The sequence below is a fragment of the Akebia trifoliata genome, chromosome 12 (genome assembly GCF_017979445.1).
Source record: "Akebia trifoliata isolate Shusen 1 chromosome 12, ASM1797944v1, whole genome shotgun sequence".
In the NCBI taxonomy this organism is placed as follows: Eukaryota; Viridiplantae; Streptophyta; class Magnoliopsida; order Ranunculales; family Lardizabalaceae; genus Akebia; species Akebia trifoliata.
In genome coordinates, this window is record NC_141386.1 from 10108962 (window position 1) to 10236983 (window position 128022).

A 128022-nucleotide genomic window follows, 5' to 3' on the forward strand; every position below is an offset into this window, starting at 1 on the left:
TAATCAATCTCAAGGTAAAATCACTAATCTTGACCAATTCAACCAACTAAACCAATCAATGAACCTTCGATCAATTTTAAAATTAACCAATTAAAATGATAAATCTTTCATTCAAGCAAAAAATCAACAAACTAATTTAAATTTTAAATAGATCAATAATGATAAAAATTGAATTAATCACCCACAAATGTGTCATGGGTGGGATCATTCTCTACACATCCATGTCCATTTTTTCCCTCCTTAATAGTTTGACTAAGAGAAAATAAAAAAAGAAAGAAAAACAAAAAAAAATTGAAAAATATATAAGAAGGATAGGAATCCAAGAAAAAAACCTATTTCTGATAGAAGCAAAGACGACAGTATAGAGGTGGAATTTTTGGTTAACTTACTCTCTCGTTTTGCATGGCAACAGTAAGATGAGAAACAAAAAAAAATATAGATTTATAGAAAGAAAAAGAAGAACAAAGGAGAAAGAAAAGAGGAAGTTAGACTCACCTTCTTCCTCATTTATCTTCTTCAGCCCCACCTCTTCAACATCATCACAACACCAACACACGGTTGTCGTTTCTATAGCAGCCACACAACTCAATAGCCCTCATTCTCCATTGTCCCCAGGAAACCCAACAATAGGTTATCCTCTCCCCTATTTCTTCTCTACTTACAGACCTCTTCTCTCTTCTTATCTTCGTTTTCAGTCCCATTGAATCCCCACTTCCATATCGTCTTTATTTTTCAGCCTAATTGAACATCCTCCACTTCATCTTCTTTATCCTCTCCACACCATTAACAACTTCCAGTGTCACACCCCACCTTCTTCTCTTTTCCATCAGACTTACCATCTTCATATCCTCTAATAGCCCTCTCAAGCCATCCATACTCATAGCATCTTCACCGAACTAGCCTCATTCTTCTCTTCATCCTCTCTTTTATTTTTTCTTTTATTTACAATAACTACCTGTCGACCATCCCTTTTCCCACACATCTTCCTTAGCCTCTTTTCTTATAGTCATGCCTCAACCCTTCCTCTTTTAGTCGTCCTCTTTTTTAATAACACCTCCGAATAACAACCCTTTCTTACTTTTTTTTCTATTAATTTCCCTTACGACTTCTCGAGCTCTTATTCAACACCTACATGTGTTGATTATATGAGTCGCAATCCTTCGATTAATCATTCTTACCATCTCTCCTGCAGACTGTCTTATCAGTCCCTAATCTATTCCAACTCTGAAGGAACCTGACAACAAATTCCTTGAGACACTAAGGCTTATACATTTTTGGATTCAAAGGAACCACAAGTACTCAAGTTTAGGTATGATTTCAAAAATATCGTGAGTTGCTACTAAGTGGATTGTACTTTCTTCTAGTTTTATGAAACAAAGGATAAAGGCGTGATCGTAATGAAGTGAGAGATATCATTTAATGATGTTGTGCAATTAATTGGTTCTAAATGATTTCTTGTTTAGCCCATTATTTGAATAAGCTCATAAGGTAAGAAAAGGTTTTGATCACCTTATCATGAATAATTTAAGCACTCTAACCATGAAAACCAATTTAGCCTAATTCAATGATCATTTTGCTTAGGGGTTTTAATATTTTTGGTAGCTACGCATGCGTGATGAAACTTGACTTGTTTCGATAATTATCTTACCTATAGTAATATTTGTTTTAGAATTTTTTACATGTGCGATAACATTTACCAATTTGGAATTTTTGTATACATGTGATGCTACTCACCAGTTCAAAAATTAATTGTGTATCTGATGATATTTACCCAATTGAAAAATTATTTATGTGGAATTTTCATCACTTTGGGAAATTATTCATGCATGTGGGATTTTATCAATATAAAAATTATGAACCCACTTTTTGACATTAAATCCATTTGGAATTTTAATCTCTTTGATAACTATTTGAGCATTTTAACCTTTTTGGTAAATGTTTATACATATTGTAATATTTGACTCATTTTTGTAATTATTCATGCTTATGACGATCATCCAATTTGATAATTATTTTTACTCGTAAGGGTATATATCTAATTTGATGATTATTCATGTTGTGGTATCTTTTTCACTAATTTGGAAATTATTCATTTCATGTATGAAATTTTTACCTATTTGGAAATTATGTGGGCATATGGTAATATCTACCGATCTGGAAATCATTTGCGTGTGTTATGAAGTTGCCATGTGAGCCTTAAGGTATCAGATGTGATTTTAGACATCTTTTTAATTGTTCAATCTCTCTTTGTGTGTGGAATTCGATGAATTATATAGTGTTTGAGAGGGCTATAACCATAGGATTTATTTTGACAACCCAAAATAAATTAGTGATAATGATTGGACAATAGTCTTGACCATAGTCTTCCTCATTTGACCTAAGAATATCATTGGATCGTAGTAGAGACTGATTACCTCGATTGGGTGGGTTCAATGCCTAACACCTTCCGAAACCCATCCCTTGCCCATTTCTCTTATTTGTAGACCGATCTAAATTCATTTTGGAATTATTTTGGTTCCTAGACCTCAATCAGGTTGGCTACTCTCCATTTTCAAAAATTCCTCAATTATCCATCAGATACTTTTATTATTTAGTAAAAAGTGTCGAGGCATTTTCACCAATGTGTACATGAGATTCTCCACAGGAAATGAATCTTTAAACCCCTTTCTTAATGACTTATTCTCTAAGAAAACCCTTACCAATTCTTTTTCTACCCATGTTTTAAATTTTCAAATCTCCCCCACCAAAGACCTTTTGGTAGTCCTCTTATTCTCCTAAACTTGACAAAAATCTTCTTAGATCCCCACTCAAGAATAATTATCTCCTCTAACCTTAGTTTGTTAAGACATATTAGAGTCAAAACCCTCTTCTACCCTTCTAACCATTTTCACAGATCAAAAAGATTCCATGACATTCAAAGTAAATTGACTACTTTACAAATCTTATGACCATTTTATCCAACATCAAGAAGTCTCTAAAATTTATGCCTAATAAATTTTATATCCCTAATTTGTTAGAAAGCTAGCTTAAGAAAGTTATCAAAGAGGATAAAAAGCCTTCACCTAATTACATGTCATTGGGTTAAATCTTTCACAATTGACTCAAATCATAAGGTCTAGGACTATTCTACCCTCCACAAAGAATTTTCTAGAGCTTTGGGTGCAAAAACTATCCAAATCCTTGATGATCAAGATTAGTGTGACTCTAAAAGAGGTTAAAAACTATTAAAGCCAAGGTTGGAAGATGTAATTGATGTTTTTTATGAAGGTTTTTCCTAGAACTATGGGGTATCGCTGCCTTCCTATTCTCCCACTCTATTTTTCTGAAGGACTGGGATGTTGTGGATCTAGCCAATGTTGATCTGGGCTTTTGTCAATTTGTTCATGGCCTGTACCAGGTAATTTTTTACCCTTCCCTCTTTGCTCCTTACGCTTTGTGCTTCATTCATTTAACTACTCTATTTTCTTACAGGCCAACTCTTATGGTACCCTAACCTTTCTGAAGTGACATGAAGTTGAGGACTAGGCAGCCACCCTAACTAGGGAGTATGAGGAAAAAATCACTCTATTCCAGGTTAAGCTAGCCTCCTCTAGCAAATTTTCTCAAGAGGACAAAAAGGAGATGGAGGTGAACTTGGCCTAGTTTTCCAAAACAATCTTAGTTTTGAAGGCCAACAATAAGAAGCTAAGAGAAAGTGCAGTAGTAAGAACTTGAGCTAGGCTCCCTTAGGATTGATCTTGAGTCAACTAGGGCCAAAGCCAATGTAGCGTAGGCTAAGGAGGATGAGGCAAAAACCAAGAAACTACTGGATTAACTGCAAGCCCAATATTTTCGACTGGCTAAGGAAGTTTCTACTAAGGCCTATCACGAAGGCTTTGAGGCTGTTCAACTTTAGTATGAGGAGGATGAGAATAAAAAAGACAATAAGGACTATGATAGTCCTGTTGGTCCTCTCCCTAGGGAGATTCTCAGTTGGTCTGGCGACTACAGGCAAGTCCCTCCCATTCTAGCTAGATGAGGAAGGGAACCCAATTGCTATCCTGAATCACATCCCTGGTGAACTTTTGGAGGCTAGGTAGAACATAGATTTGAATCAATCTATATAGATCGACTCGTCTACCCCTACCAGTAATCTACCTCGTATCCCTATCATTGACGTCGATCAGAATGAAACCATCAATCCTCCCAACCCTCTTGATGCCTTACATCCTATGAATGAGGATATGTCTCTTGGTTTTTTGTTGTACTTTATTTTTACTATTTTTTACGTGTACTCTCCCATTTTTGAGATTTTTCTTATACGCTTGTCAGTATTACTGAAAAAACTCTACTTTTATGCTAACTACTACTCTACTTTTAACTTAGTTGAATATCAAAGACTTTACTATTTCGTATTATTTGCACTGTACACTTTGCTTTACTTAAGCACTTCAAAAAAAAATTTTGATATACTTTTTGTACTACTTGTGCTATACACTTTGCTTTACTTAAGCATTTCAACAAAAATTCGATTTACTTTTTGCACTGCTTGTGCTGTACATTGTGCTTTACTTAAGCACTACAGCAAAAATCTAATCCACTTTTTGCACTACTTACACTGTATTACTGTTTCTTCCCCCTAGATTCTACCTTATGTTTTTCTTACTTAGATAGAACTTTTTCGAAAACAAGTACGTAGTGGAGTATCACTTAAGATTTTAAGCAATATAATATTATACTTTGGAGAGATATTCCTAAATTATTGCCCTCTAATAAGGTTGTAACTCAGTGTTACGGCCTTTAAGATAGTGCAAGATATCTCTCAATATTATCAAGGCATAGTGGTATTATGCACATCCTTGTCCCCAAAAGGGATCTATTTTAGTGTTTTGTTATTTTAGTGCAAACTACAATCATACAAACCTTTACCCTATTGATTAAGACAGAGATAAGATTTGATGCCCTTATTTCTGAGGGGACCCAATTCTTAGTCTTATATTTTATGACAAAGCATGGTCGTCCAACTATTTTCTTTACCACTATAGGTAAATGAGAGCTGCAAGGACTTATCTCTCAAATGAGCCCCTCTCTGTGCTCTGTCACTCAGGATAGGGTGTAGCCGTCCAACTCTTCACTCTACTAATTAAGGCAGAGGAGAGTTGCGAAGACCTGACTCTAGAAATAACCAAACTCTATGCTCTGTCACTCAGGAAAAAGCGTGGTCATGCAACTCTTTACTCTATTAATTAAGGCAAAGGAGAGCTGCAAGGACCTGACTCTCAAAAGAGCCCAACTTAGTGTTGTGTTACTCATGTTAGAGTAGGGCCCTGACCAGCTCTATACCCTGTCAACTTAAGGCAAAACAGAACCACGTAAATCCAAACCCAAATAAAACCCATCTTAGTGTTTTACTACTCATGACAGAATATGGCCCTAACTAGCTCTATATCCTGCCAATTAAGGTAAAACAGAACCACGTAGACCCAGACCCAAGTAGGGCCCATCTTCTTACTTTAGTACTCTTAACATAGTAGGGCCCCGACCAACTTAGTACCCTTTCAATTAAAGCAAAGTAAAACTAAGTAAACCCATACCTAAGTGGGTCTATCTTAGTATTTTAGTACTCGTGACAGAGTAGGACTCCGACCAGTTCAGTACCCTGCCAATTAAAACAAAACAGAACCACATAGACTCAAACCCAAGTAGGGCCCATCTTAGTACTTTATTACTCATGTCAAAGTAGGTCACCAACCAATTCAATACCCTACCAATTAAGGTAGAGCAGAACCACGTAGACCCGGAACCAAATAGGTCCTAGTTCGACTATTTTCACGTGCAGGCTATCAACAATCAAATGAACTTTCTTTAATTGATAGTATCTTTTGAGATTACAAGTACTCTGCGATCTAGGCAACTCTTGACCAGACATTGTTATTAAGTAGTATCCTCCTTTCTGGATTACTTTTGCCACTCTGTATGACCTTTCCCAATTTGGACTTAATTTTTTATTGTTCTGCTCTTCTATATTCTGGAATACTCTACGTAACACTAAGTGTCCTTTTTTGAATTGCCTGTGGCTTTTATTGAATTAATTCAACAGCTTTTGATGATAACTCTCTACCCTTATCGACATTACTTCTCATTTTTCTTCCAATAAATCCAATTATATTATTATCTACTGGTTATTTTGGTCAGTCTGCACCACCTTTAACCTTATTGTGGGGAAGTTGTTCTTCGTTGGTATTACTGCCTCCATTCCATAAGTCATAGCAAATAGAGACATCTTGGTAAAAGTCCTAGCAATTGTCCTATAGGCCCATAGTATTTCGTGCAGGATTGTTGTCCACCTACCCGTTACTTCTCCCAGCTTCTTCTTTAGCATATCTATCAATACTTTGTTCGTGGCTTCAGCTTGCCCATTGCCCTGCGGATACTATGGCGTGGAGAATAACTACGTTATCCCATGTTTTAGCAAGCAGGTTAGGTTTCCTAGTGCTCTGGGCAACAGACCTACCAGATCAATCCCTCATTGCGTAAATAGCCATGGGTTGATTAGGGAATTGCGTTGTACAACAGGTTGTTAGATAATCCTTCCATGCCTTTGACCATTATAATAATACTTAATGTGCAGTGCTGCGTCTTTTTGTAATAAGGCCAGAAATACCTTTGTGAGAATACATTATGAGCCAAAGACTTTGCCCCTTAGTGATTTCCACAATAGCACTTCTTCTGTTTCTTCTAACGTCAGGTAGTGTAGGAGTGACCAACCTATAGTCTTCCTATATAGCTTCCCATCCAAGATTGTGTACCTCTCTACTCTGGTCTTTACCCTTCTTGCCTCCTTAGGATCATCAAGTAGCAGTCTTGACTATAGGAAGACGAAGATTGGGCTCATCCATAATTGGTTCCCAATCACAGTTATTATACTGACTAGCTTCGGTTCGTCTATTGAAGGTTTTTCCTAGTAGCCTAGTGGTAGTTTTCTCTTATCTTGTCCTACCAACATTGAGGTTATGAAGGCTAACATGTTTGTATGCATGTTATTCGCCCTACGTATGTGCTCTACTTTTACCTTTCTTGCTTGAAGTATGGTAGATCTGATCTTTTCCAAGTAGAACTGCATTCTAGGATCTCGTACCTCAAATGTTTCATTGACATGGTTAACTACTACTTGCAAGTCACTGTAGAGTGTAACTTTTGTTACCCCTAACCCAGCTAGCATGTTGAGGCTGAACAACATTGATATATATTCTACTTTATTGTTTGACGCTCTGAACCCAAGCATGATTGTTTTCTCTATCTTGGATACATCAAGAGTGATTAATACTACCACGTAGATCTTTCACCTGGGATAGTTGCTCATCTCTTGCCCATCTTCCATATTTTTCAACTCTTCTACTAGTAGATCTTCCTTTTCTCTACTAGAAAGTTTACTAACAAGTCAGCACTGCTTGTCCTTTTAGCGAAACCCTAGGCTTGTAGTCCAGCTCAAATTCTGCTAACTATATAGCCCATTTTTCTATTCTGCATGTTCCTTCTGTTTTTCCTAAAATTAACTTCGAAGGGTACTCTATGATGACCTGCATTCAGTGCATTTGGAAGTACGGTCTCAACCGCAGGGCTATGTAGACTAAAGCTAGTCACATCTCCTCAGTCCTTGAATACTTTATTTCTTCGTTAGTGAAGGTCTTGCTGAAGAAATAGATGGGTTGTTCAGTTGTTGTCCTTGCTCTAACCAAGACTGAGCTGACGTGCATTCAGAAACTGCTAGGTACAATCCAAGCTCCTTCCCAACTTCTGGTTTGGAGAGTATAGGTGGTTGACCCAAGTATTTTTTCAATTCTATGAAAACGTGCTCACACTCTTTTGTCCATTCAAATATGGTCTTCTTCCGTAGCAATTGATACAAACGTTTGCATTATCAGAAGACTTGGATATGAACATGTTTAATGTTGCGACCCTCCCCATAAACTTTTGAACATGCTTCTATGTTGTTGGCGAGGGCATCTCTAACAGTACTCTACTTTGGTCTGGGTTTGCTTCTATCCCTCTCTTCTTGATCAGGTACCTAAGAAATTTTCTTGAAGTTAATGAAAATGTGTATTTTTCAGGGTTAAGCTTCATTCCAACCTTCTTTATTTGAGAGAAGACCTACTCTAAGTCAACAACATGATCTTACTTCTTCTTGTTTTTCACCAATAAGTCGTCAACATAGACTTCCACGGTCTTCCCTAACAAGTTTCTAAAGAGCTCTGTTACTATCCTTTGATAAGTTGTTCCCGTATTCTTCAACCCGAAAGACATGACTTTTTAGCAATATAGCCCTTGCTCTGTGATGAATGTTGTCTTCTCTTGATCCGTCGAGTTGAGTTGAATGTGGTTGTAGCCAGAATAGTCATTCATAAATGACAGCCTTTCGTGATTTGAAGTGGCGTCTACTGTAACACCCCAAGTTTTTAATTAGTATCTCGAGGAAAAAATAAATAGTGGAATTTTAAGAAAATCTTGAAAGTGGGACTTAGGGTAAAACTGTAGGACCATGTTCTGATCATTTTTAATGGAATCTGACCTCACCATTGGATTCAAAATGATCGAAAAACATACTTTAGCCTGTAAGCACGTTCAAATGCGAGTCCGAATATAAAAGTTGCAAAATCCTCGATACCGAGTCGGACTAAGCTAAAATAGTGACTTTTTGTTAGAGTAAGAATTAGTAAAATTTGATTATACCATTGAGTTCGTTACGAAAAATTATTGAACAATGACTATTTATTTGTCATTTTTGAAGATCAGGAAGTCGAATTATGGTCAAAAACGAAAACGACATCAAGTTTATGGGTCACATCAGGCTAAAAATGTAAATTTTTTATGAAGACATAATTTTTAGAAATTGACTGCACCATTAGATTCGGAACAAAAAATTAGGCGAAATAAAGTATTCATTTGTCAGTTTTGGAGTCCGGATGATCAAGTTATCATCGATCAAAACAATTGACAAAATACCGAATTCGTCCCAAATTTTATATAAATAAAAAAATTTAATTTTTTTAAAAAAACTTCGTCTCCTCCAACCCACCCAAACAGCGCGACATATATAAACAAAAATTTCATTTTTCTTCCGATCTTCCACCTCAGATCTCTCGCAAACGGTCCACTTTCGACGATCGCCGTAGAAGAGAAAAAGATCCGCAGCTGCGTTCTCTACAAAACCCACCCAACCTCTTTCCATTTCACTTTCTTTTTCATCCAATATCGTCAAAACTCAGCCGTATTTGTATACGAAAATTTCGAAACTTTGACCTTGGATTTTGTCCGTTTCGGGGTCAAACCGTCTTCCGACGCAGATGGGAGAAACGTCTGCAGTCTCATTCTCTACATAACCCACCCAAATTCCTTCCGTTTTCTCGTCTTTTTCACCCCGTATAGTCAAAAATCAGTCGTATTTTTTTATGGAGATTTCGTAACTTCGACCTCGGTTTTCATCGGTTTTGGGGTCAAACCGTCTTTCGTCGTAGAAGGGAGGAGAGACGAGCACATCGAGATCTTCGAAACCACCAGACTGGTTTTGAAAATTAGTCGCTTCGAAGTTCGGTCCGTCTCGATTTCTATGCCGATCACCTCGATTTCCGCACACACGCTTTGATCATTTCGCCTAGACATGGTAAGGAACTCTCAATTTCTATTAGTAATCATAGATTGTGAAAATTGCATTTAGGATTTTATCTGAAAATTTTTGATGTATTTCCAAAATATAGAATTCTTTCGTTATTTCAAAATTCACGCCAGAAAATACAGGTTTGATATGTTTAATTGTATTTTTTAACAAATCATACGTGGGTAGGATATTTTAACGGGTTATTTCCATCAATTGGGTCTTGCGCACTGCTCGGACCCCGTTTTGATATAAAATTTGTTTTCTTTTTCAATATTATTGATAAAAATAAATTCGTTAGTTGGAAAATGTGATTTAATATTCAATGAACTCATATTGAGTTGATGAATATCAGAAAATGGATGTTTTATTGAAGAGATTGAAAATTGTAAAAATCGAAAAAAGGGAAAAAGGGTATGAAACGGTAAAATGTCAGAGTCACACCCGAGGGGTGATGTCTGCATTTTACGTTGTTGTGTTGTGTGTAGGTTGGTGAACAGATATCCAGGGATAATATTATTGGTTGCATGTTTATTTCCTTTCTGTTAGCGCGAGGCGCTGTTTACGTTTCCGTTTTGTTATTTATTTTAGGCCGGGTGGCCACACTTGCATGGTAGGAAACTGGATATCTATTCTCAACCTTGTATTGTTAATTTCTCTTTTATTTTCAAATGAAAATAATATACATATGTAGCTATTTTGTGAGCTGTTAAAGAGTTTGTAAATGCCTGAAGGGATAGTGCTTCATATCATCCGGAGTGGTGTACTATCCTGGGATGTACGGTAGGGACCACCAAGCTCGTACGTGGTATGGGACGCGTATGAGAGTGGAGTCACAACTGGAATCCGGGTTTATTCCTCTCTATCTTTACCAGTGAACTTGTAATATAAAGGTGGTCGTATACGAATGGTTTGTATATTTGGGAATCACATGTACGCCTGATAGGCATAGACGAAGATAATTAGTCAGTGATCACTAACAATCTATAGTAGTCGAACGTTCTGACAGATCGAAAAGAGACCCATTGTTTACGGTCACGTCAAACGGCCAGCCTGAGCCGGATAAATGGTCAACCAAACGTGGTAAGTGCAGCGACCGACCATAAAATCAGGAACTAAAAGCCAGAGAAGAATTGTAACATCATGTCCCTACTGGGAGCGATCCAATTGTGAATCCCAACTCTCTAATTCTAATATTCCACCATTTTGTATTATGTACCTGTTGTCTTATTTTGATATATAAAATGAATGCATGTTTAATGTTTCCATTTGATCAATTAGATTTGTATAAAAAGATAATGTTATAGTGAGTATTGTTAATCGATGTAATGTGAGTTTTAAAACGTTTAGTTGCTCATCCCTGGCTATATGTACTAGTTAATCGTAGTTTCTTCTGTAAAATTTTGTATATTTTAAAATGATTTAGTATGCTTATTCGTTCATGTTAGGAGAGATTATTGGCAGAAATTGTGTTATTCCTTACTAGGTAACCATTGTTACTCACCCTTTCCTTCTCCATTTTTTTAGTTTCAGATTTGAAGCTTGGCGAGATAGGTATAGAGCACAAGTGAGAATCATCTGGTGGGTCAGATAGACAGTCAGAGTTCGTCACTTAGTGAGTATTGAGGTTATTACCCCTAGTGGTGTCGTTGTCCAAAAAGTATTATAGATTTTGTTCTGAGCGATAGGACTTATGTTAGAGTGAGAAATTTTCGTATAATCCTGTATTATAAACTTCTTATTCCGCACTCTAATTTTTGTACGTTATTAGATGTAGATTGGCTTCCACTAGTACTATATATTATTTGTTTATATGCAGGATTGTATGTCGTTTATCAGGTGCAGGTTAAACGCCTTGGAATGCTAACATAAACAGAGGAGACCATGCCGAAACTTCAAGGTACCACCTAATACCTCGAGATCTGACATTGGGATTTGTGTTAGCGTTCGGCGGGGCACCACATCTACCAACTAGTCAATCCTTGGCATAGGAAAGTTATCCTTAGGATATGCCTTATTTAGGTTTGTAAAGTCGATAGAAACTCTAATTTTACCATTTTCTTCAACACTGCCACTATATTAGCTATCTAATCAGGGAACTACACTTCCTAGATAAATCCTACTCTAATTAGCTTGTTCATCTTTTCATTTACCGTTTTCCTGACATGAAGTACTAATCTTCTTGGCTTCTACTTTACTAGCTTTACTGCTGACTCAACATTTAAGTGATGATAAATCACTTCGGGGCTGATCCCCAGCATCTCTTATATGGACCACGTGAAAACATCCTTGCTCTTCCTTAAACATTCTACTAATCATTTTAGCTCCTCTAGGCCTAATTCTACTTTCGTTCCCCCATATCCACCATCCAGATGTTCTTCAAGCATAGGGGTTCGCCAAGTTCAGCTTTTCTCCAATGTAACTACTATTGCTAAGTTTTTTCATCAAAGAGTTCTTCTTTGCCCAACTTGTACACTTGGGCTGCTACTTGATCCCCTTAGATGCCCCACATCCCTTACAGTGTTGGGAATCTCAGGACCTGGTAGTATGTTGAGGTACTACTCTCATCTCATGGGTCCATCATCTATCCAGTATAGCATTGTAAAGAGAGCTTGCTTCAACGACCATAAACCTTGTCATCAAAGTTATTGGCCTTGCTTACACAATCAATACTATCTCCCCCTACGGTTGGCTTGTCTTCCTATTGAACCCAATTAGAGGGGCTCTTACTTAAGTCAACACACTCCTGTTGAAACCCATCTGCAAAAAAGTGAAGGCGTGCAAAAGGTCTACTGAGCTGTCACTATCGATCCATACCATTTTCAAATTGAAAGTGCCCACTTGGAGAGTTACCACCAGTACGTCATAGTTCAATCTCACCACAACTTCCAGATCTTTATCTGTAAAGGTCATGGTCTGATCTTCATAGGGCTCTATCTACTCTATGGGCCCACTCATCTTCTATAGACATAAGTGAGGTGCTCTGATCATCGCCTTTTGACTCTCTCGTATCCAAGCCTGACCTTCTAGGTTCTTACTTTAGGACAACATATATAATCGCTAACCTTCCATCTTACCCCTCAACATGTTTCTGATTAGGCTTCTGATCATTGTTTCGGGGATGATTTTCTCTCTGTTTTCTTAGCAGGTCCCTCAGTCGACCTTGCTCTGTCAACCTCTATAGAAATATTCTCAAGGTTTAGCACCTATTAGCAATGTGGGCCCGTACCCTATGATACTTATAGTACCGCTCATCTTGCTTTATTTGATCTCTAGGGAGAGGTGCTAGCCACTTGAAATACGGTTCATTCGCAATGAGGGGGATTTTAGTAGGGGGCATAAAGAAGTATGTCCCCTTCCTCTTCTGCTCCCTACCTTGCTCGAAAGGTCTCTTCCTACTCTATTGTTGTGGTTGTGGCTGCTTGTTGGGTTTCATCATAATGTGTATGACTTTGCTTTTTTCGACTGAATTTCGAGGGTCATCTTCCAACCTGATGTATTTATATACTCTTTCGAACAATTCATTTAGTATTTTCTGTTTATTCTTCACAAGAGAACTGTACAACCCTGAGTCAGATAACAAAGAGTTCATGAATGCCACTAATGTCGTTCTCTCATCACAACTTTCCAGAGCCATTGTTTCTTCCCGAAATCTCCTTGTAAAATCTTTAAGGCTCTCCTCAGATTGCATTTTCATAATGAGCAGAGCGTCTACATCTCCACCAATCTTTCTATTGCCAATGTATCGAGTTACAAAGGTTGTACAAAGCTCCTCAAAGGAAGCTACTGATCCACATAGTAATTTTTGAAACCAGGTCAAAGCATTTCCCGGTAAGCTAAAGGGAAAAAAATCTACAAATCAAAGCCTCGTTCCCTTCCCACAGTGTGAGCATCTGTCGGAAGTGAAAAAACTGTTTTACTGGTCTTTCATTCTAGAGTAAGGGGTGAAACATAGTGGCATGAACTTCTTCAGAATCTCTTCAACCAAGATCTCCGCTGTGAAAAGGGACCTTTGAATACCCCTGACGGTTTGTGCCACCATAGTGCCTATATCAGCACCCCTCATCGTCTCTTTCTCCTTCCAAATCATCTCTCTAATCTTCTCTCGAGTTAGACCCACCGTGGGTTCAACTAGAGTTATGATAGTGGTAGCTCATGTTCCTCTTTCTTTAGTCAAGTCTTGTGGTTGAGAGTTGCCTTTTGTGTTCGAAGCGTGATCATCTTCAACAGGAGGTTGAGGATCTCGCGGTGGAAGATTTTTTCTTGCTTTCTGTTGGTTCTCTAGACACTAACTCATATTTCTATTATATTCAACCAAGTCGTCCATCTTCTTCTACATATCTTCTTGTAGCTTTCTCATGGTTTCAAACATTGCCAAAAGTTGAGCATATGGGACTGGTGCCATGGGGGTGCATTGACTTCGATTGTTCTAGTGGATCTCACCATTGTTTTGACTGAAATCAACATGCTATTGGTGTTCCCACAAACGGCGCCAGATTTGTAGAGGTCAGATTTTATTGAACGGTGTTGGTGGATTCTGCCTCACAGATCTGAAGTCACTCCTTCCACCTTCCTATTAACACTAGCGTGATATCTACCAAAAACTCTCCAATGCTCAAGCTAGAGTAAGAGATGAATAATGGATATTACTGGTTAGACTCCCAATCAGCCAAAAAATCTATAAGCTTATGTTCATTGTGCTATTTATAGATCTTTCATCTAAATAAGGATTTTCCTTTCTCATGAGAGGTGATCCTAGAGGATCCCCTAATTCCCAAGATCCTAAACGGAATGGGGATCTTTGGGATTAGATATGCTATATTGGAATGATCTCTTCTAAGATTTCTAGGCTTGACGTGCGCAAATCAAAATTAAGGATATTCTTTGACCAGGTCTGCCCTACTTGGCAGGCCAGGTCTTGTTCAGTGTTGTGCTACTCTTCTAGCTAGGCTAGGTGCTTTCTACCTTGACCTGCCCTTCTGTTAAGCAGCGCTCCTTATGCTGATCTACGCGTGGTACCACTTAATTGGCTTCGACACATGTATGGTCTGGATGATTGCGTGAATATTATCCTCTACAATGTTTTTCTCTAATTCTCTATACAGCTTCCTCTATCTTTAAAAATCCAAATAATAAATTTTAAAAACTTCACTTATGGTCATATTGGTAACTATCTTAGGATGGGAGGGACTAGATGCCTAACACATTCTTTATCCCTCAACCAATTGTATGGTGCCCATTCACACCTGAGTAGATGAGATCAACCTTCCCAAAGGTTTCGAAGCCCACGTATATACAAATTGTATACCTTTTTTGTGTCCCCTTCCCCTTGTATTTATAAAGGTCTCAACCCTAGGATCTTCCTTGATTTCCTTCTTAAATTTCATCCCTTTCCATTTTAGTAGTTCCTCTTTACTAGGAATGTGTTTATTCATTATTCTATGGATATTTACCCTTGAGTTTAGGAATCTCCCCTAATCTTCGTGAATATGATTGGATCCCAACTTCTTAGGGATTCGATTGACCGAATCTTCCCTTCGTGCTCTGACTTATTGCTCCAAGTTCCAAAGTCAATCTCTTTATGTATTTGACATTCCATCCTTCAAACTTATCAAGAAATGAGTCTTGATAGGTTGGATTCTCCTCATTTCTCGGGGATCGGAGCTCGGTGAAAATGTTCCTTACGTGCCACATGTCACTCTTAGATGTCGTACATAAAATACCCTCCACAATATCCAAACAAAAAAGGCTGATTCTAGAATCTTGATATCAAGTTCCATTATTTGATTATGACAATCTAAAATTGAAATCTAAGGAATGTTCCCAGATTCTTTTCTCACATTAGCTTAAAGTACTTCCAACTAATTTTAAGTCCTTTGGTCACGAATTTTGCTTCCAACATTAACTAGAAAAGTAATGATTTTTTTATACTCTCCCTCTGACACACACCCCATGACGTGACATGTGCCGGAACCATAGATTCTTTTCCTCGGGATACAAAACTACACTTTATTATGAGGATGTGCAATTGTGTATCCTGAGAGAAAAAAAAAATCTATGGTACTAACCCATGCCACGTCAGGGGCTGTATGGCGACGTGTGTCAGAGGGGGCGTAAGAAAACCACGACTCACTTTGAGAGTCGATATTGGCACTGCAACTTTTACTTACTACACCCCAATTAAAAATTAAAGAAAATAAGTAAATGGATGATAACAAGTAAAAGTTCGGGTGCCAATAGAAGCTCTATTCTTTTTTTTTTTTTTTTTTTTTTTTTTTTCTGTTTTTTGGCTAGATTTATATTTTTTGGCATTCATATGAACCTAATCATACTTGTAAACAACTGTTGGAATTGTTTGAATGAGTGTTATAATGGTTTTGTAACTTTGGGAGTCGAACCTTTTTAATGTTTGAATCGTGTGTTTTAATCTTTAATTAGGGTGTGACGTGTGATAAATAATTTAAGAAATTAGGTTGTTATAAGTAAAATTTGGGGTGCCAATAGCAGCTTCTAAATTCTAACTTTACATTTTGACCTCATGCTCATCTTTTAATTTTTCACAATACCCTTATTTCTATGGAAATCCCCATATTCCCCTAAATGCTTTTTTAACATTAGTTTTTTTTCCTTACGTTTTTAACGTTGTAGAATGTTTTTTAGTTTCTTTTAGTTCCTAACTTTTATTTTTCAGTGATTATTGATAATTAATTATTGATTTATTTTACCAAATTATTATATTTTTTTATTAGTACCAAATAATTATTTTCATAAAATAAATAAATAAATATATATATATATATATATATAATATATATATATATATATATATATATTATAAAAGAAATATATAATCATTGATAATTAGGGCCTAACAATCTGAACCAAACCCCCTTAAATGTCTCTAGGTTTTTGGAAACAGCTAGGTATTTGATAAACAATCAAATTAATCATATTGTGGAGACTTAATAAATTTGAGGAATATTAGGTTTAGTTAATTGTACAAAAATTTTGACCGATTAAACAGTTTTGTTAATGAATCAAATCAGATCCGAAATCAAATTTGATTTCAGATGAAAATTTTGTTTATCGATACAGGATTTGTAATATGATTAGAATTCTGAAATACACCATCTTTTGATAAAATGAGACCTGATTTGATATATATTATTTATCAAAGAAGGATTGATTTGATCCAACTTCTATCAAATTGGTTGAAAATTGACACAAATCCAATTCCCATCCATTGACAACCCAACAATTATGCAGTTTTCTAAAACCAAATTTGGGGATTGGTAGTTCTAAGCCACAAATATTAAATGAGAAAAATATTATAGCTAACTATATTTATGGGGGGCAAAACTTGTTGGGGCCATTGCAAATGGATTAATGAAAAAGGTACAATTTCATTCAAATTGTTTTTTCGAGAGCGACCAAAGTAGGTATGGTAGTTCTTCATGCATTTTAATACAAAAGAGGAAAACTACGATTAACGTAAATTGTCTTTTTCGAACCAAAGTCTGATATCATCACGGAAAGACTTTACCAACTAAGCTACCTGGAACCTACTATATATTGACGTGATGAATTGTTACTCGACCTGGACAAGATTTTATTCTAGTGTAATAATAATTAACTTGCCATCAATATCTGTTGTTGTGCTTTAACCCTGAATAACATAACAACATGACTGCATTTTGGCCCAGCAAGGGCAAGCGAAGTCCCAGTAGTGTTTTAATTTTGAAAATATTTTGACCTATAGTATTAGTTTGTAGTTATTATTTAGAGGAATTTTGACAAATTTAAAAATTAAAGGGTACATCCCTAATAAGTCCCAAAAATAAAGGAGCATATCCAAATTACCTGCTATTTAACTTGGTACAAATTACAGATAACATTTATATGTCCATGTGTCAGAGGGTACCGAGTTGATTCAGTTTTTGGGTTGATGGAGTTGATTTATAACTTAGGTCAGCTCTGATGCACATGTGTACGATACTAAGAATTTCCATTCCATTGGGTGATTTAGATATGCAGCCTCTCATTTTGGTGAATATTAGAGATACCCCCTATTATTTAAAACTGATGTCATGCCTTTGTTGTTGACCTCAATCTTCATAATAAATCCAGGAAAAAAGAGTCTTCAACCTCTTGCAAAAGGAAATATTGAATTTTCTTCTAAAACCTGTCATCTTCAAGCTTTATGGCATATTAATTTTTTAATCTACTTAATTTTATCGTCAATTCATCATTTTCAGCTTATGATCAACTCTTTGTAGAAATTCTAGATTTATCGACACAAAATTTTAGTACTTACTACTTTCCCAAAAATCCTATTTAATTTTTTCTTTCAAAATTAATCATCCTCAATTCTATGCTAAGATAACTTCAATCTATTCAATTTTTTTTTTTTTATTCCATCATTTTCTACCTTCTCTGAACTCATAGTAGAAAATCCTAAATTTTATAATTGAAGATTCCATCATTTTATACTTCCGCAAAAGTCTTATGTTGCTTTGACGTTTGAAGGTTAAAGTAGATAGAATCTTAAGGTTGGAGATGAGGTTTAAATTTTTTAAGCTAAATAGATTGAAGAAGACTGATTTTGAGAAGAAACATCAAGGATTTTAGGTTAAATCGTTTATTTCTATTTTCTAGGGCTTGAAATGGGTTAGATCTGGGCTGGAAATGAGTATATCCATATATTTTGCTAATTTTACTATTTGTAGGCATACAATTTTTTTAAGAGATTTTGCAACTCTCTAAATTATCCAGAAAACCCCTAAAATTATATTTGACCTTATATATTTTAATTAAGGACCCATTATTGACCTTCTAAAGATTGGAGTTTTTAGTTTTCATAGATAAAGCTCATGGTCCAAAATAAATCAAAGTGATCCACATATTAAATATTAGGCCCTACATTTAAATAAATGAGTTTGGCCCACCAATTGTCCATAGAATCTTTTAAATTAGATTTGAATGAATTTAGACTATAGATGAACCAATCCAAATTCTTTAAATCAGTGTATAATTGAGAAGTTAAATCATCTTTAAATCTATAAATACCAAAATCTCCCTCAGTTGGGTGCATGATCTACATTACTTTCTTTCAACAGACAAATATTCTCTTTTTAAAGAAGAAGACGCTCTCAAGCTCTCCTCTAGAGATGAAGCAAAGTTTTTCAAGAGATTCGGACTTTAATTAAAGAGAAGATTAAGCCTAAAATCCTTCTCTAGAAGTCAAGAAATCATTTTCAACCGATAAAGCGCGAAGTCTGGAAAGAAGAAAATTTATAGAAATTGCTACAGACAAAGGCATTGTCAAAAGTTGTCTTTTCAGCAGATCAAGCATTAAGTCCGAAGAAAAGAAAGCTATACACGTCATCTTTATTTTTGTACTTAACTGTTAATCAGAGAAAAACACTGAGATCAGTATCTCCATTTCATCAAAATCAATCAAATCATTTTCGATCTTATTTTACAGATCTCGAGCTAGATTGTAAAATTTGTTGTCAACACCATTATAATATTTTTATTTTATAAGAATTCTTGTTATATTAAATTTATGAAAAGAATCTTTTGGAGTACTAAAATTTAATATTCACTTCGGGTCTAAGTGGATATAAACTAGCCCATTTTATGCCGTTATATTTGCCTTTGTTACCCTGAAACTATAGATATCAAGTGATATGGTAAGGTTGGGGTCAACTCGTTACAACAAGAGTTCAACCTTGGTGTCCTGATACCATAACATGTACACATACCTAAGGTTTAAAGTGGATACACTCAAGCTAATAACTGTAAAATAACGGTGCCATTACTTAACAGATATGGAATCACAAATAACAGTAATTAGAATCTGTTAATGCATTTTAAAATTGAATTTGGAACTTTTGAAAGTCAAAATCTGATTTGGAGTTTAAATTTGAAATTAAATAATGAAAATGACATACACCAACTTTAATATATATATCACACCTATTGAAATATATATATTTATTAAAAGTAAAAGGGCCTATGCTACCACATCAACTTTTATATATATATATAACATATCAATTGAAAAGAATTTAAAGGGGGAAACCTCAAAAAAGAAAAGAAAGGAAGTATTTTGCAACTAAGGCCGTCAATGGATCTGGTTCAGACTAAATAGGTATCAAACTAGTACTGATCCGATATGGAATTTAGTAGACCTGGATTTGATGATGTGTATCCGACAAAATAATTCATATTTTAAAGTTGAACTCAATTCTAATATGATATATGCATTATTCCATCTCTAATCTGAATTTTCCAAAAATAAATATTGTTTATCAGACCGAATCCAACCTGGTTTATTCAATAAAAGTATATATAAAATTTAATACATATCGTGTATCTAAATAAATTATAAAATATAGGGTAAATTACTATTTCGTGAGTTGATCATACGATAAAATTCTGATTCTTGCTAATTATTCATTTTAATTCGCAAAACATGAATGTAAGATATCCAAGTTTTTCAAGCGATGATCTTCTTGTTGTTTTTTTTAAAGTGACAATCTCGTTAAAAGTAAGGAACTTGTGAAATCGTCACTTTTATAACGAGCGAGATTGTTACTATGAAAAAAAAATATCAACGAGATTGTCACTTTAAATCTACAAGATAGTCACTTGAAAACCCGCAATCTCACATGTTCACGTTTTGGGAATTAAAATGAATAATAACCTGAAATCGAAATTTAATCAAAAGTTGATCATGTTTTGAGATAATCCGTTAAAATATAAATATACATCTTTATATATTTCAAATACATTATGATTCAACTAGCTATAGGATTAGGTGATGGCTAATACAAAACTAGTAGGACTTAAAATGGGTTGGATTTTATTTAAAATCCGATTGATTCGAACCTAAATGTAGTAGATTTGGTTCCTTCAAGTATATCTGGATTAAAAAATGATTTAGATATGGGTTGATGTTCATTGACCTAAGTTGGATCTGGGTCAGATACAGATCCATCCTTATATCTGCTTAGATCCAAATGAGATATTATATTAAACTTATATATTTTTTTAAATACATTAATTTAACTAACAAGTGTTGAGTGTAATGAGCAAGGCCTACCTCCCTTAAAAAAAGGAGAGGTCTTGAGATCAAGTCATCTTAACTTTAGAGATTTTTATTACTTATTAAAATAGTCTTAACGGGTGACTGACCCCAATAAATGAATTTGGTAGGGTTGGATCTGGATATGAATTTGGTGAAAGTAAAATGAGTCTAGTTGGTCGGATTCGAATCAGTTCAAGATAGAAAATTCGGATATGAATATACTCATATCTAACTTGAACCCGACCCATTTTAAGCCCTTAAAACTAATCCGATAATTTCTCGATTCAAATCCTTATTATAACCCAAATCCTGATCCGATTCATTTACAACTCATAGATGCATTAGTATTCTAATGGCTTGGTAAATCTCTCTCTCTCTCTCTCTCTCACTCTCATCATCATCGATTTCTTTAAAGAAACAAAGCAGTTCTCTCACTTTAGTCAACTAAATTTCTTAGTTGAAGAAACGGGTAGAGCTGCCATTATTAAAAAAAAAAAAAAATTAGTATCCACGTTGCATATATACACCACATTCAATCTTTATGAAGGGTTTTTTCTAAGTAAAAGTTGGTGTGGTAATATAAGCTATCTATCTACTTTAAACCATGTTTATCGCTAAAGATTCCATGTCTCTATCATATGGAGCTGGAGCGCCCTAGAGATATGGGTCAACACTTGAATTATTTGTTGCTGAAAGACGGGAAATTTTTATCATTGAATAATGTAATCGCGCATTGAATGATTAAAACAGGCATGCAAAAACTTTCTAATTGTAAGATAAGAACATTGACCTTAATGAAAATGATATAAACCAACTAAGTGGGCCACAAATTGGATGGTCTAGAGGGTAGATGGATCCTCTGCACTCCAAGGCACCCACCCAATTCTAAGTATAAATATTGTAGTAACTAACACTCATTCATTGGATTATGAGCTGGTGCATGTTTGAGTGTCAACCAACCTACAAATCCCTAATTTTATGGATTGAGCTACTTGTAGGGATTGTTTTGGAGATATTTGATCAAAGTCATGAGTAGCCTTATCATAATTGTATGTGTGTGTGTTGTGTGTGTCTTTTCTTACGGGTCACGTCACGTAAACAACATGCCCATCATCATCATCATTATCATTAGAGTCTTGTTACATAACTAAAATCACTCTAAATATAAAACAAAATTAATTCCTAATAAAAGACAAACTCCAAATAAAAAAGAGAAATAAATCCTGATAGGACTCTCGATTTATGAATTTCCAACAACCTCCCTTAAATTGAGATCTTTAAATTCCACTATTCTTATCTTTTTCTTCTACTTTTCAAATGCATTGGTAGACAAAAGATTTATAAAAATATCAACAATTTGCTCTTTAGAGTGATACAATCAATCACAATCTCATTGTCTCACTATGTGAAAATTAAAAAATTCGACGGATCAAAGCTCATGAATTTTATAATCGAATTTCAACTGCTTAGAGCATTGAAATTTTTTATGTTCCATAGATTTGACGGTTTAGAGTTGTTAAATTTCTCCCATCCTCAATTAATTTGACAGTTTCAGCAAGTCGAAAAATAACATTCGACGCATTGGTCCATTGAATATGGGTTTTTCTTTTCATGTTGTGTCCTTCACAAAATTGTGAATGTAGTGAAATTTAATGTCCATATATGCTTGTTCCTTGTATAAAAGACTGGATTTTTCATCAATACAATTATTGATTTATTGTCTCACATGATCTTCCTTGAAATTTCTTACTTGTGATTTAAATCATGGAACATGCGACATAGCTATACCGCTTGAATAGCACAGTAAGCAGCTGAAATGTACTTGGCCTCTTTTGTAGAGAGTGAAACAACTTGTTGCTCTTTAGATGATAAAGAAAAAATTCTTGATTGAAGGTAAAATGCATAATAAGAAGTGTTCTTTATATGCCCAATCACTATCTGTATATCCAACAAGCTGACACTTGTTAGAAGACGAATAAAAGATACCGTTATCCAATGAAACTTTTATATATTGTAAAATTCATTTTTCAACTTCCATGTAAGACAGGTGTGGAGATTCCATGAATCTGTTGAGTATTCCAACTCCATAAATAATATCAGTATAAATAGAAGTCAAATATTTAAGACTACCTACCAACCTTTTGACATATGTGGGATCCACATGTTTACCACCACCATCTTTAACTAACTATAGCCTTCCAATAATTTGAGTCTGAATCGGCTTACATGATTCCATCTTGAACATGTCCAAAGTATCTATAGCATGTTTCTGTCGTGAGATAAAAATACCATTCTCTATCTGGACCACCTCACTACCTTGAAAATAAGACATTAGACTTAAGTTTGTCATCTCAAATTGGCTAATTATAGCTTCCCTGAATTCTGAAATCATCTTTAAATTATTATTAGAAAAAATCAAAGTCATCCACATACAAACACATAATACATGTGAATTTGACTTACAAAGTGTGTTCATATGGGCATTTTTGAAATCCTTGATCATGGAAATATGTATCATTCTGTGCATGCCATGCCTGTCATGCCCCTTATAGGGACATGGCATGACATGTTATTCTCTGATAAAATATAATATATTAAGGGTAAATAAAATCTTAACAAAACAGACAACTGTTTCAAAATTGGTATATCAAAATGATCAGAGTGCAGTTTTAAAGGACTAATATATACACGTGATTTTATTCCAAGAGTATATATATATATATTAAGTAACCAAAATGATACATCTGAGATTTACAGAAACTCCAAAAGTAAACCCTTCACAGAGTAACCCTAAAATGTGGCCCAACCTCAAACGTCCTGAAGGGATCCAAGAAACTAAACTCTTGTGAAAGGTAAATTTTTTTTTTTTTTTCTCTTCTTTAATTGTTGTTATTTTATGTGCGAATTTTGTTCGTGAATGTGTAAAAATTCACTCGAGTCAACCCATGGGCTTTGGGAACAAGATGCATTGAGAAATTTAAAACAAAATTGAGTGACTCATTAATTTTTTATTTTTTTTTATACCTTTGGATCGATTCGATTAGAGAATGTCTTCTTAGAACTTGGCTGGGCCAACTTACTAATCCTTGAGGGCCTTTTGGATAAATGTAATTTGAAAATTTCTTAATTTTCGGTACATTAGGATAAAGATTGATTTTTTTTTTTTTAATAAAATTTTTCCATCTAGTTTACTTATTAGGTTTTTGGGATATTTCATTTACGAAAGGAAAATCTTAAAGCATTGAGTCGACTAACTATTTTTGAGGTTATTCGATGCATCGAAAATTAATCTTTTTATGGATGAATTGATTCAATAATTTTCCTTGCATACTTAGAACATTTCTCTTATGTTACATGAGTTGATTCACTAATCTTGTGCACATGGAAAGTTTAAAATTTTCTATTTCATGGGCATTGAATTGATTCATCAATTTCACGTGCATTGAAATTAATTGACCAATAATGTTATCAATGTGTGCAATGTGGATTTTGCAAAATCAATTATAAATTACGATTTTTCAACAAGATTTGAAAATATATATTTTTTATTTTTATTTGGAAAGTGGTAGCCGTATGATTTTTTGGTATATTTAACATAACATAATGATGACTGTTGGCCAACCAAATATAAATTGATGATGATATTTGAGTCCAAACCCTTGGACATTGACTTTGACTTAGATTTACCCCTAATTTTGACCCTATATTAGGAAATTTTGACTTTAGCTTGACTTTAATCTTACCCTTTGACCATAGGATAGTCTTAGATTACAGTAGAGACCGATTATCTCGATCGGGTGGGTTCGATGCTTAACACCTTCCAAAATCCGTAATTCGACTCCTTACCATTTTCTCTTAATCATGGATAGATCCAGATTCATTTAGAGTTATTTTATGGTTCATAGGCTTAAAATAGGTGGCGACTCCCAATTCCCCTAACTCAATTACATATATCTATATTTTTTATAATGGATGAGTTTTTTTAAGCGCTTTTAGTGGAGACTCCACTGGGAATTTTAGGGTCAAACTTGACCTAATTAAAGACTTTCCTAAGGTAGACATTTGACCTAAGTAGACTTTTAGACTAGAATATTGAATGCTTGATGCTTATGTGGATATGATTGGATTATGAAAATGTGGTTGATCATTTTTTTAAAATGCCCCAGGCACACCTCGTCCCTTTGTACATACTCACAAGCATGCATATCAAATTTTACATCATTCTCTATCCCTTGATAATCTCGTAGTCAGAATATAGTCCACTTGGTCCTTCGGGATACAAGTGACGCATGCGATCGCTACAACTTCAGTCTAGTACCTTTGGGTATATTAAGCTAGAATACCAAGTACTATCTAACTAGGTAAAACTAGGAGGTATATTAGTATGACCTAAGCTTTGTCCTAGCTAATCTCAATCATGTAGTGAACCTAGAGATCTAAACTTAGGTGTGGTCCAATTAAGCCACGAATCGAACCGATGATGAGTGTTCCCAAGTGCATTCTTTTAATCCAACTAAAAGGTAAATGGATGGACCGGTCCACATCACTCAAGTTGGACTCACAATACTGGTCTAACCCAATAGATTTAACTGATGAGATGCACTAGACAATACTACTTAAACCAGTTGGTCAAATTGGTAAACGGATCTTAAGGATCACACATAAACTGGTTAGGCCAATCGACTTAAGATATAGTAAATGAAATAAGCCAATGAAATCATTCAGGTCCATTGGGTCAAATTGGACCAAATTCAATTTAATTGGGTATAAAGCCCCAACATTTCATGTCGGCCAGTTCAATCCAATAAATCCAATATTACGAGATTGTCATATCAAAATTAATTTTTCAAATCAAATGTCGAAGGGTGAATCAATTAAAAAGCCTTGGTTTTCTTTTATCATAATGTAATAGATGTAGAAACCCTATTTTTGCACCCACCTGATTAATCAACTCGTCAACCCGATCGCAATGATTCCTAATGATGGATGTTATTTCCATTACTTTATTTTGTTACCAGATATGTTTTAGAAATCCGGATGAGGTATCTCGAACTGACAAAACGGTAGAAACCACGCTACGCTAGGAAAATATAACCCCAAAAGCTTATAAATCATCATCTTGCAGACAAAAATAAGTTTCAGGATAAAAATCACTAAAAAATGATCAAATTACCAAAATACCCCTAACATCAAAACAACCCTAGAGCCTACGTTAAGATTAGGAAACTCATTCAAACACATAAAACAACTAATCGAAATCAAATAAATCATTTCGTCAATTTTAACAGAATTTCACAAAATTATGAAAATGCCCCTCATAAAGTTCACGATCATTTCACATAAAAAACTTCATAAATGACACAAACCAATATTTCCATTGAATTCCCTACGAAAAATCGATTCTAAAACATCTTGGAACATAAAAAACCGACTTAAAACGTGAAAAGTCCTCTCTGGGGGCAAAATGGTAATTTCACAATTTTTATAATTAAAAATTTCGAAATTAATAAATAAAATATTAAATAATTAAAGTGAAACATTAATGAAATTAATTTAAAATTTTGAACCAAAGAAATCGATCAATCAGGCTCTCAGGCAAAATTGTTGAGGGTTCGCAAGATATTTCTTTAAGGACCCCTCCATTTGGGGGTCCAAAGAATTAAAGATATAATAGAGGGGAGATTCTTCAAAAAATCAAAGTCAACCAAGAAAGACTAAAGTCAAGATATTAAAGTCAATTAAATAAGACTAACGTCAAAATTAAAGTCAATTAAGTAAGACTAAAGTCAAGATATTAAAGTCAATCAATTAAGACTAAAATCAATCAAATAAGACCAAAAGTCAAAATCCTAATAGAGTTCCAATTAAATAATAACTTTATTTAATAGAGTTCTAACTAAAATACAACTCTACCTAAAATAATTCTAATTAAAATACAACTCTACCTAAAATAATTCTAACTAAAATACAACTCTAACTAAAAGAATTATAATCAAACACTAATTCTATCTAAATCAACCCTTAAAAAAATCTATAAATAGAGGTCCTCACACCTCATTTTCGTATCATATCAAAAACCCTAAGAGAAGAAGGTCAAAAAGTCCCCCTATCCTCCCATAAACCCTAATTTTGGAGTCCCAACTCCTTACCTAACACCCATACTTCAATTTTAGCTCAAAAAACACCTAGAAGTCCTTCAAAAATACCCCCAAAATTCATAAACAAATCTGAAGAATCCATATCTAAGGAAGGGATACCTTGCCTCAGAGATCAGAAATCAGATCCAGACACAGACTGAAGCAAGGAATACTGTACAAGGAGTTACTCTGTCAAATCTGAGGGAACGATAAAGTTGTCTTCGGAAATGTATAATTTCTTAATGGTTTTACCTAGGTTTTTTTTAGCAATGTAATTTATTTGAAAAATTAGTAGAGACTGACTTTGGCCGGGCGGGGTTGGTGCCTAACACCTTCCAACCCCGTAACGTGATCCTCGGACCCTTTTTTCTTTCGAAGATTAGTAATGTTTACCTTTCTTAGAGTCAGTTTGGTTCCTAGACCTTAATAACTAGGTGGCGACTCCCAAACTTCAAGAGTCAAAAGCGGATCCGCGCACCCCGCGGATCGAAGGCGCTTTCAGTGACGACTCCGCTGGGGACATTGAGGATCAGACTTGAAAAACCCCAAGTATGGGAACATTGCCAATAACCTAGTTTTTATTTTATTTCATTCTATTTAATTTTTAGTTAGTTTTTTTTATTGTTCGTTTATTGTTGTTTTGATATATTTGTGAGTCCAGTCATTAATTTCGATTCAATTTTGAGTACGTTAATCTGGCATATTATTATTTTTATATAATTCAATCGAGAGTCACTTAGAGTGACTTTAAATAATAATACCAAATTTCAACGGATACTTTTGTTGAGGGTGGAATAATGATCATTGAGGATGGAATAATGAAACGAAAGGGATTTTGTTTTTGGTTATTCTTCCTTTTGGGGTATGACGATCCATTTTTGGCTAACGAAAGAATTTTTTTTCTTAAAGAACATGGTGGATACGTTGTTTGATAACGTTTTTTTAAAAAAGAGAGAAATTTTTTCGTCTTTATTAGTTGTTTTTTTTTTTTTTTTTGGCTTACTACTTAGGTGTTCTTTTTTTTTTAGTAGGCAAGACATGCTGCCCATTGACAGCATATATAAAAAAAAAAAAAAAAATTTGAGTTTCTGCCGGCAGCAGCTTTTGATGGTGTGGCTCTAGTACAAATCAATTTGAACTATTAAACCCAATGATGTTCAATGGGGTGCGGTTAGTAGAAAATCCCTTCTACTTGTTTATTTATTTATTTTTTTTAACCATTTTAAACAGTTTTTTTAAATAATAAAAAAAAAACGAAAGAACCCATCATCTTCTTCCCCAATTGGTTCTGTCGGCCTCAACAGAGAGATCGACTCCTCAAGGGTTTCAAACCCGTATTTTTTGGTTTGCGAAACTCGAACGATCTAAAGCTTGGACGTTTGAGCTTGCTTTCGACCTCGCGCCCTCTTCTTAATCGGTTTTCAGTCGTGTTCTTCGCGTTTTCAATAGAAACCGATCGGTCTGGTCTCTCAATCCAGTCGAACCTTCCATTCTAATTAGTTTTCAGCCGTGTTCTTCGCGTTTTCAACAGAAACCAATCGGCCTGTTCTCTCAATCCAGTCGAACCTTCTATTCTAAACGGTTTTCAGTTACGTTCATTGTGTCTTCAATAGAACCCAATCGGCCTGTTCTTTCGATCCAGTCGAACCTTCCATTCTAATCGGTTTTAAGACCATTAATGTTTGGAGATAATTTCTAATCTCATCTAATTTGGAGATGCGAGATTTGGAATCGTCGAACCTAACCAATCTTGAAGTTTTCCTCGTGAAGTCGATGTATCTTTTGGCTGTTACAAAAATACAAAGTGTTGCTGATTCGATCGGTAGGGAGTCTTAGGGAATGGCCAGATCTTGCAGGTTCAAGACATGAAAGGAATCTGCCACTACTCTAAATTGGCTCCTCATGCTCGTTCAATTTATCTGTAAATTCCCTCTGTGAAATTGGAATTTGATGTACCTGTAGATCAAAAGGATAGAGAAAGAATGGAAAAGGGTAGATTTTGAAGATTTTTACAGATGCAACATTCCCCAAACCTTTAAGAGAGAAAATTAAAGTTTCTACTCCTTTGTTTTAATTCCGATCTTGTAATCCCCTCTTAGTAAAATGAGTCAGAAATTGGTAGAATGATTCAAGATTTTGAATTGGAAACTAAGAAGCAGATTGAATTCGATGACTTTTCAACGATTTAACTTGGGTTCATTCAGTCTTGACAGAGTAGAACCAATTGTCCCTCGAGTTGTTTAAAGTTCACTGGTTTCAGAAATTTAAAAAAAAAATGTATATATATAATATATGAAGGGAAGAACTACTAACAACAGTTTATATATGGCTACTAAGAGATCTTTTTTTGTCACGCCAATACACCATCAAGATTTATTTGGCATGGCAAATATTGGTGGTTTTGTTTTAATTTTTTTAGTTTTGTTAAAAAAAAATGTGTTCTTTTAAGTTTTTTTTAAAAATGAAAAAAAAAAATGATTTTTATTGCTTGATAAAAGTCAATTTGTTTTCTAAAATGTTTTTTTATTTTCTTTTCTTTTTCAATTCGTTTAAAGATCATCGTAACATCTCATCCCAACGATTGTCACTTCAATCTTAATTCAATATCCTCAGAAATATCAATTTGGTTAAGGTCACCCCAAGATAGCTTCGATTGGACCATATTATTAGTTTTTATGTTAATTGCCTATCTAACATGCCATAATCTTGCTTGAGATACATGTTTGATCATAATGTTGATGTGATGGAATGTGATCGGATTGGTATTCAATATTCATGTGATATCAATGTTGTAGTGATATGATCTGGCCCATGGGCCCATTTATTTAAAAAAGGCCCCGGGCACACCCCACCCTACTTTGCACACACCACATGCACGTTTACTATTTTGGACACTTACACGTCCTATATATCCAACGTGGCACTAGTGCTTGGCTCAGTCTCTTCGGACATGCGACGTCATTCATGAAAATCACAACTCCAGTCACATACCTTAGGATATATCAAACTGGGGCATTGATACCGTCTGATCAGGTGATTTTGAGAAGTATATTGATGCACCCAGGCTGGAGCGACCTGATCCTTTGACCTATTGTGAGCCACACAGTCACATGTCCCGATTGCCAACGTAGTACTAGTACGTGGTCGGTCCCCTCGTGGTATGCCAAACCATTTATGAAAGCTACAACTCTTGACTCGTACCCATAGGTATGTAAAAGATAAATCTAAGTATATCAATTGCACTTCTTGGTCAAAACCAGTGCCTAAGCGAGATCTTGCCCCACTGTACCCTACTGTACGAGGGGGATAGACTATGTCTATTATAGACAAGAGGTATTTATGTGGGCCCTTGCTCAGTATTGTACGCCACCTCTCAACTGGAGATCAAACTGGCTGTTTTTGGCTTCAGAGAAGTGAGTTGAGATTTTAGATTATCACCTATACGACATATCAAACCTAGTCACCACGTACCGAAAGGTATATAGGTGTGCTTGGGCAATGGTGTTCAGATAAAAATGCATTGCACGTAGTAAGCTTAGAGTCTAAAAACCTTCCCCGTAGGTCACGACTCGAACTTATCGTGGGTGTTCCCGGGTTGTTTATTGAATGGAACCTTTGGATTGATGAATGTATGTGAATGATGTGAATGATGAGATCAGAGTGTATATTGTCCCCAAGGATCAAAAATGTTATTTTTGAAAATTAAAATGGATGCACCGACCCAATAAAGAATCCATTCTTTTAAAATAATGACCCAGTCCATCTCGATCCAACAATCATGATGGACCGAGCCATTTAAATCAAAATGGAAATCGAATTTTCAAAGAAGAAAATGAAAATATCTTTCAGAAAAGAATGTTTTCCAAAAGAAGTGTTTTCCAGAAAAAGTATTATTCTCTAGAAAAAACGTTTTCCAGAAAAAGATTTTCTATAAGAACAAGATTTTCCAAAAGAAAAAAATTGATCTTTTACATGGACCTTGGAAGAGTACTAAAATACCCTTTTGTGTCGAACCAGGATGCTAGTCACAGGCGATAACCCAATCGATCAGTTAGTCAAAACAACAGTCATAGGAATGCACCCTGTAGAGAAGATCAATTTTGGGAGATTCATGTTCAGGAGTGCTCTCTACTTCAATGAATTTGAGACAAACTGGAACCTCTTACATGCTATGGCTAAGCGATGGAACTCCTATCTTCACATATTCCATATGGGGTATATGCATTTGTGCCCTATTCACGAGAATTATTGTAGCATCATGAGGATATCCACTTCGGGACCTCTAGTCAGGCCCTCATTGAAGACCGGATATTCTGGTGACCTCGCCATAGGACTGAACATTTCCAAGGAAGAAGCCAAGGCCTTGGTTCATGACGGGAGATTGGATTTAGTACCTTTATTGGGCCCGTATCACTCCCGCAGTCATCCTATCAATGTAAAACCTGAAGCCTGGCGAGTCACTAGAGACTATCGATTATGCCTAGGAATCTTAGCCCAATACATACTGATCTCCAATAGTGATGGCCAAACTATCCCTGAGTCCTTCATAGATATAGCCTCTCAACTCTCAAGGAAAGCTAACCCGGTACCTCTCATCCTAGCTGAAACTTTCTCAGGTTTAGATGCCATAAAAAATGGTAAGCGGGAAACCTTCAAAGGAAGCCCCTACTTACTCTGTATGTGACTTTGTGATCGTCTCAAAATCGTAGATGTTTCCTCAAATCTCGAATATGGGCCAAAACACTTTTCCAAGAGAAACATGTTAGTACGTCACAACTCAGTCAAAGCTTGGAGCAAATGGTTAGACTCTCGCCTTGCCTGTCATATCAGTTTTAGGTGTCCTTGGTGGATGACTGATCCCCTGTCCTAGGAACCAAAGGATCTTACTATGTTCGTCTGATTGGTTTAGAAGAAACGTCTTTTTACTATCCTAATCTGATCCCAGAACAGTACGACGTACCTATAGAGTTATCTTTACCTCAGCACAAAGCTTTCTTTCCCCCCGAGCCTTTGACTGAAAAGTTAGTACACCTTATTGAGAAAGCTTGGAACAAGCGCACCTTAAGGTATCTAGATGGACCAGCAGAATTCAAAGAGCCAGTTGTTAGAGCCAAGAGGGTCAAGCCTGACAGCAATCCTGATGACCGTCAAGACAAAACTAAGTGTCCATGTAAAAATAGTTCAAGTCAAATTTGTTGAAAGATATTTTAATAAGAACATATTGTTTGTCAATCATTTTCAATAAAACTATCTTTCTTTTTTAATAAATATTTATTTCCTTTTCGAATACTCATTGTGTGAATGGATTAATTAATGGATTGGTGCACAAATCTCAATAAAATGATTCTTTAAAATGTTATCAAGGGGGTAATACTGAAATTGACTAAATCTACCTTTTATGGGGTCATATAGGATTATCATTGCGCCCAAACTCAAGCGTCCACCTCCTAGTTGGAGTCGTAAGTCCAGTCAGTTAGAACGAGCCACAGTACCAAGTTAACAAGTAGAAATGGCATCAGAATTTGAGCTCACAGAGATCCATAAGATCTTGGCAGCCTTTGCCAATGATATCAATAGTATAAAAGGCAAAATGGAAGTGTTAGAACAAACCTCGGAATTGACGGGAAATCCTCTAGATGACCCAAAGGGAAAAAAGATTGAAGAGAAATGTCCACGTGAAGTCTTCAAACTAGACGGAGACGAAGAATATGTTGATGAAAATTCAACATTATCTAACAGAATGTCTCAATTGGAGTCAGGTATGAAAAGTATAAAGGGTATTGATGAAATTGCAGCATGCATTGAAGGTCTGAACCGCATCCCTAGAATCCATTTGCCAGAGAAGTTTGTGATGCCTGAAATGGACAAGTTCAGTGGGACCGGGTATGCGAAAACACATCTTAAGGTGTATGTTACCAACATACGCACTATGGGGCTCAGCGACGAACAGATGACATTATTGTTCTAAAGAACTTTATTAGGATCAACATTACGTTGGCTAATGTCTCAAGATCCAGTTACTATGGGTACATGGGAGAACATGTCAAAGGCCTTCTAGCATCAGTATAAGTACAGTACCGAGACTGAGACTTCAAGAAGGGATTTTGAAGCAACTAAACAGAAAAATGGGGAGACATTCAGTGATTTCATTGGTCGTTGGAGGGCCAAGGCTACTCAAATGTGGGATAGACCTTCGAAGAAGGAACAAGTAGCGATTATCCTAAAGAACCTTTCACAAGGATATGCTCAGCACCTAGTGGCCCAATATCTCCCTACTTTTGAGTCCCTACTACAAGCTGGAAGTCAACTCGAGGATGCATTTGCCTCTGGGGTTCTTTCTAACCCCTCAGATAACAAATCTAAGAAACCATATGTTCCCAAACATAGTACCAACCACGTCTACATAGCTAACACGTCAGCTACCCCAGCTCAACCCCCAGCCCGGGCTAATAACCAGGTTCACCAAAGTCAACCTCGAACTCCGCGTCAGTTTACCAATCTAGGGATGAGTCTCACATAACGCTTCACAAATTGATGAAAAAAGGGCTTATTAGTCCTATCCAGCCCCGACCTTTACCTAATCCCTTGCTAGCTAGACACAATGTTAACTTGTTTTGCGAGTTCCATCAAAACCCTGGCCATCACACGGATCGATGTATCACCTTGCGCCATGCCATTCAAAACCTAATTGACAACAAAAAGGTCACAATCCCTAACCCACCAAATGTTACCACTAATCCACTACCTACTTATCAACCTCCACCAACCCTGAACATGGTTTTTCATACCCCATTACTATTCGACCCTGTTTCTCTCATCCATCCAATCCAAGTTAAACCGCCTAGTTACCCCCTTGCCGGGATAGCCTTCACTGATGAGGTTTTCACCACAAACTATGAACCATTTGATTTAACCTCGGATGATACGTACTGTTTATCCCCGCTTCACTACAATAGTCCCGTATTCACTAGTTACCTGTTGGCTCAGATGAACCTGAAAAGTCTTGTACCTTTGATAGATGAAGATCCATACTTGTTGACTGAAGAAGATGAGCCCTTCCTCTCTCCTGTGATGAAGTTAGACATATGACTCGAGGGGGAAGAGTGTTTAAGCCACAAAAACTCTGTGTTGATAATCCTGCAGTCCTAGCAAGAAAAGAAGGAGAAGATCCCACTAAGGAAAGCATCAAAGAAGATAACTCCGTGATCAAGCAGTTGAAAAAATCAGGGGCCAATATCTCAGTATAGGGTTTACTCATGGCTTCCACTGCTCATAGGGAGGTTGTTCTCAAAGCACTAAACACCGCCCAAGTCTCCCTTGATACTTCTCCAGATCAACTGGCTAGTATAGTAGGGGCAACTTACATGAAAAATATCCTATCCTTCTCGGACTCAGATCTCCCAAAAGAAGGGGCAAGCTACACTAAGCCGTTGCACATTACAGTTGACTGTAACGAGATGAGGGTACCTCTGGTTTTGATCGATAACTAGAGTGCACTGAACGTTTGCCCGCTGAAAACTACTATTTATCTCAGGCTTAAGGCTGAAGATCTCAAGCCCACTAATCAAGGTGTTAGGACCTATGATAACACCAAGAGGGATGTACTGGGAATTTTGCACCTTCGATTGTCCACAGGCATAGCTGAATTTTCTGTGGAATTTCAGGTCATTGATATCCAGTCCTCTTTCAATTTACTGTTAGGGAAGCCATGGTTACACCAGATCAAAGCTATCCCTTCCACGCTGCACCAGAAGGTCAAATTTATCAAGGATGGGCTAGTGATTACTCTCCATGGAGATCCTGAAATTGTAGGGATTATAAACAGTACTGAAGCTAAGGATAAGCCGTTGCTTGAGATTCAACCAAAATAACAGGGAGTAAAGCTCAGTGGATTCGAGTTTGAAAAGATATGCTCAGTCCAATGGGATCAAGCCATGAAAGAATATTTTCCAATGGAAAATACCTCTAATTGCTACATGGCCAATATATTCAAGAAAATGAGATTTTTTCCTAGTATGGGCTTAGGTCGCAAGCAGCAAGGTATTAAAGAGGCACCAGTGATTAAAGAGGTCATCGGCACATTCTAACTAGGATATAAGCCTACTAAGGAAGATTGGGCCCAATACTGGAAGACAAAACGGGACAAGGCCATTGCAAAAAGGCAAAGGCGCACCACGGATCTCATTAAAATGAAACCCTATCGAAAGACCCTCAATGGTTGTTTTGTGAAAGAGGGAGAAGATTTCCGTTACTGTGGGTTCCCAGAGCCGTTCATTGATCACATTACAGGTACTCGTCTGCCGGGGTTTGAAATCTTCTTTGGCATGGAATGGCCTGAAAAGGAAGCAAGCACAGAAGTTAAAGAGAAGAAAGTTGAAGACTGGCAGTTCGATCTGGACTCCCACAACATTGATCAGCTATTCATTGAAGATCATAGTGTCTTAGTATTGTCAGTTGAGAAAGGGATCCAAAATCCTCAGTCAGTAATCAAACTCGCTGTTGGGTGTCTCTCAAATTATCATGTAATTAGTCCTGTGTTGCATGTTAAGGCTGTGTCCGTCAGTCCCATTAGTCCTGTTCAGTCTGACATGCCAGTTGAGTCCTTTACTTCTGTTGAGTCGAGTAAGTTAGTTGTTTCTGCTGAGTTTGTTATTTCTAGTGAGTTTGTTTTTCCTGTTGAGTCAAGTGAGTCTGTCAAGTCTGTAATGAGTCCTGTTACCCCATCTCTTTTTAATGAAATGAAAGAAATTTTTGATTACCCTGAGTGCAATAATAATTTGACTAATAATCTGGCTTCGGAGGGAGAATCTTCTGACGAAGAACCTCCCCCTGAAATAATCAAATTACTTGAACAAGAAGAGGAACGTCGGGCTCAACCTCTAATAGAGGAAGTAGAGGTTATCAACCTCGGAACAAAAGAAAGTCCTCAAGAAATTCGGATATGGGTCACTTTATCTCCCGATGAACGCAAAGGAATAATAGATTTGCTCAGAAAGTTCAAAGAGGTGTTCGCGTGGTCTTACGAGGATATGCCGGGGGTAAGCACAGATATTGTTCAACATCGGATTCCGTTATATCCTGATGCTCGACCAATCAAACAGAAACTTCGACGTATGAAGCCAGAATGGACTCTGAAAATTAAAGAAGAAGTTACGAAGCAGATTAACGCTGGATTTTTGGAAGTAGTAAGATACCCTTAGTGGATTGCTAATGTCGTCCCAGTGCCGAAAAATGATGGAAAAGTTAGAATGTGTATGGATTTCAGAGACCTAAACAAAGCAAGCCCAAATGATAGTTTCCATTTACCACACATAGATGTTCTAGTGGACAGTACAGCAGGACACGCTTTGTTGTCCTTCATGGATGGTTTTTCGGGGTACAATCAGATAAAAATGGATCCTCGAGATATGCAAAAAACGTCGTTCATAACACAGTGGGGAACCTTCTGTTACAAGGTCATGCCTTTTGGTTTGAAGAACGCTGGAGCCACCTATCAAAGAGCAGCCACGACTTTACTACATGACATGATACACAAGGAAGTCGAAGTCTATGTAGATGATATGATAGTCAAATCTAAGGAACGACTGGGGCATGTTACTGCGTTAGAAAAGTTTCTCACAAGGATTCAAAAGTACCAACTCCACCTCAACCCATAGAAATGTGTATTTGGAATAACTTCTGGAAAACTATTGGGATTTGTGGTCAGTCAGAAAGGGATCGAAGTAGACCCTATGAAGATTAAAGCTATCCAAGAGATGCCGCCACCTGAGACTAAAAAGCAGATTCGAGGTTTTTTAGGCAGAATCCAGTATGTTAGCAGATTCATTGCTCAACTCACCAACGTCTGTGAATATATTTTCAAGCTTCTCAAGAAGAATGAACCAACAATTTGGAATGAGCAATGTCAAAAGGCTTTTGACCAAGTCAAGGAGTATCTCTTAAACCCACCTATTTTGGTCCTACCTACACCGGGTGAACCACTGCTTCTTTATCTGTCAGTCACAGAAGAAGCTATGGGATGCATGCTTGCACAATATGACAAAGATACTCGCAAAGAGAGGGTTATATACTACATCAGTAAAAAGATGTTAGAATATGAACGAAAATATTCGGCTCTCAAAAAAACTTGCTTAGCACTGGTATGGGCTACTCAGAGACTCCGGCACTATATGCTGTCTCATTCAATTATCCTGTTATCTCGGATGGATCCTCTTAAGTATCTTTTCAAGAAGCCGGCGTTGATAAGGAGAACCGTGCGATGATTATTGTTGCTATCAGAGTTTGACATCACGCATGTTACACAGAAGTCTATCAAAGGGAAAGCTGTAGCAGAATACTTGGCAGATCACCCTGTAGTAGAAGGAATAAGGCCTGTTGATCAATTCCTAGATGAGAACATCTTGCACATTAAAGAAGAACTGCAGAACCAAACATGGCAGTTGTACTTTGATGGAGCCGCCAATCAAAATGGGTATGGAATAGGGGCAGTTCTGTTTTCTCCGGAAGGATGCCACATTCCTATCGCTATTAAATTAGCCTTTTCGAATACTAATAACACGGCTGAATATGAGGCGTGCATCGTGGGGTTCGAAGCTGCTTTGAACCTGGGCATTACAGAAATTGAAGTTTTTGGGGATTCAGCCTTGGTCATACATCAGTCATTGGAAGAATAGAAGACTAGGGATGAAAAATTGAAATATTATCATGAGTATTTGTTAAACTTAGTCAGTAAGTTTAAAGCTATCCTGTTCCAACACTTGTCAAGGGAGGATAACAGATTTGCTGACTCCTTAGCAACTTTATCTTCAATGATCCATTTACCCCCTGGCATGGAATTGAGGTCGATCACTATTGAAGTCAAAGACAAACCCGCATACTACCATCAGATCAACATTCCTACTCGACTACCCGATGGAAAGCCATGGTACACAGATATAAAGAAAGTGTTGGAAAAACAAGAATTCCCGGAAGGAGCATCGAAGAAGGAACGACAAACCCTACTAAGATTAGTATCTCAATTCATCCTGTGCGCAGGAAGTTTATACAAAAGGTCTTATGATGGGATTCATTTGTCGTGTGTTGATGAAGATCAAGCTGAACAGATAATGGTTGAACTACATTCAGGAGAATGTGGCCCTCACATGAGTGGGAAAATGTTAGTTAAGAAAATTATGAGATAAGGATACTATTGGCCCACGATGGAAACAGATTGTCATCACATGGTCAAAACCTGTCATAAGTACCAAATACATGCGAACCTTATACATGTGCCACCATCTCAATTAGTGGGTATGACTTCACCATTGTCATTCTCAGTTTGAGAAATTGACATTATTGGTAAAATATCGCCTAAGGCATCAAACGGGCATGAATACATTCTAGTTGCCATCGATTATTTTACCAAATGGGTTGAAGCTGCCTCTTATGCTGTCCTCACTATGTCTCGAGTTGCAAAGTTTATTCAAACGAACATCATCAGTCGATACGGGTACCTTCGGAGTTGATATCTGATAACGGGTCACACTTCAAAGCTGAGGTTATCAAATTGTGTTCAAAGTTCAAAATCTCCCACCACAAATCATCTCCTTACCGCCCTCAGACTAATGGAGCAGTTGAAGCAGCTAATAAGAATCTCAAAACTATCATCAGGAAAATGTGTCAATCACATCGAGATTAATCAGAAAAACTGTCATTTGCATTATGGGCATATCGAACTTCAATTCGATCCTCCACTAGAGCTACTCACTACTCCTTAGTGTATGGCTTGGAAGCAGTCTTGCTAGTTGAAATGGAAATTCCATCTCTCAGGGTCTTATTAGAAAATCAGTTGTCAGAAGCGGATTGGGTTAGCCAACGGTATGAAGAATTGAATTTGATTGAAGAAAAATGACTAAGAGCTTTGTATCACGTGCAACTTTATCAAAGAAGAGTCGCCCGTGCGTTTTACAAAAAGATCAAGGCCCGTCACTTACAAGTCGGGGATTTAGTACTCAAAGAGAATCGGGCACCTATTTTTGACCCTAGAGGGAAGTTCAAACCAAATTGAGGAGGTCCGTTCATCGTCAAGAAATAGTACTAGGAAAAGCTGTCAGGTTTCAAGATCATGATGGAATCGAAGTACCAGAACCAACCAACCTTGACCAAATCAAACGGTACTACATTTAAGGAAGCCATCTTTGACCGAATCAATCCTTATATTACCCAGTTACCTAGTTCAACATATCCTTTCTCAACCTCTTTGCAGTCTTTTCAAAAAGAAAAATTATGCCTTTTTCTTTCTCAGCCCGATCACCTAACCTAGGGGAGGGAGGATTTGAACTACGTTTTGGTCTGATCCCAAAAATCTGGGGTGCGTAGGCAACCTGAGAAGTTACTTCAGGCCCGACCACATCAAAATAAAAGAATAGATTTCCCGACAAAGAAAAAAATCTATAAAAAAAAATTCAAAAGAAAAAGAAATATCATCCAAAATGGGGAAGAAAATTCAAGAAAAATAATTTAAAAGGAAATGCTACACAAGGGGCATTTGGATTTTTGAGCCTCAAAATTCCTTTCTTTTTTATATCCAGTCCTAAGCTTACCTATAAAAGTCCTCCTAAGTACCGTGCAAAAAGTCAAAGAAGATAGCAAAGCATGATCAGACAGTAACTCTAGAAGTTCAGAGGAGAAGAAAAAGATAAAAAAATGATGAAGCTTGCTAAGTTGAAAACCCGAAAAGGGCAATTTAGGCAAAAATTAAGGCAAACTCGCAAGGTTGAAAATCTTAAAGGACAACTTTGGCAACAATCAGAGCCAAGAAAAAAAAAAGAAAAGCTCACTAGATCGAAAACCTGAAAAGGCTATCTAAGCAAAAGCTAGAGCAAGCTCGATAGATTGAAAACCTGAAAAGGCGATCTAGGCAAAAGTTAGAGCAACAAAGAAAAACAGAAGAAAATCCCAAGCTGAGAGACGTCCGAGCTGAAACATCAGAAGTCTAAATAATCAAGTTCAATACTTAGTTTAAACCAAGCATAGACTCAGAAGCCACAAGTATCTTGTCTACGATCGATCTGAAAATTCTTACTTTCCCAAATGAACCAAGGGAGATAAGGGTGAATTCTATGATGAGTCTCGAAATGAAATAATTTTGTTCCCTTGAGCCTGACTCAAAACTTTCAATAAAATTAATCAAAATTAAAAGTTGAGTCTTTATTGCGCTTGTGGTAATCAAATATTTCAAACTTTCATACAAGGGGCATTTTCTTTCTTCTTTAATATAACTTTTCCCCCTTATACTAGGGGCATTTTTTTAATTTTTGCATGATGTGTTCAATTATCTTCAATGCCATGTTCATTGTCAAACCAGGGGCAATTTGTTTTTGAGCAATGTTAATCCTAAAAGATAATGAGAACCCCAAACATAAGGTTACCCTCTTGATAACAGTTTTTCGAAAAACTTTTGAGGTTTAAAAGAAATAAAAACTCGGGTTTTAAATTCATAAAACTTTTGGATAAAACCTCGAGGTTCAAACAAAAGCATTTTGGATCTCACATAGGAGATAAGGCATTCATTCTGTCTCAGACCTATTCCTTTCCAGATCCAACCCCTCTTTTCAGGATTCATTTTCAATCGTTCTTTCCCAGATTTATTCCTTTAGTTTCAGTTTTACTCAGCCAGTTACCGCCGAGGGTTTTCTCGGAACTATGCTCAGTTACCGCCGAGGGTTTTTTTCGAAACTATGCTCAGATGCTGCCTAGGGTTGTCTCGGAATTATGCTCAGATGCCGCCGAGGGTTTTCTCGAAACTATGCTCAGATACCGCCAAGGGTTTTCTTGGAATTATGCTCAGGTGCCGCCGAGGGTTTTCTCGAAACTATGCTCAGTTACCGCCGAAGGTTCTCTTGGAATTATGCTCAGATGCCGCCAAGGGTTTTCTCGGAAGTATGCTCAGATGCCGTTGAGGATTTTCTCGGAACTATGCTCAGATACCGCCAAGGGTTTTCTTGGAATTATGCTCAGATGTAATCGAGGATTTTCTCGGAATTATGCTCAATTACCGTCGAGAGTTTTTTCGGAATTATACTCAGATGCTACCGAGGGTTTTCTTGGAATTTTGTTCAGATTCTACTAAGGGTTTTCTCGGAACTATGCTCAGATGCCGCCGAGGGTTTTCTAAGAACTATGCTCAGATGCCGCCAAGGGTTTTCTTAGAATTATGTTCAGATGCCGCCAAGGGTTTTCTCGGAACTATGCTCAGATACCGCCAAGGGTTTTCTTGGAATTATGCTCAGGTGCCACCGAGGGTTTTCTCGAAACTATGCTCAGTTACCGCTGAGGGTTCTCTTGGAATTATGCTCAGATGCCGCCAAGGATTTTCTCGGAAGTATACTCAGATGCCGCCGAGGATTTTCTCGGAACTATGCTCAGATACCGCCAAGGGTTTTCTTGGAATTATGCTCAGATGTAGTCGAGGATTTTCTCAGAATTATGCTCAGTTACCGCCGAGAGTTTTTTCGGAACTATACTCAGATGCCACCGAGGGTTTTCTCGGAATTATGCTCAGATGCCGCCGAGGATTTTCTCGGAATTATGCTCAATTTATATTCAAATTATGCTCAGATTTTACTCAGTTCCAACTTAAACTCTTAGATTTTAAATCAGACACTTGCACAGTTGCTACATCAGTCAAGGAGAATTTTCTAAAATTCAAGAATCTGACTCCGTCAGTGAGAGTTTGTGCTCAAAGACCTGACAATTTTTTAGTTTGGGGAGAGTTTTACCCTTAAGGATCCGAACACCTCGACGAATTGCTAAATCAGGCTGCAAAATAAACTGTCACTAGCTTTGGCATTCAGATATCGCACTATCTACCAAAATAGATTTGCTATCTAGTTTGCTTCAACCCTCTGCCAAAGAGGGGCATCTGTAGACACCTCATTTTTGCATCCGCCTGATTAATCAACTCGTCAACCCGATCGTAATGATTCCCAATGATGGATGTTATTTTCATTACTTTATTTTGTTACCAGATATGTTTCAGAAATCTGGATAAGGTATCTCGAACTGACAAAATGGTAGAATTCACGCTACGCTAGGAAACTATAACCCAAAAAGCTTAGAAATCATCATCTTGCAGATAAAAAGAAGTTTCACGATAAAAATTACTAAAAAATGATCAAATTACCAAAATAATCATAACATCAAAACAACCCTAGACCCTACGTTACGATTAGGACAACTCATTTCAAACACATAAAACAACTAATCGAAACTAAATAAATCATTTCGCCAATTTTAACAGAATTTAAAAACTTCATAAATGACACAAACCAATATTTCTATTGAATTTCTTACGAAAAATTGATTCTAAAACATCCTGGAACATAAAAAATCGACTTAAAACGCGAAAAGTCCTCTCCGGGGGCAAAACGGTAATTTCACAATTTTTATAATTAAAAATTTCGAAATTAATAAATAAAATATTAAATAATTAAAGTGAAACATTAATGAAATTAATTTAAAATTTTGAACCAAAGAAATCGATAAATCAGGCTCTCAAAAAAAATTATTAAGGGTTCGCAAGATACTTCTTTAAGGACCCCTCCATTTGGGGGTCTAAAGAATTAAAGATATAATAGATGGGGGGTCCTCCAAAAAATCAAAGTCAACCAAACAAGACTAAAGTCAAGATATTAAAGTCAATTAAATAAGACTAAGGTCAAAATTAAAGTCAATTAAGTAAGACTAAAGTCAAGATATTAAAGTCAATCAATTAAGACTAAAGTCAAAATCTTAAAGTCAATCAAATAAGACCAAAAGTCAAAATCCTAATAGAGTTCTAATTAAATAATAACTCTATTTAATAGAGTTCTAACTAAAATACAACTCTACCTAAAATAATTCTAATTAAAATACAACTCTACATAAAACAATTCTAACTAAAATACAACTCTAACTAAAAAATTTATAATCAAACACTAATTCTATCTAAATCAACCCTTAAAAAAATCTATAAATAGAGGTCCTCACACCCTATTTTCGTATAAAATAAAAAATCCTAAGAGAAGTAGGTTAAAAAGTCCCCCTATCCTCCCATAAACCCTAGTTTTTGAGTCCCAACTTCTTACCTAACACCCATACCTCAATTTTAGCTCAAAAAGCACCTAGAAATCCTTCAAAAACACCCCCAAAATCCATAAACAAATCCGAAGAATCCAGATCTAAGGAAGGGGTACCTCGCCTTAGAGATCAGAAATCAGATCCGGAGACAGACTGAAGCAAGGAATACTGAACAAGGAGCTGTCAGATCTGAGGGAACGATAAAGTTGTCTTCGGAAAGGTATAATTTATTAATGTTTTTACCAAGGTTTTTTTTAGCAATGTAATTTATTTGGAAAATTAGTAGAGACCGGCTTTGGTCGGGTGGGGTTGGTGCCTAACATCTTCCAACCCCGTAACGTGATCCCCGGACCCTTTTTTCTTTCATAGATTAGTAATGTTTGCCTTTCATAGAGTCAGTTTGGTTCCTAAATCTTAATAACTAGGTGACGACTCCCAAACCTCAAGGGTCAAAAGTGGATCCGCACACCCCGCGGATTGATGGCACTTTTAATAGAGAGTAGTTTTTTTAAGATGGCTCAAATTTTAATGAGATTCCGCATCTATCATGTAAAATCCCAAGTTTTTGATTCGTATCTTGAGGAAATAAATAGTGAAATTTTGAGAAAATTCTGAAAGTGGGACCTAGGATAAAATTGTAAGATTTTTTTGATCATTTTTCATAAAATCTGACCTCACCATTGGATTCAAAATTTTTGAAAAACATATTTTAGCATGTAAGTACACTCAAATGTGAGTCCGAATAGAAAAGTTATAAAATTTTTTATTTTCGAGTCGAACTAGGCAAAAATTATGACTTTTAGAGTAAGATTTTTTAAAATTTGATTACGCCATTGGGTCCGTAACGAAAAATTATAAAAAATAGACTATTTACCTGTCATTTTTGGAGCATAGAAAGTCGAATTATTGTAAAAAAAAATGGAAATGACATCAATTTTAAGGTCCCATCGGGTCGAAAAAGTGAACTTTTGTTAGAGAAATTTTTTTTAGAATCTAACTACACCATTAGATCTATAATGAAAAATTATATAAAATAGAGTATTCATTCGTCACTTTTGGTGTCCGGACGGTCAAGTTATTATCAAATAAAACAAAATATAAAATATCGATTTTATCCCAAAACTTATATAAATAATTTTTTAAAAAGAAATCACTATTCATCATCATTTAAAATCGTCCAAAACCATCCGTAAGGTTTTAATGAAAAAAATTTAGATTTGTCTCGACTTTCAACCTTAGATTCACTACAAACGGGTTATCGTCGACTTTCGACGTAGAAGGGAAAAACATTCGCGACATCAACCTCTATAAAATCCACTCAATTTATTTTTGTTTCCTCTTATCTTTCATCCCATTTCATCGAAAATTAGTTGTATGTGATACGGGGGTTTCGATTTTTAAACCTCAAATTTCATCTATTTTGAAGTTAAACTGTCTTCCGTCGTAGAAAGGGGAAAGGACGATGGTATTAAGATCTTCAAAATCATCGGGTCAGATTTAAAAATCAACTGCCTTGATATCCAATTCACCTCGATTTTTACATCGATCATCTCGATTTTCGTGTATGCGCTTCAATCCTATCGCACAGAAATTAGTAAATACTTAATTTCTATTGGTAACCGTAGATTATGAAAATTACATTTAGGATTTTTATCAAAAATTTGTAATAGGCTTAAAAAATGTTGAATTCTTTTTTTTATTTCAAATTCACACCCCGAACATTCATTTTTTATGTGTTTAATTGTATTTGATAACAAATTATACGAATATTTCATCGGGTTATTTCCACCAGTTGGATTTTGTATAATGCTCAGACCCCATTTTGATATAAGTTTTGTAAAGTTTCAATTTAAATGATAAAAATGAATTTTAAAGTATGAAAAAAATTGATATCGACTAATGAATATTTAAGTAAATGAATTCGAAAAATGAATGAGATGTTTGAAAATGTAAAAAGTACAAGAATCGAAAAAAGGGCAAAGGGGATGAAACGATAAAATGTAAGAATTACACTCGAGAGGTAATGTCTGTATTTTACATTATAATGTTGTGTGTAGGTTGGTGAACGGATATCTAAGGATAATGATATTGGTTGCATATTTATTTACTTTCTTAAGTGCGAGGTACAGTTTATGTTTCTGTTCTGTTATTTATTTTAGGTCACGTGGCTACAGTTGTATGGTAGGAAACTGTATATCTATTCTCAACTCTTAAATGTTAATTTCTTATTTATTTTCAAAAAAAGAAATGATATATATATATATATAATTATTTTGTGAACTGTTAAAGAGCTTACGAATACTTGAAGAGATAGTTTGTCATATCATTTGGAGTGATATACTATCTTGGGATATACAGTAAGGACAAACAAACTCATACGTGGTATGGGACGCGTATGAGAGTGGAATCACAATTAAAATTTGGGTTTATTCCTCTCTATATTTACCAGTGAACTTGTAATGTAAAGATTGTTATATACGAATGGGATTGTATATTTGGGAATCACTTACACGCCTGATAAGCATAGACGAAAATGATTAGTTAGTAATCATTAACAATTTATAGTAGTCGAACGTTTTAACACATAAAAAAAAGATCAATTACTTTCGGTCACGTCAAACGGTCAGCCTAAGCTAGATAAATGGTCCCACAAGTATGGTAAAGAACGACCAGCCACAAATCAGGAACTAATACTTTATTACGAAACATCATGTCCCAACTGGGAGCGATCCAGTCGTGAATCTCAACTCTCTAATTCTACTACTCCACCATTGTGTATTATGTATATGTTGCCTTATTTTGATATATAAAATGAAATCCATGTTTAATGTTTCCATTTGATCAATTAGATTTGTATAAAAAGAAAATATTTAGTTGCTAATCCCTAACTTATATACCAGTTAATCGTAATTTCTTCTGTAAAACTTTGCATATGTTAAAATGATTCAGTATGTTTATTCATTCATGTTAAGAGAAGTTATTGGTAAAAATTATTTGTTTTCCTATTGGGTAAGAATTATTACTCACCATTTCGTTATCCATTTTTTAGTTTCAAATCCAGAGCTTGACGAGACAAGTGTAGAACACAAGTAGGGACTATCTGGTAAGTTAGATAGATGACCAGAGTGTTACCTGGTGAGTATTGGGGCTATACCCCCTAATGGTGTTAGTTCTTTCAGGTAGTATTATGGGTATTGTATTAAGTGTTAAGACTTTTGCTAGAGTGAGAAATATTTGTATAATCATGCATTTTGTTTATCCTTTTGCATTCTGATCTATCGTACGTTATTAGATGTATATATGCTTCCGCTATTATTATATTATATATATATATATATATATATATATGCAGGATATTATGAATTTTATTTATTAGGTGGAACGTGTTGAATGCTTTGGAATACTAACATAAACAGAGGAAACCATGTCGAAATTTTAAAGTGCCACCTAGTGCCTTGAGATCTGACATGGGGCTTTGTGTTAGTTTGTCGGGGGGCATCACATATCGGGCCTTCGACTTTTTCACTGTCGTAGAAAAATACAACTTTGGTGTATATGGACTTCAAAGAGCATTATCTCTTAGAACATTGAATGGTGATAGGAACCTTTTACGAGTTGCGACGACTTTTTGGGATCCTACGTATCACGTGTTTCACTTTGGGTCAGTCACACTATGCCCAACACATAAAGATTTTTGTAGCCTCATTAGGATATTCACATCAGGACTGATAATCATACCGTCACTGTGAAACTGGTTTACAAAAGATCTTGCAAAAGGATTGGGGATAAAGGAAAAGAAAATAAAAAGCTTTATTGAAAACAAGTACTTGAATATGGCTATTCTTCTTGAAGATCATTGCACACCCATACGTGAGAATCCTTGGGACAGAATCACAAAGGAAAACCTAAAACTTCACCTTATGTTTGGTAGTGTTGATAAAGTTTTACCTGGTATCGTTCAGGATAAAGGAATTGTTACTATGTTTCTTTTTAGATGTGGCCAGACAACTTTGAGATATGGAAAATATTGTCCCTACAATACTCATTGAAATCTTTAATGGACTGTCAAACGTGCATACACAAGATGGGGTGAGATTTAGAAGAAGTTCAGAATACCTTAGGCAACGGGCCCACTAAATCGATCTCCCACTACGCAAAGAGCCATGGGCTGACAAGGGAGTTGAGCTATACTGTTGGCTGTCAAATATTCTTCCCATGTCTTTGGCAGCTGTCATAGTGCTTGACATGGAGTGTTGCATCATTCTGCAAATAGGGCCAGAAATAGCCTTGAGAAAGTACTTTATGTGCCAAAACCGTCCCTCTGAATGGTTTCCGCGGTCTCCCCTGTAGATTTCACTTAACACCTCTTTTGCTTCTTTCAGGGGTAAGTAATACAAGAGTGGCCCTCCCACAGACTTCATGTACAGAACCCCATGAAGGATAGCATACCTCTCTACTCGGCTCCTGACCCGTTTGGCCTCTTTTGGATCACTAGGTAACTCCCCCCTATTGTAGGAAGGCTAGGATTGGGTTCATCGACCCTTGTTCCCTTATGACTGCTACCATACTGGCCAACTCGGGCTTGTCTATATCTGGACACTCCTGATAGCCTAACGGTAATTCCCTCATATCTTGTCCAGCTAGCATCGAAGAGATGTAGGCTAGAGCATCTGCCTGCCTATTATTTGTTCAGGGTATATGCTCTACTTTTACTTCTTCCGCTCGATGCATAATGGATCTAATCTTCTCTAGGTAGAGCTGCATCCTAGGATCTCGAGCTTTAAACATCTCATTAATGTGATTTACTACTAACTACAAGTCACTATAGATTGTAGCCTCAGATACCCCCAGACCTGTTAAAGATTCGAGGCCGAGTAGCATTACCTTGTATTTCGCCTCGTTGTTCAACACCTTGAACCCTAATCTAACCACATTTTCTATCTTAACCCATCTAGGGTAATCAGTATTACTTCGACTCTTACCCCTTCAAAGTTGGATGACCTATCCACATAGGCCTTCTATCCTGAACCACCCTGCAACTCATGTTCACCGTCCACTTGTTCTAACTACTCTACTAGTAGATCTGCCTTCTCTTCCACTGGAAAATCTGCTAAGAAATCAGTTACTACTTTGCCTTTCAACGAGACTCTGGGTTTGAATTCAAGCCCAAACTCTGCCAACTATACAACCCATTTAGCCATTCCTCTTGATCCTTCCACTTTTCCCAATACAAACTTTAGAGAAAACTTCGTGATGACCTGCACCCGATGTGCCTGAAAGTACGGTCGTAGACATAATGTCGTATAAAGTAGGGCCAATCCCATTTTCTTGAGCCTTGAGTAACGAATTTCTGCATCTGTAAAAGTTTTGCTTAGAAAATATATGGGCTATTCTACGGCTACCCCGGTCCTAACTAAGACTAAGCTAAGTGCATGCTCCGACGTAGCTAAGTACAATCCCAACTCTTCTCTTACTTCTGGCTTTGAGAGTATGGGGGGTTTATCGAGGTATCTCTTGAATTTCGATAAGGCTCAATCACACTCTTCTGTCCATTCAAACTTGGAATTTTTCCACAATATCTAGTTCAAGGGTCTGCATTTATTAGAAGATCTGGCAATAAAACGGTTTAGGACAGTTACTCTCCTTATCAGCTTTTGAATTTGCTTTTGGGTCCTTGGGGAAGGCATTTCCAATAATGCTCTGATCTGATCTGAGTTGGTTTCAATCCCTCTCTTCGTAATTAGGTAACCCAGGAATTTCCTTGAAGTTAATGTGGAATTGCACTTCTCTGGGTTGAGTTTCATCCCCAGTTTCCTTATCTGAGAAAAAACTTCTTCCAAATCATAGACATGGTCTTCCTTCCTCTTGCTCTTGATTAGCAGGACGTCTATATACTTCCGCTATTCTGCCCAACAAGTCTCTAAAAAACTCTGTCACCAACCTTTGATAGGTAGCACCCGCATTCTTTAGGCCAAAGGGTATCACTCTATAGTAATAGAGCCCCTGCTCCGTAATGAATGTTGTCTTCTTCTAATCTACTGGACTGAGTTGTATCTGATTGTACATAAAGTAGTCGTCCATGAAGGACAACCTCTCGTGACCGGAAGTTACATCCACCAACTAGTTTATCCTTGGCATTGGAAAACTATCATTGGGACAGGCCTTATTTAAGTTTGTGAAATTAATGCAGACTCTAACCTTCCCATTCTTTTTTAGGCACTACAACAATGTTCGTTATCCATTCTGGGAATTGCACCTCCCTTATGAGCCTAGCCCTGATCAACCTGTTCACTTCTTCATTCACTGTCTCCTTGAACCGTGGTGCTAATCTCCTTGGTTTTTACTTGATAGGTTTGAAGGCTGACTCTACATTTAAGTGGTGGCAAATCACCTCCAAGATGATTCCTAGCATCTCTTCGATGGACCAAGCGAAAACATCTCAGTTCCTCCTCAAGCAGTCCATTAGCTCCTCTAACTCCAACCCAGTCCCTACTCCAATATATTTCCCTTCTTCCACATCTACCATCTGAATGCCTTCTAAGCATGGGGGCCCACCGACTTTGACCTCCCCCATTGTAATTGCTATTGCTGTCATTCGGTCTCGGACAATCCTTCCTTGTCTAAGGTACACACCTAGGCTGCCACTTGATCGTCCCCCACATCCCACATCCCATGTGGCGTGGGGAATCGAAGGACCTGGTAATATGTAAAAAGAACCACTTGCATCTCATATGTCCACCATCTCTCCATAATAGCTTTGTATGGTAAACTCGCCTCAACAACCACGAACCTAGTCATCAAGGTAGCTGATCTCACTTGTACCGACAATATTATTTCCCCCCAAGACTGATTGAATTTCCCATCAAACCCAATCAATGGTGCCCCTGCTGGGGTAAGAACATTCCTGCTAAGGTCCATCTTCAAGAAGGTAGATTAATAAACGGCTACGATGGATCCAACCACACTAATCTGAAATCGTTCCTAGCACTTCTTTCCTCGCGGCGATGTGGTACCTGCCAAAATCACTCTGACACTCAAGTTAAAGAAGCAAAGAAATAGCCCATAGTACTGATTAGATTCTAATCTTCCCCAAAAGATCCCTTTCAATAGTGTTTACTCTGCTATTTATCCCCCTAGCCCCCTATAGGGTTTCCCCCCTCTGTAGGGTTTAATAATGGGATCTCCACTAACTCTATAGAGTTGTTTACCTAATCAAGATCTTCTGGATCAATCATACTTATCTGCAGAGATCCTTTCTAGGATCTTTGGGATTGGCGTGCACACATCAATTTTACGATTTTCTTATGACCTGGCCTACCCTAATTGGCAAGCCTGGTCTGCCTTACTACTATGCTACTTTGCTAGTCAAACTAGGGAGGTCCCATCTCTGACCTACCCTGCTTGTAGGGCTGCATCCCATATACTGTTCCATGTCTGGTACCACTTAGCTGATTTGGACACGTGTACAGCTTGGATTAACACGCAATTATTTCCCTTTACAATAATCATTTCAATTATTAAAAAATCTTTATAATGCTTGGATTATTGATTTAAACATTATTTCGTGCAATATATGACCATTTCGAGCTATAATTCATTTATTTTTTGGCTTATTTGATGTCTTTGGGATGTTCGGATTGTTGATTTAAGTCTTTCTCACATAACATTTTATTATTTTGGTCATATATTTGTTCATTTTTAAAATCTTAATGTCTAGAATGCATTCCTTTTTATCAAAATATAAATAAAAAATCTTTTAAATTTTCAGAATAGATTATAAGAATTTTAAAGCTAAAAAAACTATAAGCCAATCCAACGATGCAAATGCAATAATCGAACATATGATTGTTTGATGGAATTGATTAGTGAAATAGCCGACAAAGATGCCAACTGATCACCCCAACAAGCATGGGATATGGATGTTCTGAAAAACATGTTCTGTGAGTGGATAAGAGAAGAGATGGATAAAGAAAAAAGAAGTTGTACAAGAAAAGGATAACGCTTCCACTTCTAAGACACCAAAAATTGATAAAAGTAAGATAATGATATCCAGGAAGAAAATAGAGCTTTAAACTCACACGACTTGAAAGAAATAAATCTTGGGATAATTGAAGAGTTGTCACCCATGTTCGTCAGTACTCCTTTAAACCAGCATAAAGAATTCGAGTACCTCAAGTTGCTACAAAAATATAAAGATGTTTTTACTTGGACTTACAAAGAAATGTCAGGACTTGACCCGAAGATCGTTGTTCATCAGTTCGCAGTTAAACACGGAGTTCACCCAATAAAATAGGCACAACGTCATTTTTGGCCAGAGTTGCTACCACAGATTGAGACATGAGTCAACAAGTTGATAGAAGCTAACTTCATCCGAGAAGTAAAGTATCCAACCTGGATTTCCAACATAGTTCTAGTAAGAAAGAACAATGGACAGATTCGAGTGTGTATAGATTTTCGTGACTTAAATAATACGTGTCTAAAAAATGATTTTTCGCTTCCAATCATAGAACTTATGGTTGATACGAATACAAAACATGAAGCTTTGTCTTTCATGGATGGATCTTCCAACTATAATCAAATTCGAATGTCATCAAAAGATGAGGAGCTCACCGCCTTCCTACCCCAAAGAGTATATATTATTACAAAGTTATGCCTTTTGGACTTAAGAATACTGGTGCCACTTACCAACGAGCTATGCAAAAGATCCTTGATGACATGCTACATGACAAGGTCAAATGTTATGTTGACGACCTAATAGTAAAGTCTAAGAAAATAGAAGATCACTTACAACATCTACGTGATATCTTCGACAAATTGTGATGGTATCAACTCAAGAAGAATCCATTAAAATGTGTTTTTAGAGTTACTTCAGGTAAATTTTTAAGATTTGTGGTTCGTTATCACGATATTAAAATCGATCGAAACAAGATTAAAGCCATCCAAAAGATGCCAGCACCAAAGAACATTCATGAACTCAAAAGTCTACAAGGCCAACTTACTTACATTCACAGATTCATTTCAAATTTAGTAAGACATTGTCATCCCTTCAGTCAATTGATAAAAAAAGATACATCATTTGAATGGGATGAAGCTTTTGAGAATGCTCTGAAAAGTATCAAGGAGTATCTTCTCAAGCCTCCTATTCTTTCTGTACCAATTCACGAGAAACCATTGATTTTCTATATTAGCACGCAAGAAATGTTACTAAGAGCATTGCTAGCTCAAGAAAATGATGAAGGAAAAGAAGTTGCACTTTACTACTTAAGTTAAACTCATGTTGGAGCTGAAGTAAATTATTCACCAATAGAAAAGACATGTTTAGCATTAATTTTTGCTACAAAGAAACTACGGCATTACATGTTATCAAACATTTGATTATGGCAACCCAAGCTTCGTCGCTCATCCAACAAACGATTGTCCCTAACCCTAAAGGTCAACCTTTGATTCCAAACGGATCGAAAGGTCAATACGAAGTAAGAAGCCATTATGGAGCTCCACAAGACTCAGTTCAGGCTATCCACACCTTTCATTCGGGAAAGAAGGTGGACAACAAGGTCCAACCTATTGACAAGGAAGAAAAAGTCCTAGAGGAGGACAAAGTTCAAAAAGAAGTCATAGAGTCTCCAAAAAAGAAGGAGAAAGATTTGAAAAATCCTCCCATCATTTTGCCAATTTCAAAAGCTCCATTTTCCCATCGTCTTAGAGATTCTAAAAAGGGTAAGCAGTTTGAGGGTGTCTTAGAAGTCTTCCAAAATGTGCATATCAATATCCCATTCATAGATGCCATTAAGTAGATACCTTCTTATGTAAAATTCCTAAAGGATTTGACCACAGCTAAAAGAAAAACATTGTTTCCTCGAGAAGCCATCATGGCAGCCCAAGTTTCGTTGCTCATCCAACAAATGGTTGCACCAAAATTTAAGGATCCTGAATGTCCAACAATTTCAATTCATATTACAAATCAAGTGGTCGAAAAATATCTCTTAGACTTAGGGGCCAGTGTGAACCTTTTACCATATTCAGTTTATAAATAATTAGGTTTAGGGGTTTTGAAACCCAACTATATCACGTTGAGTCTAGCCGATAGGTCCATAAAAATTTCAAAGGGTATAAGTGAAGACATGATAGTTAAAGTCAAAGATTTCTATTTTTTTGTTGACTTTGTTATCTTAAACACAGAGCCAGTCATCAATTAGAACAGTCATATTCCTATCATCTTAGGACGTCCATTCTTAACTACGTCTGACGCGGTCATTCATTGTAGAAATGGGATTATGACTTTAGCATTTGGACATATGAAAGTAAAACTGAACGTCTTCCACAATTTCTAATGAATTAATGTAGATGATGGTATGAAGGAAGTGAACATGATAGATACACTAGTCAATCAAACGTATCAAGAGTTAAGGTACTCTGATCCCCTAACGAAATGTTTGACTCACTTTGACCTTGACTTGGACATAGAAGAGTCTATATGCGAAATCAATGCTTTGCTTAAATCCGTTCCACTCTTAGATTCCGTACGGTGGCACGCAAAAGCTGAAAGTCTTCCTGTGTGCACATCCAATCTTGTTCCTTCCCATGTTGAGCCTCCAAAATTAGAACTCAAGTCGCTTCTAGAGACCTTGAGATATGCATTTCTTGGCAAGAATCAAACTTTCCCGTGATCATTTCTTCTCACCTCAATGAAGTTCAAGAGGGAAAGTAGTTAGGAGTATTAAGAAACATCAAGAAGTTATTGGTTGGAGCATAGCTAACATTAAGGGAATTAGTCCATCTGTGGTGATGCACCATATTCGTTTAGAGGATTTCGCTAAGCCTTCCTTAGAACCTCAGAGATAGCTAAATACTGTCATGAAAGACGTGGTTCAAATAGAAGTGATGAAATTGCTAGATGCGGGTATTATCTGTCCTATCTCTGACAGTCGTTAGATGAGTCTTATACAAGTAGTTCCTAGAAATCTGGTATCACTGTGGTAGTGAACCAAGACAATGAATTAATCCCCACTCGAGTTCAAAATGGATGGAGAGTGTGTATCGATTATATGAAACTCAACTCAATGACTCCCAAGAATCATTTCCCCTTACCTTTCATTAATCAAATGTTAAAGCGTCTAGTAGGACATTCTTACTATTGCTTCTTAGATGGTTATACCGGGTACAACCAGATACATGTTACTCCAATCGATCAAGAGAAAACAACTTTCACATGCCCCTTTGGAACTTTTGCATATCATCGCATGTCTTTTGGATTGTGCAATGCACCCGCAACTTTTCAACGGTGCATTATAAGTATATTTTTTAACATGCTAGAAAGATATCTCGAAGTGTTCATGGATGATTTTTCAATTTTTGGACCAAATTTTGAGGAATGTCTCCATCACTTGACTTTGGTCATTGTACGTTGCAAAGAGGTCAATCTAGTCCTCAATTGGGAAAAATACCATTTCATGGTAACATCGGGGATTGTGCTTTGACACATTATTTCTGCTAAGGGGATTGAGGTAGATAAGGCGAAGGTATGTCTAATCGAAAAATTACCACCACCTAGAACGGTCAAAGAAATTAGGTCATTCCTAGGCCTTGTGGGTTTCTATCATAGATTCATTAAAGATTTCAAGAAAATCTCGAAACCTTTATGTGAACTATTGGGAAAGAATGTTCCTTTCAACTTTTCAGAGTCATGTCTTTCTACGTTCAACAAGCTCAAGTCTAAGTTAACCTCGGCACCCATTATTCAACCTCTAAACTGGAGCATTCCATTCGAAGTTATGTGCGACGCTTCGGATTATGCAATAAACATTGTTTTGGGTCAACGAATCGAAAAACAACCTCATGTTATCCAATATGCTAGTAAAACCCTTAATAATGCTCAGCTTAACTACTCTAAAACAGAGAAGGAAATACTAGCAGTAGTCTATGCCATTGAAAAATTTCGTCCCTACCTCATAGGATCTAAAGTCATGATCTACATAGACCACGCAACATTGAAGTACCTTCTATCAAATAAAGATTCTAAAGCAAGGTTAATCCGTTGGATTCTACTTCTATAAGAGTTTGATCTCGAGATCTGAAACAAAAAAGGGGCAGAAAATGTCGTAGCTGATCACTTGTCTAGGATAGTTAACAAGCCATCCGAGGAGTCCTTACCCATCTCTGAATCCTTTCCCGATGAGTAACTTATGCAAATCTCTCAAACCAACGCTCCATGGTATGCGGACATTGTCAACTACCTAGTTACAGGTCAATTCCCAATCGAAATGACTAGCCAAGTGAAACTCCATCTTCTATCAAAAAGAAAATGGTATTTCTGGGATGAGCCATACTTATTTAAGTATTGTCCCGATCAAATCATTAGACGTTGTATTCCAACCTGTGAGCAAGTCAATATCCTAGAGTTTTACCATAATCATGCCTAGAGAAGGCATTTCAGTGATAAGAAGACCGCTATAAAAATCTTACAATGAGATTTTTTCTGGCTTAGTATTTTTCGTGATGCCCACGAGTTTAGCAAATTCTTTGATAGATGTCAGATATTAGAAAAAACTTCCAAAAGAAATGAAATGCCTCAAAATCCTATCCTAATCATCGAAATGTTTGACGTATGTGGTATAGACTTCATGGGACCATTTCCTATCTCCCAGGGCTACCAATACATCCTAGTTGTCATTGACTATGTGTCAAAATGGGTCGAAAATGTGGCATATAGAATTAACTATTACAAGGTTGTGATAAAATTCATCAAGGAGATAATTTTTCCAAGATTCGGTACTCCGCAAGCTATCATAAGTGATGGTGACTCGCATTTTTGCAACAAGATTTTTGCTGCGTTGATGAATAAATACCTCATAACGCATAAAGTTGCCACACCTTACAAGCCATAAACAAGTGGGTACGTGGAGATTTCTAATAGGGAAATAAAGACTATCTAAGAAAAAATAGTCAATCTTGCAAGGAAAGATTGGTCTTTGAGATTGAATGATTCACTCTGGGCCTATAGGACTACATTCAAGACACCCATAGGGATGTCTCCCTACCGGTTAGTTTTTGCCTGTCATTTCCCTGTAGAACTCGAGCATCGTGCATATTGGGCGATCAAGCGCTTCAACTTTGATTTTGATAAAGCCGGTGAGAAGCGAAAGTTACAACTAGACGAGTTATAAAAGGTTAGAAATAACTTGTATGATTATGCCAAAAGATACAAAGAACGTACCAAATTCTTTTACGATAAGCACATTCTTAGAAGAAATTTCATTCCCAATCAAAGAGTTTTGTTGTAGATAATAGACTCCATCTTCTTCCTGGAAAACTCAAGTCTCGATGGACTGGCTCATATATTATCCAAACAGTCTAACTCCTTGGTGTTGTTGAAGTTCTTCATCCTAAGGACGGATCCACTTTCAAAGTGAATGGCCAACGTCTCAAACATTTTCTCAAATATGTTCCACAGGAGGAAGTTCTTTTCCTCGATGACCCCGTCTATCAAAATTAACTATATTTTCGTCTAACTAAAGACGTTAAATTTAGCGCTTCTAGGAGGCAACCCATGCATTTCAAGGGACATTGTGTTAAATATCAACAGGACTGTAGGGTCTTTCTCAAGTGCGATCTAACCCACTTTATTTCATTTTGTCAATTTTACCTTTACATGTATATGTTGAAATATTGAAGACAATATAATATTTAAATTTGGGGGTGTATGGGTCGGATTTTCACTTATTATTTTCTTTTTTTATTTAAAAATAAATAAAAAAATAAAAAAATAAATTTCGGCGACTTTATTGTATTTTGCTCAAAATCTTAGCTTGTATCTTTAATACTTAGTTAAAAATATTTAATCAGTCTTTCATTGGAAGCTACGATCTGGAGTCCCTATTTGTGTTTCTCTTAGGCAAAAGTTAGAGTAAAGTTATCTTTTGATTTATAGTCACTTCTAATAAGCTTATCAAGAGTCTAGATTGTATTAATAGAGCCTATTACTTTCTTTCTACCTAGAGTTTAAAGAAAAACTAGGTTTGATGAACTTTGACTTCCTTGTTCAACTGGTTGGCTGATTAAAGGAAAAATAGAACTGGATTGTATACACCTTGTATAACAACCATTAAATTTGATTAAATGCCTTAAAAAGGACTGCCTACTTTTCTTAGAAAAAGAATGAAAAAGTAGTATAAAAAAAAGGAGACCTTTCAAAAAAAAATTAAAGATCCAAAAGTTTATGTAAAGTTTCAGCATGGTGAAAGCCATCAAGTGTAAAAATATGAGTATACTAGAATATCACAGATAAAACCTCTTAGAGGTATTAAAGTGAATGTCCACACTTCTCACTACCCTAGATAGGATGTTAAGTTTAGAATTAAACCCTAAGTTACTCCAGTTATTCTTGAGTAAGTAGAAGGTTGAAACTCATTCTAGGAAATCGAATCTCTTAAATTTCTGAGTTAGAACTATTATCGCTCAAAGGTCAATTTCAGTCTAAATTTTGTCATAGAGAAATAAAGCTTGAGACTCTATACCAAGCATTACTTCCAATTAATTGACAAAATCAAAAATAGACTTGTGCTTTTCAATATAAGTTTTGATTTTGACTATTTTTACTTCTTAGTTATTTTTAATTTTATGGGTATATTTTCTGCAAATCATCACGAGTCAAACTCGTCCACTAGGGGTAACCTAGAGGTTCAAGGGCTTCCAACATTCGCTAAATGCAGTCAAGGTGCCTGCGAAAGTGACAATTTTATTTTCTAGGGACTATGAAAAGGTAAGTTTGGGGGTGTGATGAGTGTCTCCAAACACTGAATTATACGCACATTTTTCAAACATTTATCTTGATTTTTATCCCTATTTATTCGTATTAAGGTAATAATCATGATAAGCCTCGAAACACCATGTTGCATGTTAATTAGGCTTAATTATACATAAATAAATTTATTTACTAGATAAATCTAATTATGTGTGTTTTTTGTGTAGAAAATCAACATTTTGGAATCAAAATCTCAAGGCAAAAGCATTTTGACCTACTTTCTAATACCCTAATCCTTAACTCATGTTCTCCTCTTTTGTCTTTTTGTGCAAAAAAACATGGAGGCTACTTTTAGACTCTTTTATACACATTTTTCTCTATAAATAGAGCATCAATCTATAGAGAAAGGGTCCTATCTTAGTTCTCTTATCCAAGACTCCTTTAATCTAAGGCTCTTAGCCTATTCTTTTATTTTTTATATTTTTATCTTCTAGTTATTTTCTTTTGGCTAAAAGTTTTGCAAGAAGTAGAAGAAGAAGAAGTTGTAAGTTTCTCCATGAAATGAAGAAAAGTTATTTCATCTATTATCTTTCCTTTCTTGCAATGACATTAGGCTAAGCTCCCCTCTATTGGAGAGTGGAAAAGCCTAGAGCAAGTTTTTGTGTTGTTTCTAATTCATATCTTTTATTTAAAATGTTTATGAGTTCTCTTTAAGCTTTCTTGCACCTTTTATTCTTAATATAAATACTTTATGCTTAGATTAGATCAAGATAAAGTATGCTTAAACTAGATAATTGGTAGTAGGAAGTTTTCAAAGAATTCTACTTTGTTTTTGTTCCTTCATTTGATTTCATTTACGAAACTTTCCGATCTAAGGAGCTAACACCAAGCCCTTACGATTGAGTTATAAAAAGGCTAGAGATTAGGAATTGCTTATCAACATGTTCTAGGTAGATCCACCTCCAATAGTGCTTTAATTTCATAAGTTTATTTCCTTTTAATTTTAATTTACTTTAATTCATTTTCTAGCAATTTTACATATTCTTATAAGTTCAAAAATACAAAGAAAAACAGTTTCCTTTTAGCTTAACTCTACTCCTCTTTTCTCTTGGATTCGATCCCTTACTTGCCCTACAAGTAAGGTAAAAGTAATATTAATCTTAACTCCAGTGAGACTAACAATGATAGTCTGATCAGAATTTTGGCGCTGCTGCCGAGGAAAGGTAAAGGTAGTTGTGATAAGTTTTGATTTAAAATTCATTTCTTTCTTTTTTATTTTATTTTATTTTTTCTTTTGGTTTCTTTCTGTAAGTTCAAGTGTTCCTTAGGTTTTAAGAGAGAAAAAAGAAGAAAAAACATTGAAAAAAGAAAAACAAAAAGTCATTCCCGTTTGTTTTTTCACCCTAAACAACAAAACTTAAACTGACTGTAATTTTCTGCTCCAATCTCCGATTAACTATTATAGTATATCGATTTGGGGTAGAACAAATTTTTTTACAAAATAAGACATTGTTAGCAAGATTTTGGCAAGTCAGATTCTGTTTTTGAGTTCGTTTACTATCATTTCTGCTAACATTTTTATTTTGCTCCTTGTAGGTGAACATTTTTTTTCTTTTCTTTCAATTTCTTTTAATCTTTAGTTATGTTTATTTTTTTTTATTTTAGAAACTCTTGTATAAGATTCCTTGTAATTTTTTTAATTATCCAAGAAGGCTTGGATTGTAATAGACTAAGGAAGGATGACCGGTGGACAATACCACGACTCCTTAGGTTCGGACTCCAAAATTGGAGTTGGTGGCCTAAGTCGACTCAAATTGTCTTCACCCTGTCTAGCACGGGAGGTAATCTCGCACCCACGTCTCTCTTTGCTAGTGGGTTACTCTTTGCCTTTGTGTGTTATTTTTCCAATTTGCTCTCACGTGGAATAGTTAATTAAGTAGTAAAGAGCACCCCTCTCCTAGGGATGGCATGATAAGATAAGGATTGGAAATCATTACCAATTCCTTACTCTAATTAGGATAATCAACTCACTAGTCATCCAATCAAATTAATTAAAATCAATTAGACTTGACTATAGGGCCCACGAGCTCAACAGAAGAAATTCCGCTTCAAGTTGTGCCAATTGTGCTTCTTGGTCACCTTTTATATCTAGTAAGATCTTGCCCTTTGAGGGGATAGACTCCGTCTATTCAAGAAAGAAAGGTGATTTAAGAGTGTCCTTGCTTATGCATTGTGCGTCATCTCCGATCTGAAAATCTGAATGATTCCAAATTGACTTCGTAGAATCGAGTTGGAAGGCTAGTTGCGTTATTTCTACCCAGTTAGGAGCTGTCTAACTTTAAGCAATCTATCTAGGTCCAGTCTTTTCTTTTCATGATTGTTTGATCGATTGTGTGATTTGCATGCTTGGTAGACGTTCACAGAACAACGTGTTAGAACCATTTGATCCTGAGATCGAACGTACCCTTAGTAGAATACGAAAGACACCATCAGTAGTTATGATAGATGATCGAGAGCAAAGTCTCAATGAGCTCTTCGGTCTAGCTTCCGCATCTCCTCCTATATGCATTGTGTTACCATTGAACAATGCACTTCAGTTTGAAATTAGGACTGCCACCATTAATATGCTCCCTAAGTTTCACGGTTTAGAGCGTGAACAACCTTACACCTACCTTAATCGATTCTTGACTATATGTCAAACTTTTAGAAATCAGAATCTAGATGAGAAGAGTATCAAGCTTATTCTGTTCCCGTTATCCCTGAAAGACCACGCAGTTGCGTGGTTGAACTCCCTAACACCCAATTCCATAGCCACTTGGAATATTCTATCCAAGAAATTTATGGCCAAATTATACCCCGTGGCCAACACTAAGAAAATGAAGAACTCCATTAGAAATTTTAGAGCCCGTCTTGATGATAAATTTTCCCAAACTTGGGAAAAATTCAATGATTCATTAGTCAATAGCCCACACCATGGCATTGACAAAGCACAGTTGGTACAAAATTTTTATAGAGGATTAACAATGAATCTATGTACCTTAGTTGAGTCAATGCATAAGGGTCAGTTCATGAACTAGACTCCCAACCAAGCATACGATTTCCTCGAAGAGTTAGTCAAGAGTGCTCAAAATTAGAGGACTTACCAAGAAGAGTTTGATAAAGATGATCCGATTAGGAAGACAGGTATGTATGAGATGAAAACAGATCCTGATATCAAAAATGTTATGTCTAGTTTAGTGAGTGGGATGAATAATCTCACGAAGAAGTTAGATGCCTTTACCATCTCAGCATCCAAACCTCACCTAGACCCTCGTACAATTTCGCAAGTGAGTGTCAAATCAAGTTCTTTGTGCGTCATATATGACGGCAACGACTATTTGGTCGAGTGTTATCCTACATTGCCTCAAATCAAAGTTGAACAAGCAAATACGATTAACGGCTATAGTGATTTAACTCTGAACTCTTTTAGCCAAACATATCACCCGGATAATAGGTTCTATCCTAATTTCTCGTATAGACATAACGAACATATTCAATCTAGTGCTCCGTCAGGTTACAATAGGAGTTTTCCTAGGCAATCTGGTTCTTCCACAAACCAAGCCATTGTTCCTCAAGTCTCTTATCAACTCCAACAATTTACAGATTGTAGAGCCATCATACCAGATCCCATTACTAGTTACCAACAGCCTGCCCAACAACAGTCGTCCTTAGAATCTATGATTACCGAGTTGATGAGGCAGCGATAACAGTTCATCCAAACTCAACCGCAAATCCATCAAAATCAAACTCAGATTAAACAGATCACTACGCAATCCATAGCTAAAATGGAAGTTCAGTTGGGGCAGTTAGCTATTTCCTTAAGTAGGAGAGAGAAAGGTCAATTTCCTAGTCAGACTATCCCTAACCCTAGAAGTCAACCTTTAATTCCAAATGGATCGAAAAGTCAATACGAAGTAGGAAGCCATTCTGGAGTTCCACAAGACTCAATCCAGGCTATCCACACCTTGCTTTCAGGAAAGAAGGTAGATAACAAGGTCCAACCTATTGACAAAGGAGAAAAAGTCATAAAGGAAGACAAAGTTCAAAAAGAAATCATAGAGTCTCCAAACGAGAAGGAGAAAGATTTGAAAAATATTCCTATCATTTTGCCAATTACGAAAGGTCAATTTTCCCATCGTCTTAGAGATTCTAAAAAGGGTAAGCAGTTTGAGAGTGTCTTAGATGTCTTCCAAAATGTGCATATCAATATCTCATTCCTAGATGCCATTAAGAAGATACCTTCTTATGCGAAATTCCTAAAGGATTTAATCGCAGTTAAAAGAAAAATATTGTTTCCTCGGGAAGCCATCATGGTAGTCCAAGCTTCCTCTTTCATCCAACAAATAATTGCACCAAAATTTAAGAATCCTAGATGTCCAACAATTTTCATTCATATTGAAAATCAAGTGGTCGAAAAATGTCTCTTAGATTTATGGACCAGTGTGAAACTTTTACCATATTCGATTTACAAACAGTTAGGTTTGAGGGTTTTAAAATCCATCGATATCACGTTGAGTCTAGTCGATAGGTCCATAAAAATTCCAAAGGGTATAGGTGAAGACGTGATAGTTAAAGTCAAAGATTTCTATTTCCCTACCGACTTTGTTGTCTTAGACACAGAGCCAGTCATCAATTCAAACAGTCATATTCCTATCATCTTAGGACGTCCATTCTTAGTCATGTCTGACGTAGTCATTCGTTGTAGAAACGGGATTATGACTTTAACATTTGGGGATATGAAAGTAAAACTGAATGTCTTCCACAATTTTCAAGGAATTGATGTAGATGATGGTATTGAGAAAGTGAACATGTTAGATATGCTAGTCAATCAAACGTATCAAGAGTTAAGGTACTCTGATCCCCTAACGAAATGTTTAGCTCAATTTGGCCTTAACTTGGACGTAAAAAAGTCTATAAGCGAAGTCAATGCTTTGCTTGAATCCGTTCCACTCTTAGATTTCGTACGGTGGCATGCAAAAGCTGCAAGTCTTCCTGTGCGCACATCCAATCTTGTTCCTTCCCATGTCGAGCCTCCAAAATTAGAACTCAAGACGCTACCAGAGACCTTGAGATATGCATTTCTTGGCAAGAATCAAACCTTGCCCATGATCATTTCTTTTCACCTCAATGAAGTTCAAACGGAAAAGTTATTAGAAGTACAAAGAGAACATCAAGAAGCTATTGGTTGCAGCATAGCTAACATCAAGGGAATTAGTTCATCTGTGGTGATGCACCATATTCGTTTAGAGGATTTTGCTAAGCATTCCTTAGAACCTCAAAGACGGCTAAATCCTGTCATGAAAGATGTGGTTCAGATGGAAGTGATGAAATTGCTAGATGCGGGTATTATCTATCCTATCTCTGACAGTCGTTAGGTGAGTCCTATACAAGTAGTTCCTAAGAAATCTAGTATCACTGTGGTAGTGAACCAAGACAACGAATTAATCCCCACTCAAGTCCAAAATGGATGGAAAGTGTGTATCGATTATAGAAAACTCAACTCGATGATTCCTAAGGATCATTTTCTCTTACCTTTCATTAATCAAATGTTAGAGCGTCTACCAAGACATTCTTACTATTGTTTCTTAGATAGTTATTCTGGGTACAATCAGATACTTGTTGTTCCAATCGATCAAGAGAAAACAATTTTCACCTGCCCCTTTAGAGCTTTTGCGTATCGTCTCATGCCTTTTGGATTTTGCAATGCACTCGCTAATTTTCAACAGTGCATGATAAGTATATTTTCGACATAATAGAAAGATATCTCGAAGTGTTCATAGATGATTTTTCAGTTTTTGGACCAAATTTTAAGGAATCTCCATCACTTGACTTTGGTCCTTCTACGTTGCAAAGAGGTCAATCTAGTCCTCAATTGGGAAAAATGTAATTTCATGGTAACATCGGGGATTGTGCTAGGGCACATTGCTTCTGCTAAGGGGATTGAGGTAGATAAGGCAAAGGTAGGAATAATCGAAAAATTACCACCTCCTAGAACGGTTAAAGAAATTGGGTCATTCCTAAGCCATGCGGATTTCTATTGTAAATTCATTAAAGATTTCGAGAAAATCTCGAAGCCTTTATGTGAGCTATTGGGAAATGATGTTCCTTTCGACTTTTTAGAGTCATGTCTCTCTGCGTTCAACAAGTTCAACTCCGAGTTAACCTCGACACCCATTATTCAACCTCCAAACTGGAGCATTCATTCAAAGTTATGTGCGACGCTTCAAATTATGCAATAGGCGTTATTTTGCGTCAACGAATCAAAAAACAACCTCATGTTATCCAATATGCTAGTAAAATTCTTAATGATACTCAGCTTAACTACTCTACAAAAGAGAAGGAAATGCTAGCAATGGTCTATGTTGTTGAAAAATTCCACCCCTACCTCATAGGATCTAAAGTCGTTATTTACACAGACCACATAGCATTGAAGTATCTTCTATCAAAGAAAAATGCTAAAGCAAGGTTAATCCGTTGGATTCTACTTCTACAAGAGTTTAATATCGAGATCCGAGACAAAAAAATGACAGAAAATGTCGTGGCTGATCACTTGTCTAGAATAGTTAACAAGCCATCCGGGGTGTCCTTACCCATCTCTAAATCCTTTCCCGATGAGCAACTTATGCAAATCTCTCAAGCCAACGCTCCATGGTATGCGGGCATTGTCAACTACCTAGTTCCAGGTCAATTCCCAATCGAAATGACTAGCTAAGAGAAACTCCGTCTTCTGTCAAAAATAAAATGGTATTTCTTAGATGAACCATACTTATTTAAGTATTGTCCCGATCAAATCATTAGACGTTGTGTTCCCACCTGTGAGTAAGTCAATATCTAAGAGTTTTGCCATAATCATGTCTACGGAGGGCACTTCAGTGGCAAGTAAACCGTTATGAAAACTTACAATGCGATTTTTTCTGGCCTAGTATTTTTCGTGATGCCCACGAGTTTAGCAAATCTTGCGATAGATGTCAGAGATTAGAAAAAATCTCCAAAAGAAATGAAATACCTCAAAATCCTATCATAATCATCGAAATTTTTGACATGTGAGGTATAGACTTCATGGGACCCTTTCCTATCTCCCAGGGTTACCAATACATCCTATTTACCGTTGACTATGTGTTAAAATGGATCGAAACTATGGTATATAGAACTAACGATCACAAGGTTGTGATAAAATTCATCAAGGGGACAACTTTTTCAAGATTCGGTACTCCGCAAGCTATCATAAGTAATGGTGGCTCGCATTTTTGTAATAAGATTTTTGCTTCGTTGATGAATAAATACCTCACAACGCATAGGGTTGTCACACCTTACCAGTCATAAAAAAGTGGGCAAGTGGAGATTTCTAATAGGGAAATAAAGACTATCTAAGAAAAAATAGTCAATCTTGCAAGGAAAGATTGGTCTTTGAGATTGAATGATTCACTCTGGGCCTATAGGACTACATTCAAGACACCCATAGGGATGTCTCCCTACCGATTAGTTTTTGCCTGTCATCTCCCTGTAGAACTCGAGCATCGTGCATATTGGGCGATCAAGCGCTTCAACTTTGATTTTGATAAAGCCGGTGAGAAGCGAAAGTTACAACTAGACGAGTTATAAAAGGTTAGAAATAACTTGTATGATTGTGCCAAAAGATACAAAGAACATACCAAATTCTTTTACGATAAGCACATTCTTAGAAGAAATTTCATTCCCAATCAAAAAGTTTTGTTGTATGATAATAGACTCCATTTTTTTCTAGGAAAACTCAAGTCTCGATGGACTGACCCATATATTATCGAAACAATCTACCCCCATGGTGTTGTTGAAGTCCTTAATCCTAAGGACGGATCCACTTTCAAAGTGAATGGCCAACGTCTCAAACATTTTCTCGAGTATGTTCTGCAAGAGGAAGTTCTTTTCCTCAATGACCTCGTCTATCAAAATTAACTATGTTTTCGTCGGCTAAAGACGTTAAACTTAGCACTTTTGGGAGGCAACCCATGCACTTTAAGGGACATTGTGTTAAATATCAACAGGACTGTAGGATCTTTCTTAGGTGCTATCTAACCAACTTTATTTTATTTTGTCAATTTTACCTTTGCATGTATATGTTGAAATATTGAGGACAATATAATGTTTAAGTTTGGAGGTGTATGGGTCGGATTTTCACTTATTATTTTCTTCTTTTATTTCAAAAAAAAATAAAAAATAAAAAAATAAATTTTGGCTACTTTGTTGTATTTTGCTCAAAATCTTAACTTGTGTCTTTAAGCACTTAGTTAAAAATATTTAATCAGTCTTTCATTGGAAGCTATGATCTGGAGTCCTTATTTATGTTTCTCTTAGGCAAAAGTTAGAGCAAAGTTATCTTTTGGTTTGTAGTAACTTTTAATAAGGTTACTAAGAGTCTAGACTGTATTAAGAGAGCTTGTTACCTTCTTTCTACCTAGAGTTTAAAGAAAAACTAGGTTTGATGAACTTTGACTTCCTTGTTCAATTGGTTGGTTGATTAGAAGAAAAATATAACTGGATTGTATACACCTTGTACAGCAACCATTAAATTAGACTGAGTACCTTGAAAAGGATTACCAACTTTTCTTAGAAAAAGAGTGAAGAAGTAATAAAAAAATGAGACCTTTCAAAAAAAAATTAAAGATGCAAAAGTTTATGTAAAGTTTCAATAGGGTAAAAGCCATCAAGTGTAAAAATATGAGTGTACTGGAATATCACAGATCAAGCCTTTTAGAGGTATTAAAGTGAATATCCACACTTCTCACTACCCTAGACAGGATGTTAAGTTTAGAATTAAACCCTAAGTTACTCTAGCTACTCTTGAATAGTTAGAAGGTTGAAACTCATTTTAGAAAATCAAATCTCTTAAATTTCTGAGTTAGAACTTCTATTGCTCAAATGTCAATTTAAGTCTAAATTTTTTCGTAGAGAAATAAGGGTTGAGACTCTATACCAAGCTTTACTTCCAATTGATTGACAAAACCAAAAATAGACTTGTGTTTTTCAATATAAGTTTTGATTTTAACTATTTTTACTTTTTAGTTGTTTTCAATTTTGTGAGTATATTTTTTGCAAATCTTCACGAGTCAACTCATCCACAAGGGGTAACCTACCTGTTCAAGGGCTTGCTGTATTCGCTAAATGCAGTCGAGGTGCTTGTGAAAGTAGTAGTTTTATTTTCTAGGGAATAGAAAAAGGTAAGTTTAGGGGTGTGATGAGTGTCTCCAAACACTCAATTATACGCACATTTTCCAAATATTTATCTTGATTTTTATTCCTATTTCTTCGTATTAAGGTAATAATAATGATAAGCCTCGAAACACCATGTTGCATGTTAATTAGGCCTAATTATACATAAATAAATTTATTTACTAGATAAATCTAGTTACGTGTGTTTCTTGTGCAGAAAATCAATATTTTGGAATCAAAAGCTCAAGGCAAAAGCATTTGGGCCCATTTTGGAATGCCCTAATTCTTAACTCACGTTTTCCACTTTTGTCTTTTTGTGCAAAAAAAAGTGGAGGCTACTTTTAGACTCTTCTACACACATTTTTCTTTATAAATAGAGCCTCAATCTTTATAGAAAGGGTCCTCTCTTGGTTCTCTTATCAAAGACTCCTTTAATTTAAGGCTCTTAGCCTATTCTTTTATTTTTTGTATTTTTATCTTCTAGTTATTTTCTTTTGGCTAAGAGTTTTGTAAGAAGTAGAAGAAGAAGAAGTTGTAAGTTTCTCCATAAAATGAAGAAAAGTTTTTTCATCTCTTATTTTTCCTTTCTTGCAATTACATTAGGCTAAGCTCCCTTCCATTGGAGAGTGGAAAAGCCTAGAACAAGTTCTTGTGTTGTTTCCAATTTCATGTCTTTCTTTTATTTAAAATGTTATGAGTTCTTTTTAAATTTTCTTACACCTTTTATTCTTAATATAGATATTTTATGCTTAGATTAGATTAAGATAAAGTATGCTTAAACTAGATAGTTGGTAGTAGGAAGTTTTCAAAGAATTCTACTTTGTTTATGTTCACTCATTTGATTTCATTTGCAAAACTTTCCGATCTAAGGAACTAACACCAAGTCCTTACGATTGAGTTATAAAAAGGCTAGAGACAAGGAATTGTTCATCAACATGTTCTAGATAGATCCACCTCCAATGGTGCTTTAATTTCATAAGTTTACTTCCTTTTAATTTCATTTACTTTAGTTCATTTTCTAGCAATTTTACATATTATTTTAAGTTCAAAAATACAAAGAAAAACAGTTTTAATTCCTTTTAGTTAATTTGAATTTTATCCTCTTAGCTTAACTCTACTCCTCCTTTCTCTTGGGTTCAACCCCTACTTGCCCCACAAGTAAGGTAAAAGTAATATTAATCTTAACTCCAGTGAGAAAAACAACGATAGTCTCATCAAATACCAATCTTATCAGGAAGACTAGCTAAATGAGTCCTTCTCTTATCAGAATTCGTGATTATTTACATCCCTTAAAAGGCTGTAAAAGGACAACCATTACCCGACTTTCTTGCAATCATCTTATTCCAGCTGAATGGGAATTGTCTTACGACTTGCCTGACGAAGAAGTATTCTTTATTAATGTGCTTTCAACTTGGAAAATGTTTTTTGATGGCGCAGCTATAAAAGATGGAGTGGGGGCAGGTGTAATTTTTATCACTCCACAAAATGAGGTATTGTCGTTCTCATTTGCATTGATAAAACTATGCTCAAACAATGTTGCAGAATGCCAAACTCTAATCATTTTTAGAACTCGGGTTAGAGATGAAGTTACACCAACTCTATGTGTATGGGGACTCACAACTTGTCATTAACCAACTTTCAACAGAGTACAACGTTCGAAAGGATAAGTTAGTGCCTTATCACCACTATGTTGTACAAGTTATAAGTCAATTTGAAGACGTCATCATCAGGCATATACCGAGAGCTGAAAACAAGTAGGCTGACGTTGTAGCTAGTCTATCTGTTAGTTTGACTATGCCAAAGAGAGAGACAATGAATATCCCTATCTGTCATAGGTGGGTACTACCTTCTTTGATAGATGAAAATTGCAAGTCGTACGAAGCAAATATCGTCGGAATAACCGAAATCAAAGATCGGAGACAACCACTTATTGACTATCTACAGCATGGGAAGTTGCCAGATGACCTAAAGCACAAAATTAAAATACGTTGTAGGGCACCTCGATTTTTATATTTCAACGATAAGTTATATCGTCGCTCTTTTGATGACATCTTAATGAGATGTCTCCGAGATAATGAAATCTGAGATGCTTTAGAAAAAGCACACTCTAGAGCGTGCGGTTCACATCAGTCAGGGCCGAAACTCCATCATAGTCTGAAGAAAATGGGATTCTACTGACCTATTATGGTGAAAGATTCTTTAAATCATACAAAAAAGTGTAAAGCTTGTCAATTTCATGGGGATTACATTCGTCAACCACCAGAACCATTGCATCCTACAATCGCATCTAAGTCCTTTTACGGGTGAGGACTTGAGGTCGTTTGACCACTTCCAAAATTTTCAAGAAAACATCTTTATATCCTTGTCGCAACATATTACTTTTCTAAGTGGCCTGAAACAGTTTCCCTTCGAGAAGTCAAGAAAGAAACAATAGTCGACTTTATCAAAAATAATATCATCTTCCGTTACAACATTCTACGATATATTATGACAGATAATGGAAAGTCTTTTAGTAATACATTAATGGATTAGTTCTGCATGAAGTTCAACATTAAGCAGAGATGCTCTACAATGTACAATGCTACAACAAATGGATTTGCTAAAGCCTTCAACAAAATTCTCTGTAAACTTCTTGAGAAGGTTGTTTCAAAATCGAAAAATGATTAGCATGAACAAATTGAGGAAGCACTATGGGCATACAGAACCTCATACCATACCCCTTCGCAAGCAACACCTTACTCATTGGTTTATGGAGTTGAAACTGTCCTCCTTTGGAGCGTCAGATACCTTCCCTAAGGATTGTGATCCAAAGAGGTTTAACTTGTGATGAGAATGTCAAGTTACGTCTATCTGAACTTGAAGCATTGGACGAAAAGATATTAGAACACAATAACAACTAGAGTATTACCAAGCCCGTCTGTCACATGCATTCAATAAGAAAGTTCGACCACGTTTTTTTCAAGTTGGCGATTTAGTTATCACCGTACAACAACTAATCATCCTCTCACACCATTCTGGAAAGAAGTTTGATCCGAAATGAGATGGACCTCACATAGTGAAAGATGTATACACTAATGGTGCGTACCTTCTTGTAACACCAGAAGGATTACGTCTTGGACCAATTAATGGCAAATTCCTCAAACGATACTATGCTTAAAAGAATGGTGCTCCCCAGCATGAGCCTAAACTATTTGACAATGCTCCTTGGCACGAGCATAAACTATTTGATAATACTCATTATCGTATGAGCTTAAACTACATGATACTCCTGACCCGCATGAGTTAAAACTGTGAACGTTCCAAATATATATATATATATATTTGAGCTCGCTAGATTGAACATCCCAGAGGGCGATCTAGGCAAAATTTAGAGCATTATTCATCTAAACTACGTTATTAGTTTGATCCCATTTTGGGTACATAGGCAGCCTGTAAAGTTACTTTAGCTTCAACCACATCAACAAAAAAAATAACATACTTGTATAAGGAAATAAGGAAATTTTATTAATTTCAAATGAAATAAACAATGTTATAATTTCCTAAGTCCTATACAGTGAAAAAATAAATAAATAAATAAAAATAAGCTTAATATAAAGAAGTGAGGTTCTAAAACTTCTTCTTCAAAGACTCTCTTTCTACTTCGCAGGCATCTACTTCATCATCATCAATGATTGGAGCATTAGATAAGCGAGTGTACTTTGCTTCAACAGTAAGTAGAGCATCCCCCTTTTCTCCAAATTGAGTACTAAGAGACTCTTCAGAAACAGCAACTTGTGGTAACAGTTCTCTGATCTGAGTCAACTCGATTTCTAACTCAGTCTCTTGTTTAGTCAATTCAACTTTTTTCTCCTTAGCTTCAATCAATTGTGTACGTAAACTATCCACTGATTGAAGTTTTAGATGAGCTTCTTAATTTAATACGGATTGTTGAAGATCCCTATCATCTGTTGACAAAGATGATAAAGCATTCTCTCGTCTTGAAAGATACGTCTCCACTCCAGTTATAAGTGACTCGAAGAAATTTACAAAAGGCATAGGATCAGTTCTCAAAGCATCTTTGAAAGAAGAGACGATGGCAGGCATATGAAGAGATTGCCATTCTCTTAGGTTCGAAAAACCAATATTGAGCATCAACTCAACTCTAGATCGAAGGAATTCATCACGAGGTCTATGTAATGCTTGTTGAACGCATAAGTCGATATCACTATCATGCAAGGAAGCTTGTCGAGTTTGGATAGAAATAGTAAGCATTCCACGCAGCTTCGGAGAAATCGCAGATGAATCAACCAACTTATTAAAAGTAGGTAACGCCAAGGCGATAGGATCTGTATGTGTAGTTGAAGTTGATGGAGTGCCTCGAAAATTTTGACGAGGACATGAAGAAACCTCGTCCCCATCACTCTTTGAAGGATCTTCAGTATCAACCAATTTCGAAACCCCCCTACTCAGATGACTGACATTCCAAACATCTTCCATACCCGAGAAAGTAGGGAGGAGTACAAAATCATCTGGGGCGAACAAATCGGCAACGGAGTGTATATCAATTGTGATTCTGCGAGAACAATTAAATCACAAAAAATTATGTATATATATACATAAGAAATGTGAAATTTCTAACAAAGAAAAAGTGTGTAAAATTACCTCTCCTAGGAGACACATCATTCTCAGTTTCAGTTTCTTGTCTATCCAGAGTCACACTCATATCTTTAGGCTCAGTCTGAACAACTAGCTTCAAAGAATCCACGGGACTTGATCTATGAACAGCTTGTTTTATATCTACCCCAAGAATGTTGGCCTACCCCATTTGATTAGTCGCTGGAGTCGATAGTATTTTTTTGAAACGCAATTTCAATCTAAGCTCCGTAATGACATTCTGCGTTTCATCAATTCGCATGTGTTCTATTCTTCTTTTTCGAGAAGATTTTTGTGTGGCAAGCAAAATACGACTCATCTCACGATCTTCGACTCCTTTCCTTTCATCGAAATTAAAATTAAAAACGGAAACGCTATCCTCAAGAAAGCGGAAATCAAGGGCATCCAAGTGAGGCACTACATCTTGAATCTACCAATCCCAATAACTCTTATCAAATTGTCGACTCATGTCTTGTATTTTTGGAGGAATAAAAAAGTTGACTCGGCTTTTGGTCTGAGTCAAAGACAACCATAACTATATAACTATATAACTATATCCCATCCACATATCTTGTGAAAGGAATCGGAGTTCCAGAGATACGTTGACGAAAGCCTTGTTGACGAACAAACCTATGAGGACTATATATTTTCACCTCGCAAATATTACCATATCGAAACATGACAAATCCAAGACGACAGCTTATCATGAAAGCTTGAACCTTAGAAGGATCATCACCATTATCAATTTGTATCCTTCTATGATCTTTTGGAGGACAAACCTCCTCAGAATGCCATTTAAAATCACTAGAATTCATGGTGATGATCAGATCCCCAGCACTATCTTTCCAACAAAAGTATGAGTTGAAAACACCAGCTGTGCGAACCAAATACGGAAGTCCAAAGTCAGTATCAATGTCACCAAATACTCCCCGAAGAAAATGAAGTCCAATCCACCCAAACAAATAATTAAGGGGGCAATAACTCGTGGAGCACCTATAACCTTCTGTGTTTTCATACCCCAATAGGTATGAGTTAGACCTTTGTACAAACAACACAAAAGTGGAGGTACCAAGCTGAACGTAATACCTTGGGTCATCAATACTGCTATCTTGAAAGTGCCTAGACGAATAACATCACCATCATCACAAAGGAAAAAAAAACGATACAATTACAAGGAGAGGTATGCAGTTGTTATAGCTTCATCTTCAACATTCTGATTCACAAGAAAACCGAGCCTGATAAATGGATTTTCTCCCTCTTTACGACCCCCTTTAACCAAAGTAACTCGAGAAGAAAAATGTCTTCGTAATTTTGTTCTAGGTTGCTAACGGCCATTACGATCAAAGTAAAATGATTTTGGCCTTTCTTTGTACTCTACCGTCAAACAAGAATTAGAAATTCGTTCAGCTTTGATGTACCAAAAATCAAGCCATTCACTATGGCTAAAACAATTACTCCCATTTTCAAAAATCAGTAAAGCATATGCCTTGAACAGATACTGGCAAGAAAGAGGAAGCCTTGGAACACCGTTGCGACCCATGAGTTCATCGAAACTGGGCACCACTTCTTCATAATACTCACTCATGATAGAAAGCCCAAAACTCACATAAAGCCTGATACATGTCGTTGGGACGATTGTACTCCTTACTAGCTACAAATATAGCTTCACCAAGAGAAATTGTCGACTTTCTACTCTGTAGTTTATGGCTCACATCCAAACTCCAGTCCCAAAAACCACTGAAATATCGAATGTCACCTCGAGGTTCTATATCTGAATCCCATAGAGTAAAACGTTGCATAATTTTCTGCGCCAAAACAGCGTAAGGACAATTGCGAGTTTGATCATGATGTAGAGGATGACATAAAGATGGTTGGTGCTCTGTATCAATCTCATTTTCAGGAAATAAGTCAGTTGTTGAAGGATATTCACTTAAAGTTGTCATATCAAGTGATGCGTCCCTTTCTGTATCCTGTGCCTTCAAAAGATCGGCCATCAGTGTGTGCACAACAAGTTTCAGCTCCACAAATGAAATGTTTCATCCTCTTGAATGACTAACTATCATAATATGGGGAAAACAAAGTCATTTTTCTTTCTGAGAAGAATCTACAAGATCATCTACCCAACCTTCACGTGGTAAGTTCTGTTTAGAACGATTCTTATTCCTTGAACCTTTGAAAATGATGTCCCTAGCCATCTCTACGGAAAAAAAAAAAACTAAATACACTTATTCAAAAACTAACATGTCTCATTAAGTATTAGGGTCACATTGATTAGGGATATATAAGAGTATGAATTAAACAAAAATCATCATGCTCAATAATGCTCTAGCACTAGAGTTTGGCCAACCGACTGTACAAATAATTCGTCGCATGGTTCTTTTAGCCAGTTGACGTTTGTCTACTAGTTGACGTTGTGCACGCTTAAGCACTACTGATGAACAATTACTTTAGAGATTGGCCAATTAACTGGAAAAATAATTCGTCGCATGATTTTTTTTTCTAACCAGTAGACGTTTGTCAGCCAGTTGACATTCTGATGTTGCTAGTCAATTGACGTTTATCAGCCAATTGACATTGTCCACTCTTAAGCACTACTGAAAAACAGTTACTTTAGAGGTTGGTCAACTAGTTGAACAACGCATAGTTCTTCTACGTATACAAATTTTGAGTCTCGTGATTACTACAAGCCAGTTGATGTTTGTCAGCCAGTTGACGTTGTCCATTCCTAAGCGCTATTGATGAACAATTACTTTAGAGATTGGCCAACTAACTTGACAAATAGGTCATCGCATGATTCTTCTGCATATACAAATCTTGAGTCTCGTAATTCTGCAAGCTAGTTGATGTTTGTCAGTCAGTTGACGTTGTCCACTCCTAAGCGCTACTGATGAACAACTATTTTAGAGATTGGCCAACTAACTGGACAAATAGGTCGTCGCATGGTCCTTCTGTATATACAAATCTTGAGTTTCGTGATTCTGCAAGCCAGTTGACGTTTGTCAACCAGTTAACATTGTCCATTCTTAAACACCATTGATGAACAACTTTCTTAGAGACTGGCCAACTAGTTAGATAAATAGATCGTCGCATGACTCTTCTGCGTATACAAAGCTTGCGTCCCGTGATTCTTCAAGCCAGTTGATGTTGTCTACTCCTAAGCACTACTGATGAACAGTTGCTTTAGAAGATTGGCCAACTGGCTAGACAAATTTGTTCGTCGCATGGTTCTTCTACGGGTAAATTTCACATCGTTTAACACCTTTAGACTGTTGATATTGTACCCTCCATTGCAAGACAAATAAACAGTTACTCTAGAAATTGGCAAATTAGCATGTACAAATCCTACATTACGTGATTCTTCTAGCTAGTTAGTATTATCCGCCCCCGAGCACTACTGATAAATAGATGTTTTGAAAACTAGCCAAATCAAATAAAGTAGAAATCTATTGTTCAACTGCTTGACCCGTCATAAGTTTGGAGCATTCACATAGAAGATAGCGCACCACAAATTCTTGTGATATCACGACAATTTAGCATGCAATAAAAAAAAACATGTTAAAGCAAATCCATGCGTCAAGAATACCAAAATACATATAAAACAAATTCTCGATGATTGTCCAAAGAAATATGAACTCAAAATCTGAAGATGTCTTTTCAAGAAGTTTGTGCTTGTACAATTGCTCGCAAAGTATCAAAGAAATTTGCGCCGCCCTATGAATTAGAAACAGGGAGTTAGAAACAATAACAATAATAATAATATGTTATTTGCCTCATCAAGGGTTTCAAAATGGATGACTATCATAATCCCAAGTAAAAAAATTAGATTCCTACAATCCTGTTTTCTACTTCTATATGACTTCGGATTATGCTTTGGAGGACCACAATTTATGATCAATGACCCTTTGGAAGATTTGAAATCTTACTAATGATAATAAATGTTTTGTTGAAAAGAAAGAGAACCAAAGACTAAGAAGTTTTGATTCGTTCAAGAAAAAATTTGGCCATCGATTCAGACCTCTTATAATTCTAAAGGTATTGATACTAGCCAATTTACATCGTGTTTGGGGCGGTGCTTTAAAAGATACCGGGAAAAATATGTAATAAAAGGTCTCACTAAAAGGAGGGGTTACAGGTGAGTTATGAAAGGTGCATGGATGACACAAGCAGATCAGGGGGCATGGCCCTGTTTGTTCTTTTTTTTAAAATAAATTTTAAAGAGAACAGAATAAAAATATAAAATAAAAAAATTGCCCTTTACATATGGTGCTGCAACAAAGGAAGAATTCAAAAAAAAAAATTCTGAAATTTGAAGAAAAGATTTAGGAAGAGTGTTCATGTGTTCATCTAAGCAAATTGGATCAGTGAGTGTGCATGCGTACACATATCACGTGTGTGCCTGTGTGTATAGGTGTGGAGTGGCCCCTGTTTATGCAAAAGAAAACAAAATTTAAAAGAAAAAGAAGAAGAAGGAGGAGGTTACCTGTACACATGTATCACTTTAAGAACCAATGTGTCACTGCCAATTTCGTTAGGATTGCATCAAGGTTGAACCTCTAAAGCTAGAGGAAGAAGGAAGATATATGTATATATTTGTAGATGCCAAGTGCGATATCTCGAGCCTTTGTTACAACAAAAAAAAAAAAAAAAAAACTGAATGTTGAAGATTTGAAGGCGTCTCGTTTCAAGATCGCATCAGTCTTAATTGGACTCTATGATTAACCTATAGAATTCCTACTTCCACATGTTCCGTTTGAGCGCAAGGTATGATCTCCTCTATGGGCCATTCCATTCAACAAAAAAACAAAGGAGATCATCGCCCCTGTTTTCAAATTTGTTTTTTTTTTTTTTTTAAGAACCTAGTTTCGATCTTTTCTTCATCACAGATTGAAACTTCGTCCTCAACTTCTGATCGACGAACATTTCTTAATCTCTCCCTTCTTAGATCAGATTCAAACGAACCCACAACAATGGTTCTTTTGAAATCAAATCGCAGCCCAAATGAGTATTAAGATATCGAAGAAGAAATCATAGAGTTTTCAAATCGTGAAGAACGATTAGATTCCTGATTTCTTCAAAGTGAAGAAGGCGAGTTTGTTTTTTTTTTTTAAAGATATTCTCAACGCAGAGAAGTTCTTGCAATTTTGTGAATAATGGATTACGTGATTGCCTTTTGTGAGTATTGATCCAACTGAGAGAGGGGTGGTGATTAAATAGATAGAGAAGAAGAAAAAGGTACCTGTGGGCATATAGTGTCCCAAGAATCAATGTATTGCTGCAAATCCCTTCAAGAATTAGGTATTAACAGCAAGCTCGTAGCATTCCAAGAACCGATTTGTCGTTGTAAATCTCTTCTTGAAATCAACCATTGGTGTTGAGAAGGATTGAAAGAACCTCACCAAATTAGTTTGATCGATGGTGGGAGAAGGAGTCCTTCTTGGATACGATGGTGAGGGCAGAGACGAAAAAAACAAAAGGAAAGAAAAGAAAGCAAGAGAGATGAGAGTCGTCGAGATTCAATAACAGTTCAGATTCTTCAAAGGAAATCTACAAAACTCCCCTTCCATGGCCGAAATCTGAGAACGAAGAGAACAGGGAAAGAGAGATTTGGGGTTTTAGTTTTGATATAACATATATCGGCACTCCAACCTTTTACTTCTTAAACTCCCACTTTATATCGGCACCCCAACCTTTCATTTCCTAAACTCCAATGTTTTGCACACCAAATTGTTACCTACTATTCCCACCAAAAAATAAATAAATAAAATATTTTGAAAATATTTTTCATAATAAGAAAAGTTTGAAAATATTTATTTAAAAAAAAAAAAAAGATGATGAGAATATCTTTATTTTTGTTGTAAAGATGTTTTCGTAAGCAAATTTGAAAAAAAAATTTCCATAAAGAAAATAATTTCTTGAAGTACCTTGAAATTTTTTTATAAAAAAAAAAGGTATTTTATGAATAACATATTTTGGATATTTTTTTTTTCATTAAAAAAGAAATTGTTTTCTTAATATATATATATATATATAGGGTAGTGTTCAAGGGCAAACTTTTTGGCAAAACATTTTTCAAAACATGGGTTAGAGGTTTTGGAATGGGCTGATTTTTTGGTGAGGAGATCATCCTCACCAAAAATCGGATCTCCTCACCAAAAATCAGCCCATTCCAAAACTTCTAACCCATGTTTACCAGTTGAAAAATCGTGGACCATCCATTTTTTGTAAACTATTTTTGATGGGGTTAGAAATTTTGAAATGGGCTGATTTTTGGTGAGGATGATCTCCTCACCGTAGAGATCATCCTCACCAAAAATCAGCCCATTCCAAAACTTCTAACTTATGTTTTGAAAAATGTTTTGCCAAAAAATTTGCTATTGAACGTCCCCCATATATATATATATATATATATATATATATATATATATATTATGAACAAATGATTAAAACATTTTTTTTTCGTTTTTGTTGTAGGATTACAAGGCAAATTCGAACATGGATAGTCTCTTCCAAATTGGGAGAATTTCATGAGTCTTAAATTCAAATTTTGCAACGGACAAAAAAATATATAATACTCTCTGGATTGAAAAAAGAAGGATGATCGTTCATAAAGGAGCTCAAATATGTCAAAGTCACTTGAACTTGACTTAAAAAAAAAAAAAACATCAAGGACGCATTATTGTCAGTTACACATCCAAGAACGCATCCTTGAGAGGGCCTTTGTAGGCACCAAAATTTTGAGATAAAACTCATGATCCAACAAATTCAAGTGATCCACATTAAGTATTAGGCCCATACACCCAACAAACGGGTTAACCCATGGTTAAATTCAAAGTCCATTAAAATGGGTTGGATCAATAACCAAATACCATTTAAACCAATTATGTAAAATTCAGTTAGATAAGAGGGCATATTTAGAAATACCATTCTACCCTAAGTTTATAAGTACCAAAGCCTTTCTCATTGAAATGGATCTGGATCACTTTCTCTCATAAGACAGAAGCTTTCCCTCTAGAGAAGAAAAAGCTTTCAAGCTCTCTTCCAGAGACAAATCAAAAGTTCTTCAGAAATCTGGACTCCAATTAAATAAAAGATTAAGCATAAAGCCATTTTTCGGAAGTCAAGTAAATTTTCTCAGTCGATAAAGCGTGAAGTCCAGAGTGAAAAAAATCTACATAAGCCTCTACAGAAGATCAAGTACATAAAAAGCCATTACCTAAGCAATTTTCTCAGTCGATAAAGCGCGAAGTCCGGAGAAAAGAAAAGCTACATACATCATCTTCATCTATTTTGTATTTGACTGTTAATCAGAAAAAACACTGAGATTTGTATCTACTTTTCATCAAAAATCAATAAAATTATTTACGATCTTATTTCACGAATCTTGAGGTAGATTTGTAGAATTTATTGTCGACAGTTTTCTTTGAGGATTTTGTTATAAGATGGGATAGGGTTTGTTCGTTATCGTGAAAGTTTTGTTGCTTGTATTTTGTTGTTTTGCTTTCTTCTCCTTGTTTCTTTTCTTTGTTTTGGATTGGTCTTCTTGAACCCTCTTATTTTTCTTTCTCTCAATAAAATTATCTTTATCTATCAAAAAAAAATATTGGATACAATTTTTGCCGAAGACTGGAGACCCCTTCCTACAGATATCCACTTATACCTCTATTTAGCCATATCACTATGCACCCATATTGTTATTTGCTCATTTCGTTATTTTTTTACAACACTCTTATAACGATTTGTGCCTACTTTTCAGCATCACAATTTTGTCAAGGTTTGGGGTATTCCTCATCGTTTTTCCTTTGATTCTTTTCAAAACCTTCGTTATACTTTCTTTCTTTTACTTTGTTTTTCTATTTCTTATACCACTTTCGTTAATATCGTTTTCATATGTTCTGTCATTTCGCTATTATCCAAACCTCTTTCTTCAATAACGTTTTCTCAACTCATAACCGCTATATATTGCATAGAAATTTCTGCATGGCGATATCCCATTGTTCATGAAATATTTTTTTGTATATCACATAGTGATATTATTCAAACCTTTCTTAGCGAATTTCTTATCTCATGTACATTTTTTTTTTCCTTTTTACTATCCTATCTCTCGTGGTTTTATTTCTCCTTTTTCTCGATTTCAATCTCTTTTCCCAAACCTTTTATTTAATTATTCCCCATTTTTCTTCTTTGTTGTCCATTTTACTGAATGTGCTTCTTTGATACCTTACATGTAGATGAACAAAACAAAACAAAACAAAAAAAAAAAACCAATAGAATGACATGGTTTCTACTCTACAGAGATGTTTAAATAGTGATGATTGATCCCCACATACCTTTGATGTTGCCCCTTTTGCAAATTCTTAGATGCTTCGTGGATGATCTTCAGTCACCATAGATCTTCATCTTCCCATTTTCGCTCACTGCTCCCTTTTCCAAAATGACGTCCTGTTTTGTTTCTTTTCTTTTCTTTTCTTTTTTTTCGTTCTTCTATTAAAAGTTCACATGTTCTCGAGATACTCGTCGAGTTTATTACAGTGCTATCGCTATTTTTAGATTCTTGACATCTATTAGGTTTCACGTTTTCTTGGATGATCATATTTCTCAAAATCTGGGTGTGATACTTGTCTTTGACATTGTCTGGCAAGCAAGCAAGCATTAAGGGGACTTTAATACTATAGGACAAAATAAACCCACATCATGGATCATGATCAAGTTTTTGGTATGGAAATCAGACACCATCATGAATGATCAAAGTGTTATGAGCACTATGTGTGAAGAATCAAGAGTTGAAGAGTTTGACATTCGAAAAATTGACCAAAGAAAAAAAGAGAATCAAAAAATGATTGGTGAAGAAGCGTTCCTATTATGAAAATCTCTATATATACAAGGCACTTCAACCAAACTGCTATATTGACATATAGCGATTTCAATCTTCTAGCCTGTTTGAATGACTGCAATCTCCCACGTACTCTTTAAATGTAATTTCCAATTGTACTCAGATATTTTTAGAGATTGCGTAATAGTTACATTTTCACCGTTTTATGAAAAACTTAATCTGTAAGCTTTCTCCCCTATGATTTCTATAAATAAAGGGGAGAGACTATAGTTTGAAGGATCGGATCATTTTTTTTTTTTTTTTTTTTTTTTAGAATTTTTTTATTTGGAGAAAGCCTAAATAGATAGAGAAAGAGAAAAATGGAGAGTAAGACCTTCCGAATTTTTAATGAAGATTTGTTGTAATTCAAGTTTAAAAAAATAAAAAAACAAAGCAGCAAAAAGAATTTTAATAAAATATACAAAATCTATCGGATTTAAGAAGGTAAGATCAAATTCATAATGTCATGTATATTATTTTCATTTTCATTAATAGATTTTGAGTTCTAATCGATAATTCACAACTTTTACCATTAGAAATTAAGTTTAGCCATGAATTTTATCAAATCTGATCATAAAAATGATTTCCACTATTGAAAATGATTTTTTGATTAGTAGATTTGATTTTATACTCTAATCACCTGGTTGTGTTGTAAGGTTGAATCACGTATCCTCTTCCTTGCGGTGAGGACAAGATCAAATAAAAACTCGTCGCTATCCCCCAAATCAAATCTTCCGAGCTGTTGAGAGCAACCTTTTAATGGTAGAAATAATTGAATGGAATATCTAAAAGACTATTACTCCACGCTAAAATACCACCTGAGTAAGATGAAATGATAGAGCCTACACACTTAACTGGAAAGATGAGAACATACTAAATCTTATGATGATACAAGTCTGATAGATGTTGGAGACGGTAACAGAGTCTGAGTTTTGAGACTTTAGAAGATAAGAAAAAACCACACAATCATATAGCCACAATGAGGATCTAGAATTCGTTGGTTACAAGGATCACGGAGATTCAGAAAATGGATGTAGAGTCAACCATTTATCAATTGAGTGAACGATACAAAAAAACCAAGATCGGAAAATAAACACTAATGGGAGCCCTAGATTTATCTTTATATTTATACTAAAAGTTATTATTATTTTTCTATTATAAGGTGGATTATCTTACACAATAATAATAAATACACACCAAGCCCAGTTGCCTCGGCAACAGATGAACAAAAGAACTAAAATTTGCCAAACCACAATATCTAAAATAACTGATCAAGAGCCATCTTTCAACATATTCTTACAACATGAAATGGCAAATATACCGTTCATAAGAGTACATCGAATTGCATGGGTTCATTGACAAAAAAAAAAGACACAAGACTACAAAAAACCCACACGTATACTTTACCATATACATTATAAAGTATAAACTATTTTAGTGTATACGAGGACGTGCTTCCGTACTGTAATAATATAACTGGCTATTACTACACTACAAGGTCAGCATCTGATGAAACAAAAGGATTCCTGTGTTGTTAACTTGGAAGAAAGAAGACATAATAGACCTGATCTAGCATCCCTAGATCCGTTACAATCAAAACAAACCTTACGATAACATGTTAGACCAGCTGAAGACGAGTTACGAACACAAGACATATAGTGCCTGAAACAAAAATTACTTCCAGATCTTGACGTACTTGTCGTGACTAGCAGAAGCCACTACACCTGTCGCATTTGACACTGCCAAGGCAGTAATCAGTCCTTCGTGTGCAGATAGTGTCATTGTCTTGTTCTCTGACATGTTCCAAAGTTCTAGTGACTGTAGAATCACCCACAATTCCACACGATTGATTATTCGATTGATGATGGATGACAGATAATATATGTAACACATTTTTAACAAGAACATGGTTTAAGAGCCATGGAAAACAATTGAAAAATAATAATAATTATTATAATCATACTATAATAGATGTTGTAACTAATAATTTAATCAAATCAGAATTGATAGAAGGATAAAAAGTGCATGAAATGGTAAAATAGGTGTAACTTGCCTGGTAACAGCCAATGACGAGTAAGGAAGGATATGTGGGATGGAAAACGCAGGAATGAAATTTGTTGCCATTACAGCTCAACTCATGAACACACTCCCCTTCGTTCCCAGAGCCAAGTGTCCAAACTCTGACAGAGTCGTCACTCACAGATGCCACCAACTCACCAGTAGGATCCCAACACACAGAATGTACTGGTTTTGTATGTCCCTACAATGACAACCACAAGTCCAGATACAAGCTTAGTTACCCCAAAGTAGAAGAGCAGGGGCACAAAAAGGGAAAGATGAGATATTCACAATCATGAAAAAAAAAAACTAACTAATAAATAAATTATGGAATATGGGCGCCAACCATAACTTTCCATCAAGGATTTGGAGTCATTTCATGTTTTCTTTTTTCCATCATGGTTGCTTCCCATTCTCTATCCTCTCATTGTTCCAAGGTTGGTATCCTAGAGTGTTTTTGGAAAGAGAGAATCATAAGTTAATGTTTGTTGGGGAACTTGGGAGGAGAGGAACTACAGTGTTTTCGAAGGTAAGGCGAATTCTACTCAATATGTTATCATTAGTATCTAGGGCTTCTTGCATTCTTGGTGCTCGATACTCAAGGAATTAAAGGGTGTCTCTTTGAAGATTTTGTGTTTAGATGGGAATCTTTATATAAAGGGGTGTGAGTTAAGTACTATTAACTTTTTTTTCTTGTTGGTAAGCTTCCTCTTCCCTCATCTGATTTTCTACATCATTAATAGATTCTAAAAATAAAAAATAAAAATGGGTCATCACTGAAGTCAAAAACTACTAGCAAATAAGTTTCATCAAAGAATAAGATGTGGCACAGTGTTGAGGATATCACTGAAATCATTGGACCACTTATTGAGCCATTTTTACCACATATTTAGCTCAATAAGAAACTGGATAGCCAATCTATTAATTAGGATTTATTTTGTTATTTAGGGGTATTTTGGGTAAAAACTTGTGTTAACCAATTCGCTGTTATTAACCACGAACTAGTACAAACAGAACCAATTCGCAGTACGGTCCAAGCGAACCACAAACCCAACTTATTTTGGGTTGGATTCAACGAACCAAACCATACCAGTTCACTTTGTTTTCAAATTGGTTCAGTGAACCAAACCATACCGGTTTGCTTTGTTTTTTAAATTGGTTTGGTGATCCAAACAAATGTGCCTCATCTTCCTCTTCTCTTCTCTAAAGTACAACTTCTTTATTGTAAAGTGTAAACCCATCTTGTCTCAGTCAGAGCACCTTCTCTCCCTACATTTTTCATCTTAGTTGAGAACCATTCATCAAAGGAAGATTTTGAGCAAAATACAAGTAAGTTATCTATCTCCATTCAAATGATCTACCTTTAAAACCTCTTTTAACCCATTAAAATCCTAAAACCCATAAACTTTGGTGAGAGAAAGAGAGGCAAACAAGCTCCATTTTTGGTGAGGGTATGAGCGATTAGCTCACCTATAAACCCCCTTTTTATTTTATTTCATTTTATTTTAATACTTCATTAATTTGAGATTAAGTGCCTTTTATATTGCTCCCTTTTGGATTAAATTTTCCTCAAATTCAATTCGTGTTAATAATGACGAGAAAATTACTTTATAACCTACTGTGTTTACTTTTTCAAGATAATTGTTCTCATTGGCAAAAGAAAGGAACTAGAATCCTCTCAAGATGATAATCCTTTGAATGAGGTTGGATCTAGTAGTGTGAATGTTGATAACCACTAAAGAAAGATGCACAAATTCTTGGACCTGCCAAATGTAGAAACAGTAGAGGAACAAAAATTGGCAATGCCCACATTGTAGTAAAGAGTGGTCTAGTACTTGTACACAAGTATACGGTCATTTCTTTGGAGCACCACGGGGTCAACCTAGGAAGAAGACTGAAATATCAAGGTATACAGTATTGTTGAAAAAATCGTGAATGTCTTTTATCAATAAAGAAACGTGTTGAGGATGTTGAAAAGCAATGATCATTCTCTAATTTGAAGATTTCATCATTGAACAACAATTCTCAATCTCCAAAAAGGGAAGGTATGTTTGATGTTTTGTGCAAGAACCAAGAAAGGTCTGAGGTGGATGCTACAATCTTGAGGGAATTACGTGCTGGTGGCATTCCTTTATATCATGAGGAATGGAACATGTGTTTCATGAAGCATTTGCTTAGCTCTGCTGTTTGAGGACAATAATGCTAATGAAAAAGGTTGTCTGCCAATCCCACAGTTTGATCTCAAGTTAGTAAACAAATAACCAACCTGTAACGAATGCCTGCATGTTTGGGTCTCAACATCGAATACAGAAACAACATTCTCAGCCACAGTCGCAAGATACTTTCCTAAACGGGGTTGAAATCTCATCTGAGTAGTGCCACCCTGAAAATAAACGAACAAATATGAGACACTACTAATTGAAAGCAACATAGTAAGAATCATTATCATCACTATAATAATGAGAGAAGACGGAGTAGAAGTGGTTCGACACTAAAATTTGGATTCCAAAAATGCCCCCACCTTAACATTTAAATTTAAGATAATTAAGGTCATTTTGGTCAAAAATCAAGAAAATTGCAAATGCACATTCCTAAAATCGAGATGGTTAGTTTTAAAAAAAAATACCCTTTTTTACTATGTAATCTGCAAAACCACCCTTTAATATCTTAAATTACAAAAAAGCCCTTCCAAAACATGTGTGTTTGCACATGCCAACTTCTATTTACTATTATAATGACAGAAGGTGGAGTAGAAGTGATTCAACACCAAAACTTGGATTTCAAAAATGCCCCCACCTTAACATTCAAACTTAGCATAATTAGGGTGATTTTGGTCAAAAATCAAGAAAATTTTAGTTTTCAAAATCATGAACATATCTTTTTTACTATGTAATATTCAAAAACCCTTTAATCCATATTTTAAATTACAGAGAAGCCCTTTTGATACTGTACGTTTGCACATGCCACCTTCTGGTTGGAAATAAAGAATATTATAACTTCGTACTTTACAAGATTCATAACTCCAACGACAAACCCTCACTGCTCTGTCTATACCTTGAAGACTCTGGCACAGCTACCATTATTGATACTCCAGAACCGTATCTCGCTCTCTCCATCACATGAGCAGATGAGATCCTCTTTGTTTGGGTGGAAGTCTAGTGACATAACAGAACCAGAATGTCCCGTAAAAGTACGAAGTGAATAGCCTGGCTGCACAACAGAGTCATCCATCCAGTCAACATGGTATACACAGTATGTTGAAAAATCACAACTACAGAACTTAAATTGAGTTGAATTAGATCAACCGTGCTCGTAGAAAAAAAAAAGATTTTGAGCTTTAGATCAAATTATTTACGTAAATAAAAAATTACATATGTATGCATATATATGTATGCAGAATTTATTCTGCCGGCAACATAGCCTCTCAAGGAGAACAAAAAACAGTCTAGCCTTCCCAGAGAGATTATTAATGTTGCCAAAATTCTCTTCCAGTTCAAGCACTTCAGATTCCAAGAAAAGTGTTCCTCCTAGGCTGACCACCTTCGATGTATGACAGCCTGGAGAAGGCCTCAGTACACCATAGCCCATAGAAATCATTACGATGATCACCCGTGTAACCATCAGTTTAATAGTACTGAAGTGACAGCCCATACAGTAATTCCAGTCTTATTGAACTCAGTGCACTCAAAATGCTATAATGCCAGTTTAGAAACTACAATCAACTTGTTGGTCCCATATCACCAGAACCATATCATTCAGAAGCTAATGTGTGTTTGGGTGGGGGGGAGGAGGAGGGTGCTATTATCAAGTCATCATTATGAAAAGCAACTATTTTTCATAGAAGATTCAGAAAAGATGGAATCAAAATATTTTCATAATAAAGAACACATGCAATAGGATTATTTTTTTTATAGGCAAAAGATTATATTATTAAAAAGGAGGTTGAGGTGACCAACCAAGGATACAACAAAACACGAAAGCGAAAAAAAAAAAAAACAAGAGAAAGCAAATACTACAAATAACACAGAAAATCCCATTTCAAGACAAACTCCTCGAAAAGAACCCTTTTAAAGGCTACATCTAACTCCGATAGTAAAGAAGACCCAGCACCATCAGAATCAACTCGTTGAAGATACTCTCCGAATCCAGAAAAAATCTCCAATTAATCCTTCCAAATGCTCCAGCATATGGCAAAAGGAATCAAAGCCCAAAGAGTCCTTTTCCTACCAGTGAATACACTGAGACCTAAGCACCAAAAGATAGAAATCGAAGAATAAGGAAAAACCCACCACAGACTGAACAAGCATAAAAAGTGGGACCACAATTTGGAAGCAAGATGGTATTGAAATAACAAGTGATCAATAGTCTCCTCACTAGCCCAGCACGTGCAACAAAAATTAAGAATAATGAAACCCCTAGAAATGAGATGGTCTAAAGTTAATAACTTGTTGAGGCTGCTAACCACACGAAGAAAGAAATTTTAGAAAGAACCTTTGAACCCCAAATGATTTTCAAAAGGAAAAGAATTTAGTTGTTGAGGTTCTAGGACAGCCCGGAATGACCTTACCGAAAAACTTTTGTCCTTGTCGCAACTCCATTCCCAAGAGTCACTCCTTGGAGAATCCATGCATTGGAGGTGCAGAATCAAAGATAGGTCAGCTAACCCCGAGAATTCAGAAAGGCCGCGATGGGCATATTTTTTTGGAGGAAAGCTCATAGATCAAAGGAAATTGCATGGATAAAGCTGTCTCACTGCACCACCTGGCTTCCCAAAATCGAATTTTGTGCCCACTACCTACTCTAAAAGCGATCCACTTCCTATACTCTCCATACCCTTTTGTGATACCTTTCCACACTCCGCAACCATAAGAATGCTTCACTTATCCACTCTCCCAACCTAGTCTTTTATCGCCAAACCAAACTTAGCCTAAATAACTTTCCTCCACACTTCTCCCCCCCCCCCCCCCCCCCCCCAAACAAAAAAAAAAAAAAAAACACCACAGCCACTTACCAAGCAACGCCCTATCTTTCAATCTAAATCCTTTTATACCCAAACCATCATTCTTTCTCAGGGAGCACACCACTTTCCAATTGACCAAATGATACTTCCTCTTCTCATCTTCGTCATTTCACCAAAACTCTCTGACCAACCTTACAAGACTTATCTCGAATCTTTTAACAATGGAGAACAAAGACAAATGGTAGATCGGAATATTGTCCAAAGTGCTCCTGTTGAGGGTCAACTTTCCACCCTTTGACAAATTCCTTGATTTTCAAGAACTCAAACATTTTGCCATTTTTTCCAAAACAAGATCCCAAATTGCTTTAGTTCTCTATGCAGCCCCTAAAGGAAGACAAAAGAGAGTCAACATGACACCCAAACATCACAGCCCACCTCTGAATTTGAGGAACCGAACCCACGCCTAAAAGCCTACTTTTCCTGAAATTGATCCTAAGACCCGAAATCATCTCAAAACAACAAAGTAAAGCCCTAAGGAATCTGACTTAGTCAAAACTCCCAAAAGGACGAGGGCGTCATCAGCAAATTGACGGTGAGTCATTGTGGATCCCCAACTGAACTCGAAACCCTTCTAATTCCCCCAACCTCGTTGCTCTCTTAATCAATCTTCCCAAGGCCTCACCTACTACGGCAACAATAACGGAGACAAAGGATCCCCTTGTCTCAACCTCTTTGAACTCCTTGTAGACACCCCAATTTGATTGAACAAGCCCGAGAGGTCGTTCAAATCCAGTATCCAGGGTCAAATCGAAAGAATTTCAATCAATCGAAGTTAACCCAAATCAAACCAATCAAGAATATCAGATTTAATTAAAAAAAAAATTGGTTTTTGCCTGACCATGCCTAGCAAACATCCAAGCATAGAAAGTCTAGTAGTTTGGTACATATAGTCAAGCCATTTTTTGTTCTAACCTTGACTTTAGTGATGCTCAGGTTTAATTTTCCTTCGCCGTACCTAACGTACATACAGATCCTATGTATGCTCGAATTTTTACAAGATAAATTATTTCCTAATCCCTTCTTAATTCCACTTCTACCCATACTAAAACCTTCATAATTTCTTCTACCTAAGATTTTTTAGTAAACCATTCATTCTCTTGATCTTGACACAAGGTCTTGCTTGGTCCCCACTTAAGGTCAATTACCTCCTCTAACCTTGGTTTGTTGGGACTCATAAAAAGCAAATCCCATTTCTACCCTTCTAACCTTCTTCAAAATTCAAAGAGCTTCTATGACATTCAATGTGATTTTACCAAGTTCAAAGACCCATGACACTTTTGTCCACCCAAAAGAATATTCTCTACAATTTGTGCCTAATGACCCTTTAATCCCTGGTTTGTTGGAGATTCTCTCAAAATAAATGACTAAAGAGGCCAAAAATCTATCATCCAATTACATGTCATCTGGCTTGGTTCTTTCTCAATTGACTCAAAGTCTATGGTCTAGGACCATCCTATCGTCCACAAAAAATTCTTTGGAAACTATTGGCTTTTACTAACTTATCCCTTGATCATCATGATCAGTAAGACCCATAGGCGAGTGAAAGACCATCAAAACCAATGAGAGGAGTAATTGTGATTTTTCATAAAGGTTTTAATGAAATTATTGGAAATTTGAAGATTTAGGACCTAGGACCAAGGGTCTCCCAAAATCCTATAAATAGGATACCCTTCCAAGGCAAATAGAGGACCATATTTGGTGATTTAGAATTCTGCCCAAATCTCTCTCAAACCTCTTTAAGTTTCCCTATTCTCTCAAAATCCATAGAAGAAAAATCCAAGAAGAAGAAAGGAAGAAGAAGAAGACCAAGATGGGGTTAAACCCTCTATTTCCCCATCTAATCTCCCCCTTCTTACTACCCCCTTCTTTAATTTCAAGCAATTTTAGTTTATTTACATGTTTTCTAATTTAGTAATGTAGATTTACATTTCCTTAGTTAGAGGCTTGGGGAGAGAAAGTAATTCATCTTTGAGGTAATCTCCCCCAATAAGTCCTCAATAAACTCCTTGAGAGTATTAAATTAGATTGCTTTACATTCTTTATTTCCATGCAATTTAAATTTAATAATGCAGATACTATGTTTTCTTTACTTTTCTTGCACTTTAAGTTTCCTAGAATAATAGTTTTTTTGTTTTATTTTTTTTCCTTAGATGGCAATGGAGCTAGAGAGGTAATCTTCTCTTGCTAAGTCCATCCCATACACATACCTTGCACACACCCACTTTTAAAATGACTACAAGTTAAGATGTAGGTCTCATAAGCTTATATCCAACCTTTAGAGCCAACAAAAATAGTCCAAAAATTGACAAATCACTTAAGAACCAAACTAACAAATAAAATCTCCCAAGAGAGCACATAAACTTGTTTTGAAGCTTTGGGACCCCAAATGATGAAATCCATGTGGATTCCCATCAATGTCTCAAACTCACAAAAAAATCCAGCAAGCACCTACTTCTAGTAATGGCTTGTTCATTGTCTTAATTTGTTCATTTTCCAAAACAAAGCAATAGTCAATTTTCTTAAAAATTTTTCATAAACCCAAAAAAAAAAAAATTTGAGTTTCTAATCTCACCTTTGGTCAATCAATTGTAACCATATTAGGATGGGAGGGATAAGGTGCCTAACACCTTCTTTGCCCCTCACTCGAACCTCCTTACCTTAAATTTTCTAGGTAGACCATTTCCCCTTATCTTTGGATATGTGAATTTCTATAAGCCAAGAAAAACAAAATTTCAAAACTCTTTTTTGATGCCCATTCACACCTTAATTGAATGGTGGCAACTCCTGAATCCACGTAGATGAGCTCAAACCCCCAAAGGTTTCGAAGCTCACGTATCTACTCCTCCTAAAATGACCAATCAAGCTCCCATTTACTAAAATGGACAAGAAAACTGACGAGACACGCTTCGTTATCCATCCAATCCATTTTTTATCCAAAACACAAGCGGAACATCAAAAAACCCCAATTCACATGGTCATACACTTCGTGGATGTCACTCTTACACACAAACCATGAGGCACCCTCTCTTAATCTCGAATCAATTAACTAATTTGCAGCAAGCACCCCATACAAATTTTGCCTGCCCTTGATAAACGCCCCTTGCTCCAAGCCTATCATTGTAGAAATCACCTATTTTAGTCTGGAAGCAAAAAACCTGAGCGAAAATCTTGTAAGAAGAGTTGAGCAAACGTATCGGTCTAAAATCTGTTAAATCTTCTACCCATTCTTTTTTTGGGATCAACACAACAAAAGAGTTGTTTAGTCCAAAGTCCAAGAAATTTGAAACTTGGAGATTTCTTAACACTTTGAAAAAATCAAGTCGAATTGTATCCCAACAAGTCTTGAAAAACGTCAATGTGAAACCATCAAGCTCTGGGACTTTATCCCCGTTGAACTCTCCCGCTGCTTTCTTAACCTAATCCAACTCAAAAGATCTCTCGAGCCAATTCTTATGCTCCCTTGATATCGAATCAAACTCCAGCAATTCAGGAAGTGGACGATGATCATGTTTTTCCTTGTAGAAATCTCTATAAATTTCACTGTCCCATCTTTATTCCTCTCCCCCCTTCAATGTTTTCCCCATTGATAACTACCCTTCTAATGCTATTGACCCTCCTCTGAACATTTGCAATTTTGTGAAAGAATTTGGTATTGTTGTCGCCCTCTTTGAACCATTTCACCTTTGTTTTTTTTATTCCAACTCACCTCTTCTAACATAGACATTTTTGGGATTGCCTCGAAGATTGATTCTTTTTATATTTTCCTCCAAAGACAAACTTTGCCCTTTCCTCCTTTTTATCCAAACCATCGATTTCCTCCAAGATGGACCTTTTCTTTACATCAACTCTCCCAAAGACCTCAACATTCCTAACTTTGATTTTTTTTCCTTAGGGGCCTTTAGTTTTTGCCTAAAAAGAAACCTGAGATCTCCAACAAATACAAAATCCTTCCACTAATTGGCCACTCTCTGACAAAAGTCCTCATGCAATAGCCACATATTTTCAAATCTGAATGATCTTGATCTACTTATTTGCACTCTAACCTCTAAAATGATTGGACAAAGATTTGAGGCCGGATTGGACACAAAAAACTGGCCAACAATCCCAAAATGATCCTCCCACTCCCTTAAGACAAGAACATATCCAACCTTGACATTCTTGAATTCTCTTAATTATTGGATCAGGTAAAGGACTTCCCCTCTATAGGACGGTCAATCAGGGAGAAACAATTTAAGAATTCCCCAAAATATTTCATGCTTTTTGAAATGGAGCATCCACCTTTTTTTCTCATAAGAGAATCTCACCACATTAAAATCAACCCTAATACATCAAGGTTTATCTCAATAACCAACCACGTCATTCAACTCATCTCAAAATTGACCCCTTTCATCACTTTTGTTAGGGACAAACTCCTGAAAAAACTCATTGGAATTCGTTATCCAACTCTTGGCACAAAATTGAAACCGAAAAGACTCCTAGAAGAGAATCCACAACTTTCATCTTATCTTTTTGCCACATCACCACTAGTCCCCCTAGATGCTTCAATTGTTGGTAGCCTAGCCCCATCAACATTAGACCCCCACAACTCCTTAATAATCTCCTCGTTGCAATCCTTCAATTTTGATTCCTGCAACGACACCAAATTAGAATTGTTCAATCTAATGACTGCCTTAACTGCCGCTCTCTTTCTTCTACTCAAACCTCTAATATTCCAAGAAAGGACCTTAATCATTGGTAATTTCTACCAAATCCCTTGTTTTTCCTTCTCGAACCTTCTACCAAAGGAGGATGGTTGTGAATGTCCTCCACCAAGCTTTCCACTTCTTTTTCCAACCCTCTCCAACTCTTCTAGATTGAGTCTACAGCTGAAATCACACTTCAACTATTTTGTTCTCCTTCAATAAATTTTTTTTGTAATTGTCCCACCTTAATTGTCAGTAAATGGATCTTGGACCTTAACTCTTAATTCTGAAGTCAAATCATTCCCATCCACTACTCCTGAACAAACACCTTGACAACCCACCACTTCCGACATAAGAGATGGAAGTTTAACCTATTACACCCAAGGATCCTTAGTCTAAGAGCCAGGTTGGTCAAATGTGACATCAGCCACTCAAACATATCTTTCCCCAACTCATTGGCCACTGAAACAGCTTTATTCCCAATATATTCCAATACCGAAACAACCTCCTGAATCTCTCCTATAATGTCCTCTGAACTCTCCAAAGTTGGACCATTATCAATCGATGAAATAAAGCCCACTAACCTATCAAAGACACCCAGATCCTCAATAGCTAAATCTTCCAAGTAAAGACCTTGGGGTCGGGCCGCAATTTGGATTGAAGACTTCATGTTGTCAACTAAACAAGAGAGAAACCAATACAAGCATAAAGAGTAAAAAAGGAAGGAAAGACCAGTAGAGACCGTAATGCCTTAAATTTTTATTGTGTATCTCAAGGAATATATTTTTATGAAATTTGCTGATTATTAATCATAGTTGTGATGGGATAAGTTTTTTTTGTCAATTATATATTGTCAGTTGGTTTGGAACTGTTGAGAAACATAGTTTTGCGTGAACTTTATTCAATGGTTTAAGTTAGTTGATCCAAAAGATATTTTAGAAGAATATTTATGAATATAAAGAACTAATTCATATTCATTTTTGTAAACCTATCAAGAGAAGTCGACTCTTAAAGTTGTTTGTCTCTTGACTTTTAATTTAAATGATCTCGTTAGGAAGTGAAATGAATAAAAAGATGGACTAGTTGATTAAAGATTCAGGACGTTGAATTCAAAAGCTAATGTTTGAATTTGAAAAGGTAGAGAACTTCCAATTTCTTAATTGTAATCATAGATTTGTTTTGAAACAAAAATTATTTTAGTTTCAAAGTAATGATTATTTCAAAATTTATGTTCAATGTAAGTGTTTTGGCAAAATTCATGCATGTTAGTTTAGAATTTGGATCTATCGATGTTGTATTTATGTCATAGGATATTTTATTTGTTAACATCGCAAACAGTTCTAATTTTAAAAGATGTTCTTTAAAAATATCTTTTGAAAAAAAAATGGATTTTTGAAAGAAATTTTATTGTGATGTCAAGAATGGTTTTATTGATTTTTGCAAAAGAATTTCAAGGTTTTGACTGGTGGGTAAAATATGATATTTCAAAAGAGATACTGGTTGTATGTTATTGTTGGTTTTATTGTACTTGTTGATGTGTATGGTGTATGAATAACCAGGTACATTAGATTAGCTCACGTGATCGCAAAATGTGCTTTATATTCCTACATTTATCTCGCGTGATCGTGAGGTGTGCTTTATTTTCCTAGATATAAATCATGTGATCATGAGATGTGATTTCTTTTCCTAGTTTTAGCTAGTGTGATCGCGAGGTGGATGTTGTGACAATATGGTATTTCATACTCATATTGAGTGTTACTTTTCAGTTTAATTTATGTTCTAAAAAACGAATAATTTCATATTTCAAAAAAAAGATGTTTAATGTTTTGAAAACAAAAAAGAACGATTGTAACTTTCCGGATATATTTTTTAGTGATCTATTAAATCTATTAAAGGGTTAGAGAATACCCTTAAAGAATAATTGGTCGTAACTTTCCGGAGCAAGGTGCTACTCTAGGATATAGATTGAGATGTCTAATCTCATTAGTAGCATGGGATGCTTTGGAGATCAGCACATCTTGATATCCGAGAAATTCTCTTCTACCTTTAATAGAGAGCAAGGTGTAAAGATAGTGTCTGTACAAGACTAGAGTTATTTGACGTTTGCACTCACCCCCAATGGGTATAGACGAAGCTGGCTGGCCTATGATCATTAGCAATCTAGAGGTAGTCAAACGGATTTGACCCACGTTATGGAGGCATGTTTCATTATTGCCCTGGTCAAACAACCAACCTAAGCCAGATAAAGAATAACCCTCTAGTGGTTTGTCTTACTGGCCACAAAATCAAGAACTAACGGTGGCATTCCACACCGGTGAAGTATTGGAGCATATACGTATCTTGACTGAGATGTTCACATCAGTCGTGATCCTCAACCTCTATTCTAACACACTATCATTGATTGTATATTATGTTGATGTTGAGATGATTTTCAAATGTTATTTTAACATGTTAATTTAATTGCGTTCGTAGTTGATATTATTTGAAATAAAACCTACATATTTTAAAAATGCCTTTAGTGTGATTAATCTGCATATTAGGACTATGATCTAGATATATATATTTCTTGCTAGGTAACTCCATTATTACTTTGCTTTTATTTGTCATCTCTTACCCTGTCCCTATGTACTACTTGAGGACTCCTCGTCTTCTTTTCAATAAATTTTTCTTATCAAAAAAAAAAAAAAAAAAACTTCCTTGTTACTCACCCTACTGAACATCTCAATTTTAGGAAGTTCCAATGATCAATGATCAATGATCAACGATCCACTTTATGATTGTTGCAGCTTCGATATCAGTAGGTTTGTGTGAACTAAGCGTCAGTAGATAGAAGGTCAATTTTGTTGAGAGAGCAGATTAGTATATTTTTGGCAATAAGTGCCATTATTTCTTTCTGTTATATATAAATAATGGGAGTTGTGAGAGGATTGTCGTTTTTGCTTACACATCGTATTTAATTATGCTTCCACTACAATATATGATATCATTGTCTGAAATTGTTGAGTTATATGTGTAGGAGAAATATCTCACCTCGAGATTCTAAAACTTAATCATGGGGATGCGTGTTAGGGGTGATAGAGACAGGCCACCCAAACGGGTACAAACGAAGACTTAAAAGCCAAAAAAGATTAGGGAAAACTACAGTCATATCTTCCACCAGATAACTACAAAACCAATTTACCAAAACCATTGGCTAGAATTCAAGTAGAAGAAACCCAATGTAAATCAATCCGGAGTCTATTTTCAATGTCCTCAACGGCGACCAAAGGCTTAAGAATCGATGGGTGGCCCTTCTTTTTCAGTAATTTTGACTCTGATGACTAACTAAACGAAAGCTCTAGACTCTCCATCTTTGAGTGACTCTCAGTAGAAGAACGCTGAACAACCTCCTCAATCTCTTCTCTTCTGAACTATTGTTTGATAATTGCCTTGAAGAACCTGAGCGCAAAAGTGGGCCGCATAACAGATCCGAGAAAGCAAGCCTCAACTCCAGCCCGCTTGACATCTCAGGCCCATAGTTTAGATCCAAGCTCCCAATCAGGCCTAACTTTTGAACTAACACGGCATTTTCGTGAGTATAGCGTTTTTTAAACCAGATTGCTTTACCTTTATGTAGCCTCAAAGATGTGGGCTTTTTTGTCCAGCCCGCTTGAAGCTCAAGAGAATTAAAGATTTGTTATTGGGCTTAGAGGCTAGAAAAACTTTAACACAGCTCCCACGTGTCCCTATCAGACCTCTTCCAACTAAATGCGTCTCCTTACTTCTTGTGCGCTAACACATGTTTGGCGTCAACAAAGGTAAGTCCAGCTGTCCCCTTCAAGCTTCACCCCATTGTTGAGCATTAAAAGTCATCCCCTCCATACCCTTGCACGTGTTTGCTTTTGAACTTGAAATTTGACCACTTGCCCGGAATCAAATTGAAAAGAAAAAAAATTACCCTAAAACCTTGTTTAGTTTTGTTGCCATTTGAACAACCAAGTCTTTATCTCTAAATCCAGGTATCCTCATCTCTAGTCTGGACTTCTCAGAATCCACCTTGTTCTCCGAAGGCGGAAGTAACTGTGCAAGCCGAGTATTTTCTTCGTTTGTATTTTCAGACAATAACAACCCCAAAAAAAATCAACCGATAGAACCACTACTCTGGAGTCTGGTCTAAACAATTTCACTCATGACCAATACACTTCTTAGCAACTTAGGTTCACATCTTCCGACCTTAACTAAAGAAGCATCTAAATTCTTCAGAATTTTTGTCCCTACATCAATCTTGCACAAGCCACCCAAGCTCTCACAAATTTCTTCCAAAGATTGTTTGTTCCACAAGGATACCATTAATCCCCATAGTCCAACCCACAAATTCCCTTCAAAATAATAAGAGGGAATTGCGTTTGACAACATAAACCACTTTCTTAACGAAATAGCCTCCCCAAAGAACTCAAAAGACCGGATCACACACAACGAAGCTTGTGCCCCAAATGATTTTGGAATGAAGATCACTTCTTGTTTATTGTTCCAGAAAAATTCTCTAGGAGAACAAGATAAACCTTCCAACACCACTTTCAGTACCTCCCACTCTGGAATGTCATTTGAACACTTGCACACATCTGACCTCTTCCAAATATTGAAAGCCCCTTTCCTTTAACACAATCGTTATTTCCGAATCTGGATTAAGATCCATCACTAAATTTGAAGAGAAACCAAATCAGGGGAATTAACAAGGGCATTGGGCCCCACTGAACATTTGTTCTTGCAAATTGCTCTTTTGGCCCCACCTCCGACGTAGGACAATACTAGGTCTCTCCTTCGAAACTAATTTCCTTAAGGAACTCATCATCGGCCTTCGCAAGAGCATAGGCAAAAAAAATCCAACCTTTCGACTCTTTCCCTTTTGGAATTAACAAGGATGGGCTGGCCCTACCATCTGCAAATTTGACAACTCTCAAGAATCCCCCAAATCTATTAGAGGTTCTTTCTACTATTTTTATACCTAGAAATGAAGTAGATTTACTCCACAATGATTTTCCTTTTGGTTTTCACAGTGTCTCAACAAGAAACGATCTCAATAGGCTACATCTTTAATGGCGAACGCCAAAGATGAAGAACTCTTCTTGTTCTTCTCTTCCACACTAATCGTTTTTTAAGGTTATTAACTCAAACCCTTTTGAAGCTAAAGCTCTTGGATTCCATTCTTACCACAGAAGATTTTCCTAGAGCCATCAACTACACTCTTCAAACTGAGCCACCATCGGTGAGTTTCGGAAGTAGAAAATTGAATTGTTTAAAAGATGAGTTTGTACCTACTATGAATATTCGAAATGAATTGTACAGACATTTCGGTGTGTTGTGTTAAGTTTAGCACTTCACATCTACAACTTACAGTATAGTGCCCATAGAATTCATATCATACAATAGCATTATTATCAGGATGAAACATGCAAAAGACAGAGAATTGTACACTAACATTGTCAGCATCCCAAACCCTAACAGTCTTGTCAAAAGAAGAGGTAGCCACACGTGGCGTGCTTGGACCGAAACGAACATCAGTAATCAGCAAGGAATGTTCTTCCAACATAGTTTTCGGCTGTAAAGTATCCGCATACCATAGAACAGCCTGCATTCCAAAATAAATGATCAAGTGAGCAGGTCCACATTATTCCTCTAGAAATTAAATGATTCTATTATAAGTCATTGGAAGACATTAAATCCCCCTTGCAACATATATGTCCAGGAATAACAATTGAGAGCTGCTATCGGCACCCCAACTTTTACTTATTACACTCCAATTAAAATAAAGTAAATGAAGGAATGGTTAAGAATAAGTAAAAGTTGGAGTGCCAATAGAAGCTCTTGTTTCTTTGTTGGATTTACTTTTTTTAGGGTTTAGAATTTTATGAGGCTAATCATAATTGTAAACTACTGAAATTATTTGAACTAGTGTTACAATGTTTTGTAAAGTTGAGATAATAATTTGAGCCAAACTTTTGTAATGTGAGGGGTGTTTAATAATTTAAGAAATTGAAGTGTAATAAGTAAAAGTTGGGGTGCCAATAGCAGCTCTCTAACAATTTCATATGGCAGTACTCATGATAATACAAAATAATATTCCCCGTCGCATAACATACCTTTTTATCGTGTCCACCACTAGCAAGTAGTTTTCCATCTGAGGAGAAGTGGCAACAGATGACTTTACTTGTACTTGCTTTAAAAAGTCCCACCTCAGTAAATGTGAACCCTGATATTGAACAGAAATGTCACTTTTAGCGAACTTCCCATTAATTACTTATAAACAATTGTTTATAAGAAAATTTCATTAAAATCGCACCTTTGCTGACATCCATACCACGGCCAACAGTATCTCTAGGGCCATTATCATCATGAGATAAAAAGGACTCAACATCATCAAGAGATCCATCATCCACAAATCGGTCCATATCAGCCTGCAATTCAAGATCTTTATCATCCCACTGCCAAAACGGAGTGCTAATGAGAGTATTGTTTTGGAAATATTCTTTTAATTAAAAAAAACCAACACAGGAAGATAAACATTTTTTTTTTTTTGCTTACCAGTTGATTTGATGGTGACGTAAGAGTCCCAGGTCCATCAGAGCCGAACATAATCAAAGGCTTTGAAGAGGTAGCACTTGGTGGCAAAGTAGTCACGGAGATGACATCTCCAGGTGTATGAGTTGATGGTGTCGATGGAGCTGAACTTGGGGAAGGTCCAGCTGTGTTTGCAGTTCCTGAACTGTTTGCAGGACCTGAAGATGACACCGGTTGCTTCCTCTTTCGACCACCCTGATTTTTTGACGTCTTAAAATGCAGTTAACAAATTTGCATTAGGAATCTAACAAACAAAAAAATTCATAAAATATATATATATATATAAAATAAAAATAAAAAGACCTGATATTGGCACCCAAACTTTTACTTATCATGTTTGGTAATGCTTGGATAATAATTTGAGCCAAACCTTTGTAATTTTTGAATGGTGAGTTTTAATCTTCAATTGGAGCATGATAAATAATTTAAGAAATGTGTGACAAGTAAAAGTTGGGGTGCCAATAGCAGCTCTCATAAAAAATGGTGATCAAGTTAAGAGTGTGTGAGCACAGGAATGCTAAGCAAGAAACAAAACTAAAAGTATCCTAATTGTCAATTGGCCATAAAAATAAAAATAAAATGACAGACCTGATCATTTCCTCGAAAGGAGTTTGACAAGCTACAATCCAGTGTGACACTGCCAGCACCACCCCCTTTGTCTTGTTGTTGAAGGTGGTGATTTGAAGTCTGAGACTGCTGGCTCGTAAGAGCATGCTGTTGAAGCTGTTGCGACTGTTGATTACTGTTCTGTTGTTGAAATTGAGCCATCTTCTACTACACATAAACACGTACCATGAGAAAGCTTGAAGGCCTTGAGATGAGATGAGAATAAATATAAAAAAATAAATAAAAAATCAACTGTAACTGCAATGAAAATAGGGTAAATTACACTTTGACCCCCTGTAGTTTGGCATAACATTTTGATACTTGCACTTGCCTCCCCTTTCACTAAAGGTGTTAAAATTCAGATGTTATTTTACTATTTTACCCTCTAATTCTATCTTTCATTATTAGAAAAAATTAAATTTTAAAATGATAATTAAAGATACCTGGTCTAAGCTTTCACACTCTTTCATCCAAACCCATTTATTTCACAGAGATATTTTTGTTTATCAAAAAGAATAAGAAGTTAAAAAGGGTAAAATGGTCAACAGCACGTAGATGGAAGGGGGTAAATGAGCCCCTTAGATAACTTATAGGGGAGATAAGTGCACTTGTCAAAACGTTAGGGGGTCAACAAAGAATTATGCCAAACTACAAGGGGTGAAAGTGTAATTTACCCAAGAAAATAATGATAAACAAGGAATAGAGCACCTTAATAAGCAACAAATCAGTATCTCCACGAGGCAAAACAGGGCATGGAGCTTGCATTGGTGACCCTACATTTGGAACTACGTCACCAACCGAATTGGATTGGCCATCTTTCCCAAGAGCCATGTTTCGACTGTTTACAAACATTCTCAATCGTGTTCTGTCAACATCACTGCCAGATGGCGAGTTCAAATTCTGTTGTGCATGAAGCAGAAGTTGTTGCTGCTGCTGTGGAGTCAGTGAAGTAATTTGATGAAAAGGTGAAGGGGATTGTATTAATGACTTCTGCGGCTGAAGAAATCCGGAGCGAAGCTGATCAAGTCCCTATCAAAAAAATAATAATAGTAAAATAAAATTTTGCTGTTGAAATTTCAATCTGCACTCAGCCTAAACATTCTGAATCAGAATGGAATCTTGAACATGCTAGCAATCACCATAGAAAAGAAAAATAGCACTTTAGTTACAAGAGAAAAGAGTCTCATCATAGTAGATCGTTTTAACCATTGGTAACAAGCATGATTTAAAATACCAGTATGTATCGGTCAATACATGGCCAAGACCGAAACAAAACATTGACCCCAAACGTTGAATGTTTTGGGAATGTAACGGTTTGTATTAGGACTACAACTTGGGCGGGCTGGCCTAAACTCAACTCGGGCTCAACCTGATTAATGGGAGAGCCAGGCCGAGTTATGCAGAAACTGATAGAGCCAGGATTAGAATATCTCAACCCGACCTCAATAAGGGTTGAGGGATCGGGCTACCCAACTCAACCCAAACCCAATGCTACATACTAATACATAAATATTTTTATATTAGTTATAGATTTTTTTTTATTTAACTTTTTATTCCATTTTATTATTATGGCTTGTGGACAATTGAATATTATTAATATAGGCTTGGTTTAGTATGGTTTGTCTAAATATGATCTTAATGATGGATTTGAAGGTTGTATGCAATTCTATCTACTACTGATTTTCCTTTTTATGTAATTTTTTTTAAATATAAAATTTATTTGCTAATCAAAATGAAATTGAGGTTATTCAACGAGCCCAACCCGACCAAATCATCTAAAATTACCTAATTCGGGCTAACTTGAGCTCAACCCGATTTAGAAGATCAAACTCGGCTTGGGTTTAGATTTGGGAGCTTAGGCCCGATGGTCGGGTTGAGGGTTCTACTATTGGGGTTGGCCTAGGTTTACTCTCCAATCCACCCAGGTCGCAACCCTAGTTTGTATTGGTTTTATTGAATGTATAGGTCGACAACGTATCGGTTTTTCATTAACCGAAACATTCAATCAACGGGATATTTTAAACCATGATAACAAGTGAAAATTATTAGATGAAAACTACGATATGAGCGGGAAAAAATGAGAAAGTAGAAATTGTAAGAATCAAAAAAGGCATATTCACATTGAAACGTAGAACACCCCTGATGCAGGACGATGAGCGGAGATAACAAAATGGAATTTGATTTAGGAAAAATAAGGGATTTAGAGAAATCTGGTTAGGGATTGGGTTAAGAATTTGGGTGACAATAGGAGAGAAAAATGGAATTTGATCTAGGAAAAATAGGAGATTTAGGATATTTGGGTATAGGGTAGATTTGGTTTAGGAAATTAATGAAGGATTAAAGAAAGTGAGGAAGGATTAAGGGTTGAATTTTGTAGGTTTCAAGAATCAAGAATCAAAAATTCAAGATTTCTTGAAAAATCATAAAAACAAAATTTATGGGTTGAGTTCTTGAAAGGATTAGAGAGTTCTTGATGGTTTCTTGATTTCTCACAAATAAAAAAATAAAAAAAGATAGATGATAAGAAGATTAAGGAAGAGAAAAAAAAAATTATATTTACCTTAGAATCACCCCAATGATTTCTATGGCATCAACCATTTTGAATGCACTAACATTCAAAGAAAACAGAAACTTCTTATTTATTCCATTCATCCTCCATAAATAAACCCTAATACAATCTATAAATAAAGAAAATCAAGTCCTAATAAAATTAAAATACCTAATTTTCATAACTTTCTCTCCTAAATTTTCAAACTCTAATAAACTTAAATAAAAGAGAAAGTAAAGCAATTACATTGCCCCTAAATATTATACTAAGACCATGGGTCAATAAAACATAAAAATTTGCCATAAAAACATAAAATTAAAGTCCTAAAACAGAAATCCAAATAAAAACTAAAATATATTATTTAAGATTTGATGTCCCCATCAATTCTCCTCCACTGGGAAGATTTCGCTACTAGCGAAATAAAATTGTAGTAATTATCATCATCAATTGCGTTCCGCATTTACCCCCCTTCTAAACACCTCCAACTAAGTGATTCACATTTTAACTTTGACACCCTTGGCACATAAGATGATAAGATGTCGGAAAGCCAACATATTCAAAATACATCATGAGGATTCTTCAAATGCTACAATGATTATCATAGAGCCCTTGCAAGATTAAAGATTTCATTGTTTTGAACCAAAAAACTGTTTAGTGTACATTTTCCGCCACTCTTGGGTGAATCATACCCCAATTAAGCATAGTTCCCCCCCTTCTCCAATAGATCAGTCTTTTGGAGTAGTTGGTTGGCTATCATGATATCAAAGTGCTAGGTTCGTATAGGTCACGGGTTCAAATCTTTCCACCCTTATGGGTGAAGGGGAGTGTTGAGTGTATATTTGCCTCCACTCTCGGGTGTGTCATACCCCAATCAAGCACCGTGACCTTCGTATATTCATTGTTCTCCCCTTCTCCAACAGAACGGTCTGTTGGAGTAGTTAGTTGGTTGACAAAAACAATATTACAAGTCTAGTTATAATTTAGTGATGAGATTAAGAAGAATTTCACTAATTAAACAAATCTCATTTAAATTATTATAAATGGAGTGGTTGAGAATAGTTACTTGCCTCCTAAGATGGATTACAAGGTCTTATTTCCTCAGAAATAATTGTTATGAGAGCATTCCAAGATTGATTATCTTGACATAGTGAAAAACAATATGCTCCTTAAGGGTCTTGGTTTATTTATAACAATTTAGGTCATTCAATATAAAGCATTGCAGGAGTTTTTACTTTCCCTCCAAGAAACCTTGTCTTTGGTCAATTAATATGAATCAAGCTTAGGACCCAAAGACAATATAATAGTTGAAGAAGCGTGGAACTAACTTATGATTCCAAAATGTTAATAAAGTTCACAACCAAGAATGGCCTAAGAACCATATGGAAACAGAATTACAGAAACTTACAGCGAGTGGCCATCCTTTCAAAGTCAAATTGTTACCACTTTGATTTGATCCTGAAACAATATGATACTTATCATCAGCAACAACTAATTAATGCACGCATAATCAATCATAGGTTTAAATAACAGATTGTGAATTAATACTATTTCCAAGAGTTTCTTAATAAGTAATCAAAAAAGGAAGAGCAATTCCTACAATACCCAAGAAGTTTGCAAAACCAAAGTGCAATCTAAGCAAATGTAGTAATAGAAACAACACAATTCCAATCCATCAAAGCTAGGATTTGAAAAAATCAATACCAGGAACTCCAATTAATGAACCATCAGGACCTGCAGCTCTAGCACTGAATACTGGATTCATCTCACTCTTTATGTCCTGATACACTATTCTAAGTCATACCAAAGCATGGAATGAGAAAAGAAAAATTAATCTCACCACTTTTAACCATGGTTTAAAATATCGTGTCAATCGAACGTTTTGGTTAATGAAAAAACCGATACGGTATCAACCGATACATTTGATACAAACTGATACATTCCAATACCAACCCAATACATTCCCGAAACATTCCATGCTTCAGGGTCAATGTTTCGTATCAGTCTTGGCCGACACCAATACATTCCGATATTTTAAACCATGCTTTTAACAACCCATACCTGTGTAGACCCGGGAAGTTGCTGGTTCCGAACTTGCACTTGTTGAAGAGCACCTGACATACCACCAGTTGCACCATGCAACACTTGCCTGAAAAAGGAGTTTCATAGCTCAAATTTAATATGTATACTATGGAAGGCATCAGATGGAACACCTAAAACAAATCATCACCACCAAAGCCTAGTCCCAAAATCTGGGGCTCACTGAATAAATCCTATTAGTCAAGTAGATTATGTCTAAATCCCTTGCAGTGCTCCTAAACCAAAATAACAATCACAATAATTACAAATCTAAGGCCCTGCTTGCTATGGTGCAAATCATTTGTAAATGCAAAAAATTCTCTAAAATCAATTTTATTGGTTTGGTTACACAATGCAAATGATTTGCATTGCAAAAAATTTGCATGGATCACCTAAATTCTTAAGAAATTTCAGTAAATGATTTGCGGCACAAAAAGTCCCGCAAATCATTTGCAAAATTATTTACTCCAATGTATGCATATTAAAATTACTAAAATAACCCTTATCAAGGAAATTAATCAAATAATATACCCTCATTACTTGGTTTAGCAAAATGTACATAAATTTACAATATATATATATATATTCCTCCAAGAGACATTAAATTGCATATTGAAATTACAAAAATACCCCTAACCAGAAAAAATTTTAAATTACAACAAATAGCACTCAATACTAACTACAATAACATTCATATGAATTCAAAAAAAAAAAAAAAATACATCTCATCTGAACTTTTATTTGCATATGAAAATTATAAAATTACTCGTCATCAATTATATTACAAAAATATCACTTATCATGGATTAAATTTATAAATTCATAAGCATGTCATTGTAACAAGTAGGTTTTTTGGTAATTTGAATAGTTTCTCTGATGATGAGTATTTTTGTAATTCCAATATGTAGGTTACAATACCTTTGACAGCGATACTTCTATAAATTCATATGTATGTTAATGTAGGAAGTACAGAGGATATATTTGAATTTGAATAATTTCTTTGATGAGATTGAATAAGTTAAAAAAAAAATCCACGTTCTATTTAAACAAGAAATCATAACAGAAATTTTTATTGCAAATATCAACCAATCACAAAAAAGATTCGCAAGAGATTTTCCAATGGTTGCCAAGCAATAGTAAATTTTTCATCGCAAAACATTTGCAAATGCAACTGATCTGTAGTGTACCAAGCAGGGCCTACAGTAGAAACATTTAAGTTGTAAACATAATAAGATACCCAGAAGACTGGCCAGCTGCCACAGCAGACTTTAATATTGATGCATGGTTTTGGTCCAGAAGCTGGCCCACATTGTCACTAAACCTCTGCTGCAAAAGAAAATTCAGACAGTAAAAGAAATGATCATAATATATGCAAATTAAATAGGAGAATTTCACTTAATAACATCTAAGAGACTGAATACCTTCACAGCTGCATCATCAAGAGGATCCCTTTGATGCGGAAGCTTTAATCGTTCCTCATACATCTTTGTAGCCAAAGCATTTGCTCCTGGGTTCTGTCGTAGAAGAGGATCATTGCCGACAAGCCCATTTGCAGTTCCATTCAAAAGGTGAGCACCCTCTCTTCGCTGTTGTTGTTGTTGCTGCTGCTGCTGCTGCTGCTGCTGCTGCTGTTGTTGTTGTTGTTGTTGCTGCTGCTGCTGCTGCTGCTGCTGCTGCTGTTGTTGCTGCTGTTGTTGTGCATGTCTCTGCAATAATAGCTGCTGCATATGCATCTGTTGCTGCTGCTGCTGTTGTTGCTGAGGTTGCTGCTGCTGTTGTTGTTGTTGCTGCTGCTCACGTGCTTTGATTAGTTGAGTCTGCAATTTAAAATTTTCATACTCTAAGTTTACATAAGCACCCCAGAATAGCTAATTCAATACAGTCACATATTATAACAAGAAAAGACCTTTTAGCAATATGTCTACTAGTTTATTCATGAGAAACAATAGGAAAAAGTTAATAATAGCCCCTGTAAGAATGAATGTGGAAATAAAGTGTTCTAAAAGAGCAAGAGGAAGACCAAAACGGACGACGATTGATGTAGTGAGAGTAGATTTGAAGATTCTTGAATTAACAAAAGACAGCTTTCAATGGAATCAAATGGAGATTGATGGAGACATCGATCAAGAGCTTATCATGCTTCAGCCATAGTTAGTCTAGAGTTTTATTTTACTTAGTTAGTGGACTTTAGTTATGGACCTGTTTTATGTTTTTTTTTTTTAATTATTCGTGAGCCAACAACTTAATTAGATTTCTACTATTATTATTGCAGGCCCCACAAATCAGCTGTACCACCCATTATGGAATAGATTGGCCTGCCCTATTTTACGAGCAATAAACCTCATCTCGATTCATTGTTTCAATTTTTCCAAAAACTGAAACATTGCCGAAACTTTACCCAAAAATAATGAGATAAATGAGACATTCTGATACATTAATTTAAACATCTAAAGAAGTCTTTTAGAAGAGACCTAGGTCAAGGGTATGTCATTCTTTGAAAATACAGGGGTATCTCAAATATTTACAAAATGTAAAGGGGATTTGTCTAAGTGAAGTCAGTCTTTAAGAGAAGACGCAGGTCAAGGGCAAGTTATCACCTTGAGAATACGGTCTCTCAAATACGAAACCAGAGTGAGAGAGAGAGAGGGGGGAGGGGGAGGAAGAACAAGAAGAAGGATTTGACTTGAACTCCAACGGCACAATTCTACGCAACTCCAATGATCCAGGTACATCTCTCTCTCTCTCTCTCTCTCTCTCTCTCTCTCTCTCTCTCTCTCTCTCTCTCTCTCTCTCTCTCTCTCTCTCTCTCTCTCTCTCTCTCTCTCTCACACACACACACACACACACACTTTTTCAGGAAAAATCAAACAATATTGAACGGACTTGCAATGTTTTGATTCTATGCTCGTTTCGGCTCAGAACGTTGAAAATCTGAAACGTTTCAAACAAAACATTTTGAAACGAAACGAAATTTTAAACCAGGAGTTTAGATAGTTTGAGTCCTCTTACAATAGAGCTTCTTTTCTGTTTATAAATTGTCTGTAAATATTTTAACAAGAGATAATGCAATTAATAAGAATAAGTTAACAAGTTTTGAAGTTCTCCAATGATTGAAAACTATATGGTGTTACACCATTGAAATCCTTGGTGTGATTCCACGATCAATTTATCATCTCATTCTCCTCCTCTGTCTACTTCAATCCTTCTATACTTTTTTTTATTTATTTTTATTTACTTGTGAGAAATAAGCCCTAAATGTCATCTTGGAAGGTTGTTGCTTGCTTTATCTAAAGTAAAAAAAATTGGTTCATAGTGTTCAGACTATTTAGGTTTGCTTGCTTGATTTCCATGACATTGAACCTCCTCCAACAGTCGCACAATGTTGTCTACAACGGCCATGTCTAAACCATCCATTATATGAATTATTGTGAGTATTTAACATAATATTTTCGGTCAAAAGGAACATTTTCAAGAATCAACTTTGGCCACAATGGGAATGTCTGTTAGAAAATGCCCAAGTCAATGCGCTCCCACAATGAATATTAAAATCTAATGAATACCCTAAATACCTCAATATCTGTGTAAGAGCATCCCAACTTTCCGGTCCATGGTTGCTAGTGTATCTTCTAAGTCTACCTACTGCAAAAGCAATGTCAAGTCTAGTGCATACACATGAGACTCCTATCACTCTGGATTACTATAGCTAAGATACCTAGCTGCCAAATTTTTCTTTAGTTTGCAGCTAGAATCAAAGGAAGTCCTAATTGGATCGCAACCATGCTCATTACATTTTCTTAGAACTTTCCTAATAAGTGTGTCTGAGTTAGAAGTATTATCTAAATTTCTAAATACTTTTACCCCTAAGATTACATCTGCATTACCTAAATCTTTCATATAAAAGTTTTGATTGATGTCCGTTTAGTAGATCAACTACCAATAATCAACATATCATTGACACGTAAGTAAATAATAACCCCCAAAGGTATTGTTAACCTTATTGTGAAGACATTTATTTGCTTCATTAATTTTTTTTATAGATATTTGTTTCATTAATTTTATAACAATTTGATGTCAAAACACTAGAAATTTATCATGTCATTGTTTAGGAACCTATTTAAGGCCATATAAGTACTTGAGAATTCTAAAAGCTTTCCTTTCAAGGCCTTGAACCACAAGCTTTCAAGTTGGTCCATGTATATCTTTTCTTCTAATTTGCCATTTAATAAAAGATGATTTCTTGCATCCATTTGAGGAATACCTAAATTATTTATATATATATATATATTTAAATGGGCGTTCTTTTGACAAAATCCCAGACAAAGCATTTTATCTTATATGAGCTAAAAAATTCAAAATGGGCTGATTTTTTGTGAGGGTGATCTCTATGATGAGAAAATCATCCTCACAACAAAAAAAGAAAACAAAGAAGACAAGCAACAATCACTCCCTAAATACATTCTCCCATCTAAACAGAAAATCTTTAGAAGAAAAGCCCCTAAACAACTTAAATTGCTTACACCAAAGAAACAAGCCGAGAATACTAAAAATAATCTCTTACAAGGTTCTCTTCTTCTCTTCGAACGTACACAAGTTCCTCTCTTTCCACAAACCCCAACAAATTGTAAAGGGAATTAATTTCCACAAAATCTTACACCTACCAAAAAAGAAAAGGGCCTTTCAACTGAAAAGGAGAGAGACAACTGAACTCGGATGAAAATGCGTACTTCTCGATGTTATATGGCCACTTGAACTTAAGGTTCTACATCCATTCTGTGGGGTTGATGTAGCGGAGCGTGAAGTCACGATTATGAAAAAGGAAGAAGATCCGTCTTCAACCAGTAGGATTACTAGAATCCACAAGAGGAAAAGGTCTGAAACCTTATTTAAAAAATCAAAATTTATTTATTTATTATTATCAATTTTCGGATTTAGAGCTCCTTATATAGGTAACTCCATCATAACTTAGAATTCTACTAAAATACTAAAAATTAACATTCCTAACCTATCTATATTGCAACTCAATTTGGATACTTCTAAACACTTATAATTAGAATCTAAATAATAAAAACGAATTTTAAAACAAACTAGAAACTAACAAGGAATTGTACTCCTAACATAACTATGAAATTGAAATCCTACTAGAACTAGAAATTGAAATCCTACTAAAACTCTAACTAGAATTGTAGATGTCCTACATCAATCCCCTCCACTTGAAAAAAAACTTGTCCTTGAGTTAACTAATAGTAATTAGTGAGAATTTGGAGCGTAATACTCAAACAAATCTTATACATTGAAAGTCCTCGAAATAGTCATATCATTAAGAAGATCAATGACATAAGCATTGTTGTTAATTTTCCACAAGATCTTGAATGGTCCAATTTTATTATGCTTTAATTTGTTGAACATGGCTATTGGAAATCTCTCCTTGCAAAAATGAACCATAACCATATCACCCTCTTTGAAAACCTTTAGCCGACGGTGCTTATTAGAGGTAGCTTTATACTTGCTAGCTGATTCCTCCAACTGCTTCCTTGACATTAGCATGAATTGAAGTCATTTTTTCAACCATGTGATCTGCAATAATACTCATACCAAGTAACTTTGGTAGTAGAACTAAATCCAATGTGTGTGTAGAAAGTCAACCGTACACAATCTCAAATGGTGGTTTCCCAATAGAGCGATTAACCACATTATTATACATAAACTCAGCTTTGGCAATAGCAAGGTCCCATTGTTTAGGCTTCTCACTAGACAAACTCCGCAAAATATTGCTCAAGGTTTGCTTTACCACCTCTGTCTAACCATTTGTCTGTAGATTACGCATACTACTGAACCGCAATTATGTATCCAATCGTTTCCACCAAATACGCCAAAAGTGACTTAAGAATTTACTTTCACGATTAGAAGTAATAGTCTTGGGTATACCATGCAAACACATAACTTCTTTAAAAAACAAGTTGGCAATGTTGGTAGCATCTGATGTCTTCTTCCATGGAATGAAATGTACCACTTTTGAAAACCTATCAACTACAACGAAAATAAAATCCATAACTCGTTGAGTCCACGAAAGACCCAATACGAAGTCCATAAAAGATCTTCTCATGGTGCATTAGGTATCGGCAATGGGGTATAAAGACTTGTATTCTGTATTTGACCTTTGTATATTTGGTAAGTATAACATCGCTGTACATACCATCCCATATCTCTCTTCAATTGTGGCCAAAAATACCCTTTTTGAACTAGAGTTATGCTTTTGTCATGCCCCATATGACCTCCAAGTCCTCCACCATGCTTTTCTCGAATGATGTGTTCTCGCAATAAACTCTTAGGAATACATAGCTGAGTTCCTTTAAGTAGAAAACCATCCTAAATTTGGTATTCACCTGAACTTAGTTGCTTTGATATGCATCTGGCCCATTCATCCTTAAAGTCTTCATCATCAACATATAAATCTATCAAATAGTCAAACCCAATTACCTCACTTTTGATTTTCGTAAGTAAGGTCACTCGTCGACTTAAAGCATCTGTTACCTTATTCTGTTCCTCAGACTTGTGTTTCAATACGTACGTGAACTCCTGGATTGTTGCAATCCACATAGTATGCATGCGATTTGGAGTTGTCGAACCATTGATGAACTTTAAGGCTTGATGATCGGTATGCAACATAAACTCTCTACACTAGGTAATGCTTCCAATATCTTAAAGACTGAACCATGGCATACAATTCTCACTCGTATGTGGACCACCTCTTTCTAGCATCACTCAATTTCTCACTATAGAAGGCAATTGGTCTACATTCCTAGGAAAGGACAACTCCAATGCTTACGTATAAGGCATCACAATCCACCTCGAACTTCTCAAAATTGGGCAAAACCAAAACAGGGGCAGAAGTCAACTTCTCCTTAATCAATGCAAAACTATACTCAACCTTTTCTGTCCACTAGAATTGTTTTTGTTTCATGCAAGTGAGTGGTGCTGTAATGCTGTTGAAGTTCTTCACAAAGTGCCTATAAAATGTTTTTAACTCGTGGAAATTGCGTACCTCGCTCATTGATTTTGGTGTTGGCCATTCCCGAATAGTCCTTACTTTATCTTCATCAACTTTAATTCCCGAAGGACTTACCACGTACCCTAGAAATATAAGACTATCAATTATAAATCTGCACTTCTTGAGATTGATGTACAAGCTATCTATGCACATCCTCCAACTCTCATATTTCTGTGGAGTTAACAAAGCTGGGACAACACATGGGCTCATACTTTTCCCAATCAATCCCTTACGAATCAATTCTTCAACTTGATTCTACAGGATTTCAAACTCTTTTGGGCTCATCCTATAATGTGGCAAATTAGGCAAGTTTGCACCACGAACCAAATCAATATGGTGTTTAATATATCTAATAGGAGGAAACCCATCTAAAAGGTCTTCAGGTACAATCCTCTCAAATTCAACCAACAAAAGTCTCACCTTTTAGGGACTTCCAGAACCTTATCTTCTTCACTTTTCATTACTAAGACATACATCTCTCACGCTTCCTTGGACTCTTGTAAGATGTTACTAACGATTAGAAAGGATTGCCCCTCCACTTTAGTAGTTTTCGAACGATTCTCTCCTTTCATAGGGGTAAGGACAATTTTAATCCCATCCTTATAGAACATGAAAGTGTCACTCTTGCCTCTATGAGTAGAATCTACATCATACTGCCAAGTTCTACCAAATAGCATATGGCAAGCATCCATATCAACTATGTCAAAAGTAACTGTATCCTTGTAAAAAACTTCAATTGAAATGGAATTTGACATATTTCAATTATCTTTGTTTCAGATATCTTTTTTCCTATGGTTAGCGACATTAAAGAGACTCGCAACATTGGATCAGTTAATTAAAAGAGGCTTTATTTCCCCAAATCAATGTTGTATGTGTAGTTCGCAGGCGGAAACAGTGGATCATCTATTCATTCATTGTCGGGTGGCTCATCACATTTAGTCACATTTCTTGTCTTTATTCGATATAGTAGGTTGCTTTCCTCGCTCCATCAAGTCGATTTTGGTAGCTTGGTAGGCGTTTGGATAGGACTCCTTGGCTACTTCTGACTCTTGCGGGGAGTTAGAAGTCGTTTGGATGCATTTGAATGAACAACTCCTTCGAAGAGTTACTCCGCGCAAGAGTAAGAAATTACTCTTTGTGAAGAAGTCAAGAAAACCTATTTCTCAAAACTCATCTTGCGGGGAGTTAAAATCTAACGGCTCGTTTTACCAAAATACCCTTAACTTTATTAATTTTCTATGAAAATATTCGTAATTCATGTCCTTAAATCAAACGAAAGAAACCTTTATTAATATTAAAAAAAAAATTTAATTTTGAGTTTAATGGATTTAATCACATTATATTAATATTTAATATTTAAAATATTATATTATATTATATTAATATTTATAGTTAAACACATTATATTAATATTTAATATTTAAAATATTATATTATATTATGTTAATATTTATTATATTATATTATATTAATATTATAGTTAAAATGTCAAAAACAATATAGTTTGAAGGCATATTATGACACTAAAAGACAGTTTGTCAAATTTTTTTTTAAATTTTGAGTATAATGGATTTAAACATATTATATTAATATTTAATATTTAAAATATTATATTATACTATATTAATATTTATTATATTATATTAATATTTAATATTTATAGTTAAAATGTCAAAAACAATATAGTTTGAAGGCATATTATGATACTAAAAGACAGTCTGTCAAATTTTTTTTTTTAATTTTGAGTATAATGGATTTAAACATATTATTTTAATATTTAATATTTATTATATTATATTAATATTATAGTTAAAATGTCAAAAACAGTATAGTTTGAAGGCATATTATGACACTAAAAGACAAAAAATAATAACTGGTATAATATAAGGGTATTCTGATTTTTTATAGAAGTCATGAGAAGTCAGTATGGTTCCCAAACAGACTTCCAGCATAAAAGTACTTCTACCAGTACTTCACAGAGTTGATTGCCAAACGTCCTTTCTGCACAGAATTACTTTTCCAGCTCCTCCACAGAGTACTTTAGCTCCTGTTCTTTGGAACAGTAGTTCTGCTCCTGGTATCTAAACAGGCCCTTGATTGTCGTGGGAAGGTTCCTTCTCGTCTTCTAAGCGGCTCCTTTGATTTTTGGCTCCCTTTGCAATCTGTTGGGGTATTTGGAAAGAACACGACTAGTGCATTTTTGAAGGGAGAATTTCTACGTTGGAAAGCCTAGTTTTTTCTATTTTGGAGTTCTTATTCTCTTGGAGCAAACTTTATAAGGAATTCAATGGGGTCTTCTTTGAAGATTTTGTTGTGTGTTGGGATATGGTGTGTGCTCTTTGTCGCGGTTTGTTGTTTAGTCTTGTTGTGTTCTCTTGGTTTTGTTTCCTTCTCTTTGATTTGGGTGGGTCTTCTCGACCCCCCTAGTTTTTTCTCTTATCAATAAACTTATCTTTATCGATCAAAAATAATAATTATCTTTGTTTCACCTACCTTCTTTATCCAACCAATTTTGTATGGGGTGGGATGCGTCTCGGTCACAATTGTAGCTTGTCAACCATGATCTTAGACACAATATTTTCATTGCTGCCACCATCTATTATCAATCACAAACCCCTTGGTTAACTGTCAACTTAATCCTGAAGATGTTATGCCATTGTGGATCAATTTCTTGCCTACGTGTATACAACAATCTACGAACAACGAGAGAAACTCCTTCATCTTCGTGAGTCCAAGTCTCTTATTCTACTTCTTCCACTTCTTCTTTAAAATCCGATTCATCATCATCTATTGCTTCATCATGAGTTGTTAGATTGACCATTGGACGTTGTGGCCACTAGTTAGAACAATGTCCTGGTTGACTGTAACAACACTTATTCAGTTGTAGGTAGGCATAAGGATTTGAAGATGAACCCCGATTAGTGTTGGCTTTTGCAATTGACTTAGCTTGACTACTTTCCGAATCTCAATTTGTAACATGTGTTTGGGTATTTCCTCGAAACGATGCTTTAACTCAATTCAGTTCCAGTTCCAATATTGTCGTAGTGGTCACAATCTTCCTAGAAGCCTGATTTCACCAACTTAGACAATCCAATTGGGTTTCAACTCTTGTTATTAACTAAACTACATCATTCAGAGTGTAAACAGGTTGTAACGAAACCCTTTCTTAGATGGTCACACACAATCTACCTAAAAACCTAGCTACTTGTTGTGATTCTATTTCAATAAGATTATTATAAACTGACAGCCGAAAGAATTCAACAGCATAATCTCAGATTGAGTGATTTCCTAGGCGACAAATTTGGTATTGTTGGAATAGGTAGTATCTGATCATAGTCCATAGGGAGGAAGTGTGCCCTCAATAGTTGTTTCATATTATGCCAAATTCGGATTGGGGCTTTGGCTTGTCAAGTTCGTAACAACTGCAACTGCTCTCACCATGCCGAATCTCCTCCTTTAAGATTGTAAGCTACAAGCTTAATTTTCTTTGCTTCCGCAATATCCATGTAATCAAAATAACGTTCCACCTCCAAAAGCCAATTGAGAAAATTCTTTATATGAAGTTGACCGTTGAAAAAAAAAAGTCTCGATCTTAAATTGCAACCCTTCATTCACCATGTTGTAGTATAATATCATCAATTTCTTCATCAATAGACTCACTTTCATGGACTCACCTACGAATGTTCATAACCCTCGATCCTTGAACATGTTAATCTCTATCATTAAGTATGATTCATTCATTACCTTGGATCTGATTCTCATGCAAAACCTGAGTCAACTGCTCAATTGTGGTATACATAGTTTGCAACAACCGTTGAGTCTCCTGTTGGAAGGATTCGAAGGTTGCTATGGTTACAACTCGATAATCTAGAACATCATCCATGAAATTTGTCGAACTTAATCCATCTTTAGATGCCATAGGAATGAGGAACTCTTGCTTTGATACCAATTGGCGTAACGGAACGTTAAGTAAATCACGATTATGAAAAAGGAAGAAGATCACCATCTTCAACCAGTAAGATTACAAAAATCCACAAGAGGAAAAGTTCTAAAATCTTTTTTAAAAAATCAGAATTTATTTATTTATTATTATCAATTTTCGGATTTGGAGCTCCTCATACAAATAACTCCATCAAAAAAACTTAGAATCCTACTAAAATACTAAAAATTAGCGTTCCTAACATATCTTTAACATAATAGCAACTTTCTAATCCTATTGCAATTCAATTTGGATACTTCTAATTAGAATCTAAATAATAGAATCAAATTTTAAAACAAATTAAAAAATAACAAGGAATTGTACTCCTAACATAACTATGAAATTGAAATCCTACTAGAACTAGAACTAGAAATAGAAATCCCACTAAACCTCTAACTAGAATTGCAGTTGTCATACATTAGGGGTCAATCACCACTACATATAAGGTTCCAAGATTTTTCTTATTTTCCAACAATTCTCTCCTAATGAGTCAAATATTGGCTCTAGGCTTGGCTCTTTTAGAAAAAGAGAAGAATGAGAGATGAAAGAGAAGGTCTTCTCTCCAACCCAAATAGGCATTGTGGTTCACAGGAAGATATTGATGGTAGGAAAAGATCTGAAGATATTAAAGATCTAGGTTGGGCTGGCAACATGAACCTGACTGCACTATTCAACAAGCCTAGATCAATAATGTCTTCAAATCTTTTTTTACCACCAAAATCCACTTTAGTTCTTGCCTTCCACCCTTTGAGAATCCTTGACGTTTTGAATTACCATGACTAGCTTTTAGCATTCCATGATTAGCTATGTTAGTCCCATAACTTCCCAAAGTTCTTTAAGCTACATTAGAGTTAATAGTGAATAAAGCAATTTCTTGTAGGTACCTAAAACAGGAAGAATGACTCGAGATACTTACAAGAGAACAAACATAAGGACATGGGTTTAAATTTTCTGCATATGTATAAGAAGACAAAGTCATTCGGTTGTTTGGTCAGATAGTTGATAGAGAATGGTAGAGTACGAAAGTCACAAAATACCTAACCTACAAATAAAAAAAATTCACAAATTGGAAAAGGCAGCCATCTAACCGAAAAGTTAAAAATCCCAAATCCTATCAAACAAAATAATATAATAATAGAACCAAAAAATCATAAGCTTAGCAAGTCCATGTAGAGAAAGGAATCACACCAAGTTGGAATAGCATCCAAAAAAAGTAATATAAAAAAAAAAAAGAATCTCATCCTGTCTACAAAGATGGAATTTTGGATGTATCTTATGCCAAAACAGCTATTCTAACATGTAATAGAATTCAATAACATGACAATCTGACTTGAATACAAAAAGTGGGAATTTCAACTCCAAAATGAAAATATCTTAAAACCCCACCTCGATGTAGGACGCAGCAACTTCAGAGTGCTTCTCATTTGTCCTAGCAATGAAGATATCCCAAAATACCGACCACCATTCAAAGAGAAACCCACCCGGGGCATCGATGGCTGTAAACCCATGTCAATACAATAAACTAAGAAAGCAAACTAGACTACGAGAACAGCAATTTATAAAACTCTGAATATATCTAGGATCTCTCTTTAAAACTAAAAATAAAAAATAATATTACCAACTGGGTCCGAAGACACCTTCCCTTCGGCTTGAAACGCCTTTGCTGAAGCCTGTAAATTCCTCTTCACTAAATAATCATAAATATACACATCCAACCTGTTTTCCATCAAATATTAATCAATTTTTTTCAAAAGAGAACACATGAAGAACAAGAACAGCATTGACCCTCAATAATGCCAATCCCAATACAAGAATAAAAAAAATGGGAACAAATGAACTAGCATAAAAATAACCAAACTTGCCATAATCGAACCCCAAACAGAAAAATCAAAGAACCCATTAATAAAAACAACTACCACTGTACCAACAAAAATAGACATATCTATCAGAAATTTATCAAAGATAATACAGGAAGAACAAGAACAACATGGAGCAAATGAACTCCAATAAAAATAACCAAACTTGCCTTAATCGAACCCCCAAACTGAAAAAATCAAAGAATCCATTAACAAAAACAACTACCACACCAAACCAAACATTGAAAGAAAACCTAAACCCTAGAAGAAAAAAAAGAAATACCCAGATGAGAAAGACCAAAATAAAGAATACCTATTAAAGAGTAAACCCAAAGTTCAAAAAAATCAAATCCACAACAAGCACACAACTCCCACCAAAAAAAATATATATATAAAAATAAATCCCTCCAACAAATGAAACAGCTAATAAAAGCCAAATAATGAAGAAATATAAGATAATAATGAAGAAAAACTTACATTTTATCGGCTTCCCAGTTGGTCTGAGACATGATTTATGAATCAAAAAAAAAAAAGTTGTGGAGAAATGACAGAGAACTCCTTCCTTCAGTCAGATTCTTAGAACATGGGTTACGCTTTATGATTTTTGAAAAGCTCGATCTTCTCCATCATCTATGAGGCAACAATAACAGTTACCCCACAAAAATCACATTTTTGTTTCAAAAAACATTCTTAAAATAACCTCTAACAGTGAACAGAGAGAAAAGTGGAGAGAATAAATTCAGTTTTAGAGAAGAGAATCAACATCTCTGGTTCTGGTGAAAGAAGAAAATTATAATAAAGGAGTAATTTTATAATAAATTAATGATAATATGATATAATATATAAATTTTAATAAATAAATAAATAAGTTTAAGTATTATATATATTATTATTATTTATTATATAATAATAATAAAAGAGAGATAGAAGGACAGATTTACCTGCAAGCCCAAAACCTTGCTTTTGTTTGTGTGCACTTTTATTTAATATTTTTATTTCTTTTTCTTTATTGGGTCTGACAATTTTGGGTAGCTGTGGACCTCTGGTGGATTGAGCTGCTGCAGATGTCATTATTGTTATGAGACTGAAATGACCAAACTAACCTGAATTTCCTAAAAAATATCTCACCTGAAACAATGCCATAAACCTATTTTTACATACTCACAAAATTTACAAATGTACCCTTAACTGACTGACGTTGGGGAAATGGTCGGGTTGGGTTTTCTATAACATTTCGTTAATACGACCCAAACTCCAATCTGTAAATAATTAGATCGGACGAGGACAGATCAAAATCAAATCCAGATTGACATACAAAACATGAGTATCAAGTTACTTTCGAAAATATCTTAGGGTAAATTACATTTTAACCCTTAATAGTTTGGCATAATTCTATATTAATCTCTTAATATTTTGATAATTACACTTACCTCCCCACCACATACAACATTAAGATTCACAAGTAATTTTACTATTTTATCTTTTCATTTTATCTTTTTTTATTGGAAAAAAAAATAAATAAGTGATAAAAATGCCCCTTTCTAAGCATTCTCACACTCATAAGCATGAACTCATTTTTCACAAGGATATTTTTATTTACGAAAATGAATGATATTTTCAAAAGGATAAAATGATCTTTTTGAAGATTAAAAAATATTTTGGTAATGTTTGATCAACAAGTAGATGGAAGGGGGTAAGAGAGTATGTTACATAACTATAGTGGAGATAAGTGCATTTGTCAAAATGTTAAGGGATCGCCAAAGAATTACACCAAATTATACAAGGTGAAAGTATAATTACCCAAATATCTTTACTATTATAACTAGACAAACCCAAGTAGAAGTGTTTCAACGAGCATATTTGGTCTTGTGTGCACCTCCACGCAACAAAGTGTGAAATGGGGTGAATTTTAAAGTCACTCCAACATGTCTCCTAAATTTAATCTAATCATGGTCATTTTGATATATAAAAAAAAAATACAACCCACTACTTAGTTTTCAACATTACAAAAATCTCTTTTTTTCATTATGTAACCTTTAAAAAACTTACTAATTAATATTATAAATTATAAATAAACCCTTTTGATACAAGGGCGTTTGACATGCCACCTTCTGGTTTATTATAATTTAGATAATTTTTCACATTTATAATATTGGATATGTTTAAACTTCAACCAACCCATTTATTTAGATAAAATCGAATTTAATTTTATATAAAATATAATTAATTTTTTTTAGATTGAGGCTTATAGATTGTGTATAGTTGATTCATACCCAATTCATTAGATTATTAATTCGTATTTCTAATCATTTTTATTGACATTTGCATTGATAAATCGGTCAATTAGACCTTGCCTATTCGGAATATAATATCTTATAGATTGTAATACTTTATTAAGGGGTTTCTAATTTATTATAAGTCTCGAAATGTCTCTTTCTAGTTCAGCTGCATTTTCAACATATGGCCAATAGGTCCAAAGTATGAGCTTGTGATGCACAAAGAAGAAAGAGCAAGATTACAAAGTAATTCTAAGGTGTATAGGATCTGCACGCGGTGGGTCCTAAACTACAGTATGTGTACCACGTGTTATGCTAAACTATTGGTGCAAAGGGAGTCCTCAACTTGGACTTATCCGAGTTTTCTAGATTCTGTGTCTTTTGAAAAGGGTAGTTTAGTCTTTTAGACAAAATAAGTAAGGTCAAATCAAATTTATGAATTTTCTTCAATCTCGAGATTCATCTTCTAGCCAATGATGTTAAAGTACTGTACTATTTCAAGATCTAGGATTAAAATAGAGAGATTCTATTGGCATGTCAAATTTTACATACAAGATGGGTATATTATAAGTAGAGGTTGGTATGTTAATAGAAACTCTGTTAGGGGTGCACATGCCTTGCACTTGTTTTTATATATAAATTTGGGGTTAATTTATTTTAAAAAACAAGTAAAGCAAACTCATAGAAAATATTTTTGAATATGTAAAATAATTTATGGCACATTTTTGAAAATAATGATTATTCAAAATTTTAAGAACAGTAAATGATATATCTATAATTAGAGTTTGCATGTGCCTAGGAAACAACATCCTCTTTGGGGTTAAATGTATAAAATAGGAAAAATAATAAAATTAGAGTAATATTACTAAAAATATAATATATTAATTAATAATTATTAAGAAATAATATTTTTTATGAATTTAACAAAAAGTAATATATTGACGTTCCAACCGTTGATTTTCAAGTTGACAAAAAATACCCCTATGAAAATCGACTTACCCCTTTTGTGTTTCGTCTGATGTTTTCTTCTCTCTCACTTACAAGTCATAATACAATTGAAAATAAACCTGTGCAAAAAATTTGAGAAATTTACGTGTCGGGATTTTTTACACAATCTTTTATCTCATCCTTCATTGTCTTCTTCTCTTTTTTGAGAAATTTTTTCAAACATTTTTCTAATTTGGGATTTTTTTATGGATATTCTATCACAGAAATATTATTTATTACAAAATTTGAAGTTGCACACTCTACAATGTTTGTCCACAATGAAAATTATTGCTATTTTGATTAATTTTATATTTTTATTTTTATATAGAGTTAAAACATGGATGGAAAAAAGAATTTACGTGTGTTGGTCTTGCAAGAAACCTAGTCATTTTGGACCAAAACGACCGAAGAGAGTTTCATGTCCTAAATGTTATATAAGGACAATCATTTCCTTTGTCGTCAAATCAAATACACCGAATAAAAGTCAAATATTAAAAACAATGTGTGTATTTTATGCTTATCAACCAAATTGTAGAGGGGGGACTTCATCAACTAATTAATTAAAACTATTCAATATTGATGAATTTTCTCATCTTTTTGGAAAAACAGCAAGAGTGACATCTTTTGAGGATGTGGAGGTGAAGTCGAATGAATTTGACTATAATGTTTTAAGAGGTCTCGTGAATAAATAATATAATTTAGGAATTTAGGAATTTTAGGTATTTTATTGTTGTTATATGTATTTAAGATGTAGCGTCCCCAAATTTTAACACGAATCCCTATGATTTAACATTAAAATCAAAGGTACTCAAAACATATTCCCAACACATGATAACAAATTAAATAACAATATTGTGATAATGTATAATATTGTAGCAAAAATTCTAACAAAATTGAAAACTAATAATGTGAAATTATTCACAAAATAAATTGAAATGTTAATTAACTCTAAAAAAACCTACCATGAAACAAAAGTTTGGCAACACCTTACTCTAACATTAAAATCCTAACTCTCAGCAATAAAATAGGAAATCCTCAATTCTAAACTAAAATAATCTAATAAAAGAAATTTCAATTCTCACCTAGAAGCGAACTCTGGTCGCCTATGTGACCAACGAGTCGGTACTCTTTTGTGGTTTCTTCTAATTACTCCTCAACGAGGGTAGATCTGCAAGTATAAAATGATAGGGTGAATAACAATGAAGTTAAATAACAGAAAAAATCTACTCCAAGTAAATAACATTCTCATGGGGAAAAATATTTCAAAATCATTTAAAACAAATGCAAGTTTTCTAACAAATAAATAACAAGTAAAAATAACATAAACATGTTATAAACAATTTCAAATTAAAATAAATAGTTTTTGAAATGATTTCCAACAGAGTTTTCAACATAAACAGTAAATATAGTATGTACAACCAATGGTAGTGTGTTTGTTTACAGTGTTGACAACCATGACTAGATATCATCTCAATCAGGATTCGAATATTATTCCAAACTTAATCAATGTGGAACACTTTAGTTCTTGATTATGTGGTCGACCGTTGCACTTACCACACTCTGGTGACCATTTATCCAGTTCAGGTTGGGCATTGACTGTAACCATAATATTATTGGAATTTAGAGGGTTGAATTTGAAAATCATTTAACATTCAATAAGTTTTAAGCATTTGGTAAAAAAAATCTTTAAACCATAGGATAATTCAATCCCATATTTGCTTTATGCTTTTACTTTATTGTTTTAAGTTTAGTTGAAAGTTTTGTTTTTGTCTTGAGTAATTTTAGTCTCACATCTACTATTAGAAGAATTTATTTGCAATTATTAAATAGTTGTACTTCTAATAGCTTTAAAATAGATAGAAGTAGTCGGCGGGCTCACGCGCGCACACGAAGGCCCAAGAGAAATATCCAAGATTTCTATTGGGATTTGGATCCTCCGGTCCAGAAACCTTAATGTGTGTATGCGCGCACATCAGGGGTACAAATCTTTGATTTACACCTCACGTGGGTGTGCACAAAAGCCCGTTTTTTGCTTTAATTATCAATGCCCAATTATTTAAAATATTCTAGACGTTTTAATTTTGTTTTGAAGTTATGTTTGAAGTAACTTCATGTCGAGTTCAAAGTTACGTTCCAATTTAGAGTACCCTTTTGGTTAATGAGTTGTTGTAGCCTGGAGAACGAACGCCTACAAACTGTGGTACAACAACAGGAACGAATTTCGTTTTAGGATAGTACTTTGTGCATGCCTCAACCATTTTATTTAGGTAATATTTTTCTATTACATTCAATTTGAAAATTAAGATTTGGTCAAACTTCTTCTCTCTCCGTCCATAAGAAACTAATACTCAAAGTTAACAAAGATACAGGTCTCTTCACAATGTGTCAAAACGTTTAACTACTACTAGACAGTTAGTGATCATTGACTTGTCATCTTTATCTAAGCTTATCAAGTGAACATATAGTTTCTTAAGACATCTCTACATTTTCCAAGACTACCTTTGCATCACATAATTCACCGGTAAAGAAAAAGAGAAAACTCTCATATTTTAATTGTGATATTAATCTCTTATGCATCCAATACTACATAGGAATTCACCCTAGATGTGATATAACAAACCATACCTTCAGGTTTTCATAGACTCTTTAACGGATCCCAATAACAACAAGTAAATTAACGCTCGAATATTCATTCGCCACCACACACACACAATGGGAGTCCATACTCTTGTCCATAAGGCATCGTATCTACCATGCGATCCCTCAAGTTGAAATAATTTACAAATTTATTTTCCAAAACTTTGATATATGAAGTCAAAATTCAAAAACTCTTAAATAGCTTAAACATAAAATTTTAAACGTTGAAATCCTTTTATAATAATATTTGAAAGAAAATAATTAAATTTAGTCGAAATATGAAAATATTTTTGCATAAAAGTTTTTAAATTTTTTATGGCAGATGGATTTTTTGTCAATGGCACCGAAAAAAGAATTATTTTAACCTATTTTTCATAAAAATATTTAAGTTTTCGATAAAAAATCTAGATGCAAAGAAAATCAAGACTATTAGAAAGGTCCAAAGTTCTCAATTATTTTTGCATCGATCAATCCCTGGAAAATGTAGAACTTGACTTGGTTCGAATCCTACGTTCTCCAAAGCGATAAGAGTCCTAACTTTATGCATCCTTACGAAGCTCTTGACACGGCGAATGACTTCTTCACCTATGATGAATCTTGACGGTGTATCTAGGTCAGAGAAAAGTTGATCAGAAGTATAAAGAAAGTAGGGTTTTTTATTTAGGATTTCAAGTTAGGAGAATAGAATGTGTTAAATGTGCAAAAATTTTGTAAATTTCTGCAGGTCTGATATTTATAATCTTAAAAGGATGTAACAGTAATTAAAATTTTATGTTAAGAGCCTAAATGTCTTGTATTCCAATTTTTGCAAACTTATAGTTGATTCTGATTAATTTTTTGTACAATTCTAATGGTGTGTTTATTTCGTCAAATTCCAACTTGAAAATTTTTCCTATAAATTGATCTATGAATTTCTTGAGATACATGTAAAATATGGGGTATTACAGCTTCCCCCCTTAATGAAAGTTTTGTTTTTGAAATTTGAAGTTGTATCTTAATACATGAATAATTCAGGGCATCGTGCTCGTATTTTCTTCTCTTTTTTCTACTTTTTAGATGTTGTGGTGCCTCCACAATACTTTGACTAAGTGATGTGACTATCCTGGTCTGTTGCATAGAAGTTAAAATATATATTATAGGGGCAAGTAAGGGATCAAACCCAAGAAAAATGGGACAGAGTCAAGCGAAGATTACAAAATTAATCTAAGCCAACAAATAAATATATTTTTGATTTTTGAAGTAATCAAAAGAAAATAAAAATTTTTGGAAATTAAATTAACAGTGAACAAAATAAAGTTAAAGTTATGAAAGAAATTACTATTAGAAAGGTATCCACTTAGAGTAAATTATTAAGTCAAAATCTAGTTCTTAACTTCTTTGATAACTCAATCATAAGGGCTTGGTGTTAGCTCCTTAGATCGAAATATTTAATAAGATAAAATAAGATTTAAAAACATTAAAGTAGAATTCCTTCACTCTTTAATATGTGAATTTCTTACTGCCAAATATCTAGATTAAGCATGCTATATATTGATCTTATCTAAGTATGAAACATCTAGGTTAAGCATAAAGGGTGTAAGTGTAAAATCCCGAATTTTCAATTCGTATCTCGAGGAAAAAATAAATAGTGGAATTTTAAGAGAATCTTGAAAGTGGGACTTAGGGGTAAAACTTTATGATGTTTCTGATCATTTTTAATGGAATCGGACCTCACCATTAGATTCAAAATGATTGAAAAACATACTTTAGCCTGTAAGCACGCTTAAATGCGAGTCTGAATATAAAAGTTGCAAAATTCTCGATTATCGGGTCGGATCATGCTAAAATAGTGATTTGTTGGTAGAGAAAGAATTGTTAAGATTCGATCATACCATTGGGTTCATAATAAAAAATTATTGAACATGTACTATTTATTTGTCATTTTTGAAGATCAGGAAGTCGAATTATCGTCAAAAACGAAAACACATCAAGTTTAAGGGTCACCTCAGGCAAAAAATGTAAATTTTTGTTAGAGACAGAATTTATAGAAATTGACTACACCATTAGATCCGAAATAAAAAAATTAGGCAAAATAGAGTATTCATTTGTCAGTTTTGGAATTCGGATGATCAACTTATCATCAATCAAAATAATTGACAAAATATCGAATTTGTCCCAAATTTTATATAAATAAAATTTTAATATTTTTTTATAACTTCGTCTTCCCAACTCGTCCAACAGCCAACGGTTTTAAAATTTTTTTTTATTATTTTCTTCGATCTTCCACCTCAGATCTCTCGCAAACAGCTCGCCGTCGACGATCGACGTAGAAGGGAGAAATGTCCGCAGCTACATTCTCTACAAAACCCACCCAACCTCTTTCCATTTCATTTTCTTTTTCATCCAATATCGTCAAAAATCAGCCGTATTTATATACGAAAATTTTGAAACTTTGACCTCGGATTTCATCCGTTTCTAGGTCAATACGTTTTTCGACGCAGAAGGGAGAAACGTTCGTAGCCTCAACATCTACAAAACTCACCCAACCTTTTTTCGTTTCACTTTCTATTTCACCCGATATCATCAAAAATCAGTCGTATTTTTATACGGAGATTTTGAAACTTCGACCTTGGATTTCATCCGTTTCAGGGTCAAACCGTCCTCCGTCGCAGAAGGAAGAAAGGACGACGACGTCGAGATCTTCAAAATCACTAGGCCAGATTCAAAAATCAGTCACTTCGAAGTTTGATCTGTCTCGATTTCCGTGCCGATCGCCTCGATTTTTCGCGCACGTGCTTCGATCCTTTCACCTAGAGATTGTAAGGAACTCTCAATTTCTATTACTAATCGTAGATTGTGAAAATTGCATTTAGGATTTTATCTGAAAATTTTTATGTATTTATAAAATATAGAATTCTTTTGTTATTTCAAAATTCACGTCAAAAATTGCATGTTTGATATGTTTAATTGTATTTTTTAACAAATTATACGTGGGTAGGCTATTTTAACAGGTTATTTCCATCAATTGGGTCTTGTGCACTGCTCAGACCCCATTTTGATATAAAATTTGTATTCTTTTTCAATATTATTGATAAAAATAAATTCTATAGCTGGAAAATATGATTTAACATTCAATGAACTCATATTGAGTTGATGAATATCAGAAAATGGATATTTTATTGAAGAGATTGAAAACTGTAAAAATTGGAAAAAGAGAAAAAGGGTATGAAACGGTAAAATGTCAGAGTCATACTTGAGGGGTGATGTCTGCATTTTACGTTGTTGCGTTGTGTGCAGGTTGGTGAATAGATATCCAGGGATAATATTGTTGGTTGCATGTTTATTTAAATTTATGTTAGCACGAGGCGTTGTTTACGTTTCCGTTTTGTTATTTATTTTAGGTCGGGTGGCCATACTTGCATGGTAGGAAACTGGATATCCATTCTCAACCTTGTATTGTTAATTTCTCTTTTGTTTTCAAATGAAAATAATATATATATATATATATATATATATATATATATATATATATGTAATTATTTTATGAGCTGTTAAAGAGTTTGTGAATGCCTGAAGGGATAGTGCATCATATCATCCGGAGTGGTATACTATCCTGGGATGTACGGTAGGGACCACCAAGCTCATACGTGGTATGAGACGCGTATGAGAGTGGAGTCACAACTGGAATCCGGGATATTCCTCTCTATCTTTACCAGTGAACTTGTAATGTAAAGGTGGTCGTATACGAATGATTTGTATATTTGGGAATTACATGCACGCCTGATAGGCATAGACGAAGATGATTAGTTAGTGATCACTAACAATCTATAGTAATCGAACGTTCTAACACATCGAAAAGAGATCCATTGCTTACGGTCACGTCAAACGACCAGCCTGAGCCGGATAAATAGTCAACCAAGCGTGGTAAGTGTAGCGACCAGTCACAAAATCATGAACTAAAAGCTAGAGAATAATTGTAACATCATGTCCCGACTGGGAGTGATCCAGTCGTGAATCCGAACTTTCTAATTCCAATACTCCACCATTGTGTATTATGTATTTGTTGTCTTACTTTGATATATAAAATGAAATGTATGTTTAATGTTTCCATTTGATCAATTAGATTTGTGCATAAAGAAAATGCTATAGTGAGTACTGTTGATTGATGTAATGTCAGTTTTAAAATATTTAGTTGCTCATCCCTGGCTATATGTACCAGTTAATCGTAGTTTATTCTGTAAAATTTTGTAATGTTAAAATAATTTAGTCTGCTTATTCGTTCATGCTAGGAGGGGTTATTGGCAGAAGTTATTTGTTTCCCTACTGGGTAACCATTGTTACTCACTCTTTCCTTCTCTATTTTTTTAGTTTCAGATTCAGAGCTTGACGAAGCAAGTGTAGATCACAAATGAGGATCATCTGATTGGTCAGATAGACAACCAGAGTCTGTCACCTGGTAAGTATTAGGGTTATACCCCTAGTGGTGTCAGTTCCCCCAGGTAGTCTTATGGATTCTGTCTTGAGTGTTAGGATTTCTGTTAGAGTGAGGAATTTTGTATAATCCTGTATTCTGGTTATTTTTCCGCACTCTGGTCTTTCATACGTTATTAGACGTATATAGGCTTCTGCTAGTATTTTATTTTATGTGTATATATGCAGGATTGTATGTCGTTTATCAGGTGCAGGTTATACGCCTTGGAATGCTAACATAAACAGATGAGACCATGCCGAAATTTCGAGGTGCCACCTAGTACCTCGAGATCTGAAATGGAGATTTATGTTGGTGTTCGGCGGGGCACCACAGTAAGAATCCATCTATAATCTTAATTCATAGGAGTGGACAAGGGCCTAAGGTCATTGCAAGTGATAAAGAAAAAATAAATAGAGAAGAACAAATCGTGCTTCATTAAACAAAGATAATTACAATATCTTCTCACATTCTTACTTATAAGAATTATAAAATTTTAATGAAAAATCTAAGTTAAAAATAAAAAATACAGGAGAAAAGACCAAGGGCCTAAGATTAAAGGAAGAGAGGCAAGAAGTCAAGAGAGACCATTTCTATATTGAGAAATGTTCTATTTATAATGATTTTAAGTTTTAGAATAATTCATTCTTAGCCGCCTTTACCATTGCAGATAGGATCACGTGCGGATCACACTTTCACAATTTTAGGGTGCTTCAACTGAAGTCCATCACACAGCAGTTGGGTTGAAACCCTTGGTTTTGAGGTTGGGCTAGGATGTTTG

The 128022-nt window shown here is 35.5% G+C and overlaps 1 protein-coding gene and 1 long non-coding RNA gene across 12 annotated transcripts; both read right to left on the reverse strand.

The window, feature by feature from the left end:
- Window positions 1–22399: 22399 nt before the first annotated feature.
- LOC147388876 (uncharacterized) lies at window positions 22400–77500 on the reverse strand. Of its 3 annotated transcripts, none has more exons than XR_015170637.1 (3): window positions 76792–77162; window positions 76036–76174; window positions 22400–23039 (listed from the first exon to the last, which is right to left on the reverse strand). It is a non-coding gene; the product is annotated as an uncharacterized LOC147388876 (long non-coding RNA). The 3 variants fall into 3 exon arrangements; XR_015170636.1 differs by lacking the exon at window positions 22400–23039 and adding an exon at window positions 40804–75266 and having other exon boundaries at window positions 76792–77161; XR_015170635.1 differs by lacking the exon at window positions 22400–23039 and having other exon boundaries at window positions 40804–76174; window positions 76792–77500.
- A 4159-nt stretch (window positions 77501–81659) lies between these two features.
- LOC147388877 (transcriptional corepressor LEUNIG-like) lies at window positions 81660–117853 on the reverse strand. Of its 9 annotated transcripts, none has more exons than XM_086418429.1 (19): window positions 117836–117853; window positions 117372–117524; window positions 116657–116754; window positions 116425–116534; window positions 105433–105828; window positions 105249–105337; window positions 103994–104081; window positions 103637–103712; window positions 103341–103390; window positions 100096–100416; window positions 99370–99552; window positions 98746–98991; window positions 98504–98645; window positions 98304–98413; window positions 97643–97792; window positions 85537–85692; window positions 84749–84865; window positions 82478–82684; window positions 81660–82242 (listed from the first exon to the last, which is right to left on the reverse strand). In XM_086418429.1, exons 2-19 carry the CDS (start codon window positions 117401–117403, stop codon window positions 82099–82101), a joined length of 2715 nt encoding a protein of 904 aa, XP_086274555.1. In that variant the 5' UTR covers window positions 117404–117524; window positions 117836–117853; the 3' UTR covers window positions 81660–82098. The 9 variants fall into 9 exon arrangements, with proteins under 9 accessions (XP_086274555.1, XP_086274563.1, XP_086274562.1 ...); XM_086418437.1 differs by lacking the exon at window positions 117836–117853 and having other exon boundaries at window positions 105433–105694; window positions 105752–105828; window positions 117372–117699; XM_086418436.1 differs by lacking the exon at window positions 117836–117853 and having other exon boundaries at window positions 105433–105706; window positions 105752–105828; window positions 117372–117699.
- Between the last annotated feature and the right edge of the window lie 10169 nt (window positions 117854–128022).

Excerpts from the sequence above, each read along its gene's own strand:
- LOC147388877 (XM_086418429.1), bottom strand. The coding sequence starts at position 117,403 with ATGTCTCAGACCAACTGGGAAGCCGATAAAAT. Across the intron at positions 116,535-116,656 it reads GGTGTCTTCGGACCCAGTTG|CCATCGATGCCCCGGGTGGG; the intron begins GTAATATTATTT and ends ATGGGTTTACAG. Across the intron at positions 85,693-97,642 it reads GGGTTTGGGATGCTGACAAT|CCAGGCTATTCACTTCGTAC; the intron begins GTTAGTGTACAA and ends TCTGTTGTGCAG.